This window comes from Stenella coeruleoalba, assembly GCF_951394435.1.
Source record: "Stenella coeruleoalba genome assembly, chromosome: 3".
Classification (NCBI taxonomy): domain Eukaryota; kingdom Metazoa; phylum Chordata; class Mammalia; order Artiodactyla; family Delphinidae; genus Stenella; species Stenella coeruleoalba.
Window position 1 is genome coordinate 5,766,499 of NC_137148.1, and position 142,951 is coordinate 5,909,449.

The 142,951-nt window shown below is 47.8% G+C and overlaps 1 protein-coding gene across 2 annotated transcripts; it reads left to right on the forward strand.

Moving 5' to 3' along the window:
* Positions 1-524: 524 nt before the first annotated feature.
* TENT4A (terminal nucleotidyltransferase 4A) lies at positions 525-45,865 on the forward strand. Of its 2 annotated transcripts, none has more exons than XM_079917198.1 (13): positions 525-1,686; positions 27,040-27,163; positions 27,976-28,022; positions 28,898-29,018; positions 31,606-31,713; positions 32,736-32,864; positions 35,413-35,626; positions 37,508-37,634; positions 38,591-38,691; positions 39,282-39,454; positions 39,901-40,059; positions 41,927-42,091; positions 43,616-45,865. In XM_079917198.1, exons 1-13 carry the CDS (start codon positions 974-976, stop codon positions 43,808-43,810), a joined length of 2,376 nt encoding a protein of 791 aa, XP_079773324.1. In that variant the 5' UTR covers positions 525-973; the 3' UTR covers positions 43,811-45,865. The 2 variants fall into 2 exon arrangements, with proteins under 2 accessions (XP_079773324.1, XP_079773325.1); XM_079917199.1 differs by having other exon boundaries at positions 43,619-45,865.
* The last annotated feature ends 97,086 nt before the right edge of the window (positions 45,866-142,951 follow it).

Consider the following 142,951-nt stretch of genomic DNA (forward strand, 5'->3'; position numbering starts at 1 on the left):
TCCCTGCGCACGCGCGGCGCGGCTAGGCGGCTGCCGGTACCCCAAGGCCAGCGCGCATGTCTCCACGCCTCAGCCTTGCGCGGCGGAGGGAGGTGGGGCTGTCGGTCGCTGCCGGGCCGAGGACTGCGCGCCGCCTCGCGGCTTCTCCGTGCCCCACCGCAGCCCAGTTTGGTCTAGAAAGGCCCACGAAACCGCCGCCGTCGCCGCCCCCCTCCAGCCCCTCCCTGTCGCGTATCCTTCCGTCGCGGTGCCCCCCGCGCCCCCCCGTTCCCCCCCGGCCCTCGCCGAGGAGAACCCCAGTACGCAGGCGTGGTAACCAAGGCGCCGGTGTCTAGTGAGGATTTGAAATCGGCAGCGCGTGCGCACTGGCGTTCCGGTCCCGGCAAGGGCGGCCGCGCTTCCTCCCCGCCAGCCCCCGCCCCGCTCCCTCCCCGCCCCTCATTGGAGCGGAGGCGGCGGCGCCCCCTCCTTCCCCCGCGCCCTGTCGCCGCTGAGAGTGTCTTTTCGCCGCCGCCGCCGCCGCTGCAGGAACGCGGAGCGAGCGGCGCAAGCGTGACCGAGGGCCGGGCGCACGGCGGCGGCCCTCCCGCGGGTCCCGGGCTGCGCGGCGCCTGGGCCCGCCCCCTCGGCCCTGCCGCCCGCCCCCTCCGATGGCCTCTCCCGCCGGCCCGAGTGGAACGCCGCCGCCGCCGCGGCCCCCGCGCCCGCCCCGCGCCGCGTGAAGGGAGCCCGACAGGCCTGAGCAGCCCGCCGCGGCCTGCCCGGGCCCCTCCAGGTCGCCGCGAGCCGGGACCCCGACGGGAGCCGCCGCCCGCGAGCCGGCCTGAGCCGCGGCGCAGGCCCGCCCGCCCGTCCGTCCGCCCGGCCGCGCGCGGCCCGTCCGTCCGTCCGTGCGCGGCGCGGCCGGGGCTCGGGGCGCGGCGGGGGCGGGGCCGGGGCGGACGGGCGCGCGGGCCCGCGGGGCGGCGCGTGGATGGATCCGCGCGTGGCCTGGATCCAGCCCGAGCAGAAGGGGCCAGCCAATGCCCTGTGGATGCAGATCTGGGAGACCTCGCAGGGCGTGGGCCGCGGCGGCTCGGGCTTCGCGTCCTACTTCTGCCTCAACTCGCCGGCACTGGACACGGCAGCCGCGGCGGGGACGGCCGGGCTGGGCGGCGGCGGCCTGGCGGGGCCCGCGCTGCCCGCCGCGTCGCCCCCGCCGCCCGCGCCTGGCCCCGCCGCGCTGCCCCCCGCACTGCTGACGGCGCTCGGGCCCGCGGCTGAGGGCGCCCGGCGCCTGCACAAGTCGCCGTCTCTGTCGTCGTCGTCGTCGTCCTCGTCCAACGCCGAGTCGGGCACGGAGAGCCCCGGCTGCTCCTCGTCGTCCTCCAGCAGCGCCTCGCTCGGTCGGGCGGGAGGAGGCCGCGGCGGCGCCTTCTTCCACTTCGCCGACGGTCCTTCGACCGGCCCCGGCGCGGCCAACGGGCACCCCGGGCCGCGCGGCCCCGCGCCCGCCGGCTCCCCGCCGCAGCACCAGTTCCACCCGGGCCGCCGGAAACGCGAGAACAAGGCCAGCACGTACGGCCTCAACTATCTGCTGTCCGGCAGCCGCGCGGCCGCGCTGAGCGGAGGAGGCGGCCCCGGGCCCCAGGCGCCGCGGCCCGGCACGCCGTGGAAGAGCCGCGCGTACAGCCCGGGTATCCAGGGGTGAGTGCGCGCGGCGCGGCGGGGTGGGGGGCGGCGCCCGCCCGTGGGGATCCCGGCCCGGCCGGGCGCGCCACCCCGCCGCGCGGCTCCCCGGGCAGCATCGCGGGAGCTCGGAGGTCCCCATCCGGGCTCCCGAGGGTGGATGTTGGAGGCCAACGTCCAACTCCCTGGGAGGTTGTTATTTCCATTTTAAACTTCTCTTAACAAACGAGTGAAATGTCCGGATTCTTGCACTAACAGTGTAGGAGAGGGACCGTTGAGTCCGATTTGTGCAGATGTTTTCCTTTTCTCCCTGGCGAAACTGGAAAGGAGGTCGCCTAACTTTCTCTCCATCTCCTCCCACCCCACCCCGACAGGTTAGGGACCTTTTGTCAAAGTGGGGTGCAGATAGGTGTGGAGTTTGTTACCTTGCAGAGAATTATAGTATTGCCAGGAATTTGAATTAAGTGGAAGGTAAACATTGGTTAAATGTTAACTTTGTTTCTCCGCGGAAATACATTTGAAAGAGGATTAGGTTTTTTGTAACGATACAATTTAACCAACAGCGAATTTAAAAATTACATTTTCGGGAGGGGGTTTCAATGTTACGGTTTAATTTTGTGCCGAAAGTGACAAATAGCATCATCTGCATTTTTTTTTAAACAAGTTAGTATCATTCAAAGAAAGTAAAAAAACGTTTGTAGCAAATACTTATTCTCTGGAAAGCGTCACTTCTGCTTCCACGTATTTCCACATCAGCCTAAAGGGGATTAGAAGTTCCTTTTAGGGTTAGTGCAATTACAGACGCAAGGACTGGTGAAAAAGAGGGTGTGTGTGTGTGTGTGTGTGTGTGTGTGCGTGCGTGCGTGTGTGTGTGTGTGTGTGTGTGTGTGTGGTGTTGGAGCAGTCCCAGGTGACGCTGCTCAGGTGTGAGTGCTACTTACCCAGCCCTTTTCTGAGCACTGGAAACAAGATATCTGTATGTAGGTTTTATGTTGGTATTTCAGGACTTAAATCATAAACTCTCCTTGTACAATCTCATGCTGACTTAAAGGGCATCTAATGATTTTCCTGGGTGTTAGGGTTGGAAAACATTAGAGGCTTAGAAATTCCTCAATTGCTTGGTATTGAAATTATCTCTTCAAGTAACTTTTTCTTTTCATAGGTCTGTTTATTCTGCTTTGAAGTGTGTTGTAAAACACTTAAGTTGATACTACTTTAGAGAGTGTATGATACACAGTAATAGCTGCGTTCTGCAACTCATTTCACCTGGTGTGGGTTGGAAGCATTACTTTCTTAAATTCCTTGCAGCATTGAGCATGCACTCAGCCCCAGGGAGGAGCCCAGACTCCTCTTCCCTCTCTTTCTACAGTTCTTACTTGTAGAACTTTCTAAGAAGAGGTGGTGGGGACACAGTTTCTTCCTTTCTTCTTTTCTTTCTTTCATTTATTTATTTTTTGGGCTGCATTGGGTCTTCATTGCTACATGTGGGCTTTCTCTAGTTGTGGCGAGCGGGGGCTACTCTTCGTTGTGGTGCGCGGGCTTCTCATTGCAGTGGCTCCTCTTGTTGTGGAGCACGGGCTCTAGGCACGTGGGCTTCAGTAGTTGCAGCACGCTGGCTCAGTAGTTGTGGCTCGCGGGCTCTAGAGCGCAGGCTCAGTAGTTGGTGGCGCACGGGCTTAGTTGCTCCGGGGCATGTGGGAGCTTCCCCGACCAGGGCTCGAACCCATGTCCCCTGCATTGGCAGGCGGATTCTTAACCACTGTGCCACCAGGGAAGTCCCGGACACAGTTTCTTGATGTATGGCGTTAAACGTAAGAGTTCTTTGGGGGACCTGTAGGTTTCCAGCCTGTCTTGTAACTGGAATTGACTCTGTGTCTTAGCACTTGGAAAACAGAAGGTGCGTGGTCTTTGCTTGTAGAGCATTTTTGGTCCCAGACCGTCTGGAGTCCCGCTTCTTCCTCTCATGAGCTGCGAGCAGTGCCAGTGTGATACCCCTGTGCAAACTCCTCAGGCTCTGGAAGCTGTTTCCTCACCCATAGTTTCTAGTACGCCTCAGTACATAGGTTGCTGTCGCTTTCCTTAATAAATGAGCCTACTACCTGCCAGGTGCTGCCCTGGGATCTGGGGATGGGGTCGGCATGGGAGACACAGCCTCAGGACCCTGACTTGGAAACCTGAGTCCGGGTTGCCCACATCTAGGGCCCATGAGCCCTGCCTGTCCAGTCTCTCTCTGCCTGTCCTCCTCACTGTCACGTGGCCTGTCGTCGTCTCTAGTGAGGTTGCTCATGAACCCCGAGGTGGTCATCACGCCTTCTTGCTCCCCTTGGACCGTTCCCGGCACGGCCAGTGGGCTTTTCTCCTCTGGCAGCAGCTTGGGTCAGGTCCCACCCCCGGGCACCTCCCTCGCCCCCCTTAGGTTAGAGGCAAAGCCTGATACCCGGCCTGCTTCCCGGGTGCTGCCACTCTGGGCCCTGCCTGGGGTCTCCACTCCCTCTCTGTCAGGGTCCCCCGCCTCCACCCCCATCAGCCTGTTAGAAGTCGGCTCCAAGTCGTGTAGGGCTGAAGAGTGGGCTCCGAAGCGGCCAGGAGTTCTGTGTTTTGGCCCACCTAAATAGGCGGGCTGTGTTGGCTGCCCTTCCTTGCCCGCCTCTATGGGTGGCCCTGGGCCTGTCCACTCTCTGCCATCCCTGCCTAGAGGAGGAGTCTGCTAGGATTGCCTGTCACTTGCCTGGAAGGGTGAATCCCCTGTGCTTGGCTCGCTGCTCTGAATCCTAGCGGACTGCCCATCTAGAAGGGCGGAGCGGAGGAAGAGTGCCCCAGAGGGAGGCGTCGTCCTTCGTGAAAAGACATTGCCACGGTCCTGCTGGGCTTCTCCAACTGACTTTTTGGTATCAAGAGATAGCTGTGTCTGGAACTTTCTTCAGGCTGCCAGCCTACCCAGAGTGATGAGGAAGGCCACCAGAAGGTCCCTCACTTGTGGCTTAGACAGGGAAAGAACTGAGATAAGAGATCGCCTAGGCCAGCCAGCAGAAAAAAATCTTGTTGATGAGATGTTGCTCAGCCCATCTAGTCTCAGGACAGCATTTCTGGAAAGACGGTGTCTGCAGTCCTCAAGAAAGGGCAAGCAGTTGCTGGTGGTGGGGGGGTGTGAGTAGCATCAGCTGAACCCCACTGGGCCTTTGCCTGGTAGCCCATGTAGCAGCTGGCACCATCCCTTCTTTATTGGGGGGGTTTCTGCCCTTGGGAACTTTGCCTGGCGGCCGCCTTGTAAGGTGGCCAACCTGTTTGCATCCTAAGAGGAAGAAAAAGCAGGTGAAAGTGCACAGGAATTAGTGCGAGAACCTTCAGAGTGGAGAAGGTCAAATTCTTGTTTTGGAGCTGCTGCTGGTTCTAGTTCTTAGTCAGTTTCCTTGGTTGAGCTCTCAGTCTTGAGACTGACCCTGAGCATGTGTCCCGGCCTCTGGCTGCCGCCACTCTCTCTGGCCCTTGTCTCCTGACCCAGCAGTATTTTGTGACTTTGCCTGGGTCAGTCTCAACAGCTTCAGAAACCTTCCCAGATCAAAGGTAAAGAGAAGCCCTGCATAAGTGAGAGTGGGAGCGTGGACCTCAGATACTCTGCCGCATCCTTCCTGGTGCCTGCAGACCCCCAGGAAGGAGATCCTGGAATGGGAGAGAACCCAGCGCCCTGGCGGATGCCTGCAGTCCGGGCCCTGCCCTGGCTTAGGTTCAGCGTTTGTCCTCTGAGCCTGCCCGCAGTGTGCAGAGTCACACGCAGCACCCTCCCTGCAGGTCCCTTGACAGTATTTCATTTTTTTAACATCTTCTGTTCCTTCAGAGAAAATTCACTTAGCCTGAAGTTTGTGAGAAGCCGACAGATGTTGTTTCAGAGGAGAGGCCAGCGTGCCCTGCTGGGCCCCGGCCTGGGTTCTTTCTAACTCCACACATGTTCTCTTTTCCCCTTTCTCCCGAGTCAGTGCCTGGAGAAGATTCAGGATCCCTCCTCTCTCCCTCTGTGCCTCCAGCCTGACGTGGCACTACCTACAGTCCAACGAATGGTCTCCCACGCCTCGTCCTTAGGGGACCAGTGGGAGGGCACAGGTGAAGGGCCAGCAGGACCCGCCATGGGCCATGGCTGTCACCACTCTTGTTGCCTTTGTCTCATTCTCATGTCTTCCTGCAGACGTCCAGGGATGCACAGGAATGGTTATTGTGAGATGGTGGCACACGTGGGCCTTGTTTTCTGAGTGATTATCCTTGGAGGCCCTGAGGGTGACGCCCTGGGCACTAGTTTGCTGCTGCACTGACCGTTCATGAAATTAGCTCCTGCTCGGACACTCCTCCCCGCGTGAAAGTTGCATCCTTGTCCCTGCCCCTCGCGCCACGGCCAGTCTCTCTGCAAAGTGAAATTGAAAAACCAGCACAAGATGGTGGCTGTGACAGTCGGGGAAAGGGATGCCTGGGTGCTGGTAAAGGAGGACAGGCAAAGCCAGCACAGCTGACGCTCGGAGGCCGGGCTGCCGAGGAGGGGGAGGAGGAGGGGGAGGGGGAGGGGCGGGACGGAGCTCTGGAAGTGGAGGGTCAGGATATGAGGAGTCCTCTGAAAAGTGGGCCCTTGAATGATCTTGTAAAGAATGGCCTCCCGACTGCTCCTGCTGTGGAGGTCAGGGTGGGATAAAGCGGACGTCCTGCTGCTGTGAGCTCTGGATGGAAAAGCAGTGCCAAGGCAGTGCCATTGTGGCCTCTTAGATGTGACACGTGGTTGTGACTTGATTGCTCCTAAACGTATTTTTAAGTGTTTTAAAGTAAACAAGTTTTTCAGAGTTTAAGATCTGTTTTTCAAAGTAAAGTCTCAGACCTTCTTTTGGTCGCTGTTTAATATGAAATTTTGGCCCCCATTTTAAATGGATTCATGTAAATAGAAGGAGAGATAACAGTCATCCTTGGAAAATAAGGATTTGTGCGCCACGGTTAGGTCATTATGGTTTAAGATTTGGGTTTTGGGTTGTGAAGTAGAAGAGGGTTGTAGTAAACAAACAAAAACCTGTGATGTTCAGATTCAGAAACCTGATTTTGATGGTACAGCCAGAAGGCAGGGTCACCGGGGAGGGGTGACTGGATCTCTCACTGGAGTCACAGGAGGTTGTCATAAGCCACGGCGTCACCTGGAGATTGCCACTGGCCAGCACAGCTGTGCAGAGGCCTGCCTAGAAGACTCTGGTCAGCTTGTCAGGGATTTCTCCTCTCAGAAGGCTGCTGAGTGGGCGTGGCACCCGAGGAAGGGTAGGTGGGTGGTCTCGGTAGTCGAGACAGGTGCCCCAGACATCTGCCCCCAGTACGAACGAGCCTCCCAGTGAGGTGCTCACAGGTGCCTCTCCCCAGTGACTTGGGATTTGCACTAAAAAGGAAATATCTTATGCTAGGATTTCCATGCTGCACTGATTTGCTGCTGCTGTGTAACAAATGTCCACAGGCTCAGTGGCTTTACAGCAGCACTCATTGATGTCTCACAGGTTCTGTGGGTCAGAGGCTGGCGCTGGGGGCTGGGTTCTCTGCGCAGGCACCCCGCTGGCTGAAGTCTCGGGGCTGCCCACTGTGTTCTCTGCCGGGGCTCAGGGTCCTCCTGTGAGCTCACTCCTGTCATTGGCATGATTCCATTCCTTGCAGTTACAGGACTGAGGCCCCTGATTTCTTGCTGGATGCCCGCTGGGGCCTCTCTCAGCTCCTTTAAGCCACCTGCATCCTTTGGCTCGAGGCCCTTCCATCTTCAAACCCACCTCAGGGCTTTGAATCTCTAGATGGCGCTGCCAGCTGAAGGAAGCCTTCTGCATTAAGGACTCATGGAGTTGGGTCAGGTCCACCCAAGTGACTGTCTGTGTTTAGGGCACGTAGTCATACAGCATAATCACAGGAGCAGTGACAATTTCATCACGGCCGCAGGTGCTGGGGGTCAGGGTACAGAATCTTCTGGGGGCTGCCTGCTGCGCGTGCAGGTGTTCTCTCATACGTAGACTTCTATGCTGTGGGAACACAGGTTGTGTTTTTCTCTTCCAACACTTCTCTCCTTTGACTGGACTCCAGCCCATCACGATGACTCTTGCAGATTGTCTGTCCTCTGGCTTGGTTGTCACCCCTGAACTCAGGGACAGCCAGAGTGATCATAGCTGCGAGTGCCTTTCTGTGCCTTTCTCACGTGGACTGTTCTTAAAATATGTCATCTGAGAAGAGGTTATGTGAAAGCCATGGGGATGAACATACGGAAATTACAGTGATTGAAAAGTCCCGTTTGTGAGGTATCCTGCACTGGTCAGCTTAGGAAAGGTGCCGTTCCTGTGCTGGGGGAGGAAGGTCGGTGACTCACCCAAGTCGCCTCCGTAGTCAGTACATGGATCCCCACAGTCCATCCTTGCTTTGCAGAAGACTCTGCAGCGCAGGTTAGTGGGAGTGGTGTCCTGCCCAGAAGCCCCACCTCAGAGCTCTGTCCCTTTCTGTGGAGTCACCACTACTCTTAAAAACTGACCCCTGCTCTGCTGGGTCTCTTCGGGGGAGGATGGGCTGCGGCCTAGCCTGCATTCCCAGTGCCAAGCATGCACCAAGCCGCTGCTGAGTAAGTGTCTGGTGAGTGAGTGAATGAAAGAAGGAAAGGAAGAGAGAAGGACGCTGGCAGCTTAGAGGGGCAAGTGAGGTGCGGCCAGTCTGCAGAGTTTAAATAAACCAAATGCTAAAAATAACTTTTGCTGTTTGTCTTAGAATTTCTGCAGACTTGATTGCCAACTCTGAAGTTATTTAAATGCAGAATGAAGTGAAATCTCTTGCAGTGTATCTGCCTGCCTTCCTGAAGAGTGCGGTTAAATCAGTTTTATGCCTTGTGACAGAACGTGAAAACAAAACATTCAACAAAAATTCTATTCTCCGTTAGAAGGGCATCTCCATTTAGTTCCAACTGGTCTTTTTCTTACTATAAAATTAATACCTGACATGAAAAGTTAGAAAACTTGGTACCTGGTGAGCGTCCTGTCACCTGTTCGCACGCACGTGGCCTGGGCTTCCAAGGCCTGTGTTCCCTTTGCTGGTGGGAGCGGACGGAGGCTGGGCCCCGCCCTGGCCAGCGAGGCTCGGCTCTGAAGTTTGTCCTTCTCTGCACCGACAGGGTGGACTTGACTGAGGGCTCTGAGGTTCCCCCTGGTGGGGAGTGGCTTTGATGATCAGCACCGTGCCTTTTTATTGTGGGTTTGTGCTCTTTTTTAGTTCCCAAATCAGCTGCTCCGAACAATCATTTAAGCTCTCTGTGGTTTGAGATCAGAGTTAATTTCCTGAGTGATAACATGTGGATGTAGGTAGTTTATATCTTTTCATGTTTGAAAGAGATTTCAGGTGATCTTAACGTTTCTGGAATCCTGGGAATCTGAAGGAATGGCTAGAATGCTAGTAGTTAAAGGGAAATGAAAAATCGAACTACTTGTGCGTTTGTTTTTCTTCCATCCCTTTAGCATCGGGAAGCATGTGCGAGGCCTTGAGCTTGCCGGCTAGCCTGCATCTCGGGTAGCCTGGCTCCTGGGTCTGGACATGGCTGTCTTCATCGAGGGTTCTCACTTCTGAGCCTCAGCGTCCCACCCGTGGAGCAGGGCCTGCCCCATTGCCCTTGCAGGGCTTATTAGAGAAAGGAGACGTGGGCTCGCTGTGTGAGTGGTCACGTGGGGGAACTAGGAGGGCTGCGCCTTTCCTTTTCTCCTCTCTTCTCTAAAGAAATGGAAACCAAACTTCTTGTTGCCAACCGGATACGGAGAACTTTCCCTCTCAGGCCAAAACTTTTCTCTTGGAGAGACTGCTGAAGACTTGCAGTTGGTGTCCTCAGGGCAGGCAGCGGGCACAGCTGGAGACAGACCCACCTGATGCGTGGAAATGCTTTCTCCTTTTGAGCCAAGGCAAACTTTTCTATTTTTAAAAATCTAAACAATGCCTGAGTCGTGTGTCCTCTAGATTTTTAAGGAAGAATCTTGTCTTCCCAGAGCTTTCAGGGTTTTCCTGATGTATTTATCAGGTGTGTGTGTGCTGCGCTGTGTAACTTGCTTAGCGTTGTTTGGGGTTTTGGTCTTGTCCTCTGCAGCGTGGAAGGAGTGGATGTTATCCTATTTCTCTGAGCTCTTTGCAGCTTTTAGCACGTGCTCTGTGTATAGTGCAGGAAGCAAGAGCGAGGGCCTGGGAAGGTCAGAACTAGAACAGCACCATCTGTGGAACATTCTGTGAGGATGGGGGGGGCTCTAGTTCTGTGCTGCCCAGTATAGTAGTCGCTGGCCACGTGTGACCACTGAGCACTTGAAATGGGACTGATGGGACTGAGGAACTGGAGTTTAATTGTTTTTAATTTTAGTTGAAATTTAAATGGTCTTATGTTTGGACAGCACCGAACTGCAGTAACTTTAGATTCCTTACTTGACTCAGGAACTGCTGCCTGAATAAATCCAAACTCCAACAGCAGTGAAAGCTGCGCTACTCAGCGAGTCGCCGCTGCAAAGCTCCAGGAATTGTTTCTGCGTTTCTAGTGTAGATCCTTCTCAGAGGGCTGCTGTTTCAGTGACACATGAAGTATAAGATGGGTTCCTACGGCTTGGGGTGTCTGGTCCAGCAGGCAGGTGGTGGTTCTCTGCACCTGTGCACACGGGCTAATGACATAATCCAGCCTCTTCCCACCGGGCAGTGTCCTTGGGCAGCAGCAGCAGAGCACAGGGACTCCAGCATGGGGTCGGCCCTCTGCACGAGGTTCCTCCCTGAGTTCTCAGAGCAGGCCCATGAAACGGGTAGTTTTTCTCTTGCTTTGGAGACAGAAAAGCAAAGCCTAGACAGGCTAATGTGATCTGGCCAAAGGTGCTGCATGTGGAAATGTCAGTCTAGCTCTGACATTGGGGAGCTGCAAATAGTTCTTAAATGAAGAGCTTAAACGAAGTTCCTGAAACGAAGGAGCCGCCCCCAAGACGCGGGAATGGAAACTAGCAGCTTGCTCTGCAGACCTGGCTTTCGTGTGTCTGCTGAGGGCCATTTGCTTTTCTGCCTTCCTAGAGAGAGCAGACGGGGGGAGGGGGCCCAGGTCCTCCCATAAGGACTTTGCCAGTCAGGTGACCAATGACAGAGATGCGGGAGATGGGTGGGGGAGCGCTGGGGAACCAGAAGCCCATCCTGGTGCTGTAGTACAAGGAGTTCCTGCTTCCCCCAGACGTCCGAAGCTGCCTGGGGGCAGTCGTGGTGGAGGCAGCAGGGCTCCTGCCATCTGGGTTATTCTTAGAAGTTACACTTTATGAAAAACGAAGCATCCGATGAATCGTTGGCTTGTGTTTTTCTGGAAGACAGTGGAAAGGCCGAGAAAAAGGACTGGCGAGCGTTTGCCGACTTCCTCCTTGGTGTCAGGCGCTGCCTTCGCTGCAGATCCTGCTTTCTTCCAATTCCCCCGGACAGTAACTCGTTTTAAGTCTTGGTAGATGAAGAAGCATCTCGCCCAGGGTGCTACTAGAAGGTAAAAGAACGGGCGCCTCAGCGCAGGCCTGCTTGACAAGAAAGCCCCTGTGTTCACTGGTGCCTCCCAGGAAGGGGTTGGTGCCCCCAGAGAAAAGAGCCAGAAGCAGGAACTTGGTGAACTGGCAGGGGCGCGGGGGGCTTAGCGCCACGCAGTAAGGAGGATTTTGGTTACTGGCGTCTTTTCTAAACGTAAGCAAACGGATCAAAAAATTGAAGTATAACTCTGAAATGACTGAAATAGAAAAGAGGCTTGTGAAATGCAAAGAAATTCTGAAGTGTTGTTAGAAATTATCTCCTGTAAAAACGTGGGTGAGGAATCTGTCTAAAGAGTCGGTGCCTCTCTCGAAGACTGCCTCACAAGAGACAGACGAACAAAACCTAAGTACAATATGATGGATAGAAATAAGAGTATAGAACTGAGACCAAATTCCAAAGAATGGGGACCTGTGAGAATTGTCATAGGCTAAGGCCTGGAATGAAGGGAAGCTTGCAAAATTGGTAAGAGTAAAAAGGGCCTCTTGGGATCAGAGTAAGCCCCTAGGAAGTAAGTAAAAAGCTGGGCTGGGAAGACGGCTCAGTGTTCCGGAGCCTTCCGTAGCAGCTGGATGCTTCACCTTTTCCTCTGCTCCCATCAGGTGAATGGTCCTCAGTACTTGTCATGGTGTTAATCGTCGCTGGCCCTACTGAGCCCTCGCCCTTCCCAGGAGAGGGAGGGGCTCTTGTCTCCTTACTGTGTAGCAGGGGGTGGTGTGGGAGAGGGTGTGAGGCTCACACTGCCCATAGGTGCAGAGCTGGCACGGGAGCACAGGCAGTCTGATGCCACAGCCCGTCTTCTTAACTGCTGGACCCTCGGAGCAAAGAGGGGATTGTCCAAAGAGGAATAACAATAGGAAGAAAACACTTGCTTACGTTGAGTTCCAGTGTCTAGGTCAAGAGAAATGACTACTGGCTTCTCAGGAGGGGTAGCACACGACATCATGAAGCTCCGCCCCATCCCTGTACATCTCTCGGGCACCCCGCAGATGGACCCAAGAGGAATCTGAGTAGCTTCCTGCAGAGCCAGCAGCAGGCCCTGGTCTATCACCCTGCGGCTCTCCAGTGGCTCCTTTATGAACCGGTGACAGCACGGCTCTGCGTGACACCGTGCCTCTATGGTTCTGTTTGCTCGTTGCTTTAAAATGAGAGACTGATTTGGACTGTGCTTTATGCTGATTTTTAAATAATGATATTGTTTTTATAAAACAGATTTATGTGTATTTTTCGGTAAAAAGCAGAAAGCTTTAAAAATCACTCAACCCCACCACCCAGAAATAACCATGGACCCATTAGGTGACTGCCATTGTAGGCATCTCTCTAAGCCCTGTATGGACAGACACATGCATTGATCAACAGAAATACTTCTATTACAATTTATGTTCTCCTTAAATACAATTTACTAAACTATTAATTTTGCTTGAAAGCGAAAGTAATGTTCAACTTCAAAAAGAAATAATAGTTTCTAAGAGATGTTGCTGAGACTAAGAATATAAAGAAGATTAAAAACCTTATGTGGCTAAGTGCAAAGAAAAGTTAAAGTTTTAATGAAATCACTTCAGTTTGTCTGCTGCCATGTAGGTTAGCGATGTTAGCCCTTGCTATGGACTGAGTTGTCTCCACTCAGATCGTAGGTTGAAGCCACAATGTGGTGGCATTAGGAGGTGCGGCCTTTGGGAGGTGATGGGTTTAGGTGAGGTCATGGGTGGGGCCTCATCATGGGATTAGTGCCCTTATGAGAAAGACCAGAGAGTTCACTCGTTCCCTCTCCACCATGTGAGGGCACATTGAGAAGTCGGCAGTCTGCGAGCCAGGAAGAGGGCCCTCCGCATAACCCGGCCTTGCTGGCACCTGGATCTTGAACTTCCAGCTTCCAGAACTGTGAGACTTAAATGTCTGTTGTTTCAGGCGCCCAGTCTGTGGTATCCCTTTGCAGCAGCCCAAGCAGACTAAGACAACCCTTTATGTAGCCGCCCAGCTCCTGATTTGCATTATGTTGTTTGTCTGCCACCATGAGTTAGGCATTTGTATTTTGTTCTGCAATTATGATCACTACCATTTGTTGAGCTCTTACTGAGTGCTAGACCCCATTCTAAATACTTTGTCTGTATTCATTAAATCCTCCTGACAGTGCCACGTGAGGGGGCACCATCAGCATCCTCATGTTTCACATGAGGAGACTGAAGCCCAGAGCAGCTGAGGGTCCCTCAGGGTTTCGTAGCGGATCCTGCCATCCTGCCTTGGCCCTGAACACTACAGTTTGCAGTTGATTAGTCTGGGTTCTGTCTTTGCGTAGACTTCATGCTGTGTGCCAGGCTCTCACCGGGACGCCGGCAGCTTTCCACGTTCTGATGGACATCTTCGGCAGGGCTCCAAGGGCCGTACTGCCTGGCCCCCCTGCGGGATGGGCTCTGTGCACAGCCCTTCACTCCACTCTGACCGGCCCGGCCTGGTAGCCCTCAGCCCGCTCCACGGGTCCATGCGGCCCTGCTGCGTTCCGTCTGTGCTGCGTGCTGGGAGTCGAGTTTGTACAGGAGAGCTCATGTGCTCCGCGTTCCCCGAAGCCTGCTGGGTGCCTGGAGAACAGGGTCCCCGCTTCACGACCTTGGCATGCTCCCCGATGTCTCTGGCTGCGAATGTTGTCAGAGATCTGGGGCGGGACTGATCCCGCTTCAGGGAGGTGGTTTCTTCTGGATGCCTGCCTGGCCGCGCCTTCCTCTTGTGCTCACCTGGTCCTTTCCGCAGCGTTGGCCCTGCATCAGCCCTTCCTGGACCGCAACTGCCCTTCCACCCGCAGGCCGGGCTCTGCCTTGACCTCAGGGGCTGGTCCCCTGTCGGGCCTTCGGCGCGGCCCTGGTTTCATCTTCCACCTTTTCCACGTGGACGGCTTGACTCTCTTTTCCTCTCTGTCCGTCTTCCTTAAACGGGCCCTTCTCAGGTGTTGGCACAGTGGCTTTGCTGTCCTCTCCTGCAGCTCCTTGCCCCCTTTTCACCCTGTGTTTACGACCACGGTCTCACTGAGGTTTTCTGTAGCACGAAGCGTGGGAGTGGGTTTTCCTGATCCCGGCTGGCGTCTGCTCCCACACTGGGGTCCTTGTTCTCATGATGTCCTGGGCCCCTTTCTCTTCCTCTTTGTTTGCTGTGCCACGTTCATGGGTTGCCATCTCTGCTGATGCGACCTGAGGGTGTTCTGAGCCCTCCGACATCCCCTAGAACTTTCCCTCTCAGGTCAGGCTGCAGGTTTGAGGGGCTGCTGTGTCTTTGGCCGACCTTCTGGGACCCGTCGGCCCCCATGTGGAGAGTCGAGTCTTGGGGCGAGTCCGTGGGCCACCTTGTTGGGGGCCTGAAGTCTGTTCTCTGAATTAGTTCAGCCTCTTAGGGCCCAGCTCATCTGGCCCGGTCCTTTCATGGCCTCGGGGTCCTCAGAAGCCTGGTGTCGTGTGCTCTGAAGTCAGCCCGGGGAACAGAAGACCCTCGCTGCTGGGTCTTCTGCAGCCTTCGCTCAGGCTTCCCCTGTCCTCTAGGCCCTGCTGACTTCCTCTCAGGGCCTCCAGGTTCGTCCCCTGATCTTTGCACATCTGGCTGCCTCTTGCCCTTCTGTCTTGGCTCCAGTATCAGCTCTTTGGGAGGCCGTCCCTGACCATACGATTTAAAGTAGCCATAAAGACAGCCGTGGCCACCATTTGGAATCTCGGCGTAGTGTGCTTATACTTGGGGTTGATCTTGGTTATTTACTTTGCCCCCTTCTCCGTGCCTCTAACCCAGCTCAGCAAGCATGGGGGACTTACTGATTCTGTCTTGCTCACTCTATAGCCTGTGTCAGAGCACCACCTGGTCCATCGTGGGTTGGCGGTAAATAACTGTGCAGTGATGACTTGCGTCTGCTTTCTGTACTTCAATATTGACTTAAACCTTTGGATCCGTTAAGTTCTTTGCTTTGCCCTCCCTTCCTCCCTGCCTTTCTATTTTTGCTAGTTTTCCAGTGCTGTTGTGTTGTCCTTTTTCTTAACATTTTTTTCTGGTCATCATGGTGGGGTCTTGGGAGGTTGATGTGTGCTCTTCCTGCCATCTTGAGCCAGAACCCTGGAGCCTGGCCTGTCTCCTGAGACTTGAAGAGGTAGACACGCCTAGTTCATGCTGAGCAGAATTGGTACAAATGATTTACGGCCTCCTTTACACTGGATGGAGACATTCCTGCTGATTGAGTGAAAAGTAAACATTTGATAATTAAAAGTTATGTTTTTATTTTTCTAATACTGTAGATCAAGCTTTGATATATATGCAAATATTGGATACAGGGACGTTAAGTAGCTTTAATTATAGCAGACGCTCAGATATGCTGACACTCGGGTGTGTGGAGAGACCTGGCTTTCGTGTGGCCATGCGCACTGGCACCTGGCGATGACGAGCGCCCACTCTGGTCACATCTGCAGGCCGCACGGGACTGGACACAGGCTTAACGAGTGCTTTGCCACTCTTGGTGACGTGGAAGGTGATTGGCATGCCCTCCGTCAGGTGCGTTACACACATGGGCTCTCCTGTCCTGAGGGTCATTGGGATGACTTATCCCGCCAGGACAGTGTCTTGGGGAGAGGCTGCACACGTCTCGCATCACCTGGCATCACCGTCTAGCGTCATCTAGCATCACCACCGAGGGGTCAGGGCCAGGGAGGGAGCAGCTAGCGCCGTGGAAGTGGAGCTGAGGCCCCAGAAGTCTGCAGGAGGCAGTTGGGAGGGGCAGTCGATGGGGTGTGGAGCTCCGGGGCGCACTCTGAGCAGCGTGAGCACAGACACACTGTAGAGGTTTGTGCCAGGAAGTCTCACACCAGACGTGAGGCTCAGGCTGGTTGTCCAGCCTCTGAGCATCTGTAAGACGGGAGGTGGTGGTGGTTCTCAGGATCATCCTCGTGAAGCGTGTCGTACGCTGACTGGACAGAGCAGGCAGGTGGTACGTGTCAGTTACTTATCATCATCATAAGAATACTGGTAGGATAGTACCACTAATGAATTTTAAGTTTCTAAGTCTGAATATAGCCTCAGAATCCTACTCAACACAGCTGTCTGACAGCAGTGCCGTCAATGGGCGCTGGGACAGTGGGGAAGCCCGTTAGCTGTCCCTGGTGTGGTGTGGCCAGAGAGGGTTGGGGTACTTGAGAGAACACCCCCTTCCTCACAGGTCTCTGGGTTCAGTCATCTACATCTGCAGGGGTTTTTCTGGGATTGTAGGCTAGCTTTTTCAGGAGCCCTGTCTTTTGAGGGGGGGCGTGTATGCTAAACCAGTGACTTGGGGTGGCACTAGGACCAGAACTTTAGGGGTGAAGGGGCCTTTAGCCTTGCTGGACCTTGGAGCTGAGCAGAGTCACACGAGTAGTTCCTTGGCCCCCAGGGTGCCGGGCATGGGCCGAGCCAAAGGGAAAGCCCACGCGGGTTTGGCCTTAATGTAAAGGCCAAAGACAGCCAGTCTCAAAGAAGACTTAAGCACAGCGATGTCTGCCCTTTGATCTTTGGAGTAAAGTCAGTGTCAGTAAAGCTGACGTGATGACACTTTTTCTTGGCTGTGATTATAAAAGCACTAAAGTACTTACTGAAGAAACTTGGAAAATACAGAAAGGAAACTACCCATAATTTTCCTGTTGTTAACACTTTTCTGTTCTTAACAAAGCATATGTCTCTCTTACTTTTAATGCTACTTTAAATGTGTCTTTTTTTTTTTTTTTTTTTTTTTACGGTACCCGGGCCTCTCACTGTTGCGGCCTCTCCCACTGCAGAGCACAGGCTCCGGACGCGCAGGCTCAGCGGCCATGGCTCACGGGCCCAGCCGCTCCGCGGCATGTGGGATCTTCCCGGACCGGGGCACGAACCCGCACCCCCTGCCTCGGCAGGCGGACTCTCAACCACTGCGCCACCAGGGAAGCCCTAAATGTATCATTTTTGTATGTTTGTTTAAATTCTAACTCTAGATAAGTGATTCCTCCTGTCTTAAAAAGCTCTTTTAGGGCTTCCATGGTGGCGCAGTGGTTGAGAGGCCGCCTGCCGATGCGGGGCACACGGGTTCGTGCCCCGGTCCGGGAAGATCCCACATGCCGCGGAGCGGCTGGGCCCGTGAGCCATGGCCGCTGAGCCTGCGCGTCCGGAGCCTGTGCTCTGCAGTGGGAGAGGCCGCAACAGTGAGAGGCCCACAAAAAAAAAAAAAAAAAAAACTCTTTTAAACAATTTTTAAAGATGGAATTGATGTATATTATTTCCTAAATAACTAGGGAGAGATGTTTACAACTTTTCACTTTTTGCAGACAGCCCGTAGTGCATATGTCTGCATGCTTCTGTATGTTGGGCCACTTCCTGAGTGTGGCTTCACAGCCCTGTGGCTGAACGTCAAGATCGAGAGCTGCACAGCTCTGGGTTTGAGTCCTGGTCGTGGAATCTTGGGCCATTTACCATCTGTCTAATGAATAGTTTTCTTAAAATCTGTAAAATCTTAAAATCTGTAAAATGGAGAAAATATTGAATAATACTTGCCTCAAGGACTATTTGGGAGACTAACGAAAATGCTGGTAATATGGATGGTGTTGTTAGTATCTCAGGGTAGTCATCTTCTCAGGCTCTCACACATACTGCTTCCCAAAAGATTATCTGGCTCACCTTCACGAGGGTAAGCGTCTCTGGAAATTAGGACAGAGGATATAGCTGTTTTCATCTCAAAAATGATCCAGGTACTGGAGCTAGCGAGCAAGGCCGGGCCATCCTGCTTTCAGACTTGGCGGTTCCCTCTGAGCACCGTGGCCTGCAGGGATCTGTGCTGTGGCTGTCCGGCGAGGCTGCGTGGCCGGTGGCCTGAAGCAGTGCACGGGGCCCAGCCAGGTGCCTTCTTGGCACCCCTGTGTCCCAGCGGCCCTCCCGGCCGTGAGCTCCTCCAGATTGGGGGTCCTGGAGTGCACTGTGGGTTCCGTAGGACACCAGTGTTGGGGGCTGAGGCCCACTGGTCGTTCTTGCCCATGATGGGTTGAGGACGTACCGCGTGGGTGGGGTGCTTCCCTCTAGGTTGCTCCAGCTGTCCCGGCTCTTTTGTGGGTCTGAGCCCTTTCTTTCCTGGGCTGGCCGTGGCCTGGGCCGGGTGCAGTAGTGCCCCCAGCCCGGCTGCCGCTGCCACCTCTTGTCTGTCACTCAGCTCTCAGGCCCGCCCTGTGCAGCAGCTTCTCTGAGGGCCTCCCTGTCCCGTTAACATTTTAGAGTCTCTTTAGAGGCGCTCTCCCTCTAGAGAAGGAGCTGTGCACAGGTGGGGCGCTGCAGGAGCGGAGAGAAGCTGAGGTGCAGACCCCGCGGGCAGGCTGATGGGGCCGCTGGAAGGAACGCTCTGGAAACACACAGGCTTTCTGCTTTGCAGTTTCAGTCAGCTTCCTCACACTTTTGAGCTTAGATTATAAACAACCTTTGAAGGTCTGATTCAAGACTTTCTAAATAGTGGTACAGACATTAATTGGCCTGTAACATAATTAAAAATAAATAAAATGATTTATAATTAGCTCATTAACTGTGTCAGGAAATGGGAGTTTTAAAAAGGATCATCTGGGCTTTCCTGGTGGCGCAGTGGTTGAGAGTCTGCCTGCCGATGCAGGGGATGCGGGTTCGTGCCCCGGTCCAGGAAGATCCCACATGCCGCGGAGCGGCTGGGCCCGTGAGCCATGGCCGCTGAGCCTGCGTGTCCGGAGCCTGTGCTCTGCAACGGGAGAGGCCACAACAGTGAGAGGCCTGCGTACCGCAAAAAAAAAAAAAAAAAAAAAAAGGATCGTCCATCCCCAAAATAGAAGTGATTCAGTCACTCGCTGCAGGTCTCACTGGTCGCTGCCCAGCAGAGCCCTTCTTTGCAGCTGGTGGAGAGGCAGCTGCTAACTCGGGCCGCCTGGGCCCCCGGGGCGCTCGGACTCCGCTGTCTTAGTGTAAGTGCATCCATGTGGGCTTGAAAATCTACCGTAAAACTCCAGTAGTTATAACTCCAAATACTTTCCCCAAGCCGTTGCTTTTGGCAAAAATGCAGACAGTGAGCACTGTGGAGCTGAGGGGAGGGAGCTCCAGCTTCTGAGAAACCGCTGGCTTTTCAAGGCTTTTGAGGGTTTTAAGAAGACTTGGAAGGAGTGGGAGAGGGAGAGAATAAATTAACAGTTGAAGTGAGTTTCTAGTGTTTTCTGTGGCATTTTACATTGTAATCAAAAACCCTGGTTTTCCACAAGCACTTGGAGTTGAGCAGGTTCCTGGAGGGTGTGGAGGGGAGGCGTGACTCAGGGCAGCAGTAGGGCGGGGCCCTGGGGACGGTGGGCTGGGAGAGTTGGATGAGTTAATACTTGAGAGCACAGCTCTTACCTACAGGACTGGGTGCTGACACGTCTCGTAACCACGTTGGAGGAGGTTGCGTTCATTCATCTGGCTCTTCTGTTCTTTAAAGCAGTGAATGAAATCTGACCTCTGACCGTGGCTTTCCTTAGAAAAAGCTGTGGGGATTTCAGATCTAGGGGAACAGGCAAGCCTCTGTGCTTCCCCCTTGCAGACCCGCGTCAGTAACTGCTTGGCCTGTTAGCTTTGCCCCTTTTCTGTCCACACTGTTTTATTTTAAATGTACTTCACTGTCCTCGCTTCTGGTCCCTTGTGTCATCGTGTCTCTTTCCTGCTGTAGTGCATCTGCCTGTCCTCCTTGTTTGCGTACAGAGACGTCACCGTGGAACAACCTGCAGGTGGCGCTGGGCTGGGAATGGGAGAGGGAGCAGCTGTGCCTGGGGCTGGACACCGAGACTCCCAGGCCAGGAGGCAGGGAAAAGCCGGCAGTGGGTAACCCCTGCAGAACCAGCCAGCCTTCCCGGCTTCCGTTCAGATTTAGACAGTCAGGGACCTTGCAACCCTGCCATCCCAGCTTCTGAAATCGAATATCATCCTCCTGAAATGGGTCATCTCTTTTCATGAATAGCTTTATTAGCTATGAAAGTAGATAGTTTGGTTCTCTAACTTAACAATCCATCGTTTGCTCTTTAAAAAAGCTCATTGAGTTGGATTTCATAAATGTTCACAGCAACCGTATACCAGCTGCTGAGATAGATACGGAAACATTGCTGATCTTGATAAGTTGGGACCAAAAGCAAAAATTAATTTGGGACACGTACTAAAAATTGAAAAGTCAGTCATTACCTTTTGAATGGGTTTGGCCTCTTACCAGAGAGCAATTGTAAATGAGAAATGTCTTTTTTCATTTTCAGTGAACTTTATTTTCTAGTATCTAGATTAAAAGCATGCTTGGTAATAATGTTCAGAAGTTTGTTTTCCAGTAGTTTCATGATGAAAACTAAAATGCACTGAAAACTCTGGTCTCACCATTTTCATCTTTCTTAAAATAGCCAGGAAGTGAATCAGTTCAGGGCTTGCTCCACTGCGTTGTATCAATTTGAGATTCTTCCAGATTGACTCGCAGAGTTGCGTGTGGTCTGTATGGGCCAGTAGCCAAGGCTAGAGTGTCTCAGAATCCACTGCTCGGAGACAAGGCATCGGGCGCGCGGCGCTTTCCTGCCTCCGCTGCCCGCAGGGTTCCTTTTGCACACAGACAGCAGACCTTTCCCACCGTGCCCCACCTGATGAGACCACTTAAGAGGCTCAAGCCACCACCACACAAAGCCATCCAGAGCGCCGCTCCTTGCCGGCCTTATCCCTTCAGGGCCCACGGTGGCGTGGGCACTCGGGTCCTCAGCTTAGGATGAGGGCTGCGTTGTGCGGAGGTTTCCAGAGTTCGCTCTCGGCCTCGTGGCTGCAAAGTGGCCGCACGGGCCTCACATGCCAGTGGGTCCTCTCTGTTGCTCTTGCTGCCCTCTCCCCACAAGATGCCTTGTGGTCAGCTTCTGATTCCCATATTTCTTTAGATTTGAGGTGCTATTACTTGCAAAAACCCAGCCCATTCGAAGTTGGCTTTTTCTTACAGGGCAGAAATATGGGGTTGGCCAAAAAGTTCGTTCGGTATTAAGTAAGAGACGCCTTTTTCATTTTCACCAAGAACTTTATTGAACAACATATTCATTAACCGAGCGAACTTTGTGGCCAGCCACATATAAACTTCATCTAGACAACTTCCTGCACATCAGCCAACCTAAAGAGATGCACTGTTATGAAATGTACCATGAAGAAAGAAAAATATTTAGTTGTGCATTGATTTGATGCTCAGCCATTGATTGAAAGATGTATCCCAATTTTAGACATGTTGAAATGTTAAGGAAAAAAGAGTACATTTTCGTGATGATGAAAGAATAGCCTTGCTCAATTCCACAATTACATCAGTTACTTTGGAAAATGCTCTAATCAGGCACCATTGTTACAAACATCTTGTCGGGCTCTTAAATCCTAGTTTCGTAAATGGAGCAGTGAGTATGTGTTTAAATTATATCAAGAACTATAATGCTTGCTTTTGACAGACATGGCTCTTATTTGTCCACATTTAGCCCTAAGATTCTAAAACGTTTACTTAGAGAACCTTTGAGAGCCCCAGGACCAGGGTGTGTTTTTATCCCTTGTCTCCCGTTGGAAGGTGTGTGGGCACGGTGCACTCTCCCCAGGCCCCCAGGCGAGGCCTGTGCCCCCTGGGGAAGCCGCCCCTCATTCCTGGACGGTGGCATCTCACGGGATGGAAGGAGTGAGGGTTGCAGAGACGACGTGCGTTGAGCGTAGCGTTGCTTGGCCATCGGGGTGGAGACGAGGGAGCGGCGGCCAGGACTGCAGCCACGAGCCCCACGTGCTGTTGGGACTGAATTAAGTGAAGCTACAACCTGAGGCCCTCAGTCGCAGCAGCCACGCCTCAGGTGCCCGGTAGCCGCTTGCAGAACGTTGTGTTGTCACAGGAGTCCTGTCCGCAGCCTGTGCCTCCCCACTCCGCATGGATTTTAGGGCCTGGCAGAGGTGTCGGCACCAGGTACACTGAGGGGCTTGGAAGCCTCGCTGCTGTTTAGGGGCGGGATGGGAAGAATGGCGTCAGGGCTTAGAAGCCTGACCGACTTGATGTTCTTTTCTTTAAATTAAGCGATCAGTATTCACTGTTAAAATTAGGAGATGAATACAAGCAAAAAGAATTTAAAAATTACAAGTAATCTCGTCATCTAGAAATACAGTTGACTTTTTTGTGTTGTGTTTAACGTTTTGTTGTTTCCAGATGTTAAATATAATCAGTGGTGGAATGAGCATCCTCTCGGGCAGTTGTTTTCCCTCTAAAATGTATCATCTTTTCTCCTTTTCACTTTTAAATTGATACATATGATGAGTACATTCTTGTAAAAACCTAGAATTCCAGCAGCGCCCGCGTGTAGAGTAGGAGGTGGCCATTCTCACCAGCTCATCCGTCACCTGCAGGAGGAGGCCTGGCCGCCTTGGCACGTGGCCTCTTAGACCTTCTCCTGAGTTACGTGCGTGCGGGGCATGTCTGTCACCTGTCTGTCACAGAGACTCCCCTTGCTCTTCTTGGTGGGCGGACGGCGCCCGTCCTGACCCACTGCCCTGCCGCGAGCGTGTGTGTGGGGGTCTGGAGCCCAGGTGTCCAGGCGTGGGGTTCCGGGCTCAGCGAGGGATGCCTTTCTCTTGAGATACGTTGTCAGCTGATCCCAGAGCGTGAGGTCCAGCCCGAGAGAGGCCTGGTCTTTCTGAACAAGTCCTTCCTGCTTCTGACATGTGCACTTGACGTTCGCTTTTTAATTTGTTTACACCCTGCGTGTCTTTTGTTAGAATTTCTTGGTAATTATTTGACTCTCTCAGTCTTTGCGTTGCGATTGTCATTTTGTGTTGGAGTCTGGAAAGGCCTCCTTCAAGTTCGAGATAGCTGATGATTTCCCTTGCTTTTCTCCCCTGACTTCTTCTACTTGATGTTTTCGTTTAGTAATTTAACTCTGCGTCTGTGTTATGTTTTCAAATGTAGAACAAGGCAGGACGCTAACTTCCTTGGTTTTCCGCTGCTGCGTCAGGAGTAGGCTTGGCTACAAAGAGTGACAGTAACAGAGTGAGGGTGCCCTGATCCCAGGGGAGCAGCCCACCTTCTCCCTCTGCTGCTTTTCTCAGCCTTGCGGGGATCACGGTTCTGGAGGCCGGCCACAGGCCAGCATGCTGGGACTAGGGAAGGGGAAGGGGAAAGGGCTGTGGGAGCTCTCCCCTTAGGAAACCCTCCGAGAAGGTCTCCCCAGGGCCTTCTGCTGGGGCCTGGCAGATGCTCCCTGGCCTCTGAAGTGGCCTGGGCCCTCCAGGCGATCGTTGTTCCTGCTGGTTTTGAGATACCACCTCTCTGACCCATGATGGAGGAATATTTCCATGGTGGTCACAGCATAGAAATTTCCTTGGAAGATTTGGAGGCTGAAAGCTAGTGGGGTGACGTGAGCTCTAGGAGATGCGGTGACTAAATTGTGAGCCGTGGAGGAGACTTGGGTGTGGTTTTATGTAGACGTCTTGTCATCTGTGAGCTTCCGCTGAGGTTCTGATATGTGAGAAGAGTAACTGTCCTCGTTTTCAAGTAGAAAAGATCAAAACTTTTCACAGACATAATTCAGCAAAGCGCTTTGGAGAACCAAGCGCCTGTGTCTGTTCCGTGCCGGAGGCGATGGCTGCACACGCGGCGCTGGCACTTACTGTGAAAGTGTGTTGTCCTAACCATCGTGGGTCGTTTCTTAAAGTGAGGAAGCTACTTGTGATGTGGTGCTGAATAAATAATCCCAGCTGTTTTATTTATCACCGTTTACATTTTTTTAAAAGGACAGTTGGCCATTTAAGTAATTTCTGCTAACAAAGCAAGTTATCCGATACAGGGGTAAACTGTTTCTTGGATGTTGATTTTTGATGACATTGTACAGGGAAGGTAGATCTTAAGTGACAAAGTCATAAGCAAAATATGCATTTTATCAAAACTTGATTCATCCCACACATACTGGTTGAATGCTCACCGTAAGCTAGCGATCAGAGCTGAGATCAGGCCCCTGGAGGTCACCTTCCCTGGACAGAGCCCGGCTGCGGGGCGGGTCACCACACCGGCTGGAGGGCGGGGCGCTGCTTCTCCCGCCCCGCAGGCTCTGTTGGGCTGCCCCAACCCACAACTGCACTGTCTGCCCCACCCTTCCCAGCCCTCCGTGCTTCCTCTCTCCTCTCTGCGTTCCTTCCACCAAGAGCCTGAGCCGGAGGAGGCAGCAGCAGGGCTCTTTGGATCTGCCCGGGCCTCATGATGGTCGTTAGACCTTCTCGTGTCTTTCTGCTGCACCAGTGGTGCATCACCCTCCAGAGCCACGCGGTCCTCAGGTGGCCCCAGCGGTCGCGCAGTGCCTCCCGGTCCCTGCTTGCCTCGAGTAAGAGCCTGCAGGGGCTGGGCCAGAGCCACCCTGTCCAGCCAGGCCGCCAGCAGGATCCCTTCCATTCCCAGAAGGCAAAGCAAAAATACTCTTCCTAATATTTGTTACAGCCGTTGCTAATTTTTAGAGGCAGTTTAATACAAATTTCAGGTAGGCGTTTCATTAGTGTATCTATTGGTGGACCCCAACTCTGAAATCAGGAGGCGTGTGCTCTGCTGGCACTCCGCTCTGGGATGTGGGCACGCCGCGGCCTCGTTACTCATCTCTCCTGAATCAGGAGGGGAGGCGTGCTTGCCTGCCACAGGGAAGGGGCGCCCTTCTCTGTGACAGGCAAGTCAACAGACATCTGACGAGACTGACACTGTCACACTGGGCCGTGTCCGTGCCTCCTGGGAAGCTGACGGGCGACTTTTCATGTTGCTCTTTCACATGTGACAGTTCTCTCCACCCTGCAGGCGCAGACTGGCAGTGACATTTTGGCAAATCGGAATGGCCTGTTTCCTAGATGCTTTAATGTGTTACATTTGTGGGGTGTGGATAGGGTTTTGCCACACCAGGTTTGCTGTCCTTCTTCCGTGTCTCTGGGCCAGTTGCTTAGGTGCTCTAGGCCCATATCCTTATCTAACGTCTCTATGCTTCTGTACTCCTGGTGTTAGCAGAGCAGCGCTGAGCTGCAGGAGAGCGTGTGCTCTTAGTGCTTTGATGGACTGACTTCTCAGCGAGATGACGGCTGGTCCAGTGGCACATACTGTTGCCCCGAGGAGCCCTGTGCTATCTCCTGACAGCTGCCTGGTGACAGTGTTACTGTCACTTGTTAACAGGGGGAGGTCCCCGGTGTGGTCACTAACGTGACACATCTGGTCCTGCTGACGACATTGCCGAGTGCTGGGAACCATCGGCCACGCCACCGACGTGACGTGCCTGCTGAGCTGCTGGAAGAGATGCAGTTAAAGGCTTAGGATGTAGTTGGCACTGGGTAGTTGTTGAGATGTTAGAAGCTCGACCTGGTAAATCGTGGAGTTGGGTAGATATTTTGGAAAAATTATTGCATTTTAATGTTGCATGACTTCCTACCTTTTTGGGCTTACTAAAAACGGGACTCATGGCTGAATCAGCAGCATGCTTGGGGTGAAGTTTTGCGTGATTTTTTTAAAAAAATTAAACGTGATAACGTCAGGGCTCCAATCAGTGATGGCCTCACTGACCTTGCAGATGCACTGTGAACAAGCGTGTCGGGCGTTTATTTCCTGTGTGTGTCCCATGTGTGCTGTCAGCGGCTTCAAGTAGCTTTTAAACTGAGTGTCAGGATGGTCACTTCAAGTGAGTAGTGGGGGTGGCAGTCCTGAAGGTGAGAGAGTGAGGTTGGCCTCAAACAAGAGCCGAGGGCAGGTGAGATGTTAGACATCCTGTCCTTACCTTTGTCGTTTGGCACTGGAAGGTCCTGTTAAGTGTTGTCTGCTGTCGGGTGGACTGTCTTGCTAGCTGTTGAGCTAACTAACATGATAGTATTATTGAACAAATTTCATTTTGTCTTCTCTTTTCCATGCTAATAATCAAACTTAGAACGGAAGCAGCTAGCTTTGACTTGACGTAACTCCTAGGATCGCGTTATTTGCTTGCCCGTCTTTAAATCCCTGACAGTAACCGAGGGCGGCCTGTGCTTCCTTCCTGGGTCTGCGGCCCAGATCCTCAGCTGAGACTTAACTCCCCGTCGTCGCCGCCGGGGACTGGCGGAGACGTGAGTTTGGGGGCAGGGGTGTGAGGCAGCTTCTGGAGCCCGCTCCTTTCTCCTGAGACCATTGCTTTTTAGACCTTTGTTAGGAAAGACCGAGAGGGAGAGAGGGCCGAGCTGACTCGTGTCCCTGCACACCTTGGTGCTGGCCTCCTTGCGGGAATCGTGAGGGGGATGCTCCAGTGCTGAGTTGAGTGGGGCTTTCTGCCTGAGACATGCGGTCGTGGGCCCTGGGTGCGGGGTCTAGGGTGTTGTCCGCTGGTGGGCCAGGCAGACCTGGCTGTCGAGACTTGGGGCCGCCAGGCTCCCGAGGACACACGTCCTCCTGGCCTGGCCTGTCTCAGACCCTTTAGTGAGGGTGCCCATGGGTGCAGAGCATAGCCCGGACAGGGTGAGAAACCCACTGGGTTTCCCTGCGCTGCCTCAGGTGGGATCACCCTCCATCTTTCACGGATGGAGTTCTCTCAGTTCGTTCATGTAAAGTCCCTGAAATGTTTCTTTTGAATAAGCCTTTAAATGCCAATTGAAAGTTTTGATATTTATATCAACAAAATGTGCTCGTGTTACTCTGTGGTGCTAAACCGTACCGTGGAATTTCATCCACCACAGAGTGTTCATTTCATTATATACTTTCGGAGGAAACAAGAAACTGGATTTTAACTGGCCAGAAATATATTTTAGTGTCATGCTGCTCTAACAGCAGAATGAGAAGTGTGGTTAAGCTTAATTGTAACTCTAGTTTGTTTCTCTTTTGTCCACTAGACTTCATGAGGAAATAATTGACTTTTATAACTTCATGTCCCCTTGTCCTGAAGAAGCAGCCATGAGAAGAGAGGTGGTGAAAAGGATCGAAACTGTGGTTAAAGATCTTTGGCCGACGGCTGATGTGGGTATACCCTTTGCACTTCTGTGTCGCTACAAGTTCATGTCAGCACCCTGTGGCCGCCTGTGTCTGTGGATCAGTGCAGACGTGGCCGAGGCCATGCTTCCAGGTTCCAGGGGGTCCTGAGATGGGTGGCCGCCCTTACTGAGGAGCTGGTTAGAGACACACGCGCCCTGCCCCTGCCCAGTCAGAAACCCTGGGCCTGCCCAGGTGGGATCTCTGCCGAACTTGGGTGGTTCTGACACCTGCAAGTGTGAGGACCATCGGCCCGAGGGAATTCCTTTTTGGAACAGCGTGGTTATTCTTCCTGGTTTAAGTTTACCTTAAGATGAGAAGTTTTACCTCTTCCCTGCGTCACGCATCCTAGCGTGTGTTCCGTTTTGTGAAACTACACACTACTTTTCCAGAGAGCGAACGCGTGTACGTTGAGATGCGGTCCGTGGGCACTTGGAGTGCGGGGCCAGCGGGAGACGGCCCTCTGGCCGGCCCCGGGCTTCCCCTCCAGGGCACAGTGACACAGGGCACTTCCGGCTTTGCACTTCGGTGCCCTGGGACAGAGCCCTGCCCTGTGCCTTCCACGGGCTTGAGCCGTGGGGCTCTCAGCAGGCCCTGGCTTTGGGGGCTGTGGGCGAGGCCAGGAATTGTTACGCCCGTTAGTGCTGAGTTGTTGAAGATTCCTTTCCGGGGCTGGCGTTTACCTTACAGACCGAGAGGAGTTTGTTTGACCGCTGGGCCCTCGCAGCTTTGCTGTGTGAGAAGGGGCGGGGCAGGGCCGTCCGCGTGGCCGCGTCTGAGACGCTCCCTCTCTGTTGCAGGTGCAGATATTTGGCAGCTTCAGCACGGGCCTCTATCTTCCCACCAGGTGAGGCCCAGCTGCACCGCCGCGCGGAGGACCAGGGTTGGGTCTGCATAGCCGGGTGGGTGTCTGCACGCGTGTTAAGGCTAAAGTAGGTTCCTTGCATTCAAAGCTAAGGCTAGAGACGCGAGCGAAAGGAAGAGACGGTGGAGCACGGAGGGGAGATTGCAGGAAATAAAAATTTAATGACCGTTATGGTAACTGACTGCTTTGCATTCTTCCTCTTGCACTTAATGTGGTGGGATGTAGAGCGCTGGCTCCTAGGAGCGGGGGGAAGTGAGAGCCGTGGGAGCAAGCGCGGTAGAAGACGGTCTGAGACTTTTGGATTTGTTTTTGAAAAGTTCATCTTATGTTTTAATGAAGATTCAAGCAAACTTCTACTTGAACAGTATTTTGTAAGGATTTTTATTGGATAGAAAAACGTCAAAGAAGTTTGCATTCTAAAGCCGTTCTCCAGTGTACCCTCGTCAAGGACGCTTCAGTATCTTAGTTTTATGTGCATCGTTTTATTAAAAGCTTATATTCTCCCAAGCCACTGTTAACGCTTGGAGGCTAAAGAGGCCACAGTCTCAGGATTTGGGTTGGCGTCGGCAGGGCCAGCGGGGAGCTGGACAGATTCGAGGTGTCCCGGAGCCCGGGCCAGTGCAGCCGTGAGGGCCTCGGTTGCCTCGGGGTGCGGGAGACTCGGTCAGCGTTTGCTTTCTGCCTCTGTTACGAGTGGCTCGTCAGCTGCGCTCTCTCACCGAGCGGGAGGGGCTTCCCGGCACGCCGTCTGCCTCTCGGAGGACCTGCGGGCCTGTGCCGGGGCGCGGGTCTGCCGGCCGTGTGTGCCGCTGTGTGGGGAGGCGAGCAGGGCTCACACTCGCTTTTCTCCCACCCAGCGACATCGACTTAGTGGTCTTTGGAAAATGGGAGCGCCCTCCGCTGCAGCTGTTGGAGCAGGCCCTGCGGAAACACAGCGTGGCCGAGCCGGGCTCCATCAAGGTCCTCGACAAGGCGACGGTAAGCGCGGGTTCTGGGCCCCGGGCCGGTGCAGGGGCTCTGCGCGCCTGCAGGCAGCCTGCGTCCCGTGGGGTTAGCTGATGTGGCCAGCGATTTCTGGCTGCGTGTTTGAAGACTTCCCTACTTGTAGTGTAAACACGCTTGTATTTTTTTGTGGTTAGGAGTTGAAGCTTAGTATGTTTAGACACCATCTGAAGTACAAGTTGTGAGAGCACCAAACTGTTCCTGCTCTAAAATGCATGATGGGGTCGTCTCTTGTGAGGCCGCGTAAAGAAAAGATACTAACACCCGAAACGAGACAGATTCAGAGGCTGCCTTTTGTGGAGAATGTGGCAGAATGATTAGACTGTGGCATTTATCACGTAGAAAAGGATTACCATTTGCCAAGTTATACTTCAGAGAGAGAAGCTTGCCTGTTCCTTTCATCGTTCCAAAATTGTACACACGTGAAAACTGTGCTTCTCTCGGGAGAAGATGGAAGATGAGGCGGCTTTGGAAGCGCGGGCCCAGGTTCACCCTGGTCCAGGGCCGCCGACAGCTCAGGAGCTCCGTGTTACCTGCCTGTGGTGTGCGGGTTGTCAGAGTCTCGGCTCTGCCCTTCTGTGGCTCTGCCGTTTGCCCCGTCGTGTTGGCCCCTCGAGAGTGCACGGTGGGTGGCCGGTGGTCTCTGACCAGGTGTCCTTGTTTAGGTGTAGAGCAGCTGAGGAGGCTCAGCCTGAATGTCTTGGGTTCCAGAACTTTCTGGAGGACAGACCATGTGCTGAATAGATGCTGCAGGAGCTGCATGGTCAGGTGGCCTCATTGCTGTCACACACCTCCTCAGCTGCTGGAGGCCCGTCGTAGGCCTCCACGAGTGTCAGCTGTTGCCAGGCAGCCCTCTCTGCCGGGCAGCCTCACCGGCATCTCATCACGGGCCCTGAGCCCAGCGTGAGAGCTGTGTTTAAGGTGGAAACTGGTCTATTTTGAACAACCACCACAAAATAAGTATTGCAGTGTTACTACTAATCTCCAGAATCTGGGGCTTCAACACATGAGTGAGGGTGGGAGGGGGGGGAGAGAGAGAGAGAGAGAGGGAGAGGGAGAGAGAGAGAGAGAGAGAGAGAGAGGGGGAGAGAGAGAGAGAGAGAGAGAGAGAGAGAGAGGGAGGGAGAGAGGGAGGGAGAGAGAGAGAGAGAGGGAGAGAGATAGGGGGAGAGAGAGAGGGAGAGAGAGAGGGGGGGAGAGAGAGAGAGAGAGAGAGAGAGAGGGAGGGAGAGAGGGAAGGAGAGAGAGAGAGAGAGGGAGAGAGATAGGGAGAGGGAGAGAGAGAGGGAGGGAGGGGGAGGGAGGGAGGGAGAGAGAGAGATAGGGAGAGGGAGAGGGGGGGAGAGAGAGAGAGAGAGAGAGAGAGAGAGAGAGTGTGTGTGTGTGTGTGTGTGTGTGTGTGTGTGTGTGTGTGTGTGTAAGGCAGGAGGGTGCCAGGAGTGATTTGGGGAGAAAAGTCTGTGCGTATAGAAGGCTTCATAGCTGTGTCCAGAGGTGCCGGGGAAGATGCTGGCTCCTGAGGAGCTTACCACATCCGGGAGGTGTGGGCCCTTGACCACAGGCTCCTTCTGAAGCAGTTTTGATCAATTCTTTGGGAAAGTGTTTTGTTTCCTCTGCCTCCTTGGACCTCGCCCTGCCTGGTGGTGGAGGTGATCTCCAGGAGAGACTGTCACCACCTGCTGGCCTGTCCCTCTCACACGTGTCCTGGGCAGTTTGCCCCCAGGTGTATATGTTTTAGAGCCCAGAGCAGGTGTGCACTGAAGAGCGTGTTCCTCTGTTGACTTCCAGACATTTTAAGCCTTTCGTGAGACCCCGATTGTTTTGGCGGAGGGAACGTCCTTTTTTGTTCCTTAGAGGCGCCTTTTTTCTGGAAGAACAGTTTTGTGTGGGGCAGGTGTGGTCTGAGTGGTTGCTTGGGCAGCTTTTATGAGGCCGGTTTTGGGTGCCTTTTGGTGATGATTCTTGTTACTGAGAGCATTTAGAGAATAGCCTTTTACTTGATTTTCAGGGGAAAAAAATGTTTTTAAGTTAAATTGTCTTAAAGAATGAAAACCCACAATAGAGTTGTTTGGAAAAACAATATCAGTACAAAATATAATTTAAAAAACAGCTTTGAAGTTACTTTGAATGCTTTCAGAAATTCTAGCAAATGTGATTTGGGGACCAAAAGCTCTGCCCATCCCCAGGCCCTCATGGGGGGACAGGGCCTTAGCTGGCTTCCCCTCGCGGTAGGCAGGCTTGGGGAGCACAGGTCCTGCAGAGAGCCCGTGGTTGATGCTCGGTCACCAGCGAGGCGCCGGGTCAGGCCAGCAGGGCCGGGCAGAGATGAGCGCTAGCTGTTGTCGGATGAGGGGGCGGCCTTGGGGGCTCATGGGGTTGATGCCGGGAAAGTCCCTTTTCTTCTCATCTTTACAATCTGGGGTTCATGATCTCTAAGCCCCTTCTGTGTATAAGGAGAAAAACCCTCTGTACAACTTGGGAAACATCTGATGCCTGACCGTGGAAAACGTTGCCTATTAAAGCACAATTTTCTGTTTTCTAAAGCACAATTAACTCCTTGCAGGTGCCGATAATAAAACTCACAGACCAGGAGACGGAAGTTAAAGTCGACATCAGCTTTAACATGGAGACTGGGGTCCGGGCAGCAGAGTTCATCAAGAATTACATGAAGGTGCTGTCTCAGCAAGTTAGCACAGTAAAATCCAGGGGGTGATAATCTTTAATGACAAAGCCTGTAGCAGTTGAATTTATCCTACAGTACTATTTCTAGAGACACTTCGAAACTACAGAGCTGTTTTACAGATTTGCCTTCTTTGGCTAACCATTTCATACACTCGAGCATTATTTTAGAGCACTTTGTTGAAATATTCTTTCTAGTTATTACAAAATGACCATCCCTGTAGCTCAGCGTGCCTGATTGCAAGTTGAGTACATCATAGTGGAGTGTATGTAGATTTGCTTACTTTGGGTGGTCTTAGTGCCTAAGGGTGGGACGCATTCACTGGACTCTGACCAGGTGTGTGGTGCAGTTAAATGGAGAGTCCTTCCCTCCTGTTGCCGTGGAGGTGGCGAGGCGACCCCAGCCCCATCATCTGGACCCTGCCTCTGCCCACAGTTTCAGGACCACGTGCTCCCCTTCCCTCTGCACCATCCCGCTTGCCTGAAGGGTCATTTCTACCCCAGCAGAGCAGGAAAAGCAGCAGGAGCTTCCACATCCCTCCACCCACTTCTCAGCCCTTCTGCCCTCCACCCTTCGCCCTGCGTTTGGCGATGCTGCCTTCTGCTGGCCTCCTGCTGCCCCCCTTGCCCCTCTCACGGGTGCTTCTGAGTGCTGGCGTTTGCGCACTGCCGCACACCCACCCGCAGAGCCCTGCGCTGGGCGCCGGCGAGCGGGGAGACACTGGGAGGAGAGGCTCATTCTCTCCCCAGCCCCACTGGGCTTGGGGTCTCCATGCAGGCTCCCCACCTCACCCCTGCTGAGCCATAACCTGGGGGGGGGACCAGCGTGGCCCTGACGAGCCCCTCACATAATTCATTCTCAGGCCCCTACGGTGTGAGGATGATTGGCCTCGAGCCTTCCGAGGGGCAAGAGGATGGAGGGAGCTTCCTGTCTGCCATGTGGAATTTGCTGTGTGAGAAGTCTTCAAAGCTACAGAGTCTAACCAGATGATGTTTTTCTTCTGGAATTTGCAGAAATATTCATTGCTGCCGTACTTGATTTTAGTACTGAAACAGTTCCTCCTGCAGAGGGACCTGAATGAAGTTTTTACAGGTGGAATTAGCTCGTACAGCCTAATTTTAATGGCCATCAGCTTTCTGCAGGTGAGTGTGCTTTCTCGCGAGAACCCCTGACCCTGAGGCTTCCGTGGGAGTGCCCTTCCTTGACGCTCTTACCGGCTGCTTCATGGGTCCCAGCTCCTCGCTGTCCCTTTGGTATTCTGTTTGGTGTGGTAGAAATTGACTTCTAGTCTTCATCATAAAACTCTGTTTTGATCAATACTATTTCCTTTGCTCCTTCGTAGCTTATTTTTGTATCCGATTTAACTGTTGGAGGGAGGGCTTATCTCGTTCTGTCAGTCGGGTGTATATTGATCTAACCTGGAAGAAACACTCTTTATATTTAGAAAAATTTCATGCCTTGAGGGACAGTGAAACACTATTTTTCTCCGTTCTTGACTATGATTTATACTGCAAAATTTGTCTCAGAAAAATAGTTGGCTACCACAGAAGGTAAAAAAATACTGAAGAGGGCTTTCTTTTCTGAGTGATGAAAAGTCAGTATTTTGTCTTTAATTATCTGTTGTGCTTATTTTGTTGAGTACCATGGAAAAATCAATCAAGAGAGAACCTTCCTAAGTATTAAATGCTGTGATAAACTATACTTATACTACTTTTTAGACATATATTCTCTAAGTTAACGGAGACATGAATTGCCCCGTTTAAATTTACTGGAATGAAGGACTGCGCCTGTGTTCTAGCTGCACAGCACCGTCCTCCATATTTATCAGCAGGTTTGCCTTTGTGGTTTTATGTCCAGAATTTGGTCATTTTTCTCAGTGTCATTAGTACAGCTGACGGTAGGATTGCTGGTCACAGCGCCTTTCACCATGTTGATTTCCTTGGCATGTTTTTGCAGAGGTGCTGTAAGAACAGTGAAAATGGAGTTCCGCGCCCATTTTCTTACCGTTCTAATGACACTGCCTTGGCCTCCCCTTTCACCTCGGAGATGCTGCCCTTGTAGCCGTTCTTCCCGAGTTTTTGGACATTATTTTTTTTTTTTTACAGTACGCGGGCCTCTCACTGTCGTGGCCTCTCCCATTCCGGAGCACAGGCTCTGGACGCGCAGGCTCAGCGGCCGTGGCTCACGGGCCCAGCCGCTCCGCGGCATGTGGGATCTTCCCGGACCGGGTCACGAACCCGTGTCCCCTGCATCGGCAGGCGGACTCTCAACCACTGCGCCACCAGGGAAGCCCCGGACATTATTTTGAACAGAGCACGACGTTGTGCGCTTAATTTATCTCCTCCTGTTTTCCTGATTGAAACTCTTCCAGTAGCCTTGTAACGGACCACTGCCCACTTCTGTGGTGCTGGGCTCCCCGTCTGCAGTGACCATGGAGGCCGCACCTGGCCGGGGCGGGGTTGCCGCTATCCCCTGCCCATCCCTCGGTGCCTTGCCCGCCCTGCCTCAAAGCCGTGACTGCTGTAGCGTCTGTGTTCATTTCGCGGCTCATTGAGGTCAGGAGGCCCAGCCTTGCCCCGGGTGGGCTCTCAGCTGGATGATTTTTGACTAAGGCCAGGAAAATAAGGAAGGGAGAAGGTAAGGCAAAAGTAAGAATGCAGCATTGTGCCTTTGTAAGGTCTTCCGAACCCTGAAAACACCTGCAGGCTTTAGAAACCGTATTTCCTTGAGGAGCCCTGTGCTATAAACATTTTCAGCCCTTGTGCTTCTGCTGGGACTCGGACTTCTACGTCCTTTCGAACTTGACCGTCCTTTCTTGATTGCTGCTGTCCAGTGTGACTTGCTGTGTGAGGGCAGTGCTGTCTGCTCGGTCCAGCAGCATGGCCATGTGTGCTTACGGGGCGCTGGCAGTGTGGCTATAGCAGACCAGCACACTGAATGTTTAGTTTGTTTGTTTTAATCCGTTTAAATATAAACACTCACGTATGGCTCGTGGCCGTCACAGTGGGCAGCGCAGGTCCCTGTTGCTCACATTCGTGAGCCTCTTAAATTAGTGACGCTTGGGTGGGGTCAGTAGACAGGGGCTTGGAGCTTCAGAATAAATCCATCACCTGCTTCAAGAAAGCGTGGTGTGGAGCCGAGGCTGACGCGCACCCGTATGCCCGGGCAGGGAAGGATGCGGTGCTGATGCGGTGCTGACTACCACACACAGTTAACATTAACCGGTTCACGTTGCCCTGTGGTACTGTTCAGTCTCACACTGCCCCCTGTTGGCTGTATTTCAGAACAATGGAATTGAGATTAGAATCCGTGAAAGCACCTCCACCATCTGGGTGACTCTAAATTGTGCAGAACATGGTCCACTTATTTATCAGTGTTGGGGAATTTGCGGTTCATCAGATGTCTGTGTAGGAGGTAGCTATATGGGTTACAGATTTCAGAGAATTAAAGTATAATATAAAAATTCAGAGGAGAAACTTTTATTTCTTTTGAGCACTCTTGGTTGGCAAAAGATATCCAGGCTCTGTTGGTGCCTCCTGGCTGCCTCTGTGAGTGTCCTCACGGTGCTGGTGCGCAAGGGAGGGCCACCGAATGTGCGCGCCCTTGGCAGGCTAGCCGAGGCCGCCTCGCGCAGCTGTCCCTAGAGAGTGACCAGAATCCGAACAAACCGTGGATGCCTTGCTTTTACAGTTGCATCCAAGAATTGATGCCCGGAGAGCTGATGAAAACCTTGGAATGCTTCTTGTAGAATTTTTTGAACTCTACGGAAGAAATTTTAATTACTTGAAAACTGGTATTAGAATAAAAGAAGGAGGTGCCTATATCGCCAAAGAGGAGATCATGAAAGCCATGACCAGCGGGTACAGGCCGTCGATGCTGTGCATTGAGGACCCCCTGCTGCCTGGTAAGGACCCTCGCCTTGCACCCGCCCCAGCATGGAGGCGTCGCGCGCCAGCCGGGTGTGGAGGGGCATCCACAGGCCCCCGCCCGCCCCCCACACACACACTGAGCCGAGGGCATGTGATCTGATGTAGGTTCCTGCTGTACTGACAGAGTCAATGGTGGCACGTTCAGAATTCATTCTTAATGCTTCTCATTAACATACTGTAAAGTTGCAACTTTGTTTACTTTCTGTAATCAGAAGAACATAGAAAGTGAGAATTAAGAAAAAAAATTATTTTTTCTGAATAGAAAAGTGTTACGTATCCATCATAAACCATCTGCTTCCCGGAAGTTTGCCACATAGAAAAGTGAAGTATGCCATAATCCCCTCCCTTTTGCTGTGTTGTTCTCCAGTTTTCCATACGTGGATATTAACATTGATTGTTGCCTCCTTATTAATTGAATGGCATCACATAATACCAACAGACTGCAGCTTGTCATTTATTTAAACAATGCACGCGAGACGCTTTTCCTCTGTGCATGGGGAGTGTTCGTTGTAAGGGCTTCCTCCTTGCAGACCCCGAGGCAGGTTAGGATACTTTACACCCACACCTTTAGTGACCGTCTTTTAAATCTTTGCCCATCTGATGAGACCGTGCAGTACACGTTGTCACGTACCTTACAGTTTTTTAATGATGAGTGAGGTTAAACACATGGTTACTATCAATTGTGCAAAATGTTTATTGAGCATTTATTAGGTGACACAGTGTACTTACTGTTGGTGATAAAGTCAGTGACAGACAAGTGACAGGAAGGGTGGTGGAGATTGTTAGCTCCAGGTCCACTGCCCTTTGTGTTACTTTTTGTGTGAGCTCATGTGCTTTGTCCATCTGTCTGCTGGCCTGTCCTCACTGACTTTGTAAGGTCCTCTGTGCGTCAGGGAAGCCTTTCTTTGTTGACATGCTGTAGTTTTGTCTCTTGCGTCTGTATTTGGTATTTTTTATTGTTTTGCTCCTGTATATGTTTTCCAACATCCTCAAATTTATGATTTCTGTTTTGTGTTGTGGCTTCTGGGGTATGAAATTTATTTCTTAAAAATCTTTTGAAAGACGCTCCTCTGTGATCTGTAAGCGCTGTAGTCCACACGGGTGCTTATCCCTCAGCCCAGTAGGACAGGTTTCTCTCACCGGTTTGTCTGTTTGGATCAGTTAAATGGCAGGCAATTCCTTGGTCTTCAGTGTTTGCTGAAATATAACTGAAAAATGAAAACCCACACAGTTACTGGGTTACATTATTATTAAACCTGCAAAGGAGACAATTCCAGTACTTAAGGATATATCCCCTAAAAAACACCCTCACCTGAATTGTGAAGAGCGAGTTACGTGTAAAAATTAAACTTGGAAACGCTGCCATTCTTAACAAAAGTCAGCTCCTTGCCTGTGGCTCTTGCTGACTTCAGTGGCGGCTTCGTCTTCATTTGCCATCCACCCAAGAGTTCGGCCTGGCACCTTCTGTCCTCGAGGGTTTGCTCCTTCAGGCCCCCTCGGTGCTGGCAGGTGCGGGGCTCAGGCTGACCTGTCCTCTCGGGCAGGCCCTGGCTGTCTGGTTAAGGTTGTGCCTTGGCTCCATTGCGCTTCCTGCCATCGGGGGGTGACCCTACCATTTGAGGAGCTGTCACTCCGTCTCCATGAATGACGGCTCCTTTAACGGACATGGATCCTGATCTGATGGTGAGAGGGGCCCTCGGGCTGCAACGCCCCCAGCTGCCCACGGCGGTGGGCGCTGTGCACTTCCTGGCGCCCGATCCAGCTGTGTTTCAGGGCTGGGAGCCTGTGTGGGAAAGGCTCACACGAGAGGACCACGCGGCTGGGTAGCAGCTCTCACGGCAACCTTTCTGTTTCAGGGAACGACGTGGGCCGGAGCTCCTACGGGGCCATGCAAGTGAAGCAGGTGTTCGACTACGCCTACATCGTTCTCAGCCACGCCGTGTCGCCGCTCGCCAGGTCCTATCCCAACAGAGATTCCGAAAGGTAGCCCTGTCCTGGGTGCCGCAGCCTCTGCAGCACCGGCGCCCTGGCCTCTGTCGTTTGTTGACGGGTGTGCCACCCTATCTTGGGAGAACTGGGAAATACTGGTAAAGGAAGGCCTTTCAGGAGTTCAGGACGGTCATCGTGCTCAAGGGTGGAAAATTTTTTATTTAGGGAGTTAACATTTTCTCAGGTGTTAGTTTTGGGGAGCTCATTTCTGGCTTTTAAAGCTGTGGCACGTGGTGCTTTTTCTCAGGCTGTCTTCAAAATGTGGGTGCTCAGCTCCGAGGGACACGTCTGCCCCCCGCCCCGGCCCCTTCCTGTACACTTGTCCCCCATTCCCCGTTTTGAGTGTGCACTCTCGTGGTGTATGCATTGATTGGCGATGAGCAATATTTCTTTCTGAGCCCAGATGCTGCTGCTGTGGTGGAGGTGGAGGGACTTGGGCAGGGGGGAGAGGGGAGTTGAGAGGAAGGCTGAGGTGATGGTCACCAGTGGTCACTGCAGCAGGACCGCCACCTCCATCCTCGGCAGATGATGGAGACAGTGGCCTCTGAGGCCTGGCCCCAGCAGTGGTGGCACAGGGCTCTGCGGCCTCAGTCCACTCAGCGTTTGCAGGCAGAGCTTTGGGCCCGTGCTGGGCTCTCGCTGTCTCGCCCGAGTGCTGGGAAACGGGACCCCTGTGGTCACTGGGGCTGGGGAGGGCGGGCTTCCCTACTCGGCCCCGGGCTTCAGCGGTCTTTTGTAGATAGACGTAGGTCCAAGGATTTCTGCCTAAGAGCACCCATTTTTTTCTGTCCTGTGATTGCAAAGTATGTTTGGGCTCAAACCCCGGAAGTCATACAGATTTGTAAAATTATTTCAGCTCTTTGCCCGCCTTTCACTTAGTGAGGTTCTGTGTTAAAATGTAAAGTAGCTGCTGGGAAGGACTGTTGACTGCCCGTGTCCTCCTGCTGCAGCACCTTAGGAAGGATCATCAAGGTGACCCAGGAGGTGATCGACTACCGGGCGTGGATCAAGGAGAAGTGGGGCGGCCGGGCCCACGCGCCGCCAGACGCCGGTGAGAGGCCAGCCCAGGGCCGTTGCTGCGCCGCCTGACCCGTCGGTGCAGCAGTGTCTCTTTGTCCCTTGGTGGTAAACTGTTCACTCCAGGGGCACCTCGCTTTCTGTGAGAGTTTCATTTAAAACTGCTAAGGTTAGGCCAGTGCTGTACAGTAGAAATAACGTGTGTGCCACACGTGCAGTTCTAAAGCTCCTAGTAACTGCATTGCCAGCGTGGAAAGAAGCAGGTGAAATTCATTTTGATAATATATTTTATTCAACTTCTAGTGTTCAGAATATTAACATTTGCACAGGTAGTCAATATACAGAGTTACTGAGATTTTTTTTTCGGTACTGTGTCCTTGAAATCCAGTGTGTTTTTATACCTAGAGCACATCGTGATCAGGGTTTGTGCAATTTCCAGATGAAACTGTACATCCACGTTGTTCCAGGCCTATTTAAATGTTCTCCAGTAACTGAAGTGTAATTTTAAAAATTAATCGAAACGAAGTAAATTAGAAATGCGGTTTGTCAGGCCCCTGAGCAGCGTTTAAGGCGCGGCGGGGCCCTCGGGCTGAGGTGCGTGACAGCTCTGTCTTCCCTCCACAGACGACAGGATTAAGACCACCGAGCGGACGGGCACGTGCGAGGGGGAGCAGCCTCCGCGCCGGGACCCCGAGTCGCCCTGCGGCCCACGCCTGGCCCTGTCCCTGCCCAGCCCCCAGCTCCTGTCCTCCGGCTCGTCTGCCTCCTCTGTGTCCTCGCTCTCCGGAAGCGACATTGTGAGTGTTTCTGCTGGGTGGGTGTGTGTGTGTGTGTGTGTGGAAAACACCCGCAGCAGTGAGTTTAAACTCTGCCCCCCTCGCTTTATCGCTTGCTCTGTGTGCCTGAGGCCGCCCCGCGTGTGCGCCCAGCGGTCCCCGCTGTGCCTAGAGCCTCAGGTGGCGGGCACGTGGCCCTCGGAGCGGTGGGCCCGCGCAGCGCGGCTGCCGTGGATCGTGTCTCACCCACTTACTGGGAGATGAGACCTTGCAGTCTGGGCGTCCCTTCTGCATCTCCTTTACGTTCTTCTTCGCTTACATTCTTCTGCCCAGGTCTTAGGACTCGGGGGAGACCTGGGCAGACTGGGGCGGCCCACATCCCAGGACCCTGGGGGCTCACCCTTGGCCGCTCCCGTCGATGTTAGGGGCACGGGCCTCGGGTGCAGCCATCCTCTTGTCACCCCCAGGATTCGGACACACCCCCCTGCCCGACGCCCAGCGTGCGCCAGTTCAGCCTCCAGGTGCCTGCCCCTCTGCCGGCCAGCCTGCCTGCCGCCCTGCCGGTGCCGAGCGGCAGACCTCAGTCGGCCACGCCCAGGACGCTGGTCATGGCAACTAACACCCAGGTACGTGGCTGGTGACAGCCCCGGGACCAGCTCCCAGCTGCTGCCTGCGCTGTAGGACTGGCTGGTACGGTAGAACTTACAGAAGCAACTTTAGAAGTCTCTGGAAGTTCCGCTTCTGTCTTGTCGGAAATTCTCATCTTCTGTGGGTGGATAAGATGTAATCGTTGTTCAAGGGACGTCCGTGCAGTTGAGGCCCGCCAGGCCCTGTGTTTGCAGCGAGGGGACTCTTGGTTCCCGGGCACCGAGGTGGCTTTTCTGCAAGCGTGAGGCCACCTCCCTGGGGCCATGCTGAGAGAGGGACTCCGCTGCCGTCCCTGGGCAGAGACGGACACTGTCCTTGCTCTCCCCTAGATTCTCAGTGTTTACACTCTTACTAAGTTTTGATATAAACTTTGACTTCTCCACGTTATCCATTAGGCAGTATTTATAGGTTTTTTTTCTATTTGAATATGTCCTCTTTTAAAAAATTTAGACAAAATTAGAGCGTAAAAGTTAATTTTAAATATTTTAAATTTGTACCTACTTCCCCAATATACATCAATTACACGTATATAAAGCCCGTCCCGTTAATTGACTTCTAAAGTAGAACCCGTTTCCACAGTGTGGGGCATGATCTGAGCGTAAAGCAACGCGGATGCGTGCGAACGTATTGCCGGGTTCCTCTGCGTTGCTTGGCTCTCCATCCAGGCAGGGCGTTCTCGGGACACGCCTCAGGCCGCGGGGACTGAGGGCAGTGGGCCCAGGATGCGTGGAGGCGGCCGTCAGCATAGCACCCCCAGAAACCTTCAGTTGCTGCGTAAGCGTGAAATGAAGAGGCAGGTGCCTGCGCTGTGAAAGTAAACTGCCACAAATGAGGAACTTGGCTCTAACCTTTCCTTGGGCTCAGCTCCCTCGAGAGCTGCATGCCGATCCGTGCTGCCCGTGCTCTCCCTCCAGGATGCTGGGGACGTCGGGGGGATGGTCAGGGCCACATGCTGTGCCGGGTCCCATCTGTCACCCGCACGGACAGTGAGTGAGGCAGAAGCTAAGGTCATTCAAGTTTTAAGACGAGGCTCAAAGCCCACTTTCTCATTGTATTCCCAAACTTCAAACATTACTTCCAGTGGGGTAACTAAGGGAAATCCCACTTGAAAACCTCACGTGTACAGTCTCCCCTGCCCACTCGGGGTGCAGTGGGGACTTAGAGCTGGGGCCACAGAGCCCCCACGGAGGAGAGGCCGCGGGTGTGCTCAGGCCCTGGGGTGGGGGGGGAGGAGGTGTGAGGAAGGGGCACTGTGTGTGCCCTGCAGCCCCCGAGCGCACCCCTGAGGCCCCAGCTCCTGCTGCAGCCGCTGCCCCGGTGGCCACGGTCACGCTCCAGAGGTCTTTGGGGCAAATGCATCCACTTCTAAGACGAGAGCAGTGAAGTTGTTGAAAGTGAGTGGAGGGGCTCCCACCAGCACCTCTGCCCCGTGACGGGCCAGTGATGCAAAGACGGAAGCGTTGGGGACTCTGACGAGAGCAGGGAGGGTGTCCACCCCGTCTGTGGGCCTTCGCTCGGGCCAGCCTCACGCCTGTCATCTGCCTTGCTGAGGGCTCTTTCTGGAGACCAGGGGTACAGGTATTTTGATGACTGTAATGTTTTTGAGTTGTTTGGTCTTCAGTGAATATTAAAACCTCACGACTTGGGTGACTGGACATACTTCACATCGTCGTTGCTGTTTCAGAGTATAGAATGTGTCCGATTCAAAATAAGATGTTGTAGTCGGGCACAAGCTAAGGGGCCTGTTTGCAAATGGCACCCTCGTTGGCGCCCATGGTAAGGACGGGCTGGTTTAGCCTGTGTTGCGTTGGTGTCTCATGGACGTCTCTGCTCATTCTCTCCCAGACCAGGTTTACTATACCTCCACCAACGCTCGGGGTGGCCCCCGTGCCCTGTAGACCAGCTGGCATCGAAGGAGCTCCAGCGCTGAAAGCTGTCCACCACGTGTCTTCCCCGGCTGTCCCATCTGCGCCGCCCAACGCGCTCTCCAGCCCTCACCTGTATCACAAGGTATGAGTCCTGTCTGCCCGGGTCCTGGGTTCCCACCAAGCAGGTTTGTGATAGCCCGGTGCTTAATGCTTTCTCCACCAGAGAGGGAATTCCACAGAGATTCTTTTTTTTGTTTTCTTCTCTGATCATTCAGCTTCATGTTTGCTTTCCCTTGTAACAAACAAAACTTTACAAGTGTTAAGAAATTATTTTAAAATTTCGTATAGTTTAATTCATCATGCATCTCTTTTTTCTATTGAATTTGTTAGCATAAAAGTTACGTTTGAAGCGAAGAATATTTTGATTTCCCATTTTTCTGTTAATTTACACACTAAAAGAACTTTGGTTTTCAAGAAGCAGATGATGAAACCAGGAACGATCACGCCGTGAGCAGTGTTGTCTCCCCACAGTTTCCCTCCCTCCCTGTTCTTTGCCGTGGGTGCCCTGGGCAGAGGGCCTGGCAGGGCCTGCGTGCGATTGGTTTTCTAGTGACCGGGGTGGGGTGGTCCCTGTGAATGCATTTGTCCATTGCCCTGTGGCTGCTCTAAGTCCAGATCCCACACATTAGAAACTTGGTATCAGGAAGACAGGTCGTTGTTAAGGTGCCAGGATGTTGGAAAGAGCCATGACCGTGTCCAGGCGTGGGGGTCGGGGTGCGAGGCCCGAAGGCCAACGCGCCCAGGCTGACGGCGCTTGTCCACCTCCGCGCTGGTCAGCGCTCTCTGTTGCTTGTCTAATCACATTTGCCAGTAAGTTTTGATCCCTGAGGGTTGGCTCTTTGGACCTATGTCACTGAGTCCTGCTGATCTTTTTCATTCAGAGTTAAGTAATAGAACGTTCCTTCCTGGATTTATCCATCCTGTCGCTACCTGGCTTGCTACGCTGATCTGTTAGAAATACTCAGGATGAAATTACAACTTTGCAGAGGGCAAAAGTGCTCTTCCTTAATAATAGCATTTTGGCTTTCCTTCGTAACCCCCTTCTGCTGGTTTTGCTCTGAAACCTTCCTGAGACCAGCCATGTCTTCCCTGGTCTGCTGTGCGTGGGGCTTGGCGGCCTGGGAGCAGCCTGCACACACCCCACTGACATGGAACCCGCTCGTGCGTTTCCAGAATGTCACGGTCGAAGTCTGGGGGAGAAAGTGAGAGGGACCCTCTTATCTCTGTGGACACGTAGAAGCAGCTAGAAGTGAGGTTCCAGACGTATTTGGATATGAACACGTGTGGTTTGAAACAGGCCCACAGTTCTCGTGTTGCCAGAGCTCTGGGGTAGGGGTGGTTCTCCGTGTCTGGAGGTAGCAACAGGAGTCCCTGTGAGGCGTGAGCGGAGGCTCGCTGTCAGTCCCGTCGCGTCTGGGGTCACGTGCACACGCGCAGCGGGCCACCGTGCGCAGCCTGCAGCCCTGCCCGCGGGCCCGCCACCCTTCAGACCCCCCAGCGGGGTCGTGTCTCCTCGCTCGGGCTCCCAGCCCACGGAGGCGGCGGGTCTCCACGTGGGCCCTGTCCAGGATGGCCTCCAACCCTGTGTCCCTCTTGGTCCCCTCAGCAGCACAGCGGCATGAAACTGTCCATGAAGGGCTCCCACAGCCACGGCCAAGGCGGCAGCTACAGTGCGGTGGGCAGCGGAGGGGTGCGGCCTCCCGTGGGCAACCGGGGGCACCACCAGTATAACCGCGCCGGCTGGAGGAGGAGGAAACACACACACACGAGGGACAGCCTGCCCGTCAGTCTCAGCAGATAATACTCCTGGTGGCGCCACCCGGCCCACACCTCCCAGACTGGAGCCGGGTGGCCTCGGCGCCCCCGGGACCTGAGACCAGCACCCAGCACGCCAGCCGGGCCCCCGGCGCCCTCGGCTGCTCGCTCTGCATGTTCCTTGTGCGGTGGCCACGTCCGTCATGAAGAACGGCTCCCGTGCTCGTCTGTGGAGCCTCACTGGACGTGGACGCTGCCTTCTGCCTTCCCAGGAGTCTCCCTTCAGTGCTGGACCAGGAGCTGCGGGGACGGACGGGGCCTTGGCCTTTCTCGGTACCGTGTCTGTCCTTTGCGTTGGTACTTCATTCCACGTTGTCAGAGCAACGGAGATCGAACCCCGTTATTTGTTGGGAGGTCATCCTTGTTTTACTGCCCTCACATTTTGTTTCAAATTTCAGAACTGTTTTTCTATGTAAATATTGGAAATTTATGATTTGTGCAATAACTCAGATATTTTTTATTTAATTTCATATTTTCACATAAGTTATATTTAAGGGAGAAGGGAATTTTTTTAAACGAGCTTAGATCCTTTCCCGAGTTGCATTTTCTAAGTTGGGTTCATCCTGTCGGCTGGTTGTCTGATGAGCGTTGTTACGAACACTGCGAACGAGGGGCTTGGGGTTTATTTTTATGTTCCTTCTTTTGGTCAGACGTGAGGCCTCTCAGTTCGTGGTGAAGGAGCTGAGTCTCCCCCTCACTCGCCCCCCCAGCGGGTTTCCGAAGGGGTTTGGCTCCGAAGCCTTCTGACCAGCTGCCCGCCGGCTCTGCCGTCCGGCCTGTCTGTTGTCTTGCTCTGACCGTGGAGTTTTAATGTTTTGGGTTTGGTTCTTTTAAACTAGACAACAGACCCAGCATTTAGAGTGCCAGAGTGTATAACTTTCTATGGGGAGGAAAGGTTGTCACATGATGAAATCTTAAGCAAATGTGAACTTTGAAACGCCTCAGTTTTAGTAACATAGCCTGTAAATGATGGGTCTGGTGAACAGCGTCACGGACAATGGTACCCAGTTTTAGGAATGTGGAGAAAGGAATTATGTTGATTCCATTGTGGAATCTGTAGCAGTATGCATTCGTTCTGTTAAGAGCAAATATAGGAGAAGCACTTGAGCTGCTCAGTGCGCTGTGGAGGGGTTTTTAACACATCACAGGAGAGCACAGCCCAGTGTCGGGCCCCGGAGCGGCTGGCGCCCGGCTTGAGAAGCATACAGGTATACTATGCAAGTGTATTCTGCCATGACAGCCACTGTCTTTGTTACCCATTTTTGAACACTAATATACCCATCCTGCCTCACCCTGAGTTTTTGGAGCACCACAGGTGTCCTGGGAGTTAGGTGCCTCTTCTAGGTCATCCGACTCCCATTTTTAAAATGGGAGTCCTGGCCCTGCTGACGCTACAGGTGGGATGGTCTTTGAAGTCCACTAGCAGAGAAGGTTGGGACGAGAAGCTTACTGCCGTGACCCCAGTGACATGCAGAAGCGGGGCTTCCTCAAGTGGGGTCTGAGTGTAGAGAGCTTCACTGCATCTGCGGGCCCCCTGGAAGCAGGACTGGCCCCCGTGCGTTGAGAGTGGCCAGCCGCGCCTGCAGGGCTCCCTGGGAGGCTCCCAGAGCCGAGCAGCACACTTTGTCTGCAGTTCTTGATGATCGGAGGTTATCAAAAGTATTTAAAGATATTTAAATCATGAACCTATTGATAAAGAAATATTTATAAAAACTGATCTGTAGGCCTGTACTAATCTCTACGCGTTAGCAATATTGACTGTAACCCTCCTCCAAGGAAACGCTGCGGGGGACCGCGGGGTACCGTGGGAGCGCCCTCGGGTGTGCCTCGGGACCCTCAGTCCCTGACCCGGGCGCCAGGCTCCAGCCCCGTCACGGTGAACCAATGAATTGGCCCGGCTGCCTGTGGCCACACGCCGCGGGCCTGACAACAGGATATCATGTTTCGATTTTTTGTGTGTGTGGACAACAATGTGGAAGCTAAAATTGACATATTTTTATGTAAAGTTTTTCTATTCTTTGATTTTTAATAAACTTTGGAAACCAGGAGGTGTCGTGTTTTGAGTGTGTCTTTCCTTGCGGGGTTTATGTTATGTTATGGCTCCTGCAGCTTATGTTCTTGACCTCTCTAAGTTCGGAGGGCGGGCCGTCGTGTTACCACTGGTTCGGTGAACTCAGAACCTGGTGAGGTTGCAGGCTGAGCGCAGGAGAACCAGACCCGCCACAGGCTAGGCTGGCAGGGTGCGCCAAAGCCACTTAAACGCTGCTCTTTGTGCGCGGTGTGACACCGTACTGACTTCCCGACCACTCCTCTGTTTCTTCCACGGCTCTCTGAGGTCAACGTTATTATCACTTCAAAATAACGCATTTTAAACCACCGAACATCACGGTGCGGCTTAATGTAGCTGATGATTAGGATTTATAAGGAAACGTATAACATTTCTTACCAGCGAGTGACTGAGCCGCTTGTCCCGGGCTGCAAGGCCCGCGAGTGGGGTGCTCCGGGACCTGGTTGGTAGAGCCTGGCGTGCCGTAAGGCTGGTGTCACGGGTCCAGTGCTCCTTCGGGTCCTTCCACCTTCCGAGGGTGCCCTGGGCAGGTGCTGTCTGGAGATGCCAGGCCTGCTCCTCAGGCACCCACGTTCCAGTGAGGTCGCAGGAGACCTCCGAGAGCAGCCGACGCCACGTGGCCTCAGCAGGGCAGGATGCCGTGGCTGGAGGTGAAGAGTGACGGGTGTGTTTTTCTTAACAGGACCGCCTGGGGTGGCCTGGAGCCCAGGGCCTGAGTGGCGCCAGGGAGCTGGGTGCATCAGGGGCACAGCAGGAGGCCTGATGGCCGAGGCGGGGTGCAGGAGCTAGATAGGAGGGCGGTGGGCTGGGCGAGCTCCTGGAGGCCGCGAGGGGAGGTGGGAGGCTCTCTGTGCCACTGGCCACCTCTGGAGGATGGTGCTGGGATGGTCTAGGCGAGAGAGGACGGCTGCTCGGGGCACTGGACGGGCTGCAGTGCGGGTTTAGGATCCGGGGTCGGCCTGGAGGTGGAGCTGGTAAGGCCGCCTGGTGGACGGGGTGATGGGCGGGGGGCGGGGGTCGCCCTTGGCCGCCTCGGGGTTTCTGCCCACAGCTCTCCGCAGGAGCTCAGATGGTGTGACCGCAGATACTTGAGGCCTCCCCGAGGAGCAGGGGCTGAACAGGCCAGTTGCACCGGGAGCCTGGAACCCGGGGGCGTGGAGACTGCGGTTACCTGAAGTGTAAGCAGGGCCTCGGGGAGCTCAGAGGGGAGGCGGTACCTGTGCTGTCCCGGCGGGGCCCTGCGTCCTCCCGGGACTTGGCGAGCCAGCGTCGGCTGTCGTGAGGGTCCCACTGCAGCTCGGCCTCAGTGTGACCCTCTGCCCGTCCAGCACGTCGTCTCAGGGCCCATCAGCGCTGACTCCCAGGCTTCCAGATAAACCCCTCGCGGCCACGTCTCCAGGACTTCCCTTTTCATTTATTTATTTGTTTGTTTGTTTGTTTGAGATTCGTGGCTTGTGGGATCTTAGTTCCCTGAGCAGGGATTGAACCTGGGCCCTCGGCAGTGAAAGAGTGGAGCCCTAACCACTGGACCACCAGGGAATTCCCTCCAGGATTTCCTCTTCAAGTTGCTGCAGGGTTTCTCGTGCGCTGTCTTATCCCCGTTCGAGGTGCCTGGCACGTGGGCCCCAGACAGCCTGTGTGCACGGTGGCGGTGACATTGGTAATCCAGACACACGTACACGTTTTTGCTTCAGTCACCTTATGATGATTTTTTAAACATATTCTTTATTTTTCTAGTGAAGTATAGTTGACTTACGATATTAGTTTCAGGTGTGCAGCACAGTATTTCAGTATTTTTGTAGCTTATCCTCCATTTAAAGTTATTAGGAAATATTGGCTACATTCACCCCCTGTGATGATTTGATGAAACTTTGAGGAGGGTGTGATGTTTATCGTTACACTTCAGAACTTGCAAAGCTCTTGCCAATCTTTAGGCGACTTAGATGACCAGAGCAAGCTGATTACAGTGGATAGTGGCTACCATGAAGCACAGAACCCCAAACACCCCACCCTTGGGGCTACTTCCCATTGGTTAAGAGCGACTCAAGAATAGGTTTCATTACTGTGTTTCCTTGGCTGCGTGCGGGCAGGGCGGTTCCCCGGCAGTTGATGAGGAAGGCACCCTGGCCACACCGGCTGGTGTCATTCGCTGTCAGTCTCCCAGCATCACAGGGTCCTGGAGAAGGACCAATTCGTGATTCACAGGCCCCAGAGTGGGCAAGATGGATAAACCCGGTGTTCGTTAGTGGGGTTTTTGGAAGGTAGGGTGAGTTCTGCTTTCATTGGAGCCGCGTGCCAGCCCGGAGCGCCTCAAGGTCTCCCGTGATCCCCCGAGAGACTGCTGACTTCAGGCTGAACCCCTTCGCCTCACACTGGTGTTGAGGGCCAGCCGGAAGCCCCCTGGGTTGATGTGTTCAAATGGTTATGAGAAAACCACCTGGACTTGGTTTTCATGGCCAGTGTTTATGTCGTAAGATAGTGGCCCTCGTAAAGACGGATTCTGGAACGTGCGCTCTCATCCCGCTCTCTGGTCCTTTCGGCTCCTTCCTGACGGACCCCATCTTCCTCTGCCCCGGCGCCTCCTTTCTCATCCAGCTTCAAGCGCACTCAGGCCCTCGTGGTCAGATCCCTCACCGTTGTCTCTCAATTGCATTCTCCCGGCAAGACCCGCACCCCTCGGCCCTTCGCACAGGGGAAGGAACAGCGGGGGCGGGGGTGGGGGTCCACTAAGGCCGGGGCTGAGGGCCCCGCAGAGACGAGGCTGACGTTCTAAGTACTTAGTGGGCCCGGATCACCCTGTGACGCCACCAGCGCCGTGGCTTTGCATGCCTCCACGCTGGGCACAGGTGACGTCCCATCCGCAGGTGAGTGAGGGGAGGTGCAGAGGTTAAGGAACTCGGCCAGGGTCACTTAACAGGTGTGGGGTGAGATGGGACACAACTCCCTGTACCCTCAGGGCTCAGGTGGTCCTTCCCACTTTCTTAGCAAGGAGGGTCTCGACCCCTACTTGGTTCAAATCCACACCCCACCTCCCTGCTCCCCTCCTTCCCCTCTCAGACATGGCCTTGCCTCCTGGGTCAGAAAGCAAGCCGGGGCCCCAGGGTGCTTGCAGCACGGGCCCTGCTCCTTCGCCGACGTTGTAAATAAACACAGGAAGTGCAGCCCGGCCTTTGCTGGGCCCACTTGTCCTGTCCTCTGTCTCAGACCCCTGCTTCTGTCTCCCACCAGCCTCCAAACCCTTCAGGTCTCCCCCGTCTCCTCCCTCTCTGGAGGCTCCTGGCCTCTTCTGGAACCAGCTGCCTGCATGGCTCTCTCCACCCTCTGCCTCCCCTCTGGGCTCGCATCCCTGTGACTCTGTGAAACCTCGGGGCAACCTCAGCTCTGCTTCTCTTGGGCTGGGCTCCCAGGACGCCCTCACCTCCTTGGCCTCCTCGACGACATCTTCTCCGCATTTTCCCGTCTCCCAGCTCTGCTTGTACCCTGGCTGGATTCCCCAGGAGCAACTCCCAAGGCCACACTGGTCTCTCCTCCACCTGTGACCTCACCTGCTTCCAGGGTGGCTGCCCTCAGCCTTCCTCGATCATCCTACCTCACCCACTGGGCATCTGTTGGCCTCTAAATCTGCTACCTACAACTCCTCAGGACCTAGACCCGTCCCTTCCTTCTCAACCTGACTGCCTGGGACTGCCCTACCCGCCTCACCCTCCCTGCTCTCCCGGACGCCCTGCCCCGGGCTCGCCCTCATCCCCACCCCTCTCCCGGACGCCCCGCCCTCATCCCCGCCCCTCTCCCGGACGCCCCGCCCTGGGCCCGCCCTCTCCTCCCCCTCCCCCGGCCCTCCCCTCCCCCTCCCCTCCCCCTCTCCCTCTCCTGGACGCCACTCCAGGGGTCAGCCTTCAGTCCATTCTCCAACTTCCCTCCACGGAGCACCGTCTTTCAAAAACACAACCTCAACCCTGTCTCTGCTTCTCAAATCCCGGCATGTCTCTCCGGGGTCCTCAGGACGGCCTTCCCCAACATCAGGCTTTATAGTACTGAATAGTTCCTTCCCAGTTTTATCTCTCTGCGTGTACTGCCTGAATTGTTACTGAATTGTTACTTACCTCCTTTTTTTAAACGCAGGTCCATTTATGTAGGAAGGAAAAGATACCCCTTCTTAAGTGGTTTGGGGCTGAGACTTCCAGGTCGTACAAATGCTGCGGGGCTGGCCAGAGCACTGTATCCTGTGACCGGAATTGGGAGCTTCTTGGGGTTCTGCACCCCCAAACGCGCCTGGTCCAGGGAGGAAGCCAGTCACCTCTCATTTCCTGTTTGCCTCCTCATTCTCAGGGGACACTGGCCAGCCTGGGCGCTGGGGCACTGGCTTCACCACAGCCCCGCATAAGTTTCCCTTAGAGCTCGGCCTGAGCCTTCAAGAGCCCTGGACAGTCGTGGCTGGCTGGTAGGACCACCCTGGCTCCCCTGTAGGGGGCCGGGCAGCCCTTTTGAAGAGAAGGCTGCCCTTTCCGATGACCTCTGAACACTTGTCTCTCAGATGGTCTGTACTGAAGGACTTGTGAGTTGTTTATTTTTTAATATCTGGTCAGCCATTACCAATAGTCATGTAAAATACAATAAAAAATGAGTTAGTAGGAAAAGAAAAGTGGAAAAGCAAAACCCTGCTTATAAATATACAGATTAAAAGCTCATGTGGTTCGTTACTGGATCCGTCAGACCAAAGCTGTGCTGTCAGGTGTTCGGGTGTCTAAACGTTCCCATCCATGTTCATACCTCCCTATGTGGCCGTGGCTGGGCTTTGGGGACCCAACTGGTCCCTCACCTTGCTCTGAACCGCGGCTCCCACCTGTCCTCAGGTCTCTCCACGGCCCTCCTGGGGAGCATTTATCCTTTGGGAAGCCCCATGACACTTATTTAACACACGACTTGTGGTGTTTCCTTCCTGTGGGTGGCCATCAAGTGCCCACGTTACACCACTGCTCTTGACAAAAGTGACTGGAAGACCTGTGTGGGTGTCTACATGGAGGCTGGCTGCCTGAGCCCCACCTGTAGGGATCTGAATTAACTGTGTAGATGGAGCCTGTGCCCACCAGCTTTAAGCCTCAGGGGATTCTCCTGTAGGGTCAGGATGAGACCCATTGCCCAGAGCATCATGTGTCCTATTTCTACGACCACCTCACCAAAAGGAATACATGTTACTTTGCCGCCACGTACATATGACTCTACAAGTTAAATGAACCACTGCCCATGTTTACATGTGGGATCGATTCTGTTCTATCCTGCTCTAGCTCATTACAAACAAACAAACAAAAGGGGAAGAGGAGGGGCTTTCCTGGTGGTGCAGTGGTTTGAGAGTCCGCCTGCCAATGCAGGGGACACGGGTTCGTGCCCCGGTCCGGGAAGATCCCACATGCCACGGAGCGGCTGGGCCTGTGAGCCATGGCCGCTGAGCCTGCGCGTCCGGAGCCTGTGCTCCGGAACGGGAGAGGCCACAACAGTGAGAGGCCCACGTACCGCAAAAAAAAAAAAAAGGGGGGGGGGGAAGGGGAGGGATAAATTGGGAGATTGGAATTGACATATACACACTACTATATATAAAATCGATAGCTAATAAGGACCTACTATATAGCACAGGGAACTCTACTCGATACTCTGTAATGACCTATATGGGAAAAGAATCTAAAAAGAGTGGAGATATATATATATATGTATATATATATATATATATATATATATATAACTGGTTCACTTTCCTGTATAGCAGAAACTAACACAACACTGTAAATCAACTATACTCCAATAAAAAATTAAAAAATAAAAACAAAACAGAGTGCTGGTGGCCTCACCTACTGCATCTCTCTCGCCAGCCCTGATGGTCTGGACCCATCATTTGAAGCACAAGACCCCAGAGCCCAGAGAGGACACGAGCTGCCTCGGTCGAGGAGGGTGGGAAGCCAGCGGAGTGCAGCTCCTTCCTGGGGTCCCTGAGCCAGACCAGCATCCCCTGTGCTGCTTTCAAGAGAAACTGTCTGGGTGGGGTCTGAGGGGCTTGGCCCTTTGAGAAGCATCTCATTGGCTGGAGGTGACACTGTGGTCACAGTCTAAATGCTGCTGAATTCTGTTTGGGGTGCAAAACAAAGAGCAGTTGGGAGTTTTTTTGGCTTCCCTCCCTCCTCATGTCCTGAATTTCCAGCTCGCTGTGAAGGTGTAGAAGCCTAAGTATGTCTGGTGCAGGGCAGGGGGTCCTTCCTGAGTGTGGGAGGCCCTGACACCCCTGGCCTCCACCTGTGTGTCCCAGGTCCCTCTTTGGCATAGGGAAATGTTGGCTGTGGTTGGGGGTGACTGGGTCCTCCTTTTCTCTGTGCTCTTATTCCAGGGCCGGCTCCTCTGTCCACACCCAGCGGCTCCCTCCTCTGCTTGGAGCCTCCTGGAGGGTGAGAAGGGCTGTCTGCACCTTGCTGGGTCCCATAATTGTCATTGGTCAGTCAGTCAACTTGCTTTCTGATATTTACTATATTTACTATACCATGGTAAGAAGGCTGTTACTTGACTTTTTCAAATGTATCTTCTTTACTCAGTAGATCGTGAGCTTTCTGAGGTGTGTGAGTGTGTGTGCGTGCCTGTGTGTGTCCCTCACAGCCTCAGTGCCAGGCGGGACATCGCGAAACTGCTTGCTGAGATCTCACCGGTTTATGGGGAGGTGCACATGCTTCTTCCCTGCTTCTGTTGTTACACAGGGAGGAAAGAAGCAAATAGACAGCAAAGCTTCAGTGAGTTAAAAAAAAAAAGCTTTTATGTGGAAAAATGCAGCAGGAAATAAATAGTAAGACTCCAGGTTCATTTTAGGAAAATTGGAGTCTAGATGCCCACTAGAATTTGAAAGAATGTCAAGTCCTCCCTTTAGCTGTAACACGTCTCACTGCGGTGTTGCCTGTCCTGGAGAGTTTTCTTTGGTTCTTTGATACCCTGCCTGCCAGCTAGTCGAACGGGAGGAAGAAAAGCTGGACCCACAGTGAAGCCGGACAATTGTCAACGTTTTGTTTGGCCGCTTTGTTCCATCTCACCCCATCCCATCTCCAAGTTCCGGGGTGGGGTGTCTACTGGCGGCCAATCTGCCTCCCTCACGGGTGCTCCAGGCGTTCCTGCCGTCCTGCCGCCGCCGCCTGCCCGGCGAGGGGACCTGTGTGCGACGACCGGGGTCTGGGCGGGCCTCGCTGTCGTGCCCGGCCCGGGACTGTCCCCTGGGGGCTGCTTTGCCGGCCCTTCGCAAGGCCTGAGGGAGCCTCGCCCCGCGGAGGAGGGAGGGGCGCTGCTGGCTCAAAGCCGACGCCCCGGCCCAGCATCCCCGCGGCCCCTCCCTCCCTCCCACCCTCCGCCCAGCGCCCCTCCCTCCCTCCCTCCCTCCCTCCCTCCGCCCGGCGGGAGGGTCCCTTTACCGACGGAGGACCGCTCCTTGAGGCGGGCTCTGAGCTCAGTTAATATTTGGAAAGAAACCACGTGCCCAGGTCTTACAAAAGCACAGGGAAGCGGGGCAGCAGCTCTTTTCTTCTACCGCGACCAAGAGAGGTTTGGGACCTCCCAGCAGTGACAGTGCGGGTGGGACCGCGGCCGCTCCTGCCTCTCCGGGGATGCCCGTCGGGTCCGACAGGGGGCGCCCCGAATTGCCGAAATCAGGCGTCCACCCTCCGTGCAGACCCGACGGCGTGTCTGGCCCGGGCAGGGGGTTGGTGGCCCTGTTGTCCACAGGTCCCCGACGGCGACGATGTGCTGCGAGGGAGACCGGGAGGGGGGAGCTGCCGCAGGACAGCGGCTGGACCTCGGGGAGGGATCCGTAGTGGAGACGGCGCTCAGCCCCGCAGGAGCAGAGCGGGGAGCATCTCCTGGGGGGAGAAGAGTTTCCCACGCAGAGAGGGGGCACTGGCCCTGGGGGTGGCGTGGCCCTGGGGAGCCCGTGGGCAGTGCGGGTGGACAGAGGTCTCTGGAGCTGCGGCCGCCACCGCGGGGAGGGGAGGGTCACTCGGCCCCATTGGAGGGACTGCTTGTGGCCCCGACCTGCAGCCCAGGACGCTGGGGGCTGGTAACTCGGGGGGGTTGTTAGGTTGACGGCCCCGTTCTGAGAACAGCCACGTCGGCAAACACTCTGCAAATAGATGCTCAGAGCCTGAGCTGGTGGAAGGAATATTTCTTATTCTCTCTCTGCTTTTCCTTCAGGGACCTCCGCCTCTCTCTGCCTATTTAAGTTCTGGGGCGCATTGGAGGCCCTGTTCCCACAGGCCAGGTGCCTCCATGGGGCCGGGGCCTCCCAGCCCCTTCCCCTCCCCAGCAGGCACAGCCCCCCCACCCCCGGTCCACCAGAGGGATTCCAGGAAGTCCTGCTTTCTTCTCAGAAACCCAGCTCGTCCCGGAATCCAGTTTTTTTGTGTACCTGACAGTTTGAAGCAAACAACTATGAAAGCTAGTTTTTAATATACAGTGTTTGTGTTTTTATTTTATTTTTTAAATATTTATTTATTTATTTAGGCCACACCGCCTGGCATGTGGGATCTTGGTTCCCCGACCAGGGCTGGAACCCGGGCCCCCGGCAGCAGAAGCTTAGAGTCTTAACCACTGGACCACCAGGGAAGTCCCTATGAAAGCTGTCTTACTTCACAAATGTCCAACTTCTTTTTGCTCTTGGTGACGTTATCGAAGTCACAGCCCAGGCCGGCCTCATTCCTCCCTCCCCCACTTCAGGACGAAGGTGGGCGCAGCACCCAGGACCCCGGGGGTGCATGGCAGTTGGGAGGGTGACCCAGGAGAGAGGGAGAGGGGGAGGGGGAGTTGACCCTGTAAGTGGCGGGAGTGAGTGTGGCCTGACCCTTTGTCTGAACCCAGCTTCTTTTGAGGCTTCCCGCCTGTGGCCAAAGTGCCGTCCTCGAGGACCAGCATGCTGGGGACACCAGTTCCCTTGGCCTGGGGGCTCCTTGGATGACAAAGGGCAGGGTGGGGTCTGTGTGGGCAGCGCACCCCACAGGCAGTGAGCTCAGGTGACGCTGGAATCCACAGGGTGAGTTCCAGACATCCGAGATGCTGGTGCCCAGCCCGAGGGCCTCTGGTTGGGAGGGGCCAGGAGGGGCTCCCACCCCGCTTCTGTCACAGGCTGGAAGGAGATGTGTCTTCACGGTGGCTCAAAACCAGCTTCAGGGAGACTATCCTAACCAGGCAGAGCCTAGGTGGACCAAAGCATCGTTGTCACTCAAATCCCTACTTGTGAAAAGTCCGCTGGACTCAGTGATCATAGTCATTGTCACACGAGAAATTCACGTTACGTTTATCAGCGAAGGGACAGAAGGATTGTCAGGTGCTTCACCCTCATTCCAAGGGTGGTCACCGTTTGAAGGGTGATGGGGAATGCCCTCCTGGACTCTGTTCCCCAATCACGTTAACAGAGTGTCTCACCCATGGGGTCAAAAAGAATTTGAAGACATCGTCACTAAAAAGTCCTGAACAGGGATCACACAACCATTTCAAACACATAGCTTGATATAAAAAAGTCAGGCTCAGAGAAATCCACCCCAACTTTCTATTACAAACATAGTAAAAGCTTTTATTTGGAAATTTCACACAAATGCAACATTTATTATCTCCATATACTGTATTTCATTGTAAAATTATCTCCATATACTGTATTTCATTGTAAAATTATTATTATTTCATTGTAAAAATATCATTGTAAAATGATATACAAAAGGGAAAAACTTTTTTGCCACACTTCATGTCGATGCCCCCAGTTTTTTCCAGTTTACCCAAATGTACTATAAAAATACAGTAAAGTAATAGTTTCTGTGGACTCAGAATTTGCTCTGATTATCACCAGTATTGGGAATCCCTGTCCTAGGGGCAGTGAGTTTTGTGGTCACAGCTTCATAAGAGTTTTTATGTTAGCCTTATATTTATACTGCTTTTATTATAAAAATCTACAACTGATGTGGGATAAAAACTAATGAAGCTATGAAGCATGTTTACTTTTCACTACCTGTGAGATTGCTGTTCAAGGCTCTAATCACAGGACCCGGGTGGGTGAGAGCTTCTTTTCCATCCAAAGAAGAAACCTTCTGAGGTTCCATCATGTTAGAAGCCCAGTCGGCGCCTCACATCCACAGAAACACAGGGGGTTAAATTGGGCAGGTCCGGACATGTGGTTCATCTGGGGGGCTGGATCCTGGTGGCCGTGGCTTTGGCAATCAAAGCTCTGGAGCTGGGCTCTGCGGAGAGCATCTCCCAGCAGGATCAGCCGTGACAGGACTTTTAGACGCACAGGCTCAGTATACAGGGAAAGGCTCGCTCAGCAGGGTGAGCACATCCTTCCAAAAGTTGTGGTCCTTGACCATCCTAGGGGGGTCACCTCTAAGCCCCTATGTCCTGCCTGATGAGGGGGTCTTCGGTTATCTGGGGCTTTGGGCCCTGGTAGATTGTCAGGCTGGCAGTGTGATTCCTGGGGTCCTTGGTTCACGCTGTAATCAGTTTGACCTCTAGAGGGTCCAGAGACTGAGGATCCAAGGTCAACCCCCAGGGGAACCTGGGACACAAGGCCCAGGTAAGCTTCCCTGGTTGGCGATACTTCACACTGTGGTCCCCTGTCACTGCTGGGAGGGTTCAGCACTGTCTATACAGTTCCGTGGACACTACAGCTGGAGGCTTATGCGTTGTCTGCCCTGGACTCTCAGGAGCCCTTGCCTTTGCCGATTTTGGTCTGTATCCTTTTGCTCTCGTAAATTCAGCTTTTCCAGGTTCCATGTGTCCTTCCAGCAAATCATTGAACCTCAAGGTGGTTTTGAGGACCGCTGTGACACGTGGGGACCCTTCTGCTTTTGTCATTTTCAGATAGGAAGAGGCGGGTGAGGGAGGAGATTCAGCACAAACACACTGACATCCATGTTGCTGGGACGCAGGGATTTCCTGGGGGTCCAGCCATCTCCTCCAGAGACACAACCACTAATTGTCTTGGTGAGGGAGGCCCAGCTCCAGGGACGGGGGCTCTGGAGGTGAAGTGCAGGGGTCTCACTGCCATCAGGGGCTATCCGTGGGCCTCCTCTTCAGTGACAGGCACAGGTGCAAGCCCACCACACTCAGTGCTTGTACGGAGCTTCCTGAGTGGGGAATCTCTGCGTGCTGATGCAGTTTGAGCTCTGTATCTGGTGCCGACACTGGCCCAGGTGAGACGGCAGTTGGAGTGCAGTCTGTGGGTCGAGATGCTGGAGAAGCACAGCCCCTGCTTCTCAGCTTGTGGAGGATAAAATCTGGGGGCGGGGCAAGGTGGTCCTGTGCCCCAGATCATGCTGGGCTGGCTGCCCAGTGCTGGGCACACAGTGCTGGGCTGAGGAATGGCCCCAAGATGCTGTGACCGTTTCCTGAGGCAGCTGTGACAGAGCACCACAGACGGGGCAGCTAGACAACAGAGCTTTATTGTCTCTCAGTCCTGGAGGCCGGAAGTCCGGGATCCCGGTGTGGGCAGGGTGCATTTCTCTCTGGTCCAGGCCTCTCTCCAGCTTCTGGTGGTCTGCTGGCAACCCTTGGCTCAGAAGCATCACCTGGATGTCTGCCTTCATGTTCAAGTGGTGTCTCTCTTCATGTCCGTCCCTGTGTCCAAACTTCTTTTTTTGATAAGAACACCTGTCAGATTAGGGGCCTGCCCTCCTCCAGTCTGACCTCATTTTACTAGTTTCATCTGCAGCGACTTTATTTCCAAATAAGTTCACATTCCGAGGTTCTGGAGGTCAGGGTTCAACATATGATTTTGGGGAGGGAATATTATTCAGCCCATAACAACTGCCCATGTCCTAATTCCCAGAACCTGAGCATGTTACCATGCACGGTGAAGGGCGCTTTGCAGATGTGATTAAATTAAGTATCTTAAAATGGGGAGATTATTCTGGATTGTTTGGGTAGGTCCTGCATATAATTGCAAGTGTTCTCCTAAGAGGAAGGCAGAGGGAGATTTGACTACAGAAGAGAAGGCAATGCAGTGTTAGGAGCAAGGGTTGGAGTGATGTGGCCACAAGCAGAGGGACGCTAGTGGTACCTGAAGCTGGAAGAGGCAAGGAATCTCTCTCCCCAGAACCTCCAGAAGGGGCCAGCCCTACCGACCCTCAGCGTTAGCCCCCGGCACTGATTTTGGGCTTCAAAACTGTAAGAGAATAAATTTGTGTTGTTTGCAGGCTCCAAGTTTGTGGTCATTTGTTACAGCAGCTGTAGGAACTGATACGGCTCCACTTTCTCTTCCTGAGGCAGAAGGAAGGGCCCTGGAGCTGCGTACCTGCTCCTTTAAATTGGTTTTTCCATTCGGTTGGTTCAGAGGAGGACATGAGAGACTGATAGAGTCAGTGAAAGAAGGTTCTAGAATGAGCTTGGTTCACTTAGGTGAAAAGTGTGCCATGTCCTGAGGGGTAGTAAAGCTCTAGCCTTGGGGATGCTTCCACCGCCTCGCAGAAATCCCTACAACTTGTCAACATTCACAAGTTAGCACGTGGCTTGCCTGGTCTTCACCAGCAGTCACGAGGGGGTCACAGCCGTGTGTGTCCTGTGTCCTCCGGAGGGCCGGCCTCGGGCTGCTCTGATCTGACTCTGCAAGGACACAGGACCTGCCTCTGCCTCGCTTCCCAGCCTCGCGGGGTTTTCTCCTCACTCGCTCAGACATGGCGCCACCACGTGGATGGAGCGATCACGGCGTGTCCTGGGGACGGAGGCAAGTCCCAGGGGAGCAGAGAGGAGCTGCCTCCGGCCGCCCCTCAGCGTCTAGGAGACGGTACCGAGAACAAGGGAATCACCCTTGTGTCCAGACTGGCTCTTCCCAGGGTCTTAGAAGTGCTTTTAGATACAAGGCAGCGAGTCTGCTGCTGGTTTATGTTGTGACATCAGCACTTCTCTGCATATGCACAGCTGTGAACAGACCCGCACCCCCTGCCCTCTAACCGCCCGCCTTCACTGCCGGGGCAGAGACCGGCTTGCTTTCCCCGAGCCTCTGGGTGGAGGCTAAGGGCGGGGCCGGGGGCTTTGGCAGAGTTGGCTCACATGTGCTTCGTCTCTGACCACTTGTCACCCAGCATTGCTGCGGTGGCCGAGCTGGAGGTGAGCTAAGCTGGTAGTGTGTGGGGCTTCACCCCGACGGGGACGCTCTGAGAGCCAGATGCTCAGCCGCTGTGAACCCCTAACACTGTCTGCCTGGGGTTTTAGGGGGCTTGTGTGGGATCTCCACAGGACCACCCCATCTCAGGGATTTGCTTGGAGGGCTTACAGGACTCAGCATGTGATCGTACTTGTGGTTCAGATTTATTCCAGCAAAAGGATACAAAGCGAAACCAGCAAAGAGAAGAGGTGCATGGGGTGCAGTCCAGAAAGGACCAGGCATGAGCTGCCAGGAGCCCCTCCCGGGGGAGCCCCACGGTGGGCGGGGGAGGCCTTAATTCCTTCAGGGAGGAGCTGAGATAGCGCGCGAGAAGTGCTGTCCTCCAGGGAAGCTCAGCTGTCCCCAGTGCCCAGGGCTTTTCCTGGGGGCTGGTCACATGGGCACCCACTGCCCAGCAGGCCTGGAAATTCCAGACCCCAGAAGGAAGCAGCTCTTGCCGGCATGGTCTGGACACAGTGAGCCCCTCTGGTCCGTGAAGGGTGGTGGGACCCTGCAGCCCGGGACGCGGGGAGAAGCAGGCGCGGTGCCTCGTCCCCGCCCTCAGGAGAGTTGTTTGTGTGGGAACGTACCTGCAGGGGCCGAGTGGGCAGGGCACGTGCCGTTGGGCTCCTTCTGGTCCTTCCGAGCTCAGCAGGCATCACCGACACTTAATCCTGAATCTTAATCCCTGACCTCCCCCCCAAACCCCCGGCATGGTGGGTGCTCAGCAGATATTCGTCAGGAAGGGAGGGAATGAAGGAGGGAGAGGGCTGGCTTCCAGAACACTCCGTGGGGCTGTTCCTCCACCCGTGCACCTTGGCAGAATTCCTCAGCCCCACGAAGCCCGGCTCTGGCCCGGCCCCAGCTGGATGGGGAGTTTCAGACCACACTCAACTCACCGGCCCCCTCTGCCTGATGTGGGAGCCCTGAAGCAGGGCTTTAGAAGCCTTTTACGTTGCTTTCTCCACGGCTGCGTCCTGAACGCTGCCCAGCACACAGATGCTCAGAGCGCCAGTCCTCTGTGACTAGAGGCAGGTGTGTCCCCATTGGCTCAGCTCGGACCCCAGCTTCCCTGGAGCCTGGGGGAGAAGGGAGCATGCCTTCACGAACCAGAGGTCCCGTGGGGTGGGGCTGTCCTGGGGAGAATTGTGCTCTGTGGGTGTAACATCTGGCCGTCCTCTGCGGTCAGTGTGCCTGGGCTGATTTCTGCCTTGAGCTTTCGCCTCTTTGTTCCGGGAGGCGGGAGCCAGCAGCCCTGGGGACGGGAGTCGGGGGTGGGGGAGGTCAGCAGCTGCAGGAGGGCCGGCCAGTCGTCATCTCTGCCAGCAGGAGACCTGCAATCCCATCTTCCCTGTTCCTCAGCCAGAGGCTGAAGCCACGGCCGGCCAGCGCTGGGCTCTGTCCTCTCTGGAGCGGGTGCTGCCGTCCGTTGCGTGAGCTCGCAGGCCCGGGCCTCCCTCTGCCTCGCCATCTGCCCTCCAGCTTCTCCGTGGTCCCGTTCCATGGGCTTTGGTGCCATGGGGCTCCTCTGGCCGCTTTAGACTGTCCCGTCCTGCAAGGGTGACCCACCGCTGGGCCAGATCCCCTGCCCCTTGGGACCAACTCTGGCCCTCCCAGCACGTGTGTCTGCCCGGGAGCCTGGGATTTTGATGGGCTCCTCGGGATGCTTCGGGCTACACAGAATCTTCTCTGCACGAGGGGCCTGGCTGAGGGCAACCTGCGGCGGGGCTGTGTCCTCCCAGAGGAAGGGGCATCTCCTCCTAGTTGTCACAGAGGCGTGTGTGGCCTAGCAGGGCAGGGGGACCCAAGCACAGCCGGGTGGCATTTGGATGGTGCTCTGTGGCCCGGGTCCTGGGCTGTTCCTGCCGGCTCTGGTGCAGCCACAGCACTAAGGGTGCAAGAGGTAGGGGCCTTGGCGCCGCCGGGGGCTCTCAGAACTCTCCCTCAGCACTTGCCAGCCCCGGGGAGGCATGCCTTCAGTCCCGACGTTGCTGAGGGCGGTGACTGGAGGCACCCACAAAGAGACGGGAAGGTCAAGCCTGGGCTGGTGACCACGGCCATGAGGACTGGTTGTGAGGGTGACCAGTGTACCTGTGGGTCCAGGGGACTGGGTGGGAGCTCATGTTGGCTTCACCACGAGGCCCAGGTTCTTTCCCTGTGCTGGGAGCTCTTCTCCTTGTCTGTCTGCAAAGCTCTACTGAGTCTCCAAGAGCCACCCGATGTCACCTCCGCTGTGAAGGGACTTGCCCCAGCCGGACTCTCACAGACAGAATTAGTGACTTTGAGAAGAAATGCACCCTCATCCCCACCTTCCTGGGACAGCATCGCGCAGTAATGACTCAACCTGGGAAAGGCGTGGATGATGGAATTGAGGGAACCGTGTATGTGTGTGTACACACGTGTGCGCCTGTGTGCGTGTATATGTGTGTTTACCTGCACACATGCAGGAAAACACACCCTTAGACTTAACGCAGATGCTTCTAGGCAATCACCCAGGGGCCCGCGATGGGGCCTGTTGATTTTATTCTCTTATAATTACATTTTTTTCCCCCGAAACAATTTCCAGTTAAATTTCTGTTTGACAAGGTACCAAGTGAAACCCATCTAACCCAGAAAATGACAGGAACACGTTTACTCTTTCCAATTTAACCTTTTCATCCTGACTTAACCTTTCCCTTCGTGACATAAATGAAGAAATTAGGGCTCTTGACTGATCGATTTAAGGAGATTGCAGAGGCGCTGCTTGGGAGAATGAACAGGACATTTAGCTCCCCTGGGCCGTGGAAAGAAGGTGCTCGGTGTTTGGGGTCTCAGACCCCTGAGAAGAGGCAACTCAGCCAAAAGCACAGCCCTGCTCGTGGCCCCATAGGACACGCGGGCAGTCTCCACAGAGGCTGCTAGGCACCAGGCGCAGCTCCGAGCACCAGGGAAGGGACGGTTTATCTAACGCTCAGCAGATCCTAGGACATGGGCACTGGAGTTGTCAGAAGTGTGTGTGGGGGGAGAGAGGAGGGAAGTGTGCGTGAACCGCTCCCCTCCTGGCTGGCAGCAAGCCAGGCTGGACTCCGGCTCCGAGGCTGCTCCCATGGCCCCCTGGAACACCCCTCCCCCTCCCCCAGCACAGCAGCACCCACGGGGCGGGCGAGGGATGCCGCCAGCCGAAGTTGGTGCTCCATCAGGGTTGAAGGCTCGGTGAGCCAGTGGTCCAGACGAATGAGGGCATGTGCACAGTAATTCACTAGAGGCCATGCTGGTGTCCTAGGGCTGCCCTGACAGCACCACAGGCTGGGAGGGCTGAGACAGCAGACAGTAATCTTTTCATATCTGGAGCCGGAAGCCTGAGATCAAGGTGTCAGCAGGCCCACGCTGTCCCTGAAGGTTCCAGGGCGGGAGCCCTCCTGCCTCTTCCAGCTTCTCACGGTGGCTGGCAATTCTCACGTTGCTTGCCTCGTGGAAGCATCGCTTCGTCTTCACATGACCGTCTTTCCTCTGTGTCTGTGTCCAAATTTCCCTCCTCTTATAAGTACACCAGCTTTGGATGAGTTTAATTTATCTAATCACATCTGTCAAGACCCTATTTCCAATTATTGTCCTATTCTGGTGTTCCTGGTGGACCTGGATTTTTGGAGGACACTGTTTCAACCCAGTACACCAACCAACTACTCGCTCACCCCCGTCCTGGTCAGCCTGGCTGCCACAACAGAGTACCACAGCTTACTCTGCGCCTTAAACAGCAGATGTTTATTTCTCACGGTCCTGGAGGCCAGATGTCCAAGATGAGGGTGCCAGCAGATTTGGCTCCCGGGAGGCCTCTGTTCCTGGTTTGTACACGGCCATCCTCTCACTGTGTCCTCATGTGTCCTTTCCTTGGTGTGTGCCCATGGAGGGAGATCTCTGTCTTCCTCTTCCTGGGAGGGCACTAATCCTGTAATAGGAAGAACATTTTGCATTCTCTTACAAGTTCATCACTAAAGGGATGTCGCCTACCAGCTTAAATTACACATCATGGCCCACCTCTGGGAACCCTGCCTCCCATGTAATGAGCATGAAGCTGAAATACCTTTGTTTAGCTCACAGGAAACATCCTGACCAGACCCACCAGTGAATGGCTGCAGGAAGGAAGAAATGAACACATCCCCTCCAGAAGCTGATGGGAACCAGGAAATGTTTGACTTTACTCCCTCCCTTTGTAGTATAAAAAGAGGCTGAATCCTAAGTCAGGAAAGACGGTTCTTTGGGGCACGAGCCCACCGTCTTCTCGGTTTGCTGGCCTTCTGAATAAAGTCGCTATTCCTTGCTCCAACACGTCATCTGCACCCCAACTGCTCGCGTGAGCCGCACGAGCTTAGAGTTGGTAACAATCCCATCATGAGGGCTCCACCCTAATCTAACCCTAGCCATGCCCCAAAGCCCGGCCTCCAAATGACATCACACTGGGGGTTAGGGTTCCACACGTGGATTGTGGGGTCCCAAACCTGCAGCCCAGAGTGCTCACTTACTGTCCCTTGGAAGAAGTAAGCAGGGTCTCCTAGTGGGCATGGCCCAGATGCCAGCTTCTGTAGACCTTGCCTCCTTGACGGTACAGAAGGGACTGTCCAGCGATGGGGCTGATGGAGAGGAGGACACGAAGGACTGGGGTGTCTCGAGGGGCTGAGGCGGGTCACCTGTTCCACTCTCCGCATGTCATGTCTGTGATGCCAAGGCGGTGATGTGTGGTCAACCTCATCGGGCGTTGGACCACGAGTCTGAGTCTTCGGCATGTGAATCAGCTTGGGGACCGCTCCCCTGCTCCCGTGGGTTTCCAGCCTTCCCATCCTCTGAGAGAGAGATCATGGTGGTGCAGGATCTAGCCTCTCCACTGGCCTTTGTGGAAATCGGGGTGTGAGTGCAGACGTTTGGGGCCAGTGTGAGTGGGACCCTTTCCATCCTCCCTCGGGGCACGTGCAGTCAGGACAGGAACTGCCTGTTCATCCTCACCACCCCGTCATCTCCCAGAGGTGGGGTCCTGGCCTGGGGTCTTACCTTTTGCATCTGTGAAATGGGGGTAAAATAATATCCACCTCCCAGTGTTGTGAGGACGAAGAGTCAATTCCCGTTCAGAGAGAGAACTCAATGCAGCTGTTTCTGTTGTTATTACTTTCCCCACTATTTTCACACACTCTCCATCTGTTAACGTCCTGTTCCTATAAAGGGAATCATGCAATATGTCACCTTCTGTGTCTGGCTTAGTTCACTGAGCATAATGTATCAGTACTTCATTCCTTTTTATGGCCAAATAACATTGGCTCGTGTGGGTACCACATTTCATTTACCCTGTCAACGGTGGATGGATTTGGTGTTTGTTGCTACTTTTTAGTCACTTTGAATAATGCTGCTATGGACGTTCATATACAAGTTTTTATGTTGACATATTGTTCATTTCTCTCGGGTATATACCTAGGCGTGGCGTTTCTGGGTTATGTGGCAATTCGATGTACGACTTATGGAGGAACGGCCAAGCAGTTTTCCAAAGTGGCCTCTGCATTTCACAGGCCCACCCGCCATGTGTGAACATTCTGATTTCTCCACATACTCACCAACACTCGCGATTATCTGAATTTTTAAAAATTGAAGTATAGTTGATTTACAATGTTGTGTTAGTTTCTGGTGTACAGCAAAGTGATTTAGTTACACATATATATGTACATATATATATACTTTTTCATATTCTTTTCCATTATGGTTTATTACAGGATAATGAATACAGTTCCCTGTGCTCTACAGTAGCACCTTGTTGTTTATCCATTGTATATATAATAGTTTGCATCTGCTAACCCCAAACTCCCAATCCATCCCTCCTCCACCCCCTTCCCCTGCAACCACGAGTCTGTTCTCTATGTCTGTGACTCTGTTCTGTAGATGAGTTCATTTGTGTCATATTTTAGATTCCACATATGTGCGATATCATGTTTTACTTGTCTTTCTCTTTCTGACCTACTTCACTTAGTATAATCATCTCTAGGTCCATCCATGTAGCTGCAAATGGCATTATTTCATTCTTTTTTATGGCTGAGTAATATTCCATTGTATATAGGTACCACATCTTCTTTATCCATTCATCTGTTGATAGACATTTAGGTTTTTTCCATACCTTGGCAACTGTAAATAATGTTGCTATGAACACTGACGTGCGTGTATCTTTTCGAATTAGAGTTTTCTCCAGATATATGCCCAGGGGTGGGATTGCTGGATCACATGGCAACTGTATTTTTAGTTTTCTGAGGAACCTCCATACTGTTCTCCATAGTGGCTGAACCAATTTATATTCCCACCAACAGTGTAGGAGGGTTCCCTTTATTCCACACTCTCTCCAGCATTTGTTATTTGTAGACTTTTTAATGATGGCCATTCTGAATGATGTGAGGTGGTACCTCATTGTGGTTTTGATCTGCATTTCTCTAATAATTAGCGATGTTGAACATCTTTTCATGTTGCCTGTGTCTTCTTTGGAGAAATGTCTATTTAGGTCTTCTGCCTAGTTTTTGATTGGGTTGTTTGCTTTCTTTGTTGCTGTTGTTACTGAGTTGTATGAATATCTGAGTTCTTGATTCTAGCCATCCTAGTGGGTGTGAAGTGATATCTCACTGTGGTTTTGATTTGCATTCGTCTAATAGGCAAATCCATGACGAACTCATGTCAAATACCACAGAACACCCATGTGCTATGGTGTCTTAAGCATTCCATACATGAGTGTTTATCTGCGTGGTGGGATTAAAGGTGATTTCATCTTTTAAAATCAACTTCATTTCTCAAGTTTTCTAAATTTAGCATGCATTTTTTTGCAATATTTATTATTTTTCTAATGCTTATAAAAGACAATGACAGATATTCTTTTTCATAAGGGTAGTCCCTGGAGGAAAACATTTATTTAAATTTATTTATTAAATTTATTAATTAGCTCAAATTCTCATAAGAACTGATGTCTTACGAGGTCAAATATTGGTTTGAGAAGGTGGATGAGGGGAAGCACCAGAGAGAGGGCAACAAGTACCAACAGCTAGTGGAGGGGGCTCCCTTCAGAAGGATCCAGGAGCTCACCTGTGTCTGTGACTGTCCACTTTCTTAGGTGACTACTCAATCCACACAATTATGTGTGATTCCCAACTTGGAGATCAATCTTATGTCCATGGCAACCTACAAATCCCCATGAGGACTCTTTCCCTTCGGAGTTGTCAAGACCTTCTCTTCACCCAAGACAAGTAGCTTCCCATCCTTACGTAGGGGGACCCCTGGCCCTCTGTGAGCTCCTCTCTCTTTTACTCAGCTCCCCTGCCTGGAAGGAGGCAGAGTTGCTGGCTTCACTGACAGGGTCCAGAGAATGGGACTGATTCACAACTCACTCCATCCTTTGTCCTCTCCGTCAGCTTCTTGTGTTTGAAAGCAGACCATGGAGGCTGGAGGCCCCGAGTACACTGCTTTGCATCCTCGAGGGCAGCCTCTGTTGGGTACCACATCCAGGTGTCTGACAGCTGTGCTGAGCCCCCTGGCAGTGCCATTGGCACCACAGGGAGAGTTGATGCTCTTGTGTGTTTCCCAGGTGGCTGGAGGTGCCCACGGATGAGTGAGGAGACACTCCCCCTGGAGAACAGAGGTGGCAGGAAGGCGCCCAGGAAGCTGGCCGAGCTGTCTGCTTCCACTAATTGTGAGGTCCACCCGGCTGCATGAATCAGTCACACGACAACTATGCTGGGATGAAAGACAGGTTTCACTCAGCCATCACCATCACAACCAGAGTGCTTTTTATGCTCAACTTCCTGAGACACTGTGACTTAGCAGAGCTCGCTGCTGCTTCGGTGACAAGATGCTCATCTTCTGCAGGAAACAGGAAATGAAATGCATGCAGCAGAGGACAGCGGTTCAGCTGAGAGAATTGTTCCACGTAGTGTGCAGGGGTGTTTGTGAAAGAATACATCAAACTTTCCCTTAGGTAGTTTTTAAAACTAGGAGACAAACATCTATGCCACTTTCCAAAGTGATTCTTGCACAGGTAAGCTGGGATAATTTCTCTGAAACATGACACAGACTCATGGTTTAGTCAGGTTTGGGGAATGGAGCATGGAGTCTGTCCTGAGTCCCTGGTCCCCTGTCTCCTCTGGTGAGGATGGAGCCTGGTGTGCCCGCTCACAGCAACCCTCACGCATGGGAGATGTGTCAGCTACACACATCGACTGGGCTCTGGACTTTCAAACCACGACAGAGTTCAAACAGCCTGAGGGAAGGAACCTGCAGTTGACTTTTATTCACTTCTTTTCTCCACGCTGCCATTCGGAAGCAGGTCGGCAACTTTATGCTATTTTACAACAGATATTGCTGTCACTTGCAGGAAATTAACCTCAGCCTGGTGTTGGCGGCCCCAACACAGGGGATGTGCCCCAGATCCCTGCTCCAAACCCTGAAGGACGTCACAGTACCTGCTGTTTGAAGCCTTGCCCTGGGTGTGTGTTTGGCGAGGGGGCGGGAGTGTACCAACAGCGGGCCAAGGGGCTCCATTCAGAAGGATCCGGGAGCTCACCTGTGTTTGTGACTGTCCACTTTCTTAGGTGACTACTCAATCCACACAATTATGTCTGATTCTCAACGTGAGGACCAATCTTATGTTCACGGCAACCTAAGAATCCCCATGAAGGACTCTTTCCCTTGGGAGTTGTCAAGACCTTCTCTTCACCCAAGACAATCAGCTTCCCATCCTTCTGTGGGGGATCCTGACCCCCTGCAAGGTGTTCCTCTTTCCTCAGCTTGGCTCCCCTGCCTGGACACTGACAGACAGAGGTCAGGGGTCGGGGCTAACTAAGAACTCAAGAAGTCCGCCCCGTTCCTCTGTGTGGCTACTCACCTCTGAGAACAGAACGGTAGCCAAGGCTGATCCTTGGTGTCCAGGGAGGGACTGCAGATGTATGGGAACCTGGGGGCCTAGAACCACCTGCTGCTCCTCGTGTCTGCGGGGGTCCCTGGACTCTTTTTGGAGGAAGAACTTTTACTCTGTGTGTTGGCAACTGGGGTTCTGTTGGCTGCGGTCTCCAAACTGGGGGTGGAACTCAGCTTGTGCCTCTTTCAGTGTGTTCCAGACCCTTCAGGGTCCTAAGTGGAGCTAAGGGGTGATTCTGCCATGAAGGCTTATCTCCATCTGTCCCCACTGGAGTGACCCTGGCTGTGTAGACACTAGCCTCCTGGGTGTGGAGGGGGAAGTTCTCCTCATGTCTGAGCGGGGGCCTGTTGCTGAGGATGCATCCCATTAGGCAGGTTCTAGTTCAGTCTGGCTGGTGTAGAGACCACGGTCTCTGTTTTGGGCTGAATTGTGCTCCCCAAAAGATAAGTTGAAGTCCTAACTCCCGGAATCCGTGGACGTGCTTTTATTTGGAAATAGGTCTTTGCAGATGTCATCAAGTCAAGATGAGGTCATACTGGATTACAGTGGGTCTTAATCCAATGGCTGGTCTCCTTATAAGAAGAGAGAAATGTAGACAGAGGCACACAGAGAGGAGAATGCCATGTTAAGACAGAGGCAGCAATTGGAGAGACCTGGAGTGATGCGTCAACCAGCTAAGGGTTGCCGGCGACCATCAGAGGCTATGGAGGGGCGTGGAGAGGAGTCTCCTCTAGAGCTTCCAGAAGGACCCAGCCCTGCTGCACCTTGATTTTGGACCTGTAGCCTCTAGAATAGTGAAAAAATAAATTCTTGTTGTTTTAAGCCATGCAGTTTGTGGTATTTTGTTACAGGAGCCCTAGGACTCTATAGCCCTCTTCCGGACTTTGCTAGCCAGCTCTGAGGCTGCCCCCAAAGGCCGGAGAGGCAGGGCTCTTTCTGGTTTGGGGCTCTTTCCCACCTCATCCCCATCCCTGCTCTTGGCCATATTGATGGTTGAAACATAGTCTCTCTCTCTCTTTTTCTTTTAATCTTCATTTCATTGATTACTATTTAAACATCTTCTTATATTTACTGGTCAATTGAATTTCTATATCTGAGATGCCTATTTAGATTTGTTGTCTGTTTGTAAATTCTTTTTCTCATTGTTCAGAAACTCTGTAAGGTTAAGGTGTACAATGTGTTGATGTGATACACTCACACATTGCAACTTATATGCTGAGTTGATCTGTGTGTGTGGTATAAGACAGGAGTCCAGTTTCATTCTTTTGCATGTAGCTGGCCAGTCTTCCCAGCACCATTTATGGAAGAGACTATCCTGTCCCCATTCTAATTTCTTGGCTTCTTTGTCATGAATCAATTGACCATGTATGTGTAAATTAAATTTTAAAGGAGACAAATTAGAATGTTTTTTCTTTTATATATATATATATATATATATATATATATATATACACACATTAGAAAGGCTTTTCTACTCCAATACCTTAAACATCATTCTCCTACACAATTTTTTTTCTTATTTTCATAGTTTTGTATTTTATATTTAGGACTTTAATCGATGTGAAACTTTTTTTTTAAATCTGCTTATTTTATTGAAATATACTTGATATACAATGTTGTGTTAGTTTCAGCTGTGAATGTTGTAATGTAGGAATTTAACATTTTTCCCCCAATAGCTTGCTAATTTTGCACAAACCATTCATTACCTGTCCACAATTCCTTTCTTCCCTTCCTTCCCCCAGCTTGAGGTAACACCTTTCACACAGACAGTGCACTAGAATATAAGCCTCAAGAAGGAAGGGATTGTGTCTATTTTCTTCACTGCTGTATTCCCAATGCAAAAAACACAGTGGCTGTCAATTTTTATTGTTATTTATTCTTGAGTGAACAAATAGATGAGTTTCTGGGCTTTATCTGTTCTGCTGAGATACTCAGCTCCTCCTGAGTCCACCCATCACTATATAAATTTGAAATTTTTTAGGCAGAGCATATATGGTAGAGCAAAACTCCCCTCTCCATTCCTGTTTTTAAAGGTCCTAGCTATTTTAAAGGTCCTGACTATTTTTACACAATGTACTCTTTTTACACAATGTACTCTTTTTACACAATGTACTCTTTTTTAAAAAAATAGATCTTTATTGGAGTATAATTGCCTCACAATACCATGTTAGTTTCTGTTGCACAACCAAGCGAATCAGCCATATGCATACACATGTCCCCATATCCCCCTACTTCTTGAGCCTCCCTCCCATCCTTCCTCTCCCACCCCTCTAGGTTATTGCAAAGCACCGAGCTGATCTCCCTGTGCTTCCCACCAGCCAACAATTTTACATTCAGTAGTGTATGTATGTCAATGTTACTCTCACTTCGCCCCAGCTTTGCCCTCCTACCCCATGTCATCAAGTCCATTCTCTATGTCTACCCCTTTATTCCTGTCCTGAAACTAGGTTCATCAGTACAATTTTTTTTAGATTCCATATATATGAGTTAGCATATGGTATTTGTTTTTCTCTTTCTGACTTACTTCACTCTGTATGACAGACTCTAAGTCCATCCACCTCACTACAAATAACTCAGTTTCATTTCTGTTTATGGCTGAGTAATATTCCATTGTATATATGTGTCACATCTTCTTTATCCATTCATCTGTTGATGGACATTTAGGTTGGTTCCATGTCCTGGCTATTGTAAATAGTGCTGCAATGAACATTATGGTGCATGTCTTTTTGAATTATGGTTCTCTCAGGGTATATGCCCAGTAGTGGGATTGCTGGGTCATATGGTAGTTCTATTTTTAGTTTTTTAAGGAACCTCTGTACTATTCTCCATAGTGGCTGTATCAATTTACATTCCCACCAACAGTGTAGGAGGGTTCCCTTTTCACCACACCCTCTCGAGCATTTATTGTTTCTAGCTTTTTTGATAATGGCCATTCTGGCCAGTGTGAGGTGATTCCTCATTGTAGTTTTGATTTACATTTCTCTAATAATTAGTGATGTTGAACATCTTTTCATGTGCCTCTTGGCCATCTGTATGTTTTCCTTAGTGAAATGTCTATTTAGGTCTTCTGCCCATTTTTTAAGTGGATTATTTGTTTTTTTTTTTTTTTTTTTTGATTTTGAGCTCCATGAGCTGTTTATATATTTTGGAGATTAAGTCTGTTGTTTCATTGAAAATATTTTCTCCCATTCTGAGGGTTGTCTTTTCGTCGTGTTTATGGTTTCCTTTGCTGTGCAAAAGCTTTTACGTTTAATTAAGTCCCATTTGTTTATTTTTGTTTTTATTTCTGTTACTCTAGGAGGTGGGTCAAAAAAGATCTTGCTGTGGTTTATGTTAAAGAGTGTTTTTCCTCTAAAATTTTTATAGTGTCTGGTCTTACATTTAAGTCTTTAATCCATTTGGAGTTTATTTTTGGTTTTAGGTATGGTTTTAGGTACTGTTCTAATTTCATTCTTTTACATGTAGCTGTCCAGTTTTCCCAGCACCACTTATTGAAGAGGCTGTCTTTTCTCCACTGTATGTTCTTGCCTCCTTTGTTGTAAATTAGGTGCCCATATGTGCATGGATTTATCTCCGGGCATTCTATCCTGTACCATTGATCTATATTTCTAGTTTTGTGCCAGTACCATACTGTGTTGATTACTGTAGCTTTGTGGTATAGTTTGAAGTTGGGGAGCCTGATTCCTCCAACTCTGTTTTTCTTTCTCAAGATTGCTTTGGCTATTTGGGGTCTTTGTGTTCCCATAAGAACTGTAAGATTTTTTGTTCTAATTCTGTGAAGAATGCCATTGGTAGTTTGATAGGGATTGCATTGAATCTGTGGATTGCTTTGGGTAGTATAGTCATTCTCACAACATTGATTCTTCCAATCCAAGAACATGGTATATTTCTCCATCTGTTTATATCATCTTTGATTTCTTTCTTCAGTGTTTTATAGTTTTCTGAGTACAATATTTGCCTCCTTAGGCAGGTTTATTCCTAAGTATTTTATTCTTTTTGTTATAATGGTAAATGGGAGTGTTTCCTTAATTTCTCTTTCTGATTTTTTGTTGTTGGTGTATAGGAATGCCAGAGACTTCTGTGCATTAATTTTGTATCCTGCAACCTTACCAAATTCATTGATTACTTTTAGTAGTTTTCTGGTGGTATGTTTAGGATTTTCTATGTATAGTGTCATGTCATTGGCAAACAGTGACAGTTTTTCTTCTTCTTTTCCAATTCGTATTCCTTTAATTTATGTTTCTTCTCTGATTGCTGTGGCTAGGACTTCCAAAACTATGTTGAATAAGAGTGGCGAGAGTGGACATCCTTGTCTTGAGTGGAAATGCTTTCAGTTTTTCACCATGATGCTTGCTGTGGGTTTGTCTTATATGGCCTTTCTTATGTTGAGGTAGGTTCCCTCTATGACCATTTTCTGGAGAGTTTTTAACATAAATGGGTGTTGAATTTTGTCAAAAGCTTTTTCTGCATCTATTGAGATGATCATATGGTTTTTATTCTACAATTTGTTAATATGGTGTATCACATTGATTGATTTGTGTATATTGAAGAATCCTCTCATCCCTGGGATAAATCCCACTTGATCATGGTGTATGATCCTTTTAATGTGCTGTTGGATTCTGTTTGCTAGTATTTTGTTGAGGAGTTTTGCATCTATGTTCATCAGTGATATTGGTCTATAATTTTCTGTTTTTGTGTTATCTTTTTTCTGGTTTTGGTATCAGGGTGATGCTGGCTTCATAGAATGAATTTGGGAGTTTTTCTCCCTCTGCAATTTTTGGGAAGAGTTTGAGAAGGATGGGTGTTAGTTCTTCTCTAAATGTTTGGTAGAATTCACCTGTGAAGCCATCTGGTCCTGGACTTTTGTTGGTTGGAAGATTTTTTTTTTTGGAAGATTTTTAATCACAGTTTCAATTTCATTACTTGTGATAGGTCTGTTTATATTTTCTAATTCTTCCTGGTTCAGTCTTGGAAAATTGCACCTTTCCAAGAAATTGTCCATTTCTTCGTGATTGTCCATTTTATTGGCATATAATTATTTGTAGTAGTCTCTTATAATCCTTTGTATTTCTACAGTGTCAGTTGTGATTTCTGCTTTTTCATTTCTAATTTTATTGATTTGTGTCCTCTTCATTATTTTCTTGATGAACCTGGCTATGGGTTTATCAATTTTGTTTATCTTCTCAAAGAACCAGCTTTTAGTTTTATTGATCTTTGTCATTGTTTTCTTCATTTCTATTTCTTTTATTTCTGCTCTGATCTTTATGATTTCTTTCCTTCTACTGACTTTGGGTTTTCTTTGTTCTTCTTTCTCTAGTTGTTTTAAGTGTAGGGTTAGATTGTTTATTTGAAATTTTTCTTGTTTCTTGAGTTGAGATTGAATTGCTATAAACTTCCCTCTTAGAACTGTTTTCACTGCATCCCATAGGTTTGGGGTCATTGGGTTTTCATTGTCATTTGTTTCTATGTTTTTTAAAATTTCTTCCTTGATTTCTTCAGTGATCTCATGGTTATTTAGTAGCGCACTGTTTAAGCTCCATGTACTTGTGCTTTTTACAGTTTTTTCCTGTAATTGATTTCCAACCTTATAGCGTTGTGGTCAGAAAAGACACTTGATACAATTTCAATTTTCTTAAATTTTCTGAGGCTTGATTTGTGACCCAAGATTTGATCAATCCTGGAGAATGTTCCATGTGCACTTGAGAAGAAAGTGTACTCTGCCACTTTTAGGTAGAATGTTCTATAAATATCAATTAGATCTATCTGGTCTATTGTGCCATTTAAAGGTTGTGTTTCCTTATTTATTTTCTGTTTGGATGATCTGTCCATTGGTGTAGGTAGAGTGTTAAAGTCCCCTACTATTATTGTGTTACTGTCAATTTCTCCTTTCATGGTTGTTAGCCTTTGCCTTATGTATTGAGGTGCTCCTATGGTGGCTACATAAACATCTATAATTGTTATATCTTCTTCTTGGATTGATCCTTTGATCATTATGTAGTGTCCCTCCTTATCTCTTGTAACATTCTTTATTTTAAAGTCTATTTTATCTGATACAACTATTGCTACTCCAGCTTTCTTTTGATTTCCATTTGCATGGAATATCTTTTTCCATCCCTTCACTATATGTGTCCCTAGGTCTGAAGTGGATCTCTTGTAGACAACATATATATGGGTCTTGTTTTTGTATCCATTCAGTCAATCTGTGTCTTTTGGTTGGGGCATTTAATCCATTTACATTCAAGGTTATTATCGATATGTATGTTCCTATTACCATTTTCTTAATTGTTTTGTGTTTGTTTTTGTGGGTCTTTTTCTTCTCTTCTGTTTCCCACTTAGAGAAGTTTCTTTAGCATTTGTTGTAAAGCTGGTTTGGTGGTGCTGAATTCTCTTAGCTTTTGCTTGTCTGAAAAGCTTTTGACTTCTCTATCGAATCTGAATGAGATCCTTGCTGGGTAGAGTAATCTTGGTTGTAGGTTTTTCTCTTTCATCACTTTATGTATAACCTGCCACTCCCTTCTGGCCTGTAGAGTTTCCACTGAAAAATCAGCTGGTAACCTTATGGGGATTCCTTTGTATGTTATTTTTTGTTTTTCCCTTGCTGATTTTACTGTTTTTTCTTTGAATTTAATTTTTGTTAGTTTGATTAATATGTGTCTTGATGTGTTTCTCCTAGGGTTTATCCTGTATGGGACTCCCTGCACTTCCTGGACTTGGGTGACTATTTCCAATGCCATGGTAGGGAAATCTTCCACTTTAATCTCTTCAAATATTTTCTCAGACCCTTTCTTTTTCTCTTCTTCTTCTGGGACCCCTATAATTCGAATGTTGGTGCGTTTAGTGTTGTCCCAGAGATCTCTGAGATTGTCTTCAGCTCTTTCCATTTTTTTTTTCTTTATTCTGTTCCTCGGCAGTTATTTCCACCATTCTGTCTTCCAGGTCACTTATTCGTTCTTCTGCCTCAGTTATTCTGTTATTGATTCCTTCTAGTGTATTTTTCATTTCAGTTATTGTGTTGTTCATCTCTGTTTGTTCTTTAGTTCTTCTAGATCTTTGTTAAACATTTCTTGTATTTTCTCAATCTGTGCTTCCATTCTATCTCTGAGATTCTGGATCATCTTTACTATCATTACTCTGAATTCTTTTTCAGGTAGATTGCCTATTTCATCTTCATTTATTTGGCCTTGTAGGTTTTTACCTTGCTCCTTCATCTGTGACATATTCTTTTGCCATCTAATATTTTTTTTTTTTTATGAGTAGAATTATGTTTCTGTTTTACTGGTTGTTTGGCCTGAGGCTTCCAACAGTGGAGTTTGTAGGCTATTGGGTAGAGCTTGGTCTTGGTGCTGAGATGAGGACCTCTGTGAGACCTCACGCTGATGAATATTCCCTGGGGTCTGAGGTTCTCTGTTAGTCCGGTGGTTCTCTGTTAGCTCCAGTGGAGCTCCCACAGCAGGAGCTTCCTCCTGACCCTGGGCTCATGAATCAAGATCTTGCAAGCCGCATGGGGTGGCAAAAAAAAAAAAAAAGAGAGAGAACAATAGCATAGTAAAAAATAAAATTAGACTAGGAAACTAACAGGTATGTTAGAAAGAATATAAAAATAAAAATGTAGATGAATCAATAACTGGAAGGTACATCAGTACCACAAGAGTAAAAAAGAGGAGTAGGGGCTTCCCTGGTGGTGCAGTGGTTAAGAATCTGCCTGCCAATGCAGGGGACATGGGCTTGAGCCCTGGGCTGGGAAGATCCCATGTGCCATGGAGCAACTAAGCCTATGTGCCACAACTACTGAGCCTGTGCTCTAGAGCCCACGAGCCACAACTACTGAAGCCCGTGTGCCTAGAGCCCATGCTCTGCAACAGAAGCCACCACAATGAGAAGCCCATGCACTGCAACGAAGAGTAGCTCCCGCTTGCTGCAACTAGAGAAAGCCCAAGTACAGCAACGAAAACCCAATGCAGCCAAAAATAAATAAATAAATTAATTAATTAATTAAAAAAAAACGAAAAGAGGAGGACGGAAAAGAAAAAAAAATGGGCGGGGGGAGACCTTGGCTGTGGAGGGAGTGGCCTAAGCAAGGGTGCAGGTTAGGTGGTGGGCGGGGCCAATGCTCAGGACCCACAGGGTGGAAAAGGCCTGGGGGCTGTGGGGGGAGGGGCTTAGGCTTAACGAACAGAAGGGGCCCATGTGTGCCCCCCACCGCTGGTCTCAGAGGGCAGGGGACCTCACCTGGGAGACCAGCAGGCTTCCTGTGCCTGAGTAGATGGTGCAATCGCTCTCTGCTCCTCTCCCTCTCCTCCTGGAGGGCCCCTCCCATCTGCCTCTCCTGATCTCCCCAGACTCCCTCCTCCGCCCGCAGGACCCACGCTACCTGGAAGGGGCTTTGGAGGTGGGGGGGTACCAACCTGGGAGCTCAGCAGGCTCCCCGGCCTGAGTGGGCCAGGCGATTCCCTCCACTCCTCCCCTGCTCTTCCCGGGGAGTCCCTCCCACCTGCCTCTCCTGATCTCCCTGGCCTCGGGGGCACTGATCCTGTCTGGCCTCCACTTCTCATCTCCCCTCAGTCCCCCTACATCCTACCGGTTCACTCTGGGGTTCCTCCCATCTCCTTGGGCATCAGAGTCCCCCAACAGCAGCTGGCAGGCGTCCTAGTTGTGAGGAGACCTAACTCTGCAGCTTCCCACACGGCCGTCTTGACTCCACCTCCCATTATACTCTTAAACTCAGCTTGTTCAGTTGCTTTAAAACCTTTGCACTGTTGGGTCTTTTCATTTGTGAACAGTCCATCCCATAATATATTCTGGTCTTTCAAAAATGTCTGCCCATAAGGTCTTACGGTGCTCTCTGTAGAAGTCGTACCCAGTTCTTGTTAAGTTTATTTGTAGATTCATTGTTTTAATTTTTATTAGTCAAGAGACTGTTCCTTTCTATTACACACCTAATTGGTTTTTTAAAGTGTATAGAAAACTTGATATTTAAAAAAATGTTGATCTTGACTAGGACTCTCTTTATAGCTATTGTTTCAAATACGATGATCTAGTTAAATGCTATTTTCTAAGGGAAATTGTGCAGATTTTACGAGGCAGTGGAACCCCAAACAGTCAGGCTTGCACACCTGGTGAAGGAGTTGCATTGTGCAAAGCTGTAGGGCGAATGCAGGAAGCAGAGGGACTCCTTTTTGGAGGGAGGGGCTGGATAAGATGGAAGTTCACACTGGGAGACTGTGGCATAAATGTGTCCTCTGACGCCTGATTCTCAGACGGGACTGGGTGGGGGGAGTGGGGGGAGCCGGGCACCCTGGGAGCAGGGAGATCAAGGTACCCTCCAAAAGAGGAAGCTGGAAGCTGGGTGAAATCCCATCGGGTGATGGACTCCAGCTGTTCTAAAACACCCCAGTTGGTGGCTATGTCTGTCCAGGGCTCCAGAAGAGCTAAAAAGCAGAAGACCGACCAGTGCTGTGGTCCCCGTTTTAGAGATGGGGAGAGCCAGGCTGAGAGAGGGCACATCGCCTGTCCAGGACAGCTGGGGGTGAACTCCACAGTGCCTGAGTGCAAAGTGCCTGCCACTGTCCCCACTCTGAGCCCCCGGCACACACAGACCCTGCAGCTGGTCACCATCGGAGTCCAGCTTTAAGGCTGCACTTCTCAGCTTTTGTTCAGTATGAAGAATCCCTGGAGCACTTTCTAAAAACGCAGACTTGCTTTTTTGATTCTAGAGACACTAATTCTGTGGGTCTGGGGGTAAAGCCCAGAGCTCTTCATTTCTAAAACACACCCCAGGTGATTCTGAGGACGGCGCTTTAAGAAATCCTGGGTTAAGTTTCATTCTCTTTGACAATTTAAAGGTGGATTCGTAATTTGGCAGGTTAAATTGAAAGATAAGACAGATATGACACATTAACTGAAAGATGCCTTATGTTTCAGAGAACTGCTATCTGGTTCATCTGGGCTGTGATAATAGTGGTGCCACAAATGACAGGAATGAAATAAAGCACCTAGTGTGTGCAAGAGGGGATTTACAAAGACTGTAATAGACGTATAATTTGCCTACTTAGTCGTTGCCAAAAAGTGAGTTGACTTATAATAGGGCAATTTAAAAAAGACCATGGAAAGAGGCAATGAATAAGGGATGCCAGGCGCCCACAGTGAGTGGGGCTTAAAATCAGTTTTCTATCTCTTTGCACCGCTCCACCCACCCGCCCACTAACTCTAGGCCACAGCAGAGTATGAACTCCCATGGAGGGCAGAGCCAGGCTGCGTGTGTGTGTATGTATGATGTGGTTTGGGTGTGTGGTATGTGTGTTTGGGGGGGGCATGTATGGTGTGTGTGTGTGTCTGTGTGTGTGAGGTATGCCAGGGCCCGTGGATTATGCAAACAAGTGTCATCCGGGCTTGTCTAGAAACACTCAGTGGCCGTTCTCATCTTGGCTACATGCCAGTTGCTTCTGGTCTTAAAAAAAATCAAAGAGAATTACATAAACATTCCATGCACAGCATAAATTGTGGATGATTATTCAAATTTCTGCTTCTGAATGGAAAATAGTGCATATAAAACACTGCAAAGAAGAGGCTGAGTGTGGAGACAGATGTATTGGAACAATCTAGAAAGCAAGGAAGAGTGGGTTGGAAAGCTGCCTGTAGCCATGGGATGATGAAATGGTGGGGTCAGAGGTCCCCCGGCGTCAAACAGTCCTGCCTCGCCCCCCAACCCTCCCTGTGCGCATCTGTGTGCTCCCCTGGGGTGGAGACGGACACCTGCCTGGGAATGTCTCCCTGCCTTCTGACCCGAGCCCCTCCTGCTGCAATGAGAGCCCCCAGCCCACCAGCACACGTCACTTACTTAACCGAAGATGCAGGGCTTTCTTCTCAAAAGTGCAGCTCTTGAGTGCATGTGTTGGTGGTCATGAGGGTTCCGGGAACCAGACACTCTGGGCAGAGATTTTGACAGCTGCAGAGATGAGTGGGCAGCCCCACCCATCCTGCACCACCTAGAGCATCACACAGGGGAAAATCCATTTGGAGACATCTCCGAGGACCGGAGGTCTGCTGTTGACACCTTAGAATTTATTTTCTCAGAGTATTTGGGATTGGGCTAAATTGAAACATGGAACTTTCAAGTAACCATTATTTGCTACAATAGAACTGCACGTGTCCTCCTCAACTAAATTCTCAAAGGCCAAAATTTAAATATAATTAACTATTACCATTTTCTTAATTGTTTTGAGCTTGTTTTTGTGTGTCCTTTTCTTCTGTGTTTCCTGCCTAAAGAGTTCCTTCAACATTTGTTGTAAAGCTGGTTTGGTGGTGCTGAATTCTCTTAGCTTTTGCTTGTCTGAAAAGCTTTTGATTTCTCCTTCGAATCTGAATGAGATCCTTGCTGGGTAGAGTAATCTTGGTTGTAGGTTTTTCTCTCTCATCACTTTAAGTATATCCTGCCATTCCCTTCTGGCTTGCAGAGTTTCTGCTGAAAAATCAGCTGATAACCTTATGGAGATTCCTTTGTATGTTATTTTTTGCTTTCCCCTTGCTGCTTTTACTATTTTTTCTTTGGATTTAATTTTTGTTAGTTTGAGTAATGTGTGTCTTGGTGTGTTTCTCCTAGGGTTTATCCTGTATGGGACTCCCTGCACTTCCTGGACTTGGTGACTATTTCCTTTTCCGTGTTAGAGAAGTTTTCCACTCTATTCTCTTCAAATATTTTCTCAGACCCTTTCTTTTTCTCTTCTTCTTCTGGGACCCCTATAATTCGAATGTTGGTGCATTTAGTGTTGTCCCAGAAGTCTCTTAGGCTGTCTTCAATTCTTTTCACTCTTTTTTCTTTATTCTGCTCAACATCAAAAAAATCTAGAAACAATAAATGCTGGAGAGGGTGTGGAGAAAAGGGAACCCTCTTGCACTGTTGGTGGGAATGTAAATTGATACAACCATTATGGAGAACAGTATGAAGGTTCCTTAAAAAACTAAAAATAGAACTACCATATGACCCAGCAATCCCAGTACCGGGCATAAGCCCTGAGAAAACTATAATTCAAAAAGACACACGTACCTCAATGTTCATTGCAGCTCTATTTACAATAGCCAGGACATGGAAACAACCTAAATGTCCAATGATAGATGAATGGATAAAGAAGATGTGGTACATATATACAATGGAATATTACTCAGCCATAAAAAGGAACGAAATTGGGTCATTTGTAGAGATGTGGATGGACCTAGAGTCTGTCATACAGACTGAAGTAAGCCAGAAAGAGAAAAACAAATATTGTTATTAACGCATATATGTGGCATCTAGAAAAGGCATGCTGGGTGCAAAGGGGCAGGAGCCACCCACCTCTACTACTGCATTGCTGAATGTAAGGCAAGCATGACCAATTTTCCACTTTTTAAGGACAGCCTGAAATCTGGAATTTTGTGAAACATTTTCTAATTTTTATGTGTTAGAAACTATAGGCATATATTTTTTTTTATTGTGTTTTGCTTTATTGCAGTTCACAGACACTGTTTTTTACAAATTGAAGCTTTGTGGCAACCCTGCGTTGAGCAGGTCTATTAATACCATTTTCCCCATAGCATTATTTTTAATTAAGGTACGTGCATTTTCTTTTTTAGACATGATGCTATCACACACTCAATAGACTACAGAAGAGTGTGAACATAACTTTTATAAGCACTGGGAAACCAAAACATTCCTGTGACTCACTTTATTGCCATATTCGCTGTTGCAGTGGTCTGGAACTGAACCTGCCATATCTCTGAGGTCTGCCTGTAGTTAGAACATTTGTAGACCCTTGGCAAGCCAAGCAAAGCAGAATAGCAGCTCAGAGTTCGACCCAGGCTTATAATTTACCATGTTTGTTCTTGGGTTATCATGGAAAACCTTATCAATTTGAGCCATCAATTCAATGGGTTGCAGGTGAGAAAATGAGATGATTAGGATAATCTATCACCACTCCTGGCAAACCGAGTTCAGTCCACGGTGGACCAATGGCAGGTCTGTGCATCATCTCCTAGGGGGAGGACACTTCATCGTCACAATATGATGTGCAATCATTTACCATTGGAAGACCTCACAAGGAAGCCCATGAGTCAGGCTTCCCTGGCCTCTCCCAGGGACACCCTGCTGGTGGTGGAACAGGTATTGTATAAAGAAAGGTGATTCCCTAAAAATAAGACATCCGTCACTAAATACAAGAGCTTTCATGCTCTCAGGGTGGGTTTGATCAACATACACACACCAGTTATTTTCAGTGGGGATGATTCCTCCCACCCAGGGGCATTTGGCAATGTCTGGAGGTATTTTTGGTTGTTACAACTGGGGGGCTGCTCTTGGCATCTCAGAGGTGGAGGCCAGGGATGCTGCTAAACACCCTGCAATGGACAAGGCAGACCTCTACCACAGAATGATCTGAACCCAAATTCCAGCGGTGCCCAGGTTGAGAAGCCCCAATCTAGAGCTATGACCTGGATTGCCATGGTAATAAAGCCAGGTGCAGAAGTGACACATAGGTCTGTGTTCTATTCAGCGAGTGCAGTGACATTGAGCATGGTTGGTGGGCTCTAGAGAGTCCGTTTAATTCATTAATTCTTAACCTCTTTTGAGGAACAACGTTGCCTTTGATGTGTTCACAGCCTATCAGGAAAGCTGGGACAGCTGCTACATCCTGGTACCCAGGGGCTCGCACCCCTACCCCGGGGGGAGGCGGACCCACAGAGGAGGGAGCACCACATGACTGGGGTCGGGGATCTGGCCTCTTGAGCAGTTTTGGATTTTACTTCATTCATTTAATTTAATGAAAATGTCCACTGTTTCAAAGGATTTGCTTAAACTTTATATGTGAAAACAATGACTTGCAGGGAGCAATGGTTGAAAGTGAAAGCACCAGTGACAGGATGAGTAGCAAGTTGCTTTGTACATGTGTCGGTGGAACGTTGGGGGAGAAGCTTCAGTTCTCTCTGGCCCCAGGTGCCACTGGGGGCGTGGCCACCACCGAGTTCTGCGGGCAGGACTTTGATCAGTGCTGTGCGAAATAGAACAGACCATGGAGAGGAGAAAAAACATCTCAGTCTGTCTCATTTTTCCATCCCTATTGAGTTTATAGTATAAGAAATAACTCTTTTTCTTGGACTTATACACTGTCAATGAGACAGGAAAGTCATTTGAGGGAAATGTACTGGAAAAGAGAATTTCATTCACTTCCCCAGGAGAATCACTGTGTGTGTGTGTGTGTGTGTGTGTGTGTGTGTGTGTGTGTGTGTGTGAAAGAGAGAGAGAGAGAGAGAGCAAGTGTCTGCACAGATTAAAGACAAGAAGTGAAAGAAATAAAAATCTTTATGTTGGAGCTTCAAACAAGCCAAGTATGACCTGTTTAATCCCAGGCTACTTGTAAAACAGTGTTTGGGGGAATTCCCTGGTGGGCCAGTGGTTAGGACTCCGGGCTTTCACTGCTGAGGGCCCGGGTTCATTCCCTGATTGGAGAACTAATATCCCACAAGCCACACGGCTCAGCCAAGAAATAAAAAAAAAGAAAAGAAAAAAGAAAAAAAATAGCTTCATCTTATTAAAAAAACAAACAAAAAATAAAACAAAGAAACAAACCAGTGTTTGGGATCCACAATACTGGTTCCCTGCAACTGGGGAGTAAACATCAATCAATACAGCTGAACAAGTTATCAGCCATTTGCTACTGACATCAGCTTAGATCCTACTTTTGATTGTAAATGTGATGTGCATGTTCATAATAGCACAGTTGGAACATATAGAACACTATAAAGATTACCAAAATCTCCTAGAAGTCCAACATGCGTTGATAACCATTGATAACTGTTAATAACTGTTGGTGTATTTTAGGGCATGGCTCAGTAAACTGTGGCCCGTTGGTCACATCTAACCTGCTGCTTGTTTTTATAAATAAAGTTTTATTGGGATGCAGCTACAGATATTTGCTTACATATTTTCCAGGGCTCTTTTCAAGCTGTGGTGGCAGAGCTGAGTGGTTGTGGCAGATACTGCACACCCAGCAAAGCTTTAGTTATTTACTCTGTGGCCCTCTGTAGAAAAAGGTTTGGCCACCCCTGCTTAGGGCAGTCTTTATCTTGGGGGCTGGGGTGTGAGTGCACATGTGACAGACACATTGAAGTGGAGACGAGGAACCAGGAACCAGAAACTAGTTTCAAGATTTCTGGGGACATCTGAGCTGAGTTTTGGCCATGCTGGGTGTGAGGCAGGTGCCCCGGAGAGAGCTGGGGAGATATTCCTGGGGAGTGGAGCCAGGAGAGTGGTCCGGGAGGGCATGGAGTGTCCTGGTAATGGTGGAAGCTGGGGGCGTGAATGAGGATGGACCTTCAGAGTGAAAGGAAAGACCAGTGACGCGCTATGGGGTTTCGATGTGTGGTGAGCCGTTCTTGTGCAGGAAGTGGGTCCGAGAGGAAGGGGACAGGGAACCCTACCTCCCGGGAAGGGAGTGTCACCAGCAGCGACAAATGCTGCAGACAAGGCAACGGAGCTGAGTGTGCAGGGACCACGGGACTGGAAATCAGTGGGCGGTTAGCGAGATGTGTGTTCACACATGCTACACAGAAATGCCTGCCAGATGGCGGTGAGGAGAAGGGTGCACAGATGAGGAGGTGGTAGGAGCAGCCAGAATGTTCTGGAAGACAGTACGTGTTTCGTGGAATAAAAAAGTGTGCTGAACAATTGTGTGCCCAAAGCATAGAAATCCACCCGTAAAAGATTTCTTCCATGGGGCTAAGTTCGTTTCTGTAATGGTACTAGCCCCTGATTCGGTGGCATTAGCTACTGGAAGGTTCCTTTTCCATTACTTTAGTATCGATCTGAGTGTAGTCTTAGTGATTTACAGATCTATTTTGAATCAAGATGCTGCTTCATATATTAAGGGATTTTAATATGGTATTATTCATTGATTTACATATAGGTTCTGTTGCCTCAATGTGCATATAGATAAAATCTATATTTTTAATTGCCATAATCACAAACCCTAGGGAGAGAAATTTTCATACAAATCATTTTACAATGTTGGTAATTGCAACCCAATTTTGTGTGAATCTGTATTTTAGCATGGAGTTTGACTTAAAGAGATGCATATCTTAAGAAGTTTAGGTAGTAAATGCTTAATTTTAAAAAGGCATTGAAATGAACTTAGTTTAGAATTTAACGAAAAATTTCCCTCCATTTAAAATAAATAAATGGCGATCCAGTGGTTAAGACTCTGCACTGCCACTGTAGGGGGCGTGGGTTCGATCCCTGGTTGGGTAATTAAGTGGCCCAGAAAACCCCCCAAAAAACAAAAACTAGAACTGGATGCCAGTATTTTGAATGTTTTAAATTTAGGGCCACCTAATGAGGTAGTTGTGTGATTTTTTTTTTTTTTTTTTTTTTTTTTTTTTTTGTGGTACGCGGGCCTCTCACTGCTGTGGCCTCTCCTGCTGCAGAGCACAGGCTCCGGATGCGCAGGCCCAGTGGCCATGGCTCACGGGCCCAGCCGCTCCGCAGCATGTGGGATTCTCCCGGACCGGGGCATAAACCCGCGTCCCCTGCATTGGCAGGCGGACTCTCAGCCACTGCGCCACCAGGGAAGCCCCAGTTGTGTGATTTTTAACTGTTCCGTCATTTTTCTTAGATCAAGTGTTAAAGGAATAGTAGTTTTTAATTTTTAAAAACCCCTCAAGGCCAGCAGGCCAAGTAGAGGGGTCTCGGGGTGACTCTGAGAGAGGAGGGATGTATGTGAGGGGTCAAATGTCTCTACCTGTGGAAAGAGCTTAGTGGGGGATGGGGGATGGAGGATGGAGGATGCTTTAGAGAAGCTCCTTGAGGAGGTGAATACCTGGAATTTCACCACCAAGAGCCCACTTTACATTCATCGTGCAGTCAACAGGCCTTGATTTTTCTAATGATGCCGCCACAGGATGGGGTGTCCTGGGACTGGACTGGGAGAATTACCTGAGCCCTCCCTCCCTGAGGTCATCAAGAGGGGAGGGCTGCAGAGAGGTGGCCAGGAGGCAAGGACGCACTGTCTCACCTGCCGTGGTTTCCCAGGGAGCTAGGAGGAGCTGGGGAGGCACCAGGGCGACTCCTCCAGGCCCGGCTCCCTCCTGGCTCCGTGGGAGAGCCTGTGAGGACTCTGGGCCACCTGCCAGGTGGGTGTCGCTCTCAGGACCCCAGGAGCAGGGAGGCTCTGCAGGGGCTTCCAAGGGGTCTCCAGCCCAACCCAGAGACCAGACTCCACAGGGGTCTCACGGCAGAGTCCCTAACCCCGTCCGGGGTGAGGACCCTGAGCCAGTCAGGAGAGGTGCAGCCAGCAGGTCCCTCCCAGGGAAGCTACCCCTGGCCTGGGAATCTCTCCCGGTGGCTAAACCCAGAGATGGCGTGCAGTGGCAATGCCAGCTCATCCCTCCCGGGAGCGGGAGAAATGGCCCAGGGGCTGCGTAACTGCTGGGTTTTGGCTGAAGTTGGATGTTTAGGTGTGACTCTCCAGCCTGGGAATTCTGGGTGTCGGGATGCGCAGCACAGCCGAGTCAGCGCCGTGCCTCTGTGTAGAGATCTGCAATCTTGACTAAATTTATCCAGAGTTTCCTGCTGTGCCAGATCCATTTCGACTTTGAACTTTAAGAAAACAGCTTCTCGGGTTATGTAACTGGCATCGCACTGGATGTGGGATGGAAGGAGGTGAAAGGAAACCTTGGACACGGAGCAGAGAAGCTGTCCTCCTGCTGCAGGGCCGCTGGTGATGGGCTGCTGACCCCGTGGGGTTGGGATCGTGATGCCCCGCCCCCGCCCCGGTCAGGAGCCTCTGGGAGGCAGGGCCCCCATGTGGGTGGAGCTCTTCCACTTCCCACAATGCTCACTCCAACAAAACTCACCCCTCCACGGCGCAGGGCTCTGCAAAGGGGCTGGCAGATGGATTTGAAAGGAGCCGAAGTTAAGGCTGTGAGAATGTGATGCATCAGTTTTCTCATCACACTCACCTGGGGAGCTGGTGATGCCACTGCTGCGGGGCCTCATCATCAGAGACTAGGATGGAATCAGGTTGAGGTTGAGCCTGGGTGTCAATGTTTCAAAGCATTTCTGCTGTGCAGCTTGGGCTGAGCCCCACTGATCCGAGGCGTTACTTTCCCAGATAACATTTGTGGATCCACAGACACCTCAGAGCCTCAGCTTAGGAATCTGCAAACTGAGGATCTCGGATCCTGTGATCTCCCGAATTGGCTAGTCCCAGTGTTTTATGATCCTGATGTTCGAGTGCTATGGAAATCCTAACAGTGCTGGAGGCCACAAAACTTCCCCAAATGGCATTTTAATTTTGGCTGTATTAAGAGGCCTACAGGGGAATGTCTAAAGTCCTGGTGAGCTCATTTATGTGTTGTTTCTTATTTCCCTGATCATCGAGCATGCGGCCCCGTGCATTTCGCATACCGACAACATGCATGTCCCTATCTGCTGGCCAGAGCAAGCTTTGCCAGCCCCCAGAAAGAAAACCAGACATCTCAAGTTAAGGAATTTAGCACTTTTCTCTATATGGGAGGATGCAAGAGTCTGGGCTTACTGAAATCGTTCCTTTGAGATGCACCTCAGCTGTCTGGGGCCAGTAACCTGTGCTTTCTCATCCTGAGTTTCCTCAAGCTGCACCCCATTGGGGGTGGCTGCAGTCTGATGACTCCTAGATGGTGGGCATTCCTGTTTCCATCCTGAGTTCCCTCAGGGCTCACTGTTGTGGGTGGCTTCAATCGCTGATGGCTGAGACATCCTTTGTTTACTGACGTGGCAGGCAGCATTCTTAGTCCATATTTGTATCCCCCCAAAACTCATAAGTCAAAGCCGAAATCCCCAGTGTGATGGTATGAGGAGGAGGGGCCTCTGGGAGGTGATTAATTAGGTGATAAGGGTGGAGCCCTCCTGAATGGGGTTAGTGCCCCCATAAGGAGATGAACGGACCAGAGCTCTTGCTCTCTCTCCACCATGTGAGGACACGGTGAGGAGTCAGCCATCTGCAAACCAGGAAGTGGAATCTCACCAGTCACAGGACCTACTGGCATCTTGATTTTGGACTTCTAGCCTCCAGAACTGTGAGAAACAAATGTTTGCTGTTTAAGCCTCCCAGTCTGCTGTGTTTTGTTATTAGCCTGAACTGACAAACATATTATGCCATACTCCATTGTCTGAATATTCCAGAATAGATTTATCCTTTTTATTTATTTATTTGGTTGCGCCGGGTCTTAGTTGCTGCAGGTGGGCTCCTTAGTTGCAGCTCACAGGCTCCTTAGTTGTGACTCGTCAGCTCCTTAGTTGCGGCATGCAAACTCCTAGTTACGGCATGCATGTGGAATCTAGTTCCCTGACCAGTGATCGAACCTGGGACCCCTGCATTGGGAATGCAGAGTTTTATCCACTGCGCCACCAGGGAAGTCTCAGATTTATCCTTTGTCTTGATGTACATTTGGGTTGTTTCCAGTTTGGGGCTGTTTTAAAGCTGCTAGTAACATTCTTGCATTCATCTCTAATTTTTAGCAAACAGTATTAGCCTGGATTTGTTTCATTAGAACTTGAAAAGCTGGTCTGGACATTTAGGAAGATTGTACAGGAAAAGAGCCCACAAGAATTCTGTTTGGTTTTGATGCAAAGTACAGAATGAAGCATGATCATTGCATTCAGATTTAATTGAGCTGCTTAGTTTTTGTTGTACTACTAAAAAGTGGACGAATGGAGTTGGTACGGAGCAAGGAGTAACTGTGGCATTGCTGTGGCTTATTCCCACTCCCCTGGACCTGGGAGATGAACAGGTTGGAGCCAGAAGTGACACGTAAGATGGGGTGAAGGCAGAAGATAAATTCCACCGCTGGAACACGTGTGGATTATGGATGTGTATCCCACAGTGCATGAGGGCAGCCCCACAGCTCAGACTATGCTTCCTGCTCGAGTTCAATTTTGCCTTTTGAAAAATAAAATGAGTGTTTAAAGATGAATTTTGAAAACCATATAGTTAAAGCTAATGACTATATTTTCTAGAAGTTTTCCAGGTTTATGGCTGCATTGGGAAAAGTGGAGAGACCTTTACTCTATAATCCTCAGTCACTTATTTAACAAAGGAAGTGTGCGGAAACCTCGTTAGATGCAAGAGTGAAGCTCCTTTTGTTATGGCTCTCCTTCGCCAACTGCTGGGGGCACTACTGCATGCAGTGTTCTTTTTTTTTTTTAATTGAAGTATGGTTGATTTACAATGTTTCAGGTAGACAGCAAAGTGACTCAGTTACATATATATATATATATATATATATATATATATATATATATATATATATATATATATTCTTTTACAGATTCTTTTCCATTAGAGGTTATTACAAGATATTGAGTATAGTTCCCTGAGCTATATAGTAGGTTCTTATAAAATAGATAAATATATCTATTTTATATTTAGGAGTGTGTATATTTTAACTCCAAACTCCTAATTTGTCCCTCCCCTCCCTGTCCCCTTTGGTAACCATAAGTTTGTTTTCTGTTTATGAGTCTATTTTTGTTTTATAAATAAGTTCATTTGTATCATGTTTTTAGATTGCACATATAAGTGATATCATATGATATTTGTCTTTTTCTGACTTAACTTCACTCAGTATGGATCTCTAGGTCCATCCATGTTGCTGCAAATGGCATTATTTCATTCTTTTTTATGGCTGAGTAGTATTCCATTGTATATATGTACTACATCTCCTTTATCCATTCATCTGTTGACATTTAGGTTGTTTCCATGTCTCAGCTTTTGTAGCATGCAGTGTTCTTTGCTTCTCATGATCTCAATGATCCTTCAATAAGGATTCAGCAATCAATAATCCTTCTCTGTCATTGAAATTTAAATCATCAGATTGTCTGTGTGTTGATCTGATTGATGGCTTTTCCAGTGCAGAGGGTGCTAGATTGGATTCCTTCAGGGTCAAGTTCATTGAGACCCACCCAGGGAGTGACCCCCAGTCGTCCCACTTTGCCTCCCACAGAGCTTGGCTCTGCTGTTGCCTGAGCTGCCATATTCAGAATGAGGTTCCTAGGTATTTTGTTTTCTCTTTGGAATCCTCTTTACCACATTTTGGTGTCATGTTGGCCTCATAAAACAAGTTGAGGAGATTTCCACTTTTGTCTATGGTCTGGAAGAGTTAGATAACATGGGAATTCTTTTCTTTTCTTTTCAAAATAACAGCTTTATTGAGATATAATTCACATACCATAAAATCCCCCCATTTTAAAGTATACAATTTAGTGATTTTTCCCCCCTAAGATTGTAGTACATTTTTTTTCAGTTACACATATACACATATCTATTCTTTTTCAAATTCTTTTCCCATTTAGTTGTTATGTAATACTGAGCAGAGTTCCCTGTGCTATACAGTAGGTCCTTGTTGGTTATCTATTTAAAATATAGCAGTGTGTACATGTCAGTCCCAAAGTCCCTAGCTATTCTCCCCCTCCACCACACCCTTCCCCCCTGGTAACCATAAGTTTGTCCTCTACATCTGAGAGTCTGTTTCTGTTTTGTAGATAAGTTCATTTGTATCTTTTTTTTTTAGATTCAGCATATAAGTGATATCATACAATATTTCTTTCTCTGACTTACTTCATTCAGTATGACAATCTCTAGGCCCATCCATGTTGCTGCAAATTCTTTGCTGTGTTTGGATAACATAGGAATCCCTTCCCCAGAGGCCCATACCACTCCCCCGTCACTTCGTTTAGCTAGCAGATGGGTGTCAACGTGCAAACGGTCCTGGAAAGCTGATGCGACTAGCACTTCCTCTAGCATCTGTGCCCCCCGTGATGTCTGCCTTCCTTCTAGCCTTTACAACCATCTGCCACGGTGTGCATCCATTCTTCCTGCCCTGTTTTCTCTGACTGTATTATAAATGATACAAGACAAAGGATTTAATTTTGCTTATTGCTCTATCTCTAGTGTGTAGAATAGAAGTGGCATATGGCGGGAGTTTAATAAATATTTGTTTGAGTGATTGAATTCAGCTGTAAAACCATCAGGCTCTAGTCACCTTTTTTTTTTTTTCAATTATAGAACTTTTATAGACTATTTAACCATTGTAATTCTTCCTGGGTAAATTTTTATTTTTATATTTGACCAGAAAAGCATCCATTTCCTCCAGTGTTAAAATTTATTGATATAGCATTGGATGAGGTATTCTCTTGTTTCTTTAAAGCTCTTCTTTATCTATGGGGATGACTTCTTTTTTTATATCTAATCTTGCTTTTTTTTAAATTAATAAGCCAGTCCTTGTATATCTGGGATGCTTTGCAAATCTTTACAAGTAAACTACTTTTCTCTTTAAAGTGGTTTTACCTGAGTTTTCTTTTCATGTGTAAGATCTGAACCCTCCTCAATTTTGGCTCCTGGTTTGATCTCCTGATGATCCTACTTTCCCACCCTATAGCCCAAGTACCAAATCCGTCAGTCTATGCAATTCAAGACTAACCTCCTTAGAAAACTTTAGAAGCCAATTTTTGTTCACCCTCTCGGTCCATAATATCCCAGGCAACCCTGGGTGGACGTGTCAGGCAGTTCACTCAGTGTACCTTATGACCCCATCCTTCCTACCCCATAGAACAATGGGTGAAATCTAACCCAACAGGCACAGCCCTTGCTTACAATTAGATTCTTTCTGTCAAGAATTTGACCTAAGATGCACAGAAACCATAAATCAGCTGGAGCAATCCCAAACGTTGGCAGTACACTCAGGCAGCTTGGAAGAGAAGCAGGCTTCATGTATTAGAAGAGGCACTAAGAGAAAAAAGGACATGTCTGCAGTTTGTGACCTGCCTTAACTGGACAGAGACCAAGGCCCTGATGACGTTGGTACAGTTCTGGAGCCCGAGCAGAACCCCGCACCCCAGAGTGTGGAGGAGCTATTCGGGCCCTGTTCGTGCACGTACTGTGCTTGTTTTGCTACTGTCATTGAGGGAGATCTTCAGCAACTACTGGACACTGCTGACTTGCATTAGTGCCTTTAGCACATCATACCTCTTCCTGTCTCAGTTTCCTTATTCATATGTTAGAGCTGTTAACACCTCTCTTAGAAATGAGACCATGAATGTTACTTATAAAGTGCAAAGGGCTCTACAAATGCACGTTATTATTATTTAAGTAAGCAATCAACCAATCCATCCATTCATCCATCAGTCTTGACCTAGGCCCTCTCCCGTCTCTTTGTGTGAGTGTACTTTAGTATGTTTTTTTCAGAAAAGCAATCTGGAAGTGTGATCAAGAGTCTTTAAAATACAGAGAGCAGCCAAGATAGCAGAATAGGAAGACACAGAAAAACCTCAACAAATTTTCTGGTCAACTCAATATGTATATATATTGGGTTGGACCTGGATGGACCTGGAAGGTATTATGCTAAGTGAAATAAATCAGACAGAGAAAGACAAATACTGTATGATTTAACTTATGTGTGGAATCTAAAAAACAAACAAATGAACAAACATAGCAAAACAGAAACAGAGTTACAGAGAGCAAACAGGTGGTTGTCACAGGGAAGGGCAATGGGGAGAGGAAAGTAATAGGTGAGGGAGATTAAGAGGTACAGAGTTCCAGTTGCAAAATAAATGAGTCATGGGGATAAAATGTACAGTGTGGGGAATACAGTCAAGAACTAGGTAATATCTTTGTATGGTGACAGATGGTAACTAGACTTATCATGTTGATCATTTTGAAATGCATAGAGATACCAAATCACTATGTTGTAGAACAGGAACTAACGTAGTGTTTTAGGTCAGTTATACTTCAAAAACAAACAAACTCACAGAAAAAGAGACCAGATTTGTGGTTACCAGTGGCAGAGCATGGAGGGAGGAGAAATTGGATAAAGGCAGTCAAAGGATACAAACTCCCAGATAAATAAGTACTAGGGATATAACATACAACTTGATAAATAAAATTACCACTGCTGTAAATATGCATATGTTATATATAAAATAAATATATATTTTTTAATTTCTTTATTTTTGTATCTATACAAGATACATATTTAATATACATCATACTATCTATAATTTTTATTTATTCTTCTGTTAGAATTGGTTGTATTTTTTGAGAAATTTGATGTCATCCAAATTGTCAAATTTTTTGGAGTAAATTTGTTCATAATATCTTTTTAATGTTAGTAGGATCTATAGTTTTAGCTCATTTTTTCTTATTTGGCCATTTGTGTTTCATTCTTGTTCTATATTTCTGGGACTTATCATTTCAAAGAACTAACTGTTGGCTTTGTTGATATTTTAATTGGATTACAAAATTTTTATTAAAGCTCTGCCCTTAGCTTTCTATTACATTCCTTCTTAAGTGAGATTTGATTTTTCTTTCTAGGTTCTTGTGATGGAAACTTAAATCTTTGACTTTTCAGCTTGCCTTCTTCTAATACATGCATTTAATGTTATAAGTCCCCTCCGTCCTTTTTGCTTTTATCATTTCTTTTGAGAAATTGCTATTAGTCTTATCTTGACTTGTTTGAAGGTAATGTGTTACTTCTTTGGCTGCTTTTAAGATTCTCTTTCTGTCCTTGATTTCCAGCAGTCTGACATTGATAACATGCCTACATGTAGTTTTATTTGTATTTGTTTAGCTCAAAGTTTGCCGAACTTCTTGAACATGTGGGTTGATGTCTTTCATCAATTTGGGCCATTCTCAGTCATTATCTCTTTGAATATTGCTCCTGTCTCATTTTCCCTCCTCTCTTTCTGGTAATTCAATTATATTAATTTAGATCTTTTGAATATATTACACCTATCTCTCAAGTTTTAAAATAAATTTTCTTACTTTTTGATCTCTATCCTTCAATTTGCATATTTTTTATTTAGCACCTTTCAGTTCATTAATTCTGTGTGTTTTCTGTGTGCAATCTGTTGTAACAACTCTTCATTGTATTCTTAACTTCGGATTTTGCATTTTTCAGTTCTGCCATACCCATTATTTGAAAAAACAAATTGCAGTTCTCAATTGCAAATTGCTATCATTTCATGTATGTTGCCTCTCATTTCCTCTGTTTTCTTGTACATATTAATCATACTTATTTTTAAAGTAATTGTCTGCTATTGTTACTGAACCAAATGTGGGTCTGCTTGCCCACACGCAGTAAAGCCAATCTCCTGACACCGGGTTGTGGTGAAGGAAAGTGCAGCGTTTATTGCAGACACCAGTCAAGAAGTCCAGGGCAGCTAGTGCTTAAAAGACCCCAAAGGCTTTCAGGGAAAGGTTTTTAAAGATAAGATGAGGGAGAAGGGGTTGCCAGGTGTGTGATCAGCTTGTGAACATTCTTCTGATTGGCTGGTGCTGAGGTAATTGGGAGTCAACATCATCAACCTTCTGGTTCCAACTGGTCTGGGGTCTACGTGTCTGTGGACAGCAGACAGTTAACTTCCTCCACCTGGTGGGGGTTTCAGTGTCTGCAAAACAGCTCAAAGGACACGGCTCAGAAGATTATCTATAGTCCTTGAGGAAGAACTAGAGGCCCTTGACTTTGTTTAATGGCTAAACTATTATTTTGTCTTATTTGACTGTTTTCCCTTCTTTCTACATTTTCTCACTTCTCTGATTAAATTTACTCTTTGGAACTCAGGGAAGACCTAGGAGGCTACAGATTTTTACAAACAAGAGGCGGGTGGAGGACACGGGGGCAGGGGTAGTCTGTTCTGGGAAGGCCCATAGGGTCCCTTTCTGTTACACTATCTCCAGTATCTGGGTCAACCTGGAATCTAATGCTGTTGATTTTTTACTGTTTAGCATATGGTCTTTCTTTTCATACACCTCGTGATTTTTCTGTAAGCTGGATATTGTATCTAAAATACTGTGAAAGTAGATTGAGAGAGGAGGTCAGTTTCCAAACTCTAATCAGGGATTGAGCTCTATGAGGGCTGAGAGTGAGGGGGTCAGGAGTGCAGAGAGCTGAACTTAAGTCTCTCAAGGGCAAAGCTGAGTCACCCACAGCCTGTCAGAACTGAGGAAACAAAGATTTTCCAGCCTCTCACAGAGGCAGATTGAGTCTGATCAATCATAACTTGGCAAATGTCTTGATGGATAGAATGGTTACATGTGTGGTGCCCTCCAGTCTCTAATTTTGTCCCACTTGAACATCAAAATCCTTGCTGATTTTTCTGTTTCCCAGCAGCCGGTTTTTGCCAGTGGCTGAACCTTGATTCTCAGCCTAGAGGCAACACCACAATTTGACAAGTAGCTAGAGTTCCTGCTGTCAATTCACCATAGGCTTTCATCTTCTGTCTGTTCTCTTTTCAAACCCCTTCCCTCAGGAGATCTTTGATCCTAATCACCTCAACTTTCATGGCAATTTTATTCTCCTTTTCAAAAACTTTCTGCCTAGCTCTTTAGGCTCCATCTCCCTGACCACTCAGCCAAAAAGGTGAGCAAGCGTCTTGTGGATGAAATCAGCTATGCATTTCAGACCCCTCACCTGTAGTATGATTTATCACCCTAGCCCTACACCACCACTAACAGCTTTTCTCTTTCTCTTTCCCCAGCAACATCCTCTACCTGGTCCACGTCTGATCATCAGACTTCTATCTAGACCTGGAAGATGCTTCCAGGGAAAAGTGGGTATCAATCATACACTTTTCTCTCTCTGGAATTTTAGTTCATTTAGTCCTTTTTAATTCCACTGCTCTCCAATGCTTTAAAATGATTTTTGTAACTTATTCCTTAAAAAAAGTTTTGAGAGCGGGAGCATTGGCTGTGACCTACCATATCCTCATTAGAAGTGGAAGTTCAGGGCACAAGTTTTGGCTTTCTTTTCCATAGTTTGATGACTTGATTACAGATCACTATACTCTATACTCTGCATTATTCATGGGACTCCATATTTTTACTTGTAAAACTATTGCATTGGAGGCATTTTCAGTGGTCACAGGCTAGGATTTTCTTTGTGAAGTTGAGTAGTCCTTAAAAGACTGGAACCTTTGAAACTAACTTTATCAGAATTATGACATCATTCTCAACTTTTGGACCTTATAGCTCAAATTGGGGCCTGATTCCTTAAAGATTCTCCACTTCATTGTAAAGTCATGTCGGGGTCGTGCCCTTTGATTACTGCTGTTCCTGGAGTTTTTACCTTTTGAAGTTTTTCCTTTTAAGGCATGAAGATGGAGGAGGGATTTGACTAGGGTTTTGGGCTTTTGGTTTGTGTAATTTATGAAGATTGGGGGAGTAAGTGTAAGCCTAGGGAATGTAGAGACGGAGTTAGATCCAGTCTGCGCAAACTTTTCATGTTGATTCAAGCAGAGTTCACTTTTCCTCTTTTCCTCTACAGGCTGGCTCTTCACTGAGGCACCTTCATTGCCACTCTTCATTTTGGAATCAATTAGCTATCTTTTTTCAATTACACTTCAAGAAGAACTGATTTCACCACCTGGGTTACAGGCTTAAGCAACTGAAATCTTATTGGATTATTTTATAATCCAGAAGAGCATGTAGACTCATCTTTTCAATAATGTTGTCAGTGAAGAAGAGGAAACTTCAGGGAAGGTTCTCTTAGGGTGTAAAAGAAGGAGCCAGCTGCAGTGGGACCAAGTCTATATGATGGTATGTGGTGGCTACTGCAAGGTATAGAGAAGTGGCTTGAGTTCTGGACACGAGGGCTACACAGTTCCTCTGAGAGGGAAGGGAAAGAGGCTGGACTGATGCTCATGGGATGCCATCCCCCGTGACCAGAGGGCAGGGGTGGAGAGCCGAGGGAGTTCCGTGTGCTGAGACTGTGTGTCTGTTCTTCGCACATGCCATCCAACTAGACAGAAATTATTCCTCTACTTCTATCTTTCACATTTGGCTTGGGGCAACTGACCCTGCATCATAATATCTCCCGATTCCCCAGTTGGCAGACAGTCCTCCCACTTTTTCACTCCTAAAGCACGTGGCATTATTTATGTATCACACTAGTTGTCACTGTACTCAGGGGTGAAAATCCTATCTATCTACTTGGTGGTAGAGCATCAGTAGGGTAGTATTTTCTAGTTGTTGTAAGAATGAGCTCTAGATTCAGATTTCCTGGGTACAAATCCCTGCCTCTGCTCTCAATAGCTAGTATTTAAGACAAGGTAAGTTTTCCCATCTGTAAAGTGGGCCAGATCTTGGTAACAACTTCAATAAATTTTGTGAGGATTAAACAAGTCATTATGTAATTAATTAAAATGTACAAAGCATTTAGAATACACTGAGTACTCAATAATGTTAGCTGCTACTTTTCTTACTACTTCCATTAAATTAATATACACAGAGCATTGAGAATACATTTCCCTTTAAATAAATGTTATTTTTCTTACCTGATTGTTAGCTCTTTGGTAACAGAGATTGTGTCTCAGCAGCAGTGAAGGACACCACAGTAGCTGCCCTTACACTGGAGTGTTAATAAAGCCATGAAGAGCATCTTCGTAAAAGGGCCTCCAGGATCCCAGTGAAAATATCAAAGGGAATTTTGTAAATGATGGTTAGGCTTCCAGATTCACATGGATCTTACTCATGAACTATGAGAGCCCAAGGTCTGCAGGTCTAAAGGGGTGTGTGTGCTCACTTACAGACTCTCCTGTTTAGTTTCCTGAAAGAACTGCAAGAATTACGATGCCCATGGAGGGGTGCCTGGAGGATTGAGGGAAGGGTAAGGAGCTTGCAGTCACAGTGAGGAACTGGATGGGAACAGGAAATAATGCAACTGCCATGGCACCCTGGGCCAGAACCGGCCTCTGAGGCTGGTAAGTGGAGGAAACACACAGCCTCCTGTTTCACCTTCCATGGGACCCATCGTTGATGCTCAAAATGAAGTGGCTGAATATATGAGTTCAATGACCTGAGGCTAAACTATTATTCAGGCTCTTAGGAGTCAGCCCTCCCCTGACTCCTGCAGCTGCGAAAAAAGCTTGCATGTCACTCACCCTGTATAGAGGGTTGTCTCAGGCAGAAACCTGAGGGTGGTGGCAATGCCAGTGCAGATGGGAGAGCCTGGCTGTTTGCATGACACTTGCAGCTCTGCCCTGTCACAGTGTCAGCCGCTGGACAGCTGTCCTCATGCCAAGGAAATGAGTTTACATAGTGAGGCAAATCAAATTGTAGAGAACAATGTGATTAGAGAAAATAAATTATCTTGCAGTCCCAGGATGTGATATATTCATGGTTCAGGACTTTTAACAAAGAAATAATAATAATAAAATCCTCTAGAAAAACAAACTGACAAACATTTGTAAAATATTTATAAGATGCAGGGCCTTTTTAAATACAAGAATTTATTAACTAATTTTTTATTCCATGAAGGACTATTTTTGGAATCAATGACATTGTTCTGGAGAAATACATAAATTGGTGAAGATTTAAAAAAACACAAAACAGCCAAGACTTTAATTATTGTGACAATTATATTTCAGGCAGGAAAATTATGCAAAGCTATTTGCACTTTTAATATTTTACCAACTATTTTTTTTTGTTTTTCACATTGGTGACAAGGGTGAACTCATTCAACCTAGCAAATAAAGAAAAAAAAATCTGGGAAGGAATCTGGCTAAGCTAAAATTGCTTGATCTCTAATTCTTTTGCGATGTGAACCCTGAGTAATGCAGATTTATATCACCCAATGAGTAAACATCCTGATTTGTAGAATGTTTAAAAATAAATCGTGTTTATTTCTCCTTGTCCAACTTTGCGTGTAATTACTGCAATTTCTGAGCAAGTTACTTGATCAGAGACATTGGCAAAAGGGAGAGAACAGAGTAGAGAAACCAAGGGATAGTGGGTGATTATAAACCATTTGCAAAAGGAACAGTTGAAGAAATGGGGTTCTTTACATAAAGAGTGGATCACTGGGTGGGGACTCATGGGCCGCCCTGCAATGTATGAGAGTTTCAACGTCTCCCATCTCTCACTGTCCTCTTCCTGGGAGGAGCTCTTGGCCAGATGGATAAGAGAATAGCGTATACAAGTCATGCTATGGAATGTAATCAAAAGTACCAAGAAACAGTGTGTCATGTGGCTGCTTTATCCTAAAGAAACATAAAGCCTCAGTTTTCCATAGAACCTGACATGTCTGTTCTTGGGATGGACATCGAGGGCCCCTAAGAGATCTCACAGTGGTCTACAAAGGGGGCCACACCAAGATGGATTTAGGAGTTTATGTAGCTCATCCAGCCTCAAGCCATGGAGGGAGGTTCTTGTGCCTTCTTGCAGGCACCCCAACCTCTAGGAGTGATTCCTTTGGAGTCTTCCTTGATTTTCCTTAGATGGGGATGTGGAGAAGAAAGGCACATCCCTCCACACTGGACCACCAATTGCTCTCCTGGTTTTCTTCAATCCTCTGTGCTCTTCTAGTCTTCTCTTACCTATGCTGGGGATGACCGTAGGGGGCATGATACTGACCAGCAGGGGTGCATTTGTTATTTTTCTGCAAGTTGGTTGTAGATGTGTTCATGCCTCTCTTTAGCAAGTAGTTGTACTTACTGCTTCCTGTCCCAAGCTCTGTGGATTTAGGCAAAATTCTTAGAGACTAGGAAATGGCCCATTTAACACCCTGCTACATTAGGCTCTAACTGGCCAATGCACTGCTCAGTATGGTGATCGGTTTATTTGTGTGAGTTAACAGAAGTGAGAGTCACTGAACTCAGTGAGGTGTGGTTCAAGCTCTACTGAGTCTTGAGGTCTAGCAGGTGGTCCCCTAGTGTGATGTTGCTTTGTTCTTAGGACTTTTAGAGACAGTTTTTGTTGAATTCACCTACTGGGTGGATACTGGGTTTGCTGATCTCAAGAGCTTTTTTATCGAGCTTCTGGGACTCTGACTAAGCAAAGAGCTGTCTGTCCTCAGTGGTGATCCTTGTTCTTTGAGACACGTGGAGGTTTTCTTGGTCAGTTATTATCTACGATTGATTATCGTAAAAGTGCGCTTGAGAAAAAAGTGTTTTAAAAATTGGGAGATATAGAACTTTGTATCTGTCCATTAGAACAAACTTCTTAATCATACTGTTCAGCTATTCTTGCTGAAATTTTTTGCCTGATTGATGACCAGTAATTACCATATCAATCCAATATGATGGTGAATTTATCAACTTCTTTCTGTGGCTTTAACACATTTTGCTACATTTTGTGAATGTTTTTTAGGTATGTACATTTAACAAAATTGTTATATTATTTGAATAAATTGAATCTGTTTTATTAATGTTGTGATCAGGGCTGTCTCCCTAATGCTCTATTTTGTCTCAGTGTCTCTTATCTAGAATGATTACATCTATATTAGCCTTCTTTTTTGTTGGTAGGCATTTATGTCTTTCATCCTTCTTTTCTACATTGAACCATATAAAATTGGCAATATCTATCAGTTTCATATGGTTTAACCAATGCTGTCAAATTTTACAGGTCTCTATGCTTTAGGTGGGTCTTCTGTATATGTAGAGCATCTATGTGGACTTTGGTTTTTATCCCTTCTTTCAACCTTTATCTTTAAACTATGAGTTTAATCCATTTACATTTACTATAACCTTGGTATATTTGGACCCACTTCTACCCTCTTGATATATTATTTCTGCTTGTTTTACCTCTCTACATTTTTAATTGATATTTTTATTTCTTCAATAATGAGACTAGAACTCTTGTATTTCCACACATTCACTGGTCTCATCCTCTTACGAATGCTGCCATCATGATGTTCTCTCTTTCAGTGCTGGCTGATGGAACTTTCTGTGGCAATGGAAATGTTCTATATCTAGGATGTCCAATAGGGTAGCAGCAGCTATACTGGGCCTCTGATTGGCAAACATCTCTAAGATCTTGTAAGCCTGGTGATATTCTCATTTGAATGATGGTTTGACAGTATGCAACAGTCTAGGCTATTCAATGTTTTGAAAACACCGATCCATTTTTCCCTTATATCCAATGTTACTATTGAAATATCTAATGTTGACCGAGTTCTTGATCCTTTGTATATGATCTGTTCTTTATCTCTGGAAGCTTTAAAAATTTTCTTTTTGTCTGATATTTTGAAATTTCATTAAATGTGTTTAAATTCTTCTTCTTTTTTGGCCCTTTCAATATCAATTTTTTTATTTCTGGAAAATTTGTATTTCATTTTTCCAAATTTTACTAGTTTCATTTTAATTTTTCTCTCCGCTCACCTGGGGGTCCTTTTATTTGAATTTAGTGCATCTATTTCCTTTCTTCATACCACTTTTATTTTTTTCCTGCACTTTCTAATTCTTTGTCATTTCTTTCTTCTTTCTGGAATTGATATTCCAGTTTGCTATGTTATTCCTCAGCTGCATATTTATTGTATCTGTTATTATTATCTGTTCATTATATCTATTATCTATCCTAGTCAGTCGATTTTCTATTTCAACTGACAGATTTTTCACACCAAATGTTTCTGTTTGTTTTCTATAATTTTTTCTTTTTATTTCATATTGCTAATATCTCTTTTCAAATGTTTATTAGTTTAATTGTAAATCCTTGGTCTAATATTATTTCTGCTTCAGAATCTGTCATCTAGTACTTTTTTTTTTTTTTTTTTTTTTCTGTAAAGGGTATACCCATCAACGGTCTTGCTTTTTTTTCCTTTTTATCCTGAAGTGTATTTTTCTCTGGGATGTCAGCTACCCTCTCAGCCAAGCAGATGGAGGAGGCCTGACTCCATTGCCTCAGCCCAAGTGAGCTGGAAGCATGGGGGTAGATAAACCTTATGGACAAGAACCTGGCGCCAGAAAACACAGTCATGCCCCCACCCCACAGGACCACACGTCAGCTCAGGCCTTCACCTCCTACCCTACTGGGAGAGGCAGCATTAGGGAGAGGTGCTCTTAGATTAGAATTTACCAGCCCTGGGGAGATGGGCAAGCTACTACCTGAAGTTTGTCAGTCTCAGCTCCTCGTACATACAGAGCATCTGGACCTCCCTGAATTTCCTCCTATGGCCATCTGGACCAGAGATCAGAGTTGTCCAGTTATGGTTCCTCTTCTATTTTTATTCTCCCACAGTGTGCCAGGCTGCCCCTGACATGGGTCAAATCCATCTCCCCATGTTCAAAACAAAACTGTCCCCACCCCATTTCTTGATGTTTTATCTCCAGAGTTCTCCAGCTTAATCTTGGCCAGGGCAACCAGGGTCATGCTTGTTCAGCATTTGATAGGAACCAGAATCCTTCTATACAAAGAAAAGATTTTAAAACTTAAAGTCTCATTTGTTTGTATATAATTAAGGGCTACAAAGACTCTTTTCCCAAACAGATAAACATAGTTGGCACCAATCCAGACTCAAGCCTAATTCAAAATGTGAATAATTTGGATAGAATTTGAGATGTTTTACAATATGTTATCTCTTTGAATGTTTATTTTTAACAAAAACGAAATGGCATATTGACCATGGTCAGTCTCAAGGTGATTTATATGGAATAGTATGAAACAGGTCTTCCCTTCAGATAAAGGTGGTGGGAAAATGTCTCTCCCTAGGACTGACAGTTAAGCTTATGGAAATGACTTTGAAATGCAATTCGATAGCTTGGGTGTGGTTTTAGTTCCTGGTTGCCATTAGTTAAAGCTTAATTTTGGTCTCAAGCAAATAGTTATTTTATCTATGAGATAATTAACAAAACGTGAATTTTGCAGGGCAAGAAGCAAGACCGTATTTCTGTTTCTAAATTTAAGCCTGGAGACAGTTAACTCAAGGAGATGATGAAGAACACGTGTAAGACAACTTCAAAGACTTCTGTGAGATCACCATTCAAAAAATCTATGACTTACTTAAGATCATAATGTTTACATTTGAAGATTTAGAAACTTAGAGAAAGTATGGAGGCATACACATCCATGGTTTAGCAATTGTTAATACTTGGGCACTTTTCCATCATGTCATTGTTTTTATATTACGTATAAAATATACATATTATACATACATAATATTTTCTGTACTTAAAGCATTAAAAAATGGTCACATAGAATGTTACAAAGGTCACCATGGTCGTGAGTTTGGTGAATATTCTTCAGCGCTGCAAAGACAGACACAGAGCAAGGAGGCAAAGACCTAGGGGTCTGTCCATTTGTGGATGGATGTGTGTCTCTCTGCTCGTATGGAGACTGCATTGGTTTGGTAATCACCTAAGAACATACATCAGGTAACCTGGGAAGATTTTAACATGGGATTGTATAATCTCAGTGTTTGAAGGGCTTTGGGGTCACTTAGTCTGACACTGCGGTTTCCAGATGGGGAGGGAAGCTGAGGCAGGGAGGTGCAATGATGCTAAGAAGGTTGTATTATTCCAGTAACACAACTTTGTTCCCTGAAAGTCACCTACTAAATAAATTGAAAATTATAACCATGGTTTGGGAAAACATTCGGATTCATGAGGACACCTTGAGAATGTGTTCTAAACGGGAGATTTGGAATAATTTATTTTCTAAATAACGATGTTGAAACTGTTCTGTTGTGGCATCTCAAATGCACAAGCCAGAGACTAAAATCAGTCTGAGCTGGAGCCTCGCAACATTCTCTCCAGGGAACTTTTGGGGGTTTAAAGACATCAATTATTCGTAGGTGAAAGCATGGCCTCCAGCAAACAGAGAGTGGCTTGCGGTAGTCAATTTTTGTGCATGTTTGATTAAGAAAGTTATTAAAAAAAACAAAACAAAAACAACTGTGAGATCTTCAGATGCTTCAGACGACAGCGTGCAGTGTTTCCCAAACTCACTTAATCTGAGTTCCGTTTCTTGTAGTACATTACAGGGTGGTGCCCCATAGAATATAGGTTAGGAATGTCCTAAAGGTAAGAAGATGTCAGGAGGGGGATAGTTCAGGCTTTAGATGGAATTACCAAGTTGTATATAAAATGCTTTACATGCAACAGAGCACTGAGTCTTCACAACAATTTTGCAAGGCAGATACCGGGTCAGGTGAGGACAGAGAGGCACGGAGGTCCCTTAGGATTCGTCAGTGGTGGCTGCACCTAAGGGGCTGTCAGCTCAGCTCCGGAGCCCAAGCTGCTGAGCCCAGACCTCTGTGGAACTCCTGGGCTCCCAGGCCTGCCTGTTTCTGGGAGTCAGATCTACCCCACCCCCATCCCTGCACCTTCACGCTGAGCTCTGGACTTTTGGCCTCATTTGAATTCCTCCAGTGAATAGTGCAGCCTCTTCCTCAGGGCCTTTGAACATGCTGTTCCCTCTTCCCTTTGTTCCCTGTTAACACCTATTCACCCTTCAGGGTTGAGCTCAATGTCACTTTCTTGGGATGCCTTTTCTGACCCATCAGACTAAGTTTTGTTCTTCTGTTGCCCATCACCGTGTCACTTATCACCGGTCTTGTAAAGATGTGAATAGGGCCGTGGACTGATGCCCTTCCCCTCCCCCACGGGCAGGCAGGAAGCAGGGCTAGTTTGCGGCATCCATGTACGTGTGTGGTGCTGAAAGCAGGGGATCAATTAATACAGCAAAGATGAGTCTCCCTTCCTACTGGTTAGTCTCTCAGATTTACAATAATGCAGAGACTGGAAAATTCATTGGTTGACTGATGATGTGTTTGCCTTGTATCCTGGAATAGTTGAAGCATATTTAATGTTTATTATGGTTTGTGGTCTTAAAGTCTGTCTCTTCCAAGTGGAGAATACACACACGTGACTCTATATTTCTCTGGTTTTAAATAACGAAAGCTATGTCCCAAAGTACAGCTCTCTTTGACCTTTACTGTTGATGGTATTTTTAGATGTGAATTTTGGATCTGGCTCCTATATAGTAAGAAACAAAACACCATCACCCTCCTGTTAACAGAGCTGACAGAAAATACTTCTCCCTATTAACAACCTTCAAGAATGGCGTTCTGAATAGAATGAAAGAGTTGTCACTTATTTCTAGCTTTATTTGCTATTACGAGATCTTTCTCTAAGGGTCAAGTTACTATTTTACATATTGCTCTGAGAAAATAGGAATGAGCACGGCTGACCCCAACCTGCCGTGATTACGAGCAGTAACAAGGAAAACTGGTTGGAAAGCACTTTGCAGATGCCAGATGTTACATAAATGCTAAATGATTAATTGCCACTGTTCACTCCCCATCGTGAACTCTCTCTGGCAATGGTAATTTTAAGATGGGAATTTTTCTTCATATGGTTTAGGGAAAGCTCAAAATCAAAATCTAGCTTACAAATGTCTTTTATATTTGAAAAGTGTATTCACAGGGTAATATGGAATGTTTTCTTTTCCTCCCACGTCTAAGGCAGAATGACAAGGTTATCAAGTGTCCCCGTTCTCTGTACGCTTTGAAGCTTTTGTCTGTCTGTCATTCTGCAAAGATCTGCATTTCTGCAAAGGTCTCTCTCACCGCACGCCATGGCCAACCCTCAGGACCTAATGGAAAGTACACCTATGATGCCCAGCTGTCTGATGTCCGGACCTACCACTGCTTGTGTGTGTACCTAGGAGTCCTAGGTGGGATCCCCAAGAAGAGTGAAAGGCAGCACCAGCCTGGGGACGGGTGGAGATGGGCATCTTACACAACACACCCCCGTGGAAGATGTTGTTTCTACTTTCAGACTTGCCAATCTTCTCCGTGTCTTGGTGATCAGAAGCCTTCCCTCACCAATAAACCATTGTGTGGCGTGTGAATCACTGACCTCAGGTATCAGCAACATCTACCTTTAATCCCAACCTGTTTACTCCTGCTCTTGGATACAGGTCATGTGTTTATAACTCAATGAGACGAGATGAGGTCCTTCTGAGCTATCTTCAGTTGGTTGCTCCTGAAGACCTGGAACTCAGCACCACCCTTGGAAAAATGATGACTCTTTGGTTAGTGGATACATTGTAACTGAGTGAGGACCTTAATGACAGTTTCCGTCTAGTAGAAAGATCAGCTGAAGAACCTTGGACTTCTAAGAACATAGGAACTGCAAGAACCTTGGTTGGGTCTTGGGAATTTGAGATCAACATTGGGCTCATACAGGCATACAGGTGTGTATACACTGTGTACACACATATAATACATATGTGTTTAAATGACGCTGTTGACAATTTGCAGAGAGAACACCCAGATACAGAGAAACTATATAAATACTAATTAGCAATTTATTAAATTTGAAATGCTTTTAACTTTATTTCAACAGTTTCAATTAAAAAAAAAATTTACGTAGCTTTACTCTGACATTCTAGGTCTCGATTAAAGCCTTGATCAAAAACTGTAATTTGTGTGCCCTGCCCCCGGGCACAGGTGTGCTGGAACAGGCCCCCACTGGTTCACCGGAGCCACAGTGAACGTCTCTTCTCAACTCCATGTTCAGCGACATCAAGTCGGTAGCTTGAAATAGGCCATGGTAGCAGTATTGACAACATGGCAGTCAGCACACGCTGCACATCAGTCAGCTCCTTTCACCTCCAGGAGAGCCTGTTGTTAACCATTTACCAGCACACCACTGCTTCCAGCTTCTGGTATTTGGAAGAGCCCAATTTCAGTATGGAGGTTATAACTTGTATATGTAAAAGCTTGAAGCCTCTTCAAGGAAAGTGGTCACGAAGGGTGATTAGGAGTACCTGCAGCAGAAGACACCCTTCTAACACCTGGGACACCTTGCCTGAGAGCCAGGGAGGCCACTGTCATAGGCTGTTCTTTGTCCGCAGCCCTAGCACTGTCACGCCAACCCTGCGATGACTGGAACATAAATACATGTTATCTTTTTTTTTTTTAATATCCTCAAGGTTTTCATTTCATTTACTTATTTTTGGCTGCATTGGGTCTTCATTGCTGCACGCGGGCTTTCTCTAGTTACGGCGAGCAGGGGCTACTCTTCACTGTGGCGTGCAGGCTTCTCATTGCGGTGGCTTCTCTTGTTGCGGAGCACGGGCTCTAGGCGTGCGGGTTTCAGTAGTTGCGGCACACGGGCTCAGTAGTTGTGGCACACGGGCTTAGTTGCTCCGCGGCATGTGGGACATTCCCGGCCCAGGGCTCGAACCCGTGTCCCCTGCATTGGCAGGCGGATTCTCAACCACTGCGCCACTAGGGAAGTCCCAATACATGTTATCTTGTGTTCCACAGCTCCTTTTTAGTGTCTGAATGACAATGTCAAAGCAATAATGTTTTAGTACCTGAGGGGAAGAGAGTTTTGCAAATAAGACTCACTGATAACCCCGGATGCTTGTTTGAACATCACAGGAGCTGTGAAATGGAACTTCCCCTTTCATTTTGCGGTTGAGCTGCTGGCGTCTGCACAAGCTGTCTGATAAATGGAACAGAATGGATGTTTCTTGTATAGGCTCACGTCGAGGATGCAGCGACTCTGTGGGAATGAATTTACCTGTAGGTATATGGGCACTTCTACTTTCCTGTGACACCAGAGTTCAGTAATACAAATGAAAGTTAATTTGTTTAAGAAGGAACCCTCTAATGAGTCTTAAAAGCATTTTTATAATGCACCCTTGAGTATAGTTCCCTGTGCTATACAGTAGGTCCTTGTTGGTTATCTATTTTATATAGAGTAGTGTGTATATATGAATCCCAAACTCCTAATTTATCCCTCCTCCCTTTTCCCCTTTGGTAACCATACATTTTTTACATCGGACATACTATACTCAATATTTTGTAATAACCTATAAGGGAAAAGAATCTGAAAAAGAATAGACACACATATATAGGTATAACTAAATCACTTTGCTGTACACCTGAAACTAACACAACATTGTAAATCAACTATACTCCCATAAAAAAATAATGCACTCTTGACTAAATAGCCATCGTTTGCAGGGTTTTATTTTCTGTTATAGATTTACTGAATTATCATTTACATAACATGCAATTCACCCACTGTAAGTGTACAGTTCAATGATTTTTTTTAGTAATATACAGTTGTACAACCATCACCACAAAACAGTTTTAGAACCTTTTCATCACACCCTTGCCATCCTTCCCCTGCCCTGGCTGGATACATTTGTAGATTCTGCACTCAGGAACCACCAGACAAGAAGTGGGAATCAGTTCTTTATTTCCAAATACATGCCTACCCTCCTGAGTTGTGTGTGTGTGTGTGTGTGTGTGTGTGTGTGTGTGTGTGTGTGTCTACAGAAACTGCAAGAAGGAAGGAAATTAGAACTCATTTCATGTCTCATGTAAATTACCAGAAGATAGAACTTCGCAGCTCACTCCATCACACTTCTATTTGATCACTGTTTTATGGCAGTCAGCTCTGGACAGGAGCAAGTTTCTTCTGAGCCATCCTTACAAATTTTGTTTTCTTTATTCACTCATGACCTTCCTTCCCTCTTCTGCCCTACTTTGCTGGCTCCCTTGTGGAATATCTCCACGGCACGGACTATCATGTGATTTCACTGCATCTTTTTTTAGTGGCACTGATTAGCTCCAAAAGTTACTTGGAAAGTCATTTGTGATGGACAGTTATGTAAGATCATGGTTCACCAGTTCTTCTGGAAGCAATTTAAAATGCCCAGAAATGTATTAGAGTTCAACCATTGCAATAAAACCAAGATTGGAACTCCCGTGTTTATGAGGGAATTGCAAGTTATATGAGGAAGCATCACTTGGAGGTGCTATTTCTCCACTGAGCCTAAAAGGGGCCGAGCAACCAGACTGTTGGCTTTTACTCCTCTCTGTTCATAAATGTGTTACATTGTAGTTCATGCAGGATTGTTGCAGTTCTTTCCCAGTGGATCATTACTGTCTGTTACTTTTCTTATTAGTTAAACCTTGCTTCAGATGTCCAAGGTCATCCAAACTGATCTCTTTATCTGAGAAGTGGTACCTAGCGAGCATTATTCTTCTAGGACTTTATTTCGAAGGAAGCTGCTTTTTCCTCTCCCTATTTGTATTTCTTAAAGTAATACAGCAGTTTACAACTGATTAAGCTTGCATTTTCTCATGGATAGTGCTATAAGTGGGTTGAAATTCTGGGATAGATCCACTTGTCCCTCAAAAACATCAAACTTAAAAAAGGTTTGAACTATGTGGCAGAGACATTTACTGTTCAGTGATTATCCACATGATACCCACAGATCCCAGCCCCTTGGGGCTAGGTAGGTCCATGTGACAAGTTCTGGACAGTGGGCCAGAATTATAAGCTTCACTTCTGGACCTTTAGAGCACTTGAGAGAGGATGTATGACCCTACAGTTCTCTCTTCCATTGATGCAGTGAACTGGAAACCATGGGACCCAGATGGTGTAGCTGTAAGAAGCAATTAGCCTGGATCTCTGAGTTACTGTTCAGAGGTAAGAGTCCCTAGAAAGTGGCTGAAATCACAGAAGACTTTGTGAGGTAGACAAATGAACCTTTACATATAACGCCCCTAAGGTTTCCAGATTAGTTTATTACTGAAGGATAACCTACCCTATTCTGGCTAATACACGAAGCATTCAAATGCTAGAAAATAAGACATCTGCAATAACTAATAAATGAACTAGTGCATAAATAAAAGAGGTAATCAGTGATTTAATAACCATTTACAAAGTTGAAATCCTGCTGCTTAGGAAATAGAATTTGTGAAGTTTCTGGGAAAGGGTTTCTTAGGGGAGAATCAAGGGTTAGCAGTTAGTGATGTTGTTTGATTTCATTTCAAATGTCTCAATTTTTGTTACCTCCATGCAGGTTTCAAGCATAATTAGAGTCATTTTAATATTTTAATTCATAAGTAGAGATGAAAGGAAAATATTCTCTCTAGACAAGATTATGAAAGTGTGACAAAATGATTGTCTTAGGTGGAAATACCTTGGGTTTGAGCAGTAACAGAAGAGAAAGGAAAATCTCTGTTCATTGTTCTAATCATGATTCTTTTAAAGATCCTGGAGATGTTGAAGGGACTTAAAATTAGACAGTTCTCTTTAACAGCCTCAAGAGGGCTCCACCATCCCAGTACCGCTTGGTTGTGGAGCGTCTCCGGACAGGTGAGGTTGACCACAGGACTGGTCGGAGTAGAAAGAATATAAATGTCTTAGGTTGCTGTCGTTTTTACATTCTGGAAATAATTTTTCTACGTAGCAGTTTTAAAAATTAAAGTTAGAGAATGTGTTTAAATTTCCCTCTAAATTTAGATATTTCCTTTCCTAATAAAACTCAAAAGTATTTGCGAAAGTACATACCAAACAAAACACAAATCAGGGAGTGACTGTATGATTTTGAAAGTAATTCACTTCAGAATTTCTTTGAACGGTAGCCTTCTTACTTCATTTAATATCTTTATAATAATTTCTTTATATCAACATTTTAGAAGTAGATTTATTTAATAAGGCAAAGTGTATAAACATAGCACAAATGTGATTCACCTTGATATTAAGTTTCCTGAATTCTGTAGACTACCCAGAGTCATAACGTAATAGGAACTAATCCTTTGGTAACTTCCCAGAGGCATCTTTTGTTAATGCAATTTTGGAAAGTTTTCTTGCTCATTTTGAAAGCGTAGTAGGTGCTGAACACTTTCTAGGTAAAGGTTGCTGAACATTCATGTGCTGTAAACATTTTTTGTTTTTCAAAATTTCCTTCAAAAACATCTTGAGATTAAATAGGACACACACACATACATATGATGTATGTGTGTGTGTTTATTTCAAAACAAGTTTGCTTCTTTCAAACAGTGGGAAACATTAAGACTGTTTCTGGGGTAACAGCCTTCCTTTAGAAAGTTTTTAAGAGTCTGAGAACTACAGAGATGAAGTATTTCTTCACCTGGTCTCCTGAGGGGCAGGATTATTTCTTAGAACTGTTGTTTTCCTCTCCCTGGGGCATCTTGTTAGGTTTCAGACTGTTTCGTGCCCTGAGGAAAACATGAAGCGGGATGGGCTGGAAAGATTTAAATCATATCAAGCAGAACGGGGTTTGGAGATGGAACCTAGGTTAGGGCTTTCCCCTCTGCCTCCACTTCAACCCTGTCATCCACCTGGGGAAGTTGACCGCACAGCTGAGCTTGCTTTGATGTGTAAAACGGAGACACCCTGCTTGGGGTGAATGTGCCACAAGACCAGCTTTCAGAGGCTCTCTGGGGAGGAGTCTTGGGGTCTGCTGTTGTGCTACACAGATGGTGCTACAGGGGAGGATGTGATTGTCGTGACCATGTCTGTTAGGTGGGATCTGAGCCAGGGGCTGGATGATGGAGTCAGTATGGCATGTTAAGAGGTAAGGGGTCTGAAAAAATGCCTGCTTGGGTAGAAAAAGAGCCCGCACTTCCTGAAACACACGCTCACTTAGCCTCCTGATGGTAAAAAACATGGGGTCCAGACCCTAAACTGTTGCCTCAGCCGGCAACACGGAGTAAAAGAGGACCAAGTAAGCCATGTGGTGATGGGCAAAGCACCTTAATATTTGCAGGTGGGGCACCGAAAAGATGCTGATATTTCAAAGGTCTTGTAACTAGAATAAGTTTGCAAAGTAACTGAGGTTGGACGACCTACCCTCATTTCAGGACTTATTACCCTCGTTTGGCGTCTGGGAAATAATAAGCTGTTAGTGTTTACCAAGTAAGATGAAAACACAATTACGGAATTTCAGCCATTTTCTCCTTTGTAATTGCACAATAAAAGGCTTAATCCATGTTTTAGGAAGACCCCTTTTTAGACCAGTTTTTGAGGTTTAATACGTAACACAGGTGTCCTTGACTTGGGGCATCAGCGTCCTTGTGGTTTGGGGCCAATGTAGGGTCATTCCCAGCATCCCTGCAAATTCTTGACCTTTTCTGCTCAGCTTTGTCAGTCGCCACTGAAGATGCTCCTGCAAGATGAGCTCCTTCTTCCCCCCGCCCCATCCCGAACCGTGAAACCGTGCCCGCCTTCCTTAGGAAATTCAAGCAAACCAGACCTCTCTGGATGTTTGTGGGGTTTCTCAAAGGTCCACGAGACCCTGGTGAGGGCCCCTCAAGCAGTACAAACTTCTGCTGCACTGCTGTCTCCAGGCGCAGAGCCCTTTCCCCTGTTGCCCTCCGGCCCACAGTCCAAGGCTTCCGGTCATCTGGCTTCTGTTGGGTTAGACCATCGGGCCGCACAGAGGGGAGAATGGAAGGAAAAGCCCCACTCCATGCCTCTGCTCTGGCGATGTCTCCAGCAGGACCCGTGTCGCCTCCGTGACTCTCACCTCCATTAGACAGACCTGCTGTGGTTCCAGTTTTCCTTCCCATAGGGCTAACCATGGACCTCTTCCATCTGTCTCTCCAGCTGGCGATGGTTATTGTTCTCTTTTGTTGTTTATCTGTGGCTCGTTTCACAGCCGGGTTTGGCTTCTCAGCCCCTCCGTCCCCTGTAACCAATGCCCCGCATTAATTTCCCTCTGTGTTGAGTGGGTCAGCTGTTCACTTACCCTTCACACACAGTTGCCCCTGCACTTTCATGCCTCTGAGAACCCTAGTCCTGAGAGCATTCCTGTCCCTGTGGGTGAGCAGCGCAGCCTGAGTTTTAGAGAATCCCCTTCCTCTATCTCGTTGCAAAGGAGTTGGTGGTTTGCTGCACGTAATCAAACTGTTCCCTGGACATTTCTTAGTGGTTAATTATGTTCTTTTAAAGTTAACACATTTTTACAACTGAGTTTACAATCTGGAGCTTAATTCCAGGTTAGAAACCCCTCTTTCCAGTACAGGAAAAATGATGAATTTTATCATTAAAATTTAAGAAATGAACCTAGATATACCTTGTTGATATATGTGTGTGTGTGTGTGTGTGTGTGTGTGTGTGTGTGTGTGTGTTGGTCAAGCACATTTGATCTGCATTTATTCTGATTTCTTTTTGCAAGAACGGTAAAGTTTCCATCTGTTGGGCATCCTTTGTTTATTTTCTGTATCTATGTTTTTTTTTTTTTTTTTTGCGGTATGCAGGCCTCTCACTGCTGTGGCCTCTCCCGTTGTGGAGCACAGGCTCCGGACGCGCAGGCTCAGCGGCCATGTCTCACGGGCCCAGCCGCTCCGCGGCACGTGGGATCCTCCCGGACCGGGGCACGAACCCGCGTCCCCCGCATCGGCAGGCAGACGCTCAACCACTGCGCCACCAGGGAAGCCCTGTATCTATGTTTTTAATCCAGTCTTTCTTTCATCTTACAGGACATTTTTCCTGCATTCTGGGTCATTTCATGAAGCGTGTCATAGATGGTACTGATTCTGTTTCCTCCCCAGTGTTAATTCTATACTTTATATAACTTTTTGTGTGTATATTTTTCATACCTGACATGTGTGATGCGTGTTTATGTTCCGTGTGGCCTCATTTGGGGCGTAACCTCTTCCTGGGGTGAATAGATTCCTTCTCTTCTTGTTCTCTGATCTCATCAGCTCCTTTTTCATCCTTTATTTTGTGGAGTTCACCTGGGCTTCTCCAGCCTCAACAGCTTCCTACCCCTTCAACTGCATGCTTCTGAGTTCAGACACAATTCCAGGTGTATTTCTGTGCTTTTGAAGACTTCAAAATGTACATATGCGATACATCCTCTGTGATTCCATCTATATGACATTCTGGAAAAGGTAAAACTATAGAGACAGTAAAAATATCAGTGGTTGCCAGGGGTTGGGGAGGGAGGGGTGAATAGGTCAAGCACGGGGGATTTTTAGGGCAGTGGCCCTATTCTGTACGACACTATAATGGTGGATACGTGTCATTATGCGCTTGTCCAGACCTATAGAATGTACAACACCGAGAGTGAATCTTGATTCAAACTACGGACTTTGGGTGATGATGAGGTATCAGTGTAGGTCCATCCATCGTAACAAACGTACCGTCTGGTGGAGGGAGGCTGTGTGTGTGGGGATGAGGGGATTTAGAAACCCACTGTACTTTCCACTCGTTTTTCTGTTCTAAAATATAAAGCCTATTAAAATATATATACACGTAAAAATTCTCTGTGTAATTAAAAAATAATAGCAGAGGCTTTATAATAAAGCATAGACACTGCGTGCAATTTTCTCCTTTAGATGATGCTTGAGGGTTTCTCCCCTAGGAGTCACCATTAACAATTCCGTCTGGAAACTTCCAGATCCTAGTTTCTATGGCTTCACAGACACACACACACACGCATAATTATAACAAGTAGATAGGACCATTCCTGTTCTTCTGTAGCCCTTGATTAGTATTATTATTATTTTTACTAACAATATATCTTAAACCCCTTTCCATGTCAGAGCATACATTTTAAATTCATCCTTTCTCACTGGTTCATAACGTTTGCTCCTTTTTCATCTTGTGTGGTGAATGATTTTTCAACACATCTTCTGGATATTAATCCTAGCCTGTCGTATATGTTGTAAATATTTTCTCTCATTTTTCCAATTTTCCCTTGGTAGAGGGTGTGTTTTTTGGCTCACATGTATGTTTTAAAGTTTCATGTAGTCAAACTGTCAGTGTTTCCTTGATGACTTCTGAGTTCTGTGACTAGCTTGGAAAATCCTTCCCCATTCTAAGATTATAACATAATTCTGATATTTTCTTTGTATTCTTTTAAAATCATTTAGATTTTTTTTGGTCATGGTATAAGGATCTAATTTTATTTTTTTTCCAAAATGATGGCCAGTTACTTTAATACCATTGAACAGACCATTCTTTCTGCACTGATCTGAAATGCCACATTAGTGATATTTTTAGATTTTCTGTTCAGTTCCATTGATGTATTTTCCATTCCTCCACAAATATATATTATTATAATTTCTACAACAAGACAGTATGTTTTGAGATCTGGCCTGACTCTTCCCTTTCTTTGCATGTTTTAAATTAGATTTTATTAGTTATTCTGGTACATTCATTTACGCTGCCGAATGAAAGTGAGAATCAGCATGTCAGGCTCTAAAAAAACATGCTGTTGCAATTTTGATCAGGATTGCTTTGAATTTGTAAACGAATTTTGGGAGAACTGACATAATTTTAGTATCTATTCAGGTGAGTGTTATGTCTAGTTTTTCAGTTTTTTAAATTTCTGCAAAAATATTTTACAAATTTTTTCTTTAGATTTTCTATAACTTTTACAGGTATATTCATATAGTTCTTGCACATTTCTTGCTAGTGGCATATCTAGGCTTTTTTTTTTTTTCCTACTGTTATTGTGACTGGGATCTTTTTTTCCCCTATTCCACTTTCTAATTGCTTGTGACAAGTACATAGAAAACTGTCTTGGGGTAATTCATGCTAGCTGCTGTAACAAACACCCCAATATTTCAGTGATTTAACACCAGAAAGTTTTATTTGTTGCTGATGAACAATCTAAGTTGGACCTCCTTCATCTAAGCAGTGATTTGGCATACCAATTTCTTTCTATTCAATCAGGCAAGCCTGGGAATTTCTGGACTCTATTCTCTGCGATTACTGTGCATACACGAGCCCCTCCTTTTCCGAACTCATCTCTTTCTTGTCGTGGCTTTGCAAGTGAAATTATAGCCAAGACCCTCCTCTAACACTCTCTGTTCATCTTCATCTCCAGACCTACAAGATCCACTAGCACGTGACCTGCCTTCCAAAAAAGAAAAGCTACGTTTTACCAAATATCTTGCCACAAGAAAACGTTGATCCATTTTCCCATCTTGAATATAACTTTTCTTACCTCTTGCCATCCAACTGCTAAAATAATGCTATGAATTTTAGGTTTTATTATGTTTTTTAAATATCAAGAATCCTCTTTCAAGTTGCTTAGTTTATTAGGATAATCAAAGTGAGCCCATGTAACAAACAGTCTAAAAAGCTGAGTGGCTCCGTCATTGAAGTTGTGTTTCTTTCTCATGTCATAGGTCTAATGGATTTGTTCTGTTTTGAAACATGTTTTTCCTTTGTCATTTCTAGGAACTTGGGGCAAGGGCGAGGGGAGAGAGTTGTACCTTGTTCAGTCTGCCACCTTGATCTGATGCTTTCTTGTGAATTGATTTTTATCACATTAAAAGTGTGATTCCCAGAAAAAAACACTCCGTGCCTCTGGCTCCACCACCTTTTGAGTCCTTGGGCATCATTTATCGGGCAGGAAGTATATCAGCAGTTCCAACCTTACCAGCTGTGAGACTGGAATAACTATACCTCGATGCTGGTACCCTCAGCATCTGGTGTTTCTGGCTTGAATGGGAAACCCAGGAAGACTTGAAATTATATATTTCCTACTCCTATCCCAATCCCTCACCAGCAGCCTTGTCCCAGTTGGAAGAACTAGATTATTCTTATTTCCTTTGCTACCCCACCCAGTTCTGCGGTGCGAGAGAGCTCTAGACTAACCCCAGCCCACTTGGCTTTTGCCATCCCTGGCACCTGCCACGCCCTGGGTGTCCTGTGCTCCTCACTGCTACACTCTTTCCCCCCGCTTTTGCCGCCCCCCCCAGGCTGCCGACTCCTGCCAGCGCTGCTTCTGTCCTTTGGAAAAGGGGTTCAACATGGTTGTCGAGTACATACTGGTCGTGGTTCTTTTCCTCACGAGAAGGCGTCTCCTTAGAGGGGGTGGCTGCTCCCCGGGCTCAGCTGCTGTTCCTGCTTTTCCTCCATCCGTTCATCAACCACCCACCAGCCTTGAATGAGGTGAGGGGTTCTGTCCTCTCTGGCCCCTTGGACTGGCAATTGTTTAGGACGCTGAAGCTCTCGACAGAGGGGAAAAATTCACAGCGGAGTAGGGAGACAGGTGAAGTCACTCCTTTCCGTGAACACTTCAGCTTAAATTAGTTTTCTCATATGAATGATGCAAAATCATAAATTGGTACTGATCAAATCTGGGCACACAGCAAAGCCTCTTTTATGCAGTGAGAGTGTTCACTTAATTGAATTTTGCATATAACTGGAGGTTTCTCCTTCCACTGACACATGGGGAGGGATTTCAGTGATAGGCTCTGAAAATAACCAGAAACCATTGAGGTGGGGAGGCCATGGGGAAGGGATGAAGCCCAGAGAGAACAGCTGGTCGAGGAGGGGGGACGCCAGAGTCCACCAAGGTGAAATCTTGGCTGCCTCTGAGTTTCATTTCCAAAGACCATTAGGAGGAGGATGAATTGCTGTCTGTAAACACACCCTTTTGCAGGAACTTTCGTTGAGAGAATTGTCCACAACTGGGTCTATGTCATGTCAAAGCCTTAAACATAATCAAACACGACTGCATTTAACAGAGTCTTTATGGGGCTACCTCAGATTCTTTATCACAAGAGGACACATCACAACATTATCCCCACTGAAATTATGACTGCATTTGATTTTCCTGGTGTCAACCAAAAACATGAGGCTGGATGTGCTAAGTAATTCCTTTTGTGTACGTGGGAATTCTCATCCATGTGTCACCCATGAGAGCATCCGGCGGCTTCATCCTCACTCACAAGACAAACTGAGTGAATATAACCCTTGGAAGATTATGGTAGGAATTGTCACCTTCTTTTGTGTTCAGAGCCCTAGAAGTTTAGAGTGAAAAAAACAACACACCCTATGGAACACAGTGTGTAAAAACACATTTACATTGTATGTTTTATATAAAGATAAAGAGAAGAAGATAAAGAGCTTGTCTTGATTATATGTGGTTCCTCCAGAGGATGTTTTGAAATAAGAAAAGCAAAAGATCATTTTTTTTTTAGATGAGTGGTGTCTGTAAGTAAAATTGAAAAGAAAGATTGAAACAACCCTCTAGATACGGGGCTTGAAAAATATGTAACAAATCCAAGGAACATTTTTACGTTTTGTAAAAGTTTTACATCTGATCATATTTCTCCCTGAGGTTTCATGAATATATACACAGATGAGAGAGATTAAAAACCTGAAATCCTTGTGGAACAGATGAGGATGTAGGAAAGAAAGCCCTTTTATTCCATGTTTGTTTTTTTTTTCTCAGAAAAATTTATAGTTTAACATTTCCCTTTCTGGTTTCCCCTGGAAATCAGTTTTCCTTAGAAATTAAATGAGTGGGGATCGTGAGTTTGCCTGAATGTCTTTTTTGGAAACTAGCACTTTGCAGTGTTCTCACCTCAAACTTTTGTCTCTTGAGTTTACCTTTTAATTCTTTAGTCTGTGAAATTGTATCAGTTGCCAAAGATGGATAAAGGAAAATTAAGAATCAAGTTAAAAAGGAACAAATTGGGGGTCAACAGACTCTTCAGTAAGGGGCCAGAAAGTCAATCTTTTCTGTTTTGTGAGCAGATGGTCTTTTTTGCTGCTCGACTTTGCCGTTGTCACCTTAGACAGTGGGGGGAATCCTCTCACAGTGTATGCATACATGAGATCATCACCTGGTGCACTTTAAACCTCTTGTAATTTTATTTGTCAATTAATTTTTTTTTAAAAAGCTGCCACAGAGAAGAGGTGAAAGAATGGGTGTAGCTGTACTCCAGTTAAACCTTATTTTTAGGTTTCAGTTTCATGTACTTTTCACATGTCCTGAAATATGAATCATTGTTTGACTTTTAAAATCATCTTAAAATGTAAGAACTATTCTCAGCTTATGGGTCATATTAAAACAGATGATGGGCTGGGTTGTTTGCTGACTTCTGTACAATATCATACCCTTGACCTAGTTTACCTTTAAAATTTGAATAAACCCATTTATTTATTTATTTTTCAACTCTTTTCTTGAACAACCTCTAACTGGGTATAATATTCCTGGCTCACATTTTCTTTCCCTCATTACTTTGCAAACATTTGCTCCATTGTCCTTTGGTATCAAATATTGCTACGGAGAATACAGTTAGCCAGATCAAAAAAAAATCCTTAATGTTGATTTGCTTTTTCCTGAAGGTTTCATTATTTATGCTTGACATTTAATAGCTTAGCTAGTGTCTTAGTCCTCTCTTGCTGTGTAACAAATCACCCCAAACTTAGCACATTGTTGTCTCACAGTTTGTGTGGGTCAGGCATCCAGGCAGAGTGAAGGTGGCTGCTGTGTTTCATGCTGTCCCACAAGCTGCAATCACGCGCCAGCCCAGGGTCTGTGGTCTCATCTGAAGGCTCATCTGGGGAGGGACTGGCTGCCATACTCACTCAGAGCCTGTTGGAAGCATTCGTATCCTTGTTGGATTGAGGGCCTCAGCTCCTCGCTGGCTGTTGCCTGGAGTCTGCTCTCAGTTCCCTGTTATGTGGGCACCTTTCATATGGCAGCTTGCTTTATTAAGGTGTGCAGGCTGAGATGGAATAGAGGACTCTGCTGAGAAAGAAGTCAGAGCCTTTTATAACCTAATCACCGAAGTGGTAGGAAATCATCATACCCTTGGCCTCGTGTACCTTGAAGTTCTAACAAATACATGTACATAGTCAAAAATGGGAAGTAAATTCATCTGTTTTATTGAATACTTTTGCTTTTGATTAGTGACCTCTGTCTCAGCTTTAAAGATACCATAGATTTAATCAAAACAACCTGGGCTATTTACTCTGACTATGCATCCCAGGCAAGCAAGGACCACGCACCTGAGGGTCAGATGGCATGTTTTGGCAGTAACCACGATAAGAGCAGCTGATAATGAAGTAGGAGTCATTGTGTTTCCGGGACTCTCTGGAGTAATTTCCAGCCTCAGTTCAATGAATCATCACAACAAACCCATGAGAAAGGCCCTAACATTCTCACTGTGGAGCTGGGAGACTCACTGACCTGCTCAAGGCCACACAGTCAGAGTGGTGGCACCTGCTCCCTGCTCAGGTGGGCTGGAAACAGGCTGTGCTGACCCCCCAGTTTACAGAGGATGATGCCCACCTGCAACAGCTCATCCTGGAAAAGGAGAGCAAGGAGGTGAAAATCTGAGAAGGGCACCTGTACATAGCTGCTCCTTCAAAGAGTAACCCGTGATTGATTTTGAGTAGAATTTTACATTTTGTAAAATTATTGGTCCACATTCCAAATGGGACCATACAGTGTTTTTCTTCTCATCTAAACAGACAACAAACAAAGCTGGAAGGAGCAGCTGGCCCACAATGTTTAAGAAATTCTACTCATCAGTTTTTTTTTTCAGAATTACATGTTTGTGTCCCCTGGACATAAATGTCATGCATTGGTGCCTCTTTTTTCTTTTTCTTTCTCTTTCTTTCTTTTTTTTTGAGCAGTGTTCTCTCTGCAGCACAAACTTTGGAAGTCAATGTGGGGCTGTAGAGTTAATCCATTCAGAATCCTCTTTCTGAGCTGGGATGCTGGTGGCCAGGGTAGTCCCCCCACCCCGGACAAAGCAGGACAGAACCAGGGTGAGTCCTCTTCATTGAGCCGTGTGGTCCAAAGCACGAGACTGGAAACACTTGTGGTTTGTTCCTACTTCTTGCTTTGATAAGTCTGTTTTATCACACATATCAATGAATCCCTCGGCAACCTGCTTCTTGTGAGATAGAGACAGGAAGCGATAAAATCACCATCCTGGGAACAAATAAAGTGAATCATAATACTTGGAAGTTAGTTAACTTTTCCTGCATGAACAGGAATGCACATATCTACACGTTTACATTTTGTGGAGGCTCTATGCTCTCCCTTCTTCTCGGACAGGATTTTATTTATTTCTAATTGCAGTATAATTTGACATATAACACTATATTAGTTTCAGGTGTAGAACATAACGATTTGACACCTGTATATTGGGAAATGGTCACCCCAATAAGTCTAGTTAACATCTGTCACCACACATGGTTATAATTTTTTTTTCTTATGGTGAGAACTTTTAGGATGTATTCTCTCAGCAATGTTTAAATATGCAATACAGGCTTATTAACCACAGTCACTGTGCTGCACATTCCATCCCCAGGACTTATTGATCTTATAACTGGAAAATTGGATCTTTTTATCACCATCACTCGTGTTCCCCTCCCCCAGACCCCACCTCTGGCAACCACCAATCTGTTCTCCACATCTATGAAGTTGAGAGTTTTTGTTTGTTTCTTTAGACCCCACATATAAATGAGGTCACATGGTACTTGTCTTTCTCTGTCTGACTTACTTCACTCAGCATAATGCCCTCAAGTATCATCCATGTTGCAGATGGTAAGAGACACTTCTTTTTTGTGGCTGAATAATACTCTGGTGTACATATACACTGTATCTTCTGTATCCATTCGTCCATCGGTGGACACTCAGATTGCTTCCATATCTTAGCTATTGTGGTTAAAGCTGCAGTGAATATGAGGGTGCATTGGACAGGACGTAACTGATTAGAACAGATTCATCATGCTTATGTGGATCAAGCAATACTATGGATCCATGATATTCACCATTATTTTAATTTGTATGTTTAATGACTATATCCGCTAAATACTTACATAGGGCTTACGAGGTGCCAGGATCTATTTTAGGCTCCTAACGTAAGTTAACTTAGTCCTCACAAAAACCCTTCGAGTAGGTGTAACTCCGTCCCCATTTTACAGATGAGGAAAGTGAAGCACAGAGGGGTTGAAGAACCTGCCTTGGTCCCCACAGCTGCAACTAGCAGGGCAGCGCACTCCCGCTGCTGGATGAGCACTTCCTGGTCGCTCAGGGTGTTAGGCTTTCGTGACCCAGCAGGAAACAGGAGGCACAGATGGCGCTCGATGCAGCTGCGGCCAGTCGGGTGGCTCTGGACACCCATACCCATCAGAAGGTGGAGCCACTGGGGCTGGGGACCTGGAAGCTAAGGTTTCACAGCAAGGAGCAGAAAGGATGCCCTCAGGCCCGACTCTTCCACCTGCCTGATGAGGGGCTTATTTTCTGCAGCACCTGGAGTCACGTGGGCAGCCCCAGGCAGGACTAACCCAGACCTCATCGCCCCACCCACATCTGGGCGGAGGTGGGTGCACCGTCAGAGCCCCCAGGGTGTGTGTGCCTGTGCCCCCCCCGGGCCTGCGCGAGGCAGAGTGAGCCCTCTGCCTAGGGGGATAGAGCAGGAAGCCCCGCTCCCGGCTTTTAGGGGCCCGGGCGTCCAGGTGCCAGGAATGTTCCCTCCTCCAGCTCACAGAGAAGTGCTCTGTGGTCCAGAGTCACCTTAAATATGAGTGAATGAGTCTTCATTTGATTTCTAGAAATACTCACACGCTTTAAAGGGTTGAAACACCCTGGGAAGTCTCCAAAGGCGGCTTTGGAATCACTGACCCAGAACGAGAAACTGCTAAAGCTACGTTGGGCGCAGTGGCACCTCCCCCCCTCCCCCCAGGACGCCTGTGGCTGGAACCAGGCTTCCCAGCCGAAGGGAGGGCCCTGTGCTAATCTGCGCAGCCCTGCAGGCAATTCCCCAATCCTGTGAGTAGAGTGTGATTTCATGAAAATGCAGTAATTAAAAATAACAGGAAAGCCTTTCTAATTATAGATGGCTTTATAGGCACTCTTTTAAAACAATCCCGAATTTGGCTCCAGTGATTCGGCAATGGTTTTTCTGGGCCCTACGTGGGTTTTATTTTTAGTGGTGCAGAAGGATTTCTAAAGGCATTCAGCTGTAATAATAGAAGAGGGCAAAAGGAGGCCTTTGCAAAACACCAGGCTCCTTAATTAGAGGAGAGTGGCCGAAAGTAAAAAGGTTACTTTTAGCTACGGTGCTCATTCCCTGGTAGATAACTGTTGTTCATCAATTTCATATTATGTGATGTAAGATACTTCATGTATTGAATGCTTTGTCACTGCTTACAATAATCCTTGAAGGAAATTGGAGGACATTTTTGTCTTCTTATTTTTATGTATAGATGGGGAAACTGAGTCATGATGGACCAGGATAGGGATCAAAGCTATCTTGAGGCTTGGTGTCAATGTCTGCCCACCATGAGATGCTACGGGGTCACTACAACTAACCTAGATAAGAAACGCTGGGTCTTGGCACCATTTGTTCCTTGTTGTCCAGAACCTCCTGGATTTTAGAGGATTCTTGGCTATTTCATTTACCAGATAAGAACAGGGTTAGTTTGGGTTTGATATTTGTTGATGATGATCCCTGCAAATAAAGAAGAGTAGCAACTTTTCCTTTCTTAAAGCTGTGTTGGTGTATATGTTAAATAAACTAATGTCCCCATTTTAGGAAATTCACTTGACATCAACAAGGTCTTTTTATGTCAATAGAGAAATAGAGTGTGGGAAGAGGGCTAAAAAGAGAAGCATTTTGTATCAAAGATTCTTTTTCCTATGGAAAAGCACAAGATAAGACAATGGTCACTGTTGTTTAGTGTGGAGTGGTAAAAAAAATAAAAAATGACCCAGAGATGAAGATCGTGCCCAAAGTATAGACTGGAGTGATGTGGTGGATCCACTCAGGTGGTCCACGGGCTCATTCAACTCGTGAAGGTGGGATGGATATAAGAAAGGAAAAGAAAGGCTGTTCATTTTTAGGGTCTTGATTACAAGAAAGATGCTAACCACTGCTTGAGAGAGAGCTCTGGGAAAACCTCTTACTTCCTCTCCTCTTATAAGAAGACTTCTAGCAAATGTGCTTCCCCAAATTGCCTTTTTTGTCCTCCTTCTGGGTGTCCCCCGTTGTATTGGTCAGTGTTCTCCAGAGAAACAGAGCCAATGACACATGCACGTGTGTGTGTGTGTGTGTGTGTGTGTGTGTGTAGACAGAGAGAGACACACATACACACAGATTTATTGATTTATTTATATTAAGAAATTTGGTCACATGATTGTGGATTCCCTGGAGAATCAGGGAAGGGTTGCAGTTCAGCAGTTCAGGTCCACAGGCCATCTGCTGGCAGAATTCCCTTCTTGCTGGGGAGAGGCCAGCCTTCATTCTATTCAGGCCTTTGACTGATTGGATGAGACCCACCCACATTATGGAGGACAAATCCACTTTACTCAATGTCCACTGATGTAAATGTTAATTTCATCCAAAAAACACCCTTAGAGAAATATCCAGAATAATGTTTGGCCAAATATTTGGGCACCTTGGCTCAGTCAAATTGACACGTAAAATGAACCATCACATCCTTACTCAGAAGCACAGAACAAGTTCAGGAACACCACGGCAGACTCTGCTCACCCGCTATCTATGGGTTCCTACATTTCCTAGCTCCCTTGCAGTTCAGCGAGCATCTCTTCCATGTGAAGCATTTCAGAGTCAGTACTCTTCCTCAGCTCATTGCTTCCTTGCCTTGGAGGTCAGGGAGTTATGTGTTGAGATGGCAGAGTTACAAGATTGAATCTCCTTGAGACTTCTGCCTACGTGGGTGAGAAATAAATCGTTGTGTATTAAGCCACTGAGATGTCAGGGCGCGGTAGTGAATACAGTGAGTATTGTTACAAACGCATCTGGGTCTCCTGGAGGATCTGTTCTCACTCAGCCTCTCTGGAGGTCAGTCACACCTGTCGTATATAAATTCCACCTGGAATCCCTTCTTTGGAGAAGTCTCATCCTAACCCATGTGTCCTGTGGGGCTGGGAGTCATGCCCCTTCTCCCCAGGTATTGTGTTGACTACATGATAAGTTGGAAAGATAAAATCACAGTATCCACAGTGTTCACTCTGGGTAGATGTTTTACCAAAGCTAGGCTAATTGGAGCACCTCTCTGGATTTCTCCCTGGAATTGGATGGGCGGGGGTAGCTCTTAATCTAGAAATGTGACCCACAAGCATGTAGTCTGGGCTGTCAGAGCCATCTTGCCACCCACATAGACATTGTTTCATTGCAGTGAGAGTCAAAGAGACCAACACACAGAGTGGAACAGAGACAACAGAGCTGCAAGGTAGAAAGAATGGAGAGGGTGTCCTGACAGCATTCTTTTATCCTCTAGATTCGGCCTCATTGGAAATTCACCATAGATTTCTCCCTTAGGTGAGTGGATATGTCCCTTCTGTGGCTTTGGCTAGTTGATGCTGGGTTTCTGTCAGTTGCCAGAAGTCCCAACATTTATGGCAGTATTCCAAGGACATGAGCATGTTACTCTTCCTACCATGGGCTGCTGTCAAAGTGGGGTGCCAAGAGTCAGGGAAAGATGAAGCCAATTCTAAACAAAAGAAACCTCACGCATTGAGAAGAGAAAAGTAGACCTTTTACTTTTATCCTGATTGGCTGTTCCTCCATTTCAATGAGTTACGTTTGTTTGTCAATGCCACTTAATTTCCTTTATTATATTTTGGGGGGGGCGTGTTTAATCAGCACATCCTGGCTTTTGCACTGATTGCACCTGTCAGGTACTGAGTGCAGGTGATATTTGCTTGCCTTTGAGTCTTTGTTAAGCAGAGACCTGGCATAAGTCACTTCTAACATGTTATTTCTAGGGCTTCCCTGGTGGCGCAGTGGTTGAGAGTCCGCCTGCCGATGCAGGGGACATGGGTTCGTGCCCCGGTCCGGGAAGATCCCACATGCCGCGGAGCAGCTGGGCCCGTGAGCCATGGCCGCTGAGCCTGCACGTCTGGAGCCCATGCTCTGCAATGGGAGAAGCCACAACAGTGAGAGGCCCACATACCACAAACAAAACAAAACAAAACAAAATAAGCATGTTATTTCTATTTGAATCTGATTTCCCAAATTTGTACAGAAGATAGCCTTCTGAGACTGTCTTTTTTCTGACCAAACTCTTTCAAGGTCCCTTGAGATAGATGGAGTTGCTTTCACATCATTGTGTGATGAAGATGCTGCAGGATGTGGCCTTGTGTGTATCCCTGGAGCTCCTGGAATGCTCTGAACTTGTCACTTGGCGCTTTCTCCATAAGTGGTCCCTGGGCTGTTCCAGTGCTAGAAAATTTTCTTCAAAGGGATGTTGCAAAATCTCATTTATGAATTACTGAAGTCCCAGAGGCACTGTTTTCTCCAAGCACCCGCACCTGTAGCTAACATTTTACTTGTGATAGTATACTAGATCTAAAATTCAATTTACTGGTACCCAGACGTAAGAGCATGATGACGCAGGTACCATTAGGTGAGACCTAAGAAGCTTTTGGCCGTGAGCAAGTCTCTGTATGATGGGTTGAAAAGAATGGGCTGAGCAAGACGTCATGTAGAGAAAGCTAAAGCACTGAGTTATCCCTTCCTTCTAAAAAGAGTACTGATGACACACTTTTGTCGAAGAATTTTTAAACGCCATGATTAGGTGCTCCTTAGGTTTCTAAATGCTTTGTATGGTTACATCTGTTTGTAATTTGAAGAGAGAGTTGACCACTTGACATTGGCCTTGGTGCCCCCATCTGTCTTGACTGGACCCTATGTCTTATCTCTAAATTACTGAAAACCTTGACATCACAGGCATATCTCGTATTGTTCACTGGGTGGCTCTTTGCCCCAACTGCCGACCAAGGGAAGCTTCTAGACACCTGAAACAAGAACTCCTTAGCTCCACATGGAATCATTGCATTCTTAGAGTTGGAAATGGCTTTAGGGAATAGTTTTACAACTGTTCCCTGTTCACAGATGACAAATGAACACCTGGAGAAGGGAAGCCCCTTGTTGAAGTTCTCAGTGCTTCCCATGGGGGAGTTGCTGGGAACAGAGGATACAAAGGGAAAGGGAAATGTCTCGGGGAGAAGAGGGTGGGCATGCGCACCACGTACATCTGGGACAGTGTGGTCCACAGCCGGGCTCTGTCTGTGCTGGGGCTCAGCTGAGGCTTGCGAGGTGGAGGCCTGGGGTTCTTCCCACCCTCTTGTCATTGTGACGAGCTTAACGTGGTGCCTGCTGATGCAGGAGGAATGTTTACAGGGCCGGGTCTGTATCACAAGCAGGTGTGGAAGGGTGGATCTGGGGCTATTTGGCTGTTTATTCACCAATTCCACAGTGGTACAGAGTGAATAAAACAGACCAAAAGCCTGGCCCTTGGGGGGCTTGCGTTCTCGCTGTAGGAGACAGAGTGTAAACATGACAAAATTGTGCAACACACTCATGTGGGTGCTAAAAAGTGTTGAAGAAAAATACAGGATGAGGAGGGGTTGGGAGTACGTGTGTGGAGAGCTTCCATATGGATCCCTGGCGAGGCCAGGAACAGACTCACTGAAACAAACTCCAGACAGAGGTGGGGAGAAGCATGTGTAAAGGCCCTGAGGTGGATGCACTCCTGGAGTTTTGAAGGAAAACAAGACAGTGTGACTGGTGTGTAGTGAACACAGGAGAGATGACGTCAAAGAGGCATCAGACAGAGGGAACATGTGTGCATGTGTGTGTGAGAACATACGTGTGATAGATGTGTATACGAGTGTGTGCATGCATCCATGTGTGTGAATGTGCACAGGTGTGAGTGTGTGCATGCATGTGCGAATGTGTGTGCATGTGTGTGCATGTGCACATGCACGTGTGTGTGTGTGTTGTGGACAGGATTGAAGGGCCTTGCACAAGAGCACTAGAGGAAATTAACTTGGACTCTGAGGGGACAATAAGCCTTGTGCCCCAGTAAAGCGGAGGTTTTGAATGGAGGAGCAGTGGAATTTCCTGGCATTCCCAGTTGCTGCAGGGAGCATTGGCTGTGATGGGCAGGGGTGGCAGCAGGGGACCAGTGCAGAGGATTCTAGGGGGCCCTGGGGGTGTGGACCAGGGTGGAAGCATGCAGATGCTGAGGGGTGGGCGGGCTCTGCATCACCAAAGGTAGAGTGCGGCTCCCAGATGATGTTTTGCTCGTGCTGGCCACTCTCTCTTGAACTTGGCCATGGGACCTGGAGGGCTCCAGCTGGACGTTGACATTTAAATTTAGTGCTCACCATCTCAAAGCAAACCTTCTCACTGGGGGGCTGTACTGTTCCCTGGACAAGAGAGTTATCTCCCTACGAACGTGGAGAATAAACTCAGGCAAACCAAGACCTCTGCACTTCCAGGAGGCAGTTCCTGTCCTTCCACCAAACCCATTAGGAATGTGCCAAAGGCCGAGGAATGATGTCTAGGGGAATGTTTGTCCTCCTGCCGACTCCTGTGAATCCCTGGTTACAGGTGTGTCCTTGATGCTCAGATGAGAAGTCCTGCCCCCAGGTCGAGGACCAGAGGTGGCATCTCTAAGTGGTGCATATTGTCAGGAGTGAAGACTCCAAGCAGGCTTTTTGGAAAAATTAAAGAGAGAAATAAGAGCATTTCCTGGGCGGTGGGCTTGCGAGGGCCCAGGCAAATGTGTGTTCGTAAGCCGAGCGCCTCTTCTCTTCTCTGTAAACCACACACGTCTCCTTCCCTGTCGCACTGAGTCCTCAGCCCCTCCCGGCTCAGCCCTCTGCTCGACGTGCAGATGTTAGGATCCTGATGTCACCCCAGGGCAGGTTGTCACGAGCTTCCACCTTAAATGGGAACACTTTTCATCTGTGTGAAGGCAGGAAGGCAAACACAGTCCGTCCTCCTCAAACGAGGCCTTTGCCATCTTATCAGGACCGTTGAGCTGCTCAGATTGCAGGACTCAGTGTCACTCAAATGTCACTGCAAGCTAAGTGTCCATCGACAGAGGAATGAATGAAGAAGATGTGGTACTTATATACACTGAGTATCACTCAGCCATTAAAAGCTATTTGCAGAGATGTGGATGGACCTAGAGAGTGTCAGACAGAGTGAAGTAAGTCAGGAAAAGAAAGACAAATATCGTAAAATATCGCTTATATGTGGAATCTAGAAAAATGGTACAGATGAACTTATTTGCAAAGCAGACGTGGAGTCACATATGTAGAGAACAAATTTATGGTTACCAAGGGGGGAAGGGAGGTGGGATGAACTGGGAGATAGGAATTGACATATATACACGACTATGTATAAAACAGATAACTAATGAGAGCCTACTGTATAGCACAGGGAACTCTACTCAATGATCTGTGGTGACCTATATGGGAAAGGAATCTAAAAAAGGGTGGAACTGATTCACTTTGCTGCACAGCAGAAACGAACACAACATTGTAAAGCAACTATACTCCAATACAACTTAATAAAAAATAAAAAACTCTTAAAAAAAATTGTCACTGCAAATTGCTTTTCCAGACTGAATATAAGCAATCTTTTATCATCTACTGTTTTGAATTAGCTGTGCCTCTCTTCTCCAGCATTAGCAGAGATAATTGAAAATTGGCAGCCCTTAAATTCATGTTTTAAAAAAACGGCTCAGAAAGCTTGTTAATGTCTTAAGACCACTGGGGCGTCATTTATTCCTTCCCAGAAGAGTCTTCCAAGCTCCACCGACCCAAATGTAGGATCTCAAAATACCTGCCTCCTCTGGCCTCCCAGAAGACCCAGGTGACTTTACTTGTCTTGTTTTGGATGTCTGGTCATGACCCAGGTCCCTTCTGTGCTCAGGAAAAGTTTTCCTTGAGTGAGAGCCTCTGGGACTCGTTGGAATGACTCACAGCATTAGCTCAGCCCTAGAAGCTCTGGCGGCCACCAGCGCTGGTGCCCAGGGGGTGAAAGGTGCTCCTGGGTGGCAGGCCCTCTCCAAAGTGCGTTGAGTCTCCCTCTAATTTCAACTCAGTTCAGCTTGGTAGTCAGGCTGGCGCTCAGGGTGGATTGAGAAAGAAGCACTTTGATGCTCCTGCCTAGTGAAGGTTCGTCATGTGTTAAGACTCTTAAGTGGTGAAGCCAAGCACTTCTATTAATTAGAGCTGATAAAAGCATTAAGGAAATATTTAATCCCCTTGTTCCGGGAGCTGGAGATTTTCACAGGCTGACATTTGTGCTCCAAACTACTAGTCTTAATAGGTTTAGCATGGCTGCAGTTAGTAATGATTAAAGGCACTGTTGGCTGGTCCCCTGATGAGCTAGGCTTCCACCCTGGAAGGTCTTCTGGGGAGGTGGTCATTTTATGACTGTCACTGGCTTAAAAGGAACACAAACACTCCTGCAAAATGACTGTTCAGAAAGACTTTTCTGAAAATTTACCCTCAAGTGGTCATTTCTCTTAGGAATAAGGGGTCAGGATTAGCAGTAAACGCAGCAGCTCAGTTCTTAGATACTTTCTCTATTAAATCTGTTCTCTATTGCTTAATTTTTATTTTCCTCCCTTTAAAATAATTGCCTTTTCAAAAGTATCACACCATACTATCAACTTCTGAAAAATAATGTTCATTATCCAATAATTTGCCTGATGTGGTTTTTGAAGTCAGACGTTTTTCATCAAGAAGCCTTGATAAACATGCTTTTGAATCCAAACTGTGTTTATTGGGTGAGGTTGTAGCTAAACCCTTATCTGTAACCCTCAAGAAAACATTTGTGTGGCTTGCATTTTGTGTGTATTCTTAAAGCTGGGAAGAATCAGTGGAGCCATATGGTAGTTCTGTTTAAGCAGCCGCATAGCACAGGGAGATCAGCTCGGTGCTTTGTGACCACCTAGAGGGGTGGGATAGGGAGGAGGGGAGGGAGACGCAAGAGGGAGGGGATATGGGGATATATGTATACGTATAGCTGATTCACTTTGTTATACAGCAGAAACTAACACACCATTGTAAAGCAATTATATTCCAATAAAGATGTTAAAAAAAAAATCAGTGGAGCTGGTCGCTGGCAAAGGAATTCACAGCATGCTCATATCCATGGGGACTTCGGTGAAAGCAGTGATTAGAGGTGACGATGCATTTTAATAAATGTGCCTAGAAGTACATTCTTCATTGACATTGGCTGTGACCTTGGGCTGTTGATCATTGATGCTGCGACACCTGTGTCTCAACGGTTCCCAAGGCTGCATCCTTCAAGCATGATTGGGCTAAGAGTTTGGGTCTCTCACTTCTACCCCTTTCCATCATTCTAGTGCCCTGTCACCCACGCTTCAGAAAGAGAAACTCTCTCCCATTCTCTTTCCATCCTATTTATAGCCATGGTCACCAAGATTTCCCTATAAAAGTCTATTTTTCCAGTCCCTGGTGTTTTTGCATTGAAATCCAGGTACTATAATTTCTCACGAAATCCTTATAAATAATGGTTCTTATGTTTTATGCATTTCCCCAAATGGCTTGAGCAGACTGGGAGAGACCCATCACACCCAGTGCCCTGATACCTCTCTGAAGATTTACTTTTCTTTCACTCTGGTTTTTCTCTGGTCTCAAATCAGTCACAGTGAAACACAGGTATATTTACCTCTAACAACCAAGACATCCTGTTAGGATAGGATCAAGTTTTAGTAAGCTGGATGATATTCCAAAGTGATGTCATTAACTTTATTTAAGGCAGTGTATTTCCATGGTTCAGTGGGTGGGGTGGTAGCTGGGGAAGAAAGTATGATTCTACTTATAACCCTAAGTCAGAAGCTCCCGGGTTTTTTTTGTTTGTTTGTTTGTTTTTTAAGTTTACCTTCCTCCTGAATTTGTTATTTGCTTTTCTTTTTATTCTTTTTATGTTTATTGGGTGAATTTGTAGCTAAATCTGTATCTTTAACTCTCAAGTAAGCATTTGTGTGTGTCGGATGCAAAATTTTTGCCTATCAAAAGCCATTTCTCCCTCCCCTCCCTTACTCCTCCTCTGCTAAAAAAACCCCAATCTGAAATGTGTGAAGATCTTTGATCTCAGGGGAGGCTGATCCCAGGAGAAGGACCACGATTGGCCTAAGCCAGCCGTCATGACCCCATTCCTCTTTGTCAGTGACTGTGGGCATATGACCGAGTCCTGACCTATGCTTGTACTAGTTACCTATCCTTGCACAATAAATCACCGTAAACCATGGTGGCTTAAGTGATGATGAATGTTTGTTATTATTCCAGTTTCTGTGGGTAAGGAATTTGAAAGTGGCTTGGTTGGGTGCTTCTGGCTTGGGATCTCTTATGAGGTTTCAGTCAAGATGTTGGCCAGGGCTGTGGTCCTCTGAAGACTTGACTAGGGCTGTAGGATCTACTTCCAAGGTGGCTCATTCTCATGGCTGGCAAGTGGTGCTGGCTGACACCCGGAGGCTTTAGTTCCTTCCCATTCGGCCTTTCTACAGTGTCTTTAAGACATGGTGGCTGGCTTCCCCCAGAGCAAGCAAGCTGAGAAAGGGAGAGGGGGGAGGAGAGGGAGAGGTGGAGAGACGAGAGAGAGAGAGAGAGAGAGAGAGAGAGAGAGAGAGAGAGAGAGAGAGAGAGCGCGGGAGGAGCTATCCATTTTATCATCTCACAGCTTCTCTGGGTCAGGAATCTTAGCGGTTCCTCTGATTCAGAGTCTCTCATGAGGCTGCGGTCAAGGTGTCAGCCAGGGCTGGATTTCATCTGAGGCTCGATGGGGAAGGATCTTCTTCCAAGTTCATGCAGTTGTCAACAAGATTGAGCTCCTTGCCAGCGGCTGGCTGCAGGCAGCCCTCCATTCCTTACCCTGTGGGCCTCATTAACAAGGTCATTTTATCAAAGTCAGCCAGGGAGAATGTCCGTGAGAGTCCTCTAGCAGGACAGAAACCAAAATCTTAAGTAAAGCAACCACAGAAGTGATATCCCATCACCTTTGCCATATTCTGCTTGTTAGAAGCAAGCGGGGGGAGGGAGTTATACAAGGGCATGAAAGTCAGGAGGCGGGATCGTGGGGCCTCCTGGAATCCATCTGCACGGTGCCTTCTGCCACACCTCCTGCTCTATTCACGTAGAGAGTACCACTAAATCTGGCCCACATCCAAGGGAGGGGGATGAGGCACCACATTTTGAAGGGAGAGTGTCGGATAATTTATGGGCATATTTTCAAACCCTTGCTTTCTTGACAGAGCAGCATATGTACTTGGCTCTTCTCCCTTAGCCTTATCCTTGGCCATCAAGCTGACATGAAGCCTGGAGCTGTGGCCACCATGCAGCATCCCTTTGACCACAGGGAGGGGGACAAGAGCCATAAGCAGAGGGAAAATAAGGTAGAAAGGGCTGGGGTCATCGGCAGTGTTGTGGAACACCTAAACCCAAATCAGCAACTGCAACCTCTGGATTTCTAATTGTGAGTATGACTAAATCTTCTGTTTTTTGATACGGTGTTTTTTTTTTTTTTTTTTAGTCATACATTTTATACATATCAGTATACGCATATCAATCCCAATCGCCCAATTCATCACACCACCACCACCACCATCCACCTCTTTCTCCCCTTGGTGTCCATACGTTTGTTCTCTACATCTGTGTCTCTATTTCTGCCTTGCAAACTGGTTCATCTGTACCATTTTCTAGGTTCCACATATATGCGTTAATATATGATATTTGTTTTTCTCTTTCTGACTTACTTCACTCTGTATGACAGTCTCTAGATCCATCCATGTCTCAACAAATGACTCAATTTTGTTCCTTTTTATGGCTGAGTAATATTCCATTATATATATGTGCCACATCTTCCTTATCCATTCATCTGTTGATAGACGCTTAGGTTGCTTCCATGTCCTGACTATTGTAAATAGTGCTGCAATGAATATTGGGCTGCATGTGTCTTTCTGAATTATGGTTTTCTCTGGGTATATGCCCAGTAGTAGGATTGCTGGGTCATATGGTAATTCTATTTTTAGTTTTTTAAGGAACCTCCATACTGTTCTCCATAGTGGCTGTATCAATTTACATTCCCACCAACAGTGCAAGAGGGTTCTTTTTTCCACACCCTCTCCAGCATTTGTTGTTTGTAGATTGTCTGATGATGCCCATTCTAACTGGTATGAGGTGATACCCCATTGTAATTTTGATTTGCATTTCTCTAATAATTAGTGATGTTGAGCAGCTTTTCATGTGCTTCTTGGCCACCTGTATGTTTTCTCTGGAGAAATGTTTATTTAGGTCTTCTGCCCATTTTTGGATTGGGTTGTTTGTTTTTTTAATATTGAGCTGCATGAGCTGTTTATATATTTTGGAGGTTAATCCTTTGTCCGTTGCTTCATTTAGAAATATTTTCTCCCATTCTGAGGGTTGTCTTTTCGCCTTGTTTATGATTTCCTTTGTTGTGCAAAAGCTATTAAGTTTTATTAGGTCCCATTTTTTAATTTTTGTTTTTATTTCCATTTCTCTAGGAGGTGGTTCACAAAGGATCTTGCTGTGATTTATGTCATAGAGTGTTCTGCCTATGTTTTCTTCTAAGAGTTTTATAGTTTCTTGCCTTACATTTAGGTCTTTAATCCAATTTGAGTTTATTTTTGTGTATGGTGTTAGGGAGTGTTCTAATTTCATTATTTACGTGTAGCTGTTCAGTTTTCCCAGCACCACTTATTGAAGAGGCTGTTTTCTCTCCATTGTATATCCTTGCCTCCTTTGTCATAGATTAGTTGACCATAGGTGCGTGGGTTTATCTCTGGGCTTTCTATCTTGTTCCATTGATCTATGTTTCTGATTTTATGCCAGTACCATATTGTCTTGATTACTGTAGCTTTATAGTATAGTCTGAAGTCAGGGAGTCTGATTCCTCCAGCTCCGTTTTTTTCCCTCAAGACTGCTTTGGCTATTTGGGGTCTTTTGTGTCTCCATACAAATTGTAAGACTTTTTGTTCTAGTTCTGTAAAAAATGCCATTGGTAATTTGATAGGGATTGCATTGAATCTGTAGATTGCTTTGGGTAGTATAGTCATTTTCACAATATTGATTCTTCCAATCCAAGAACATGGTATACCTCTCCATCTGTTGGTATCATCTCTAATTTCTTTCATCAGTGTCCTATAGTTTTCTGCATACAGGTCTTTTGTCTCCCTAGGTAGGTTTATTCCTAGGTATTTTATTCTTTTTGTTGCAATGGTAAATGGGAGTGTTTCCTTAATATCTCTTTCAGATTTTTCATCATTAGTGTATAGGAATGCCAGAGATTTCTGTGCATGAATTTTGTATCCTGCTAGTTTTCCAAATTCATTAGCTCTAGTAGTTTTCTGGTAGCATCTTTAGGATTCTCTATGTATAGTATCATGTCATCTGCAAACAGTGACAGCTTTACTTCTTCTTTTCCGATTTGGATTCTTTTTCTTCTCTGATTGTTGTGGCTAGGACTTCCACAAATATGTTGAACAACAGTGGTGAGAGTGGACATCCTTGTCTTGTTCCTGATCTTAGTGGAAATGCTTTCAGTTTTTCACCATTGAGAATCATGTTTGCTGTGGGTTTGTCATATAAAGCCTTTATTATGTTGAGGTAGGTTCACTCTATGCCCACATTCTGGAGAGTTTTTATCCTAAATGGGTGTTGAATTTTGTCAAAAGCTTTTTCTGCATCTATTGAGATGATCATATGGTATTTATTCTTCAGTTTGTTAATATGGTGTATCACATTGATTGATCTGTGTATATTGAAGAATCCTTGCATCCCTGGGATAAATCCCACTTGGTCATGGTGTATGATCCTTTTAATGTGTTGTTGGATTCTGTTTGCTAGTATTTTGTTGAGGATTTTTGCATCTATATTCATCAGTGATATTGGTCTGTAATTTTCTTTTTTTTGTAGTATCTTTGTCTGATTTTGGTGTCAGGGTGATGGTGGCCTCATAGAATGAGTTTGGGAGTGTTCCTTCCTCTGCAACTTTTTGGAAGAGTTCGAGAAGGATGGGAGTTAGCTCTTCTCTAAATGTTTGATAGAATCCACCTGTGAAGCCATCTGGTCCTGGACTTTTGTTTGTTGGAAGATTTTTAAACACAGTTTCTTAATTGTTTGGGGTTTGTTTTTGTAGGTCCTTTTCAGCTCTTTTATTTCCCACTTAGAGAAGTTCCTTTAGCGTTTGTTGTCGAACTGCTTTGGTGATGCTGAATTCTCTTAGCTTTTGTTTGTCTGTAAAGCTTTTGATTTCTCCATCGAATCTGAATGAGATCCTTGCCAGGTAGAGTAATCTTGGTTGTAGGTTCTTCCCTTTCATCACTTTAAGTATATCATGCCACTCCCTTCTGGCTTGTAGAGTTTCTGCTGAGAAATCAGCTGTTAACTTTATGGGAGTTCCCTTGTATGTTATTTTTCATTTTTCCCTTGCTGCTTTTAATAATTTTTCTGTGTCTTTAATTTTTGCCAATTTGATTACTATGTGTCTCGATGTGTTTCTTCTTGGGTTTCTCCTGTATGGGACTCTCTGTGCTTCCTGGACTTGGGTTGCTATTTCCTTTCCCATGTTAGGGAAGTTTTCAACTATAATCTCTTCAAATATTTTCTCTGGTCCTTTCTCTCTCTCTTCTCCTTCTGGGACCCCTATAATGCAAATTTTGTTGCGTTTAATGTTGTCCCAGAGGTCTCTTATGCTGTCTTCATTTCTTTTCATTCTTTTTTCTTTATTTTGTTCTGCAGCCTTGAATTCCACCATTCTGTCTTCCAGGTCACTTATCCATTGTTCTGCCTCAGTTATTCTGCTGTTGATTCCTTCTAGTGTAGTTTTCATTTTAGTTATTGTATTGTTCATCTCTGTTTGTTTGTTCTTTAATTCTTCTAAGTCTTTGTTAATCATTTCTTGCACCTTCTCGATCTTTGCCTCCATTCTTTTTCCGAGGTCCTGGATCATCTTCACTATCATTATACTGAATTCTTTTTCTGGAAGGTTGCCTATCTCCAATTTATTAAGTTGTTTTTCTGGGGTTTTATCTTGTTCCTTCATCTGGTGCATAGCCCTCTGCCTTTTCATGTTGTCTGTCTTTCTGTGAATGTGCTTTTCTTCCCACAGGCTGCAGGATTGTAGTTCTTCTTGCTTCTGCTGTCTGCCCTCTGGTGGATGAGGCTGTCTAAGAGGCTTATGCAAGTTTCCTGATGGGAGGGACTGGTGGTGGGTAGAGCTGACTGTGGCTCTGGTGGGTGGAGCTCAGTAAAACTTTAATCCACTTGACTGCTGATGGGTGGGGCTGGGTTCCCTCCCTGTTGGTTGTTTGGCTTGAGGCAACCCAACACTGGAGCCTACCTGGGCTCTTTGGTGGGGTTAATGGCAGACTCTGGGAGGGCTCACGCCAAGGAGTACTTCCCAGAACTTCTGCTGCCAGTGTCCTTGTCCCCACAGTGAGCCACAGCCACCCGCCGCCTCTGCAGGAGACCCTCCAGCACTAGCAAGTAGGTCTGGTTCAATCTCTCCTGGGGTCACTGCTCCTTCCCCTGGATCCCGATGCCCACACTACTTTGTGTGTGCCCTCCAAGAGAGGAGTCTCTGTTTCCCCAAGTCCTGTTGAAGTCCTGCAATCAATTCCCACTAGGCTTCAAAGTTTGATTCTCTAGGAATTCCTCCTCCCATTGCCGGACCCCCAGGTTGGGAAGCCTGACGTGGGGCTCAGAACCTTCACTCCAGTGGGTGGACTTCTGTGGTATAAGTGTTCTCCAGTCTGTGAGTCACCCACCCAGAACTTATGGGACTCGATTTTACTGTGATTGCGCCTCTCCTCCTGTCTCACTGTGGCTTCTCCTTTGTCCTTGGACGTTGGGTATCTTTTCTGGTGTGTTCCAGTGTCCTGCTGTCGATGATCGTCCAACAGCTAGTTGTGATCTTGGTGCTCTCACAAGAGGGAGTGAGAGCACGTCCTTCTACTCCACTATCTTGGTTCCAATCCTGACTAAATCTTTTTTAAAAATACCTTTCAGTTTGAAATAGTTTAAGATTCACAATGGAATTCCTTGGCAGTTCAGTGGTTGGGACTATGAGCTCTCACTGCCAAGGTCCTGGGTTCAATCCCTAGTCAGGGAACTAAGATCCAGCAAGCAGCACAGCATGGCCAAAAAAAAAAAAATACTCACAAGAATTGGCAAAGAGAGTACAGAAATTCCTGCCTATCATTTGTGTGATTTTACATAACCATACAACATTGTTAAAACTAGGAAAATGACACTGCCACAATGCTATTAGCTCAACTATCAATACAACCTAATTCAGCTTTCACCATAAATTCCTATTTTTAAACAGCATGGTTGATTGAATTTGTCTCTAAATTGCAGCCTAAAGTATTCATAGCTGATACATTATGAAACTGTAAGTATATAAACATACGGATACACCAGTTTTGATATTCTGATTGGCTGGTCAGTAGACAGACACTTGGGAATGCTGACTGTTTAAAGAAATTTGAAGGGAGTTCCTGTCTGACCATCAGAGCAGACAGAAACAGACTTGTTTTGATGGTCATCACAGATCATAGGATATATGTACATCCTAGAACAGGATGTTTCCAAACTGTAACCTTTATAAATCTCCCCCATTAATTAATTAGGGTTTACCCTTACACCCACCTCCTTTGGTTCAATGTAAATGATTATTTTCAAATAATCCTGTTTGAGTCTCTGCCCTCTGGGAGCAAGGGCTCTCTAGATCCTGCCCCCATGCAGGTGTGGATCCTGATAAATTATCTTCCGTCCCCCATGTGCAGCAGGGCCTGGCATACAGTAGGTGATCAGTAAGGGTGTGTTAAGTCAGCAAGTGAATAAATGATGGGATTTCAATGGAATGTGGGCTTGTCTTCAGTGTGTAATGTGGGTGAGTGGGTGGGTGAGAAGATGGGCACCACTATGATGTCACCACTACGATATCATCTGAATAAAGCTCTCTCCTAGACTCCAGAGCTTCCCTTTGGCTGATTAACCCTCTATTTTACTTTCCATGGGGAGGATGGCTGTTCTGGGGGGAATTGGCCCATCAGGGCTTTGTATACGGCGAGGTTGTGTTGTCCATGGGCCGCCTATTTCTTGGCCCTGGGGTGCTCTGAGAGGCACTGGGAGGGCTTCCACCCTAACCCATCTCTCCCACTCAAGTACGACTGACCAAATCCCCATGAAAGCGTGTTCTAGGTTGGTTTAGTGTTAGGCCCTTTCAAAGCAGCAACAGGAGGCTGGGAGCTGCTCTTCTGGAAAGTGATGCTGAAATAAATCTCGTGGGGATGAGGCTGTCTCTGTGGAGAAAGACCTGAAGCTGGAGTAAGCCTGGGACAGGGCTGACCAGGTGAACCCTGCAGTGGGTGGCGTGGGAGCCCTGGGGCAGATCAGATGGTGTGGAAGGAGGTGAAGGCAGACGAGGCCCGAGAGGAAGATGGTGCAGTGCCGTGACTCCTGAAGACATGACATGTCTCTCCATTTGGCCCGGGCCTGTCCGAATGGCACCTGCAGTTTACACCATGTTTTGGGTGTTTTCCTTGGAGCATCCACTTTTGGCTGCAACAGTTAGGGATGATTCAGCACTAATAAATGGAAACTCAAAGTGACAGTGGCTTTCTAATTGGGAAGAACAAATCTAACTCCATATTGGATCTGTTTCTTTCGCTTTAACCTTTGTAGTCTATTGCTTTTGCTACAAGTTAAGAATGTTGTCTATAGCTCGAAATATACAGGATATCCCATTCTCAAGGCTCTGAGCTTTAAGGGTATAACACTTTATCATTTATATAGTGATAAAAAGCTGCAGACCAGAGAATAACATTTGTCTTGTTGGAGGTTTATAGGGACATCGAGACCTGACCTACATGGACAGCTGGGAGAATAAAGGATTCCAGCACCAAGAAGCAACAACCAACCCCACCCCCTCCCCTTAGTATAAAAGAAGACTGAATTCTAACTCAGGTAGAATGATTCTTTGGGACACTAGTCCATCATCTTCTCAGTCTGCTGGCTTTCTGAATAAAGTCTCTATTCCTTGCCTTAGCAGTATGAGCTTGGACTCAGTAACAGCTTGAGCAAAATTTATTTCTATTTATAAGTAAATCCAGGCCAGGTATGATGCTTCATTACATTAGGGACCAGGACTCCTATCTTTTCATGATGCCAAGCAAGGTCCTCATCATCATGGGCCAGGATGTGACATCAGCTATCACATCCATAGTCAAAGCAGAAGGATGGAGAAAGTGGTTGAAGATGGGGCACAGTGGAATGGCAGCTTTCCTCAGGAATGCTACTGGACGATGTCTCTCAATACTTCACTTACATCTCACTGGACAAAATGTAGTCACATGATTATACCTATCTACAAGGGGATCTGGAAAATGCAGTTTTTATTCTGGATAGCCACATGCCTGGTTCTATTTCTGTAGAAAAGAGGAGAAAACAGATTTTAAGAAGGGCCACCAGTACCCTCTGCCTGAAGCATCATTTACACACTTGAGAGCATATTCTCCAAAACTGTCAGCCACAGTCATGTAAATTCAGGGGCAAGAACTATTCATGGTCCAAGATTTTGCCCTACTTGCAAGCTAAAATGTCAGTTTGTTAAAAGATCATGGATGCTGGTAGAAGACATAAAACTCCTGGATCAGAAAAAAAGGACAATTTCTTCAACTGTCAGAGTATCTGCACTTTTGCACCTGCCCAAGTCCCAGTTCCTACAAGGGGATGCAAAGAGGGCCATGTGACACCTGCACATACATCCAGCTGTGTTACAGGGGAGCGATCCTGAGCTTAGGAAACCTGAATCTTTTAACAATGGGAAGTAAGCACGCCTGTCCTTTTCTCTGGTGGGAGACATGCCTCCATCCTCCAAAGCCGTTCACTGAGCAGAACAGACAGCTGACCCAGAAAGGTGGTCAGCACGTGTAGAAATGCCAGAGGCCCAGGGAGAGTCATCCTGCCACATTCCAGGAGTGTACTGCTCAGATGACATTGTTCTTCAGGTCTCCAGTTAGCAGCTCACATAGCATATGCCATTCAAGTTGTCTTAATAGTTTGAGAAGCTAAGCCGGAGAGTCAGGCTGGAAAATATTGCTTTTACCCTAGATCTTAGTTCCTTCAGTTCTTGATCTCGTTTAGTGAAGATGCTAAAAAGCCAGGACCCGAAGCTTCCTCTGCACAGGAGAGAGGTTTCACTCAGCCAGGAGGAGGAAATCAGGCATTTGCTGCTATAAAGTGTATATTAATGGTGCTTTTTGGACAACTTCTGATGTGGAGGCTTCCGCTGGGGGCTCATGGTTGTCATTATTTTCAGCACGAGCAATGCCGTCTATTTATATTTTTAAAGTAACGTCAGATGATTATTTTAAAGCATTTTAAAGGTCTAGTTTCTCATCACACTGGACTCATTGTCAGTTTCCTTCCAGGAAGTCTGGTCTCCCAGCCCTCCCGCTTCTCCCCTGCAGGGTCCCTTCTGTTGATACCCTGGGTGTCTCCACGCAGTGTTCCCCCAACATATACATTCCCTTCTCCAGGTCACCTGGGGACAAAAGTAGGTGAGGGGGAGGGTCCTTCAGTGGCACTGCCACCTCAACTGATGACCTCGTGGAACAAGGAGACAAGTGACCATGGCTCCATGCCTCAGAACTGGCTGTCTCTGAGCGTGTTACAGTTGCCATTGGGGGCCAAGCTGGAAAGAAATTCCCCTCTGCGTTTTCCTTCCATTCACAGATACTCAGCTCCGGGCACCTAGACTGAGCAGTCATCCAAAGATAGGTGCTGCATTTCTCATTTGTTAGTTAAAAATAGCTGTTCTGCATCCTTCATGCAATCACCCAGGGGCTGTTTTCAGCAAATGTTTATGATGGAGAAAGACATTTGCTAATTCACTGCTTATTCGAGGAGAATAGCACTTCTTGGCTGTTCTCGTGCAAATAGACAGCCCAGGATGCTGGTGTCAATTCGCTTGCATTTTCTTTGGATTTGCAGGGTCGTTTTGTCACAGGAGAATGGCTAGTGAGGAGAGGGGCCAGAGGGGCACACATCGAACATGACTCTATCAAAAAGGCAATTAAAGTGGGCTCCACCTAGGAGATGGCATATGGTGCTGGGTCATTCTGATACAGAGGAAATGTCCAAATGTTTCATTTAGGTGGCGGTGAGCCCAAAGGAGCTGGTACCTTGAGGATTTTTAGTCCCTGACTGACGGTGTTCATCCCCTCTGATGTAGGGGCTGAGGGAGGAGCCTCTGCCTTTCAGATTCAGCGTTCCCTTTATTCTTGTTCTGAACCAGCCCTGCCTGCATGTTCAAATGGGGAACCACTGGGCACCACACTCTCGCTTTGAATGGCTCCTGTCCCATGGCTGTCCTGTGCTATTCTCTTCCTTTCCTCATTGTCCCCTAAGTCCTGCTTTCCTCGAGCCCCATTGATGGGGAAGAGGCCGGAGGCCACCACACTTAGGGTGGGTAAGGGTGGCCTTACCTGGGGGTTGGGTTTTTTCTATCTCTGGCAATAAAGTGACATGAAACTATTTTAGGGGATTTTAAAGTTCAATTTAAAGTTCAATTTGCCAAGAACAGAGTCTGAAGACATTTATCTTCAAGACAGTGTTAGCACTGAAATTTAAAAGGCCCCGTACAGAGAAAATCATCTTTTTAAAAGCAAAAATTTTTTTAACGTCTTTATTGGAGTATAATTGCTTTACAATGGTGTGTTAGTTTCTTCTTTATAACAAAGTGAATCAGCTATATATATATATATATATATATATATATATATATATATATCCCCATCTCTCCTCCCTCTTGCGTCTCCCTCCCTCCCACCCTCCCTATCCCACCCCTCTAGGTGGTCACAAAGCACCAAGCTGATCTCCCTGTGCTATGCGGCTGCTTCCCACTAGCTATCTATTTTACGCTTGGTAGTGTATATATGTCCATGCCACTCTCTCACTTTGTCCCAGCTTACCCTTCCCCCTCCCCGTGTCCTCAAGTCCATTCTCTACTTCTGCGTATTTATTCCTGTCCTGCCCCTAGGTTCTTCAGAACCTTTTTTTTAGATTCCATATATATGTGTTAGCATACGGTATTTGGTTTTTCTCTTTCTGACTTACTTCACTCTGTACGAAAGACTCTAAGTCCATCCACCTCCTATAAATAACTCAATTTTGTTTCTTTTTATGGCTAATATTCCATTGTATATATGTGCCACATCTTCTTTATCCATTCATCTGTTGATGGACACTTAGGTTGCTTCCATATCCTGGCTATTGTAAATAGTGCTGCAGTGAACATTGTAGTACATGAACCTTTTTGAATTATGGTTGAGAAAGTCATCTTTAAAACACAGCTTTTGGATCTCAGGATGGGCTGGGAAGGGAGCTTGTCAGGAGGCAAGATTCCACCTGTCCTAAGACTGAGTGTGACAAACAGAGAGGCATGGACGCAACTCCAAGTGCAGGTTTTGGCAAAATATATACACTCATGGGGCCTACTTCTCACTTTCCATTTAGCGAATGGTTTGTTTTTATTGAGATAGGATAGAATTGGATGTTGAAAAGCTAAGGTAGGTTTAAAAGCACAATGAACCACAGACACAGTAATATGAACATGAACTTTTTTTGTCCTTAAGAAGGTGTCATGGGAAAAAACCTGTTCTCCTCAGGGGAGCAATTATATGGATTCTGGACCCTCAAGGACCTCGTTGGAAGGGAGAAGGGAGTCATGCCCTGCTGATGAGCAACATTTCTCTTTCAAATCTTGCCAGGACTTGGTCAGCAGCAGGGAGCCCGAGAGAAGGGGCAGAAGTCTAGCAATGGAGACCATGGATGCTACAAGTAGAAGCTACAGACAGGGCAGGACTCCGGGGCCTGTGACTTGTGCTGTCACACAGGGCGCCTCATGCAGAGGGCCCAGGCTCAGTTTATTCTCTGCTGCCGCTGGCTTGAAATTCTCAGGACATTTTGAATAAGGAGCTGGCTGGTCCTGGCTACAGGAATAGTAAGAAGGGAATCAGAGGGCAAGAGAAAGCAAAGGCAAGCAGTAGTGGAGGCGAGAGAAACAGAAAGTTTAAGGCAGAACTTGGCAGAGAGGAAGAGGGAGAGAGAGAAGAGAGAGTGAATACTTGACTACATACTTTTGAATCATGAAGAATAAAGAAAAGACCTCCTGTTATGTGGCTTCCAAGATACTTGCAGTCAGGAGATGCTTAGATCCAGGTAAATCTTCCATCCAGGTACGCCATGGCCGTCTTCCTCAGTGGCATTGTCTCGAAGTAAAATAAACATGAGTGTGTTTGCAGGGTCGTCTCTCTTTATTTTCCATCAAAGCCAATTAGGAAATGATTTTCTTCAAATCATACCGGCCTCTTGTTTTTTCTTTGGAAAGATTTGGTTCTTGAGGGAAAGGGGGATAGAGGGCTGAATTGTTTCTCCATTATGTTTAATTCAGGAGCTTTCCGGTTTTCAGGCCTTCCTGCAAAAAACTTTCAACTGCATTCTCCTTTATTCTCTGAAGGGAGTTGTAAGGTTCTCTGATTTACCCAAAGGTCAAGGGAAGGTTTGCAATCTGCCGCAGAACATAAATTACAGAGCCCCTGAGGTAATGATGGGGTCAGAACAGGACCATGGAATACATTAGTGGAGGCTAGATTCATAGCCCTTTAAGTGCTAATTCATCTCTGAACATGCAGTGGGAAGTCTCTCTCTTCTACTGCTCATGAGGCCCGAGGCTGAGCCTTTTCCATATTCATCACGGAGCTGCACACTTCAGGCTGCGGAACTCAGAGCCTCCTTGAGTGGTGACTCACAGCTGCTGAGAATTACTCAGCAGACAGAAATGACTGGGCGAGCAGATGCAATTATCCAGGAAACCCGGGTAT

What these genes read in the sequence shown, in the direction of transcription:
- TENT4A (XM_079917198.1), top strand. Translation starts at nt 974, where the DNA reads ATGGATCCGCGCGTGGCCTGGATCCAGCCCGAGCAGAAGGGGCCAGCC. An exon ending in CCACGCGCCGCCAGACGCCG is followed by an intron (nt 38,692 to 39,281) that starts GTGAGAGGCCAG and finishes TTCCCTCCACAG; the next exon opens with ACGACAGGATTAAGACCACC. An exon ending in TCATGGCAACTAACACCCAG is followed by an intron (nt 40,060 to 41,926) that starts GTACGTGGCTGG and finishes ATTCTCTCCCAG; the next exon opens with ACCAGGTTTACTATACCTCC.